The sequence below is a fragment of the Paroedura picta genome, chromosome 3, assembly GCF_049243985.1.
Source record: "Paroedura picta isolate Pp20150507F chromosome 3, Ppicta_v3.0, whole genome shotgun sequence".
NCBI lineage: Eukaryota > Metazoa > Chordata > Lepidosauria > Squamata > Gekkonidae > Paroedura > Paroedura picta.
Genome location: NC_135371.1, coordinates 125873772 through 126014679, shown reverse-complemented (window position 1 = coordinate 126014679; position 140908 = coordinate 125873772). Strand labels below are relative to the sequence as shown.

The 140908-nt window shown below is 43.6% G+C and overlaps 3 protein-coding genes across 8 annotated transcripts; 2 read left to right on the top strand and 1 right to left on the bottom strand.

The window, feature by feature from the left end:
• Window positions 1-11083: 11083 nt before the first annotated feature.
• GSG1L2 (GSG1 like 2) lies at window positions 11084-33042 on the bottom strand. 3 transcript variants are annotated; one of them, XM_077327643.1, is made up of 6 exons: window positions 29944-33042; window positions 29422-29640; window positions 19273-19320; window positions 17979-18131; window positions 16727-16838; window positions 11084-15536 (listed from the first exon to the last, which is right to left on the bottom strand). In XM_077327643.1, the coding sequence occupies exons 1-6, from the start codon at window positions 30047-30049 to the stop codon at window positions 15245-15247; spliced, it is 930 nt and encodes a 309-aa protein (XP_077183758.1). In that variant the 5' UTR covers window positions 30050-33042; the 3' UTR covers window positions 11084-15244. The 3 variants fall into 3 exon arrangements, with proteins under 3 accessions (XP_077183758.1, XP_077183756.1, XP_077183757.1); XM_077327641.1 differs by lacking the exon at window positions 29944-33042 and having other exon boundaries at window positions 29422-29932; XM_077327642.1 differs by lacking the exons at window positions 19273-19320; window positions 29944-33042 and having other exon boundaries at window positions 29422-29932.
• Window positions 33043-59312: 26270 nt separating this feature from the next.
• LOC143831201 (uncharacterized) lies at window positions 59313-59952 on the top strand. Its single transcript, XM_077324265.1, has 3 exons — window positions 59313-59464; window positions 59584-59703; window positions 59837-59952. Exons 1-3 carry the CDS (start codon window positions 59356-59358, stop codon window positions 59950-59952), a joined length of 345 nt encoding a protein of 114 aa, XP_077180380.1. The 5' UTR covers window positions 59313-59355.
• Window positions 59953-68184: 8232 nt separating this feature from the next.
• GLP2R (glucagon like peptide 2 receptor) lies at window positions 68185-134140 on the top strand. Of its 4 annotated transcripts, none has more exons than XM_077327610.1 (14): window positions 68185-68710; window positions 82144-82234; window positions 88418-88522; window positions 98512-98633; window positions 101150-101256; window positions 108589-108763; window positions 109813-109972; window positions 110675-110735; window positions 112888-112957; window positions 118032-118120; window positions 119260-119310; window positions 119536-119674; window positions 125065-125106; window positions 127204-134140. In XM_077327610.1, the coding sequence occupies exons 1-14, from the start codon at window positions 68642-68644 to the stop codon at window positions 127501-127503; spliced, it is 1581 nt and encodes a 526-aa protein (XP_077183725.1). In that variant the 5' UTR covers window positions 68185-68641; the 3' UTR covers window positions 127504-134140. The 4 variants fall into 4 exon arrangements, with proteins under 4 accessions (XP_077183725.1, XP_077183724.1, XP_077183727.1 ...); XM_077327609.1 differs by having other exon boundaries at window positions 82141-82234; XM_077327612.1 differs by lacking the exon at window positions 119260-119310 and having other exon boundaries at window positions 82141-82234.
• Window positions 134141-140908: the final 6768 nt, after the last annotated feature.

Below are 140908 nucleotides of genomic sequence, written 5' to 3'. Positions count from 1 at the left end.
GAAAAATGTCTCTTCCCCTAAGAGACTGTACTTGAAGGCTTCACAGGCAGCCCAGTTCATGTGAGGAAACTGGCAGCAGCATGTCCTCCTGCATATCAGGCAGGGATGTTGACGCTAAGAAAATGTTGGGAAACCCACCATTTGGGAGGCCAGTTGCTGCCACTCTGCCTCAGCTGCAACAGGCAATTCTCACAAGTAGAAAAGCCCTCCGTGAGGTTGATGCTGCCCGCCAGCTTAACTTTGTTCTTTCAGCTTCAGTTTTGCAGGTGATCATTTGGCAGGAACAGAAGATGGAGCTGTTCAATCTGAGCCCAGTGGTTGAGTTCACCCTCCTGGGCATCACTGAGGGGATGATTACAGAGGCATCACTTTTTTGACTTCTTCTTGATCATAAACATTGTCAAGGAACTGCATGATGGTAGTACAGATTGAGGCCATTTCCGCATGGAGGGGAAAAACATGCATCGTCTCCTGCTAACAAACCTTGTGTTTGCAGCCCTCCATACAGGAGACCCCTCCAGCATATTCCCTCTGCCCCATTGAGGCTTTTTGTCTCCCAATGAGGCTGCAAGGGAAAACAAGCTGAACTTCTCCCCCCCCCCCACTCCTTGGCTTGTCAATCACAGCAAGCTGCTAATCACAGCCCAACAGTTCTCTCCCCTGAGCCCCAAAATTATTTTTTTAAGGGAAAAAAAGGCACTTCCACATTGCTATGCCGTAATGGCATAACACGGGGTCATTTTTATTAAAGAATTAACACTTCCACATTACTATGGAGAAACACCAGAATGATACCACATTACCCCCCCCCCCTTCTGGGGATTTGTGGCGTTTTGGACTCTATTTATGTCTGGGTTGATATGTGAGAGGCTGGAAATGGTAACTGGACCCTGATGAGGGATTTTGTGTGTGAACAGTGTGCTTAAAAACAAGGAGCATGCATGCTTGGATGATCGGGATGATCATGCCTGGAAGGTTGCTTCAACCTGCCCCCCCCCTTTCCCCATTCATTCCTCACCCCCAGAAAAGATATATTTGACTGTGTTTTGCCTGCTTGGTTTGTGAGAGGCTGGAAATGGTAACTGGATCCTGAAGAGTAATTTTGTGTGAGCAGTAGGCTTTAAAACAATGAGCATGCACACAAGCCCCATCCCCTCCCAGGCACAGAAACCATGAAAGATCTCACTCATGCTTAGGAGGCAGAAAGGGGGAGCAAAGGAAGTGGCCAGTCCACCGTGTTGTGGCCAAATCCATTAAGGTAGGTGGGGATCCCCTCTGGAGCTTGTGTGGACCCCTGGTTGTCCGCAGACCCCTGGTTGGGAATCCCTGTTCAATCCATATTTCTGTCATATAAATGCGCACACACATATGGCTGTTGCTTACAGTGCCATCTTCAGCACATTGACTTCAATAGACTTAAACAAGATGAACTGTGTTCAAGATTGTATTGCCAGAGCTAGAACTTAATGAGTACCCTGTGGTGGATCAGTCTTGCTCTGGCCAGGAGACAATGTTTCACCCTGCCCTCTAAAGTTTCCTAGCACCTAGGGAGGGTATTCTGGCTTTCCAGTAACCTGCTACTACTACTGCCTGACCTCTGTAGGAATTGCCTGCTGGGAGGGTCGGGACTCCCAGCTTCCCTTCCAAGTTTGGAGGCCTTGCATTTGTGTCTCCTTTAAAACTTTTAAAACCTTCTGGTAAAGGTTTTACTCAGGCCAGACCTCTACCCCAAAATACATTTCTTCATATACTCCTCCTGGTAATTGTGACTTTATGCACAATTATGTCTCACAACGAGTGTTTGCTGGAAGGCAGTTCCTGCAAGTTCTTGGTCGTTTTTTTAAAATCATTGCAATACATTCTGTTACCTGAAGGTGTCGCTCTGTGCATGCACTTTATTTCAGATTAAATGAACAGCTGAAATTCTAGAGAAAGCTTTTTGTCGATGTTTACCTATTTAGAGGGTTAAGGAAAGAGCCTTCTTATAATGGAAGTAAATAACCTGTGAGCAAGGCAATCAACTGGCTTTCCCACCACAGACTTTTCTAGTTCAAGGTGACTCTGCAAGAAGATTGGATAGCAAGACAATGGTGAAGAGGGTTCTTGGGTTGTAAGGGTGTGAACAGGCAATTATTTCTGTGCAGCAACAGAAGTGACTTTCTTTGTAGCATGACCATGGAATCATTCCTGATTCAACACCAGTAACTTCACAACTGTATTCTCACGCACAACAGATGGGAAGAGCATCCGTGTAAGGAACAGGGCTGGCCCTTTGTTTATACATGGGTGTTGTCATGTGCTTTCAGCTGACATTTCCATTGGGGTTATTTTTTCTGTTATGCACAGTTTTCCCTCCCTTTCAGGCTCACAGCGCTTTCTGTTCTCTGTTTCCCTGTGGTTTCCAAGAGTAGTTTTTGAACAAATACTTTTATACAAGCTGCATGAGATTAGCAATACACTAATTGGTATTTAAATCCCCAAAGAGTTTGTCTCAGCTTTCTGTCTCCCCAGACCTCATGTTGACTAGGAAGGAAAAGCTTGCCTAGGTTGCAACAGTACTTCCTCTCTAGAAAACTATTCTGAGCCCAAATATATTTCCCTGGGGAGTGCAGACCTCCTTGGAACCACAGGTTTCAAAGCAGTTTCCTGGCCATGCCTTGACACAGAGTGATCCCAGGGAATGTTTATTCAAAAGTAAACCCCTGCTTTGGTTCATGGAGCAGGGAGGAAGGTTTCCTGGGGTGGTGTGGGATTGGGGAGAGCCCAGGCTCGCTGGTGGAGGCCTCAATCACCCAGGTAGAGCCAGTGGAAGTAGTCTATTTGGAAATAATAATGTTGCCAGATACCACACACACGCACACACACAAGTCAGCCTCTGTGTATGTATTCACATGCCCAAAGACAGCTGGATGTAATGCTTTGACCCACACCTGCTTGCCTAGTGCAGCTGTGATATGGCGACTGCACCTTGGGGGAAAAATTGGATGCCATGCAGCAAACATCACAAGGGACGTTTTCACCCAAAACAAGGAAAATAAAGGCTTCTCTTTTTTGTGTGCACAATAAACATTCTGCAGCTTATTTTTTTAAAAGGAGTGAAACTTAGGGTGCATAGTTGTAGCACAGGATCCAAATCCAAGTGTTTGGCTACTCAGAAAACCTGCAGCAAGTGCTGCATGTATAAAAGGCCTTAACGGCAGGGCTTCTTGATGTGGAGGGAGGAGTGAAATTGACTGTACACAACTGCAAGCAGCTACTGTTCTAGTCAAACACATTCCTAAGGGAAAGGCATTTACAAAGCGGTGGGACATTTGAAAGGAAATGAAACCGTTTGATTTCAGAGCAAACTGTTTTGTTTTTAAAACCTCAACAGGGTAAACCTGCATTTTATTTACACACATTTCTCCTTCTTCCATGGAGTACAAGATGACACATATAGATTCCCACTCAGGAAGTCTCTCACATGCAACTACTAACCAAAGCTAGGGCAGAAAAACATCTGCATGATTGCTCCATCTTGTGTCTGCAAACTATCTCTTGTGGCTATGCATTCATTCTCCTGTAACACAGGGGTGGCCAAACTGTGGCTCTCCAGATGTCCATGGACTACAATTCCCATGAGCCCCTGCCTGTATATGCTCATGGGAATTGTAGTCCAGGCAAATATACCTCAGACATTGACGTAGAATGGAAGTAATGGAAAATTTATATTGAAAAAAAATTCAAAATAAAGTTATGATTATAAATATTAAGAATTGCTGTATATTTCATAGACTATTTGAGATATTTGATATTGTGATACAACAAAAGTTTATATATATAGGCAAAAAAGTTTAAGATTTTTTTTTCTTTGTAAGTAGAGTTGGAAGTCTTTTTTAAATTACATGATACTTCTTTTTCTTTTCTTTTTTCTCTCTTACTATTTTTCTCATATATATCTGTTGTTCTGTAATTTGTATGTAACTTTTTTCTGTATTAATAAAAAAATTAAATTAAAAAGAAAAGGAATTGTAGTCCATGGACATCTGGAGAGCCACAGTTTGGCCACCCCTGAAGTAACATAAGTATGATTAAAACCAATTAAAATAGGCTGCAACATACTAAAAAATAACTGTAATGCCATTGATAATGCCTTCAAAACTGTTACCAGCATGGAGTATATGTTAATTATTGTGTCCACAGTTCAAGAGCATGTACGTCTATTGTTGCAGTGTTGATTATGTCTCTTTAACTAGTCTACTGTTTTGGGTGGGAGTCTCAGGCTTGGATGTGAGGATGCCGTACTAATGGGAATTCAGACCAGCAGGCTGGATTTTAAAATTCCATTCTTAAAGTAACATACTTGTACTGGCCAAGAAAGATCTGTAGTGTGCGGATTGTGGCAGGCACTAGTTTACTGCATACCCCTGATCATTTTTATGGACTATATAATTTGATTTTTGTGTACGGAGAGGCTGCATCAGTTGCAGTGCTAGACTAGGAAGGGGAAGAGCTGGGCTCCAGTCAGTGGAGGTTCATGTAGTTCACTGGGCCAGACTTTGAGCCAGTCATACTTTCTCAACCTAGCCTACCTCTTTGGCTTGCTGTGAGGATGGGGGCAGTGACTGGGTGTCAGCGGCCCTGAGCCTCTTGGAGGAAAGGTAGAACAATAAATTAATAAAATGGTCTCCAGTTTAAATATCTGATCTCGAATAACTCTAGCTTCCAAAAGAAATCCTACAGTTTTCTTGCCCTCGGGGTTGCAACAGGAAGTGTCTTGTAGATACATTTCTGTCCAGGATCCCCCTTCATCCACCCTACATATCCTGCAGAAAAATCAGCATCTCCATTTCAGGACTTGACACATTCCCCCTATGCCTAGATGGTCCACTATCACTTGATTCCTTTCCAGTGTGCAGTGCCATGGTATTACCCCCCCCCCCCACTGACTAGGAGACTGGGTTTCTGGATGCTCAGTACTGCCCAGTAGTAGTGAAAAATAAATACTGAGTTGTTACTATATTTTAACTCTTTTCAGACAGTTTGATAGCTGTGGCTTGGATCCCTCCCTTAATTGGGTCATTTCTGAGCTTCCTCATAGCTCCAATAAATACCCCTTACTGTCCCAATTGTTCCCCAGTTTTCTCCTACACTTTTCAAACCTCATTTGATCAAAACACATATGGGATCCTTCCCCTTATGGGTGAACCTGCCCACCGTCTTGAGTGTCATTTTTTAAAAATGTGCATGATAGTGAGACATCACTACTATGCCATCCCATTCAAACCATTTAAATGTCTTGTGCACATTTTGCTGGATCTCATGCTGCGCCAGCTGCTGCACAAATATCGCGTATCTTCCTCCCCCAAACCCCTCAACAAGCCCTTTCTGGAAAGTGTATCACAGGAGTCAAATGAGAAGATGAGAAGAGGGAGAAACCACCTCTTTCTTTTCTTTTGTGAGTGTAAGAAGCAGAACCACTACAGCCACACAGGTAGCATGCAAACTCCTTGACCTTTCATTGTGTCTGAAAGGGCTCCAGAGGGGAGGGAAAGGTGAAGGAAATCCCAGATAATCAGCTTTTTCACAGGCAGTTTAGGGATACAAGTCATTGTTCAGTTCTGGCACTATTTTCCTTTTTATTACTATTTCTACTGTTACATGACTTACGATATAGCATATATGCCAGTACCTCTAAGAGACACCTGCTCCACCTCTGTGTACATCTTCATTTGGGTTACTTTTTCTCCATGGCTGGCTGCAAATATAATTTCTGTCATTCCAAAAGGTGCTCAGCTAGTAGAAAAAAGCTACCTAAGCAGGAGAGGAGGAAGCCAATCACTAGTCACCTGTGCTAGGTAAAGAAGTGTGCACATTTGTGTGTATAGAAATAAGCATACTTGAATCAGGACCATGTGTTGGAAGGTGTGAGACACAGATGGGAATGTGGGGTGTAAATATTGACATGTGGAACCCTTGTTCCTGACACAGTATTGTGATTGAGTATATGTATAGGTCTTGACCTGAAAAATCATAGTTCAAATTACTTCCCATTAAACTCACTTTGGCTTTTGTTGCTCTTAATCCCCCCCAAGGGTTGTTGTGACAATAAAATAAGTCACCTTTGCCTTAAAGGAATACAACGAATGTGACTTAAAGTCCCCCCCCCCATATTTCCTCTAAAAACTGGGTTCCTATAGAAAAATGAAAGCCTCTGGATTAATAACCATGTAGCTCCCCCATATAATTAGAGGAATTGTAGACATCTCAGGCCATGTCAAGGGACCTAGAAGCAGCAAATTCTTCCCCACACAGGCAGAAAGAACAAAGGGCTTTTCAAAGGGCTTCTTTCGTCTTCATTACAGTGCTGTTCATGCCAAACTGATTACTATTAACTGGTCTAGATTAACATATTATTGGCAAGGAGAACTGTTGTTTGCAGTATGGGGAAGTCACCTTGTCCTTGGCAGACAAACCTTGCCTTTCCCTCTTTATTATAATTTTACCAAACTTCAGTCATTTGTGACTTATATTCCTCACTTTTTTATTTGTAAAACAACCAGAATAATTAAATAAATGAGTTTGCTGCGCCCAATTATTTTGTTCTTGTTTTTTAGAGTTATATCTTGATTTATTGTTGAAAGTGCTCAGTCAGTCTTTCAGCTAGCTGCATCTTAATGAATAACAATGGGCCTATTGTACACCTAAGATATTGTATATCTAAGATACCACAGAATCACAGATCCTTGTCTCTGGATTTGATCCATGGATATTTTACAGGTTATGCCCAGAGAAGAGCAGGAAAAGGAGTACACACAATCAACTGCTTCAAGAAAAAAGTGAAAAGATTAGCACTCTCTTTCCCAATTGTGATTCATGCTATAGCAAGCAATAATTCTTATGCTCTAAATCTCTCCTCGTGCCTGTACTTGATGTATTTAAAAATGACCTTATTTGAAATATGGACACTTACATGGGACAAACTGATCCTGAAAAGAGGAGTGATGGAAAACAAACTGAACTATGTATTCAATCATTTATTGGTAGCCTACCCAGAGTCTCAAGCGCTGTATTGTAACAGTGCATGACACTATGCACAACGTGATGTGAACTTGTGAGTTTTGATACCAGCCTTCTGCATAATCTCCTGTATCCTTCTTCAGTAACTTCACTTTTTATTCTCTTCTTGGGCATAGGGAAGAGCAGGATGGTTGTGCGTACTGGAGCTGAACCTTTCCTACATTCTCCCATGTATTTCTTCTTCTCTAATTGTCCATACTGGACATGTGGCACTTCTAAGCCATTGTCCCCATCATGGTATGAGCTAGAGATGAACATAGCACTGGCAATGATCTTGGACTGCAGTACATTATGAGGCCCTGAGTGATCAGGCGTACCACCTTGATTCACACTTGGTGTGGGACTCAGCTAAATCTGTGGTATACCTCCCAAGTTGTCTACTGCACCAAAACAGTGTCAAAATGCCCTTGTGGGGAGTAAAACATGTAAGTGTTGACAGCAAATGAGGTGTGAGTAGGGGTAGGACCATCTGAAAAACAATGAGGCTTTTGGGGACACATTAGAACAGTGGCCCGCAACCTTTTTAAGTCTGCAGACCGGTGGGGGGGAGGACGATACGACGGCCGCGCATGCACGGCCGGCCCACGCATGCATGGCCGCAAATGTGCATGCACGGCTGCAAATGTGCATGTGTGGCAGTTTTGCGCATGTGCACATGCATGGGAGTGCCACACATGCACATTTGTGCAATGTGCGGCCGCAAACGTGCACATGTGGCACTTCTGCGCATGCATGAAACTGCTGTACATGTGTGTTTGCACCCGTGCATTGCGCAAATGCACATGCATGGCACCCCCGCACATGCACACATGCATACGTGCGCTGGCGGCCGCTCTTCCCTCTCCCCCCTCCCATAAAAAGAAACTTGCCAGGCCGCAAGCTAATTGGCCGCTTTGGCGGCCAATTTGCTTGTGGCCTGGGAAGTTTCTGACTGTGTGTGGGGGGGTCAGGGAGATGGACCCGGTGCCGGTGCTGGGGCCTTCGCGGCCCGGCACCGGGCTACGGCCCGGTGGTTGGGGACCACCGCATTAGAAGACAGAAATTAAACCTGAGAGTTGATCATGTCTTTGCTGACCCAAAAGGCTCACAAATTGCTAAGGAGCATTATGTTCCCCATCACAGCCAGTTTCAGTCTTGAGCAAGACTGAGCACATTAGTGAGAGAGAAGCTGTTACAGTAGGAGTGAGAGTATATTTTTAAACTCTGGTTTATAATTTTCTGTCTCCTGAAGCTTATCCTGCAGCTACTGAAATACTTTGTGCACTTAGCAGGTCTGGTTATAGACGTTCAAAGATTCAACAACAAACCTACCTGCAAACAGCTCCAGTGCTTTAGGACTGAACAGTCCTGCTCAGTGGATTTAGTTGTCAGTACACTGGATGTTCTTTGCTTCCCATTCCATCCATATCTTGCCAATATCACTCTAGGCTTGCCAACTGGCCATAATTTAGACATCAGCCATCCATCAAACTAGGAAGATGCTAAGCCTGAAAACAAACAGTTCAGAGCATTTTCCTACTGGCTGTTAAATAAGGGCTTCAAAAATGAAAGAGGTTACCCTTCAAACAGGCATTCTAGGTATTCTCAAAAGCACTGTGTCCTTAGCTAGTTTACTTCATGGGCTAAAAAGCCCAAGGTACCTGGAATACTGAGGGTGACATTAGCAATTCAGTGCCGCCAACCATCACAGTCTTTTAAAGCACCCAGACTTTTATATAGGGAGTGGGCCTTAAAAATACAGTAAATTCTCATTCCAAATGGGACTTGATTAATTATCCAGCTGAATCTTCTGATAGTTAGGACTTCTGTTCAGGTGTAACTAACAACCTCGGAATTTTTCAGTATGAACTGTGCTCATTTTGCCTTTTTTTGCATAGGCTTTTAAAATCCTGGACAACCCATAAAATGCCCATTGTTACATTATTACAAAATAGTGGGAGAAAAATGGTAAAAACTCATATCTTGGCCCCCATGTAGAGAAAAGTGCTGTTATGCTGCCACTGATACTTGGGTAAAGGCACAATCTGAAGAACATCAGGGAAGGTGGATCAAGCTAGACAGGATGCTGTGGATTCCATGCTTGCAACTGTCAAACATTTTTCCTTCAGATGCAGTAGCCATCCAATTAGAAAATGCAATGTCTGGTGTACAGAGAAGAGAAGAAAATCCTGCAAGATGCAGCAAGAAGACAATTATATACTATAGAGAAGCCAGCACCTTCTCTTTTAAAAGTCATTCCTTGTCCATCTCCAGATTGCTACTCTTGGGGCAATTTCCCCCTTCTTCTCAGAAGTACCACACTCAAGTTTACCTACTCTCTCAGATGTAGGGACCTCTTTTAATTCCTATCAAGTATGTTAATAAACAAACCTTTGTCTATTAGTCAGGCTATGCACCATTGCTGTGTTAATTACTCTACCAACATATCCAGGAATCCAATTCAGATAGGGATCAGAGAATGACAGGAAGGGGTTAACTCTTTCTCCCTTTGCAATCATTTGCATAAGGGCAGTAGCAGCTCTATAAGGTCCCTGAACATGAGGCAAGTGTGGCGGAAAAGGATTAATCCTTCCCCTTGCACCATGTCTTTGATCCAAACTAGGCCCCTGCTCAGCTGCTATGTACACTGAAAGACTGCATGGGAGCGCCTAACACAGAACTCCCAGAGTCTCATCTTGTTTGACTGTTTGCATTTCATTTGATGGCATTCTTTTTTGGTAATCAAAATACTGCAAATATAAGGTTAATACCACCTTTTGTTGAACAAATGTAGCCCTATCCCTTGGTGATGGCTCCTTGTTAACCAAATTACACATGCTGTGATGGCATTCATCCAAAGATGTCAGATCAGATTATATCAGCAGGTAATCTCTCTTGGAGAAATACTAACCAGGTACTTCCTCCTGCCACATATATGACCCAGTTTTGCATATCAGGTTGAAGTAGGATTCCTGCCAGACTGGCCAATTATGCTTATGGCAAATTGATTGAATGAGCTACACACTTCCGGATGAAGCAAAAAGTTACTAGATGAGAATGAGAATTATGTACCTCATCTTTAAGGTGATCAGATTTTAAGATTTGTAAAGAGGGACACTATTGACCGGAGGAGTTGCAGCGTAGCTCCTTAAACAGCTTAACAACAGCTCTTTAAGTCTGACTTCACCAAATTACTTACTGACTGCAATTCCAACATGAATGTTGGGAAGTATGGAACTGTGTGGGTGAAGCCAATCACATGGGTCCTTCCCACTTGATCACTTCCAGGTAGAGTGAAAGAACAGCTATCAAGGGCAAATCATCCAATTATAGTCCCAGGCTTCAAATCATTACCATAATGATGGCCTGAGGAAAAGCAACTGGGAACCAAGGTTCAAATCCACATGCTACCCCAGAACTTTGCTGGATGAGTCTCAGACGCACACTCTCAGACTAACCTACCTCACAGGGTTGTTGAGAAGATAATATGGAGAAGAGGCAAGTACTGTGTATGCCATTTTGGGTCCTCATTAAGGATAACTCCCAATGGAGTAAGTAAGTAGATAATATTTGAAATCATTTTTGTCCTTTGGTATGTGTAAAAATTGAATGCTATAGCCTTAGCAGAGTAACACAGATCTCCCCCTCCACAACTACCGCCACCATTACCCCAACCAATCATTCCTACATGACCTTGTTCCATCTTCAGTTTTTCTTCTGTCATCTTCAACCAAGAGATGAGAATTTCTCCAAAATTAATGTTAGAATTTGCACATGCACTAGAGATGTGAAATTTCTGTAAATAGTGAGACTATGGTGAGAGAGAAAAACAGAAATAGTGGGGACTGAAATATATGCAGTAGATCATTTTTTATCTGACCAACACTTGTTTTACATCATAAAATGCACTATTTATATATGTTGGTTAGCATATAAAATTGAATGGTTAGGTGTATTTATAACATTTAAAATGCTTTACATTCTAAGCAAAGTTCCATTCTTCTGAGTCTACTGACGTCAATGGATTTAGAAAGGTGCAAGTCTGTTTATGATGGCACCACTGTTATTATTTTATTTTATTTTACAAGCAGAATAATGATGAGAAAGTGGAAGCTGCAAACTGCAGCCAATGGTAGCCTAGCACGTCTGTCTTGGGAAAAGCAAAATGTGAAAGCATATATTTGGGGTAAACAATAACAACAACAAAAGAATATACTTTGGATGAGAATAGATATAAATAGTAGGACTAGCAGCAAACATGGATATTAAATTAAACTTTATAACTTCGAAAAGTGCAAGGAGGAATGGAATGGGCACTAGGGCCCAGGGGACACCTGGAGGTACAGATCTCTCTGTCTCTCTCTCCCTCTCTGTCTTGCTGCATGTGCTTCGTTGTCCGAAGCGGCTGTTTCAGGCTGAAACAGCCAGCGTTGCGGTGCGGGGGGGGGGGAGGCGCTGGTGGCAGCGTGCAACCCAGCGCCTGCACACAGGTACAGAGCTCTTCGCCTGCGTGTGTGCGCCGACTGTCATGCTGGTGCTGGTGACCCCCCCCCTGCACCGCAGCACTGGCTGCTTCGGCCTAAAATGGCCACTTGGGACAATGAAGCGCACAACCCTACTAAAGATGTGATGCCATTGAGTCCACCTTCCAAAGCTGGCTTTTCCTCCAGGGAAACTGATGTTTGTTGTTAGAGACCAGTTGTAATTCTAGGAGAAATCCACCCCCCCCCCAACCAAGCTGGCTGACAAAATAATCCTTTTGTCCCAGTACCATTATTCCCCTAAACAGAGGATTGTTCTCTTTTGACCTATTAATGCTCCACCTCCCGCTTTCTCTCACTTCTTCCTGTTATTCATACTTCTCCTGCTTTGGTGGGTAGAACTGCATGGCGTTATACTCTACTGAGGACCCTCCCCTACTCAAACCCCACTCTCCTAGTATCCCTCAAATCTCAAGTTATTCTTCAACCTGGAGTTGGCAACCTTAAGCAGAGCTTAGCTTCATTACCTTCAGATCTATTCCTATAAGCAGTATTACAAAAGCAGTCCATGAATGTTTCATGCATTTAGTTTCTTGAGTACCCTGCATTCATTGCCTACTTTTGTGTAAACTCCTCTCTTTTTCCATGAAGTGCTGGCCATTTCGCTGAATCTGCAGAGTTCCTCTCTGTGTTATAGCAGGAACTACCCCATTTCCTAAATGCTATTCTCGTTCAACCCTTAGATATATCTGTTACGTGTGTTTGATGTGCTTTATGCGTGCTTGTTTGTACTTCTTTACATTCTCTTTAATAAAAACAACATTTCAGTTCACACTGGACTGGTTTATTTAGAGTTTCATAAGGTAGTATCCTGGTATATATAGGTTGAGATCTCAGGGCAATTCCACACCCTGAAAATAAAGTTTGACAGACGCCATATTTTTGGCATTTCAAATGACGTTGTCTACATCCAGTGTCCCAGCAGCAATCTGGCAGCCACATCCTCCATTTTAACTTGCTAGTTGGGAAATCCATAAAACTGGATTCCCTCAACTTCATTGCGTGTGCAAAAAGAGAGCAACCAGCAACTACCAGCAAGACAGCAGTGCATAACAACATGGCCAGAAGTAGCGCGATCTCAGTCTGCAGTGCCCACCCCCCTGCCCGCCTCCCTTTCCCTTTTCCCTGGAATGGGGCTTTTATTTATTTATTTTGGAGTAAGCTGTCTGGACCAAGAAATATGCGTTGGTCCATAGAGGCAGAACAAAATAAATTCCCACCCACCAGCTGGCACATAAAGTATGCCCCTCAACTTCTGTTCATCTTCAAGTGTCAAATTTCCAAAATGGGCTGGCTAAACTATGCACTATGCATCTATGATCATATGCATAGGCATAGCAACGAAGATTTAATTTTAAAAAATGATCGCTTTCCCTTTAAAGCTAGGAAAAAGCTGATTGGCTGGCTGCCATGACTGACAGGCAGGGGAAGACTTGCTGATATTGCGAGTCCCTCTCCACAACCATTTTAATCAGCCATGCGGAGTGCCAGGAAGCGTCAGAAAGCAGGAGAAGAAAGCAAGAGAGTGAGGAGGTGAGAAGTGGTGGTGGGGGGGTTATAACAAGCAATTGTGGTTGCTTAACGCTATGTTTTTAGAAGTGCAGAATGGCCCCCATAGTTACCTGCCTCTTACTAAATCTCCAATTACATTTGCTATTTTCCCCAAATAAATTCAAGAGACCTCCAGTTTGGGTAGGAATAAGACTGGCCTATTTCAAAGACCTCTTATAAGGATTATTAAGGTAATGTCCTGTAAAGTCTTTTGAACACCCAACTTACAAAATAAATGCTAACCAGAATATGAGTCCCTTTCCCACAGTTAGCTCAGCAATGGCTACTGATTTGGCATTCTGCTGTCTAAGATAGCAAAAGGCTGTTTGGAGTCTGAGGTTAAATTATCAACTCTGCTCCATGCATTGGTAAAATCAGTGAGCTCTCTTTAATGTTACCTGAGTTTTTGCCGTTCCTAGGCACTATCCCCCAAATTCTCCATGTATTTCCCGATCTGGAGTTGGCATTTCTAGGTGTTTTCAGGCTAGCAGTAGGAAGAGCCCCGCACAGATGCCAAGAATAATCTGCCTCTAAGGGGAGGTTTTAACATTTGTGGCAGACTTTGGTATTAGGGGAGAGGAATGGGAAGGCGACTGTAAGCCACTTTGAGCCTCCTTCGGGTAGGGAAAAGCGGCATATAAGAACCAACTCTTCTTCTTCTTCTTCTTCTTCTTCTTCTTCTTCTTCTTCTTCTTCTTCTTCTTCTTCTTCTTCTTCTTCTTCTTCTTCTTCTTCTTTTTCCATCTTACTTGGCCAGTCATTGCTCCTCCTTTAACTGCATTGTTGGTGGTGGAAAGTGCTGACATGTCTTAGCTAGACTTGGTGACCCCAAATGATTTTTCAAGACAAGAGACATTCAGAGATGTTTTGCCACTGCCTGCCTCTGCATTAGCACAGCATTATTCATGTGAGATCAGGAAAAAGGATCCACGGGATTGGAGAGTAGACCATTCGTAATATGGAGTTATTTCTTCTGTTTTTGTTCTCCTTTCTTTGTTCCACTTGGCATTATGCAAAGATAGTAATTATCTGCTCAGGGAATTCTCCAGCACCAGAAAGTTAGAATATGGAACCTTTTTAATTACTTTGCTGTAAGGGAGCCTTTCCAGGTGCCTCATTGGGCATTATTAAAAAGCCCAGGATAAAGTGAAATCATTTATAGCATTGTAAAACTTAGGTATAATAAGTGTGGGTTATGTAAGCTTTATACAGAAGAGCCCCTAAAGGCATTCTATGAGAAAAACAAGCAGCCACTTAAGGGGTAAATCAAACAGGACTGTTACCCTCTTAGTAGAGTTTGGCTGTGGGTAGCTTCATACTGAGGTTCTCTGGAACAAACAAATAAATCATTTCCCCATCTTTACCCTGAAAAAGTACAAGTGACCTTGATGAAAACAACAACAACAACAACAATAATAATAATAATAATAATAATAATAATAATAATAATAATCTTTAAACCGCCCGTGGCGCCACGGGCGCCATGGACTTAATAATTCGCTAAGGCCTGCCGAGGCGGGATGTGTTCGTGATGAGGAAGGGTCCGGATTGGACCCTTCCTCACGACAGACAATCAGAGGGACCAATCGGCAGGCGCGAAGCGCCTGCCGATTGGTCCCTCCGATTCCCAGCTCCAGGAACTGCGAGCCGCGCGCAGCACGGCTCGCAGTTCCTCCCGGCCTGACGCGGCGAGAGCGCGAAGCGCCTCTCACCGCGTCAGGCCACCGACCCAGGGAGCCCCCGGCAGCGGCTGCCGGGGGTTCCCTGCCTGGCGGCCTGACGCGGCGAGCCCGCCGCCGCCGCGGACCAGCCCGTCTAAGGTTACGACCTAGCGCCCGCTGCATTCCCCTGCAGCGGGCTTGATTACTAGTAATAATAATAAATTACATCCCTACATTTTATTAGGAGAATGAAAGCTTAGGTTAACTTTGGCTGGATCATGCCCCCAAGACAGAAACAAAACGAAAGAGGAAATGAGGAAGAAGTTTCTCCTTGGCTTTCTTCTTGTGAGTTCCCAACAAGTTTTGCAGTTAGAATGTTTACTCCTTGCTGAAGAAAAAATGCATTCAAAAGTACACATGGACAATTTTTCCAAAAGTTTGAATCACATACATTTAGCAATATTCTTCACATTGTGACATAGGAATATTCTTTAACTCTGCAAATGCTGTAGGATTAGTCAGACTGCGTACATCAGTCAGTTGGTGCATGTAATCCTCAGTTGTGGTGTGAACGGTATCAATGTACATCTTCCATGCCTTTTCTGGAGCAGGAGTCTTGGGTTTAGCCTTTAAACTTCTCTCCAGCCTTTTCTGTTTATATTTAAATTCCAGGATGGTTTTTGTGTATCTGTTCATTGTGGTCACAGAGGAAGCCATGCAGCAGGCAAAGGAGCCCCATGCAAGACTGAAAAAAATAAAATAAAAATGTGGCAGAAAAGGCACACACAGATATATAGACAGCTTTTAAAAATACTTCTTTATAGCATGTACTGAACTTCAATGCACTTTTGTGCAGTCTGTGGATATCTCCTCCAGTTCCATTAAAAAAAAAGGTTTCTGTCACTCATGGCTATGGTGAACATTCTGAAAAACTAGGAACAGGTTGATAGAAATGCTTAGTAATAAAAACAGTTAGTGAATCTGATGATATTATAGAGGGCAGAAGAAGTGGATCAGTGTACTTTATTCATTCCACCAAATGCCACAGATTCCCCACAGAGTCACTACCTGGCCTCTATTGCCCAGGGTGTTTTGTGGCTGAGGAATATAATATGTGAGCCTAAACAGAACAGCAGAACATCAGGAGGGAATATGCCAAGCACAACATGAAGGCACTGGGAGACTCTCTTGGTTCATGGGAAAGCCACAGAGGATGAAATTATTCATTTCCTGTTTCCAAACTTTACAATATTTCATGTCATCTTTAATCTGTAACACAACAAGCCTTTTTAGTGTATCTTTTTATTATATCTAGGATCACTACAGAGCCTCTTGAGGCGCAGAGTGGTAAGGCAGCCATCTGAAAGCTTTGCCCATGAGGCTGGGAGTTCAATCCCAGCAGCCGGCTCAAGGTTGACTCAGCCTTCCATCCTTCCGAGGTTGGTAAAATGAGTACCCAGCTTGCTGCTGGGGGGTAAACGGTAATGACTGGGGAAGGCACTGGCAAACGACCCTATATTGAGTCTGCCATGAAAACGCTAGGGAGCGTCACCCCAAGGGTGAGACACAGTGCTTGCACAGGGGATACCTTTACCTTTACCTTTAGGATCACTAGTCATTTTAAATGGATAATTCAAATGAATAATTAATCTCTGCCTCCTACCATGCTTCATTGTTTAAGCAGAAATGTAATTTTACTAGTGTCTATACTGGGAATAAAATTCCCTAGGTAATTGGTACTCTCCATATAATTGTTGCTGTTAGCTTGTTGGTGCTTCAGGTAATTTATTTGAGAAGCAAACATACATAATCTAGCAATGGGCTTTCAGACACTTCTGCTTATCCAGACAGTTCTCTCTTGCCAAAATAGCTCTAAACCAACCAATCAGAATAATTTCTGAATCATGATAATTCATTATTATTTTCAACAATTACCAGTAGGACCATCCATAATCCCAGGTCTGTGGACGCCAGTCTTCTGGGCCAAGGTTGACGGTCATTTGAAACACAGTTGTATACATCATGTGAGCAACCATTCCCAGGAGGCCTGAAATGTTAGAAAACATAACTGTAGCAACTTTCTGATTTAGTCTGTTTTCCAATGTTGCCTTCGGTTAATCCAAAAGTTTGTGGGTTATTGGATGAAGTTCCCAGAAAACGTTGAAGCATTATCCATGTCTTTGTTTATGGGTTTATACTAAGTAATTTATGGGATCTATCTCTTCTTTATGGTTTATGCTTAACTGACTGAGGAGGCATAGGCCTTGGTGGTTTTACCCATGATGAGATAAGGAAGATAAATCTCATACTAAGGTAGGAGTGTGTGTGAGAGAGAGAGGGGGGGGGGTACGTTTAATCTGCTTGCCTGGATGATTTTGGCATGAGACATTTTTTTGTAAGGAGTGGAGAAATTCTGGGTGCATGCCTGAAGGTATTTCTGTAAAAGGAATTGATGGATAATATCATAATAGGCCATGGTAATGTCTATTCTCCTACTGAAATATATAAAATATATAAAATTGTTTCTTACAGAGAAGCACTATGTATGATGATACCAACATCAGATGTTCATTTGTGGTATACTTTTCATGCCATCAGGAGTTGAGCCACACGGGGCTGCTGACAGCCCCTATGAAACCCCAGACAAAGATTCCACCAGCTTATGACCATGATCCAACTCATGAATCTAATTCATAATTTTATAATTTGGTGGCCAATATAAGATCCCACTTACATCTGATGAAGAGGGCTGCTGTTCACAAAACGTTCATGTCCCAATAAATATGTAGTAAAGAAATTAGTAAAAGATCTATTTAAGTTTGTACCTTTACCTAGCACAAAAACAAGGCAAATTGTTTATGGATTAGTGCTGGATGAGAAGTACTGGGATCATTAGAATGGATTTTGTTGATATATTTTCTAAAAGGATTGTGTCATTTGTCTTATAACATGGAGCCTAATGCTTCTATTACAGCATGGAGTGAAAATTTACTACCAAGTGGTTATCATGGTCAAGTGAAAGATAGAGCTGCCCAATTTCAGTACATCCAGTATCCACAGGCACCAGGGGCTTTGAGTTGAGCCTGCCCCAGTCTACTTCTCAGTAAATAGATTAGCGAAACAAAAATTGCTTTTTCAAATTGTTTCTTGCATTTGAATCGATGAACATTCAAAGTAAAAACTATACCTGCTAAAACAGTGAATATTGCTGCAAACGCATTGAGCTTCAGCCCATCTAGGATGCTGATGGAATGGCAGATTTCAATCAACATGAGAGTCACACCCATCAGAAGCAAAGTAATGTAGAGGAGCTCTGCTGCAATGGACAGCCACAGAACGCCTGGAAAGCAAAGGCCAAAAGCAGTGAGGGTCCGAGGTTCTCCAAGTCTGGTTGGATATCTCCTGTGCTTAAAGCTATTAATGTGGTGTTGCGTGTTTGTTTGTCTGTTTTTAGAATCTGGTGACCAGTTTTTCACAGGTGGAAGTGAAGAAGTTAGATTTCTGTCATAACTTTTGTTCTCTCTGTATTGTTCTGTGTTGCTCCCATTTCTTGGCTTTGTTACTTTAACAGCACTCTGATACATGGATATTTAGCAGGTAAAGCTTTTCCTACCATTTATCTGCATACCATGGTAAAGGTAAAGGTATCCCCTGTGCAAGCACCGAGTCATGTCTGACCCTTGGGGTGACACCCTCCAGCGTTTTCATGGCAGACTCAATATGGGGTGGTTTGCAAGTGCCTTCCCCAGTCATTACCGTTTACCCCCCAGCAAGCTGGGTACTCATTTTACCGACCTCGGAAGGATGGAAGGCTGAGTCGACCTTGAGCCGGCTGCTGGGATTGAACTCCCAGCCTCATGGGCAAAGCTTTCAGACGGCTGCCTTACCACTCTGCACCACAAGAGGCTCTTCTGCATACCATGAGAACCTGCTAAATATCTTGCATGTTAAGATATCAGTAAAAGGAAAAGGACTTTTAGTAACTTCTTAACACTGGATTTTCAAAGAGGAAGGGAAGGAGATGATAGATACTAGATATGGGTGTGTGTCTTCAATGGAACAAAGTACCTTAGTCTAATGGTGCTGCTACAGCAGCATTATGAACTTGTGAATGCAGCGAAAGGAGCATTTTGTATTTGCATTTGGATTTAAGTGCATCTGCTTAGGAAGAAGACTTGCTGAAACCCATATGATATATGAAACAATGATAGGAGCTTATTATTATTATTTTGCTTTTTCCAAGGCCTTTTTCCTTTTGGCTTCTGATTTAAGATCTAATTTGGGCTGTTGTGGACTCTATCCAAAATTGATGTCCCCTGAAGCTAAAGTGAGAGGGCCTTCCTTCCACTCAAAATTGAGCACAAAAGTTATTAGAATTTATATCTGAACCATGGAAGCAGAGCTATTCTTTTTTAAAGACCATGATTCAGAAATCTAAAATAAAGGAGCAGAAACCCAAAATAATGGCAATATATAATTACCTCGATCTGCTGGAGGCGTCAGGCTGATAAAACTTCTACATTTCTCACCTATAAGGCATATAAAGTATATACTTTCAATCATCATTTGTTAAAAAGACTGGATGTCTCATCAGCCAGCATAGCCTTTTCTCTTCCCAACACTTATCAGAACAGAGCCTCCCACGAGCAGTAAGAAGGGAGCTGAGAACAGATGGTGGGGGAGACCGAGATAAAATATCCCAGTGCTATTTCAAATGCAAAGGGAAGAAATTTTTAAAAATCCATATATCTTTACACTAGAAAAGAAAGTTTGGACTGCTTCACAAATGCACACATGTAGCATTAAATACGAAGACTACAATGTCATTTTTCCATTCTTGTCCATTTCAAAAACACAAGGGGTGAAACTCTGATCTCTTCACACAACTGCCCCCATATATTTTAATGGGGTAAACCAAAAACCACACCCACATGTGCAGATTTCTCAGAATATTTATATTTTAGGTACCTATATCACACAACTGCAAGGTGACCTCATATGAAGTTCCCCTGAAGGAATGTATGTGACAATTAATGACTTTTGACATCTTCAGCTAACTGATCATGTGAAGATTTGTGAAAACATAAAACCAAATTTGACTCAAACACTCACAATCTTCAAGCACACAACTCCATGGTCAAATATCTAGCTGCCACATCTGTAGGACTTTTCATTGGCTCAGTTCTTGGAAAAAAATTATATTAGAAGAAGAGTTGGTTCTTATATGCCGCTTTTCCCTACCCGAAGGAGGCTCAAAGCGGCTTACAGTCGCCTTCCCATTCCTCTCCCCACAACAGACACCCTGTGGGGTGGGTGAGGCTGAGAGAGCCCTGATATCACTGCCCAGTCAGAACAGTTTTATCAGTGCCGTGGCGAGCCCAAGGTCACCCAGCTGGTTGCATGTGGAGGAATGCAGAATCGAACTCGGCATGCCAGATTAGAAGTCCGCACTCCTAACCACTACACCAAACTGGCTCTCTAGAGGCAACTAGAGGCAAAGCCTGTTGTACCCAGGAATAAAACAGGCACTAGGATGAACACCTGCACTGTGGCCTTCCTTAGGGCTGGCTACCTGGCAAAAGCTCCTGCCTACCCCTAGACTCTTGACGACCCACCTCCAAACCTCACGGAACATTTCTGACCCAAGGGTCACCAACCTCCAGCTGTGGCCTGGAAATCTCCAGGAATTGGACTATAGAGACCTGCTCCCCAGGGGGAAACGGCTGTTTTGGAGGGGGGGGGGGGAAACTCTACAATGACAACTCATCCCAAGTCTCCTGGAGATGAAAGGGCTTGCTTGAGAGGGGGGGAACTCTGTGGCAGAGAGGTTGCAGGATGGGAGAGGTTGGGACTTGGGGATTTGCTGAAATTGGAGGTCATTTCCAGGCAATAGAGAAATGGAGAAAAGCTCTGGTTTTTTGATCCCATGGAGGTGCAGGGATGTCAGGCTCCAGGCAGGAAACAAAAAGAAACGCTGGGTGGCAGCAATTGCTAATAACAATAAGCATCTAATAATTAATAAACTTGTCACAGTTTCTTCCTTTAATGAAAATATTTAATTGAGAGCAAAATTTGCTTAGAGAACTAAAAACCTTTCATTCAGTACATTCTTCAGTTCAATTCAATATCAGAGTAAATCAAAAACAGTTGTATACTACAATCAAACATTAAAAGTTCTTTGGTTGGCAATTACTGGTTGGCAATTCTCAATGACTGCCTCTATGTCAGCTTTTCTCACTGTTTTTACCATTGAGACCCCCTGAAATATTCTTCAGGCTTTGAGAAACCCCAGAAGTGGGATCTCCAAATCCAAGCTGGAGGCTAGCATCCCTGCCACTGGTCAGGGGTGCCATCCTCCAGGTGGGACCTGGAGAACCCACAGAACGAAAGCTCCTTTCCAGATTGCAGAGATCACTGCCCCTGGAGGAAAGGGTTGCCTGGGATGGAGGGCTGTATTGTGCACACACGCACGCACGCACGCATGCACACACACAGAGAGAGAGAGAGAGAGAGAGAGAGAGAGAGAGAGAGAGAGAGAGAGAGAGAGAGAGAGGTTACATTTAATATGCTTAACTGGATGATTTTGGCATGAGACACACAGATGCCCTATCTACACTTTCCAGATCTTCCATGCTATTGGTCTCAAATTTGCTTTGTTGTGATGGTCTTTGAAAGACTGCAGCAAGACCAAGGTGATATCCATATGGAAAAGGAAAGCCTATGACCATTTCTGCACGGAATTGATTGACCCTCATTGGCAGAGTGCTCTCTTCCTATTGGCGGCATACCCCAAGGGAGGGCCAATCAGGTAGGGAGTGAGTTGGCAGTACACAAGTTCAACTTTATAATGTTTAGTGATAGTGATAGGTATAATGAAGTGCTCCCTTGAACAACATCTGGCCTTTTCAATATCCCCAAATATCATTCCAATTCCAAAAATACTATCCTTTGCTGTGACATTTCTTACTGGTGTCTTACTATCATCCTAGACCGTTGTCTTCCTGTCAGAGATCACTTCTGCTTGCTTCTTATTAGTTGACTCACCAGAGGTCCTTGTCCTTCCTTTTAGTTCCAAACTAAGCCAGCATGTCACTAGGTCTTGTTCTATTTCCTTCAACATTTCTGGATCTATTGTTTCCTTTTGCATCTATAACTAAAGCCTTATTCTTGCTGCAGTCATGTTTTCTTCTAATTACTCAAAAATCTTTCTCACTAGCCATCTGTCCCATCATCATCTGTGATGATGCCGCCATCATGTCCAGTCATTTGCAGCAGCAGAAAGCAGTATGGACTTGCATTCCTTCTTAGATAGGATGGTAACCATCTTATATTTGAGAGGATAACAAGGTCAGCAAAACTGGGTACCCACTGAAGTTAACCAGAGCTTCCATTATCACCACTTGCTGGAAATATATGGGAGAGAAAGGCCCTGGAACCAGGGTGCTGGGTATAGGCTTAGTCTCATGGGCCACCTGCTCATAACCAGAGGAAGAGATGGCTAGCTGGAATAGCAGCAGCATCACCAACAGCAAGGTGCATGGGGACACCTGCCTGGGGGTGAACAAGGAGGAAGGAAGCATGAACTATCAGGACAATGCACCTATGGCTTTCAAAGTTGCCCAATAGCTGGAAGAGAAATAGAGCACGTGGTTCTTTTGCAATTTGCAACTGACCTGGGGATGGTGTTTTTTAGTGTGCTGATGGAAGCTCCTCTTACCCTTGCCCTCTTGCACATGCATGCATCTGCACACACTCACCCACACACATTAGTTGCAGCACTTCAGTGGAAAAAGATGGAGTATAAAATCATCCCATCCTGCCTGCTGTGAAGCAATTCCCAGCAGTGGAGAATGGTGACAGACACAGCAGGCTGGGTTGACCTCATCACTTCCCATATCTACCCATCAGCTAATCCTATCAAGGGATCCATTTCACATCTCTGAAGACCTTCAAAATCCTGGTGCTGGCTCAGCACTTCCTTAATTCTGCCTTTCCTCAAATTACTTCTTGCTTTCACAGAATCCCGTCTGTCCCTCTCCCAGACTACTTAGAGCTCATCTGCTCCCTTAGTCTTCTATCTGTCCATCCATTTTTCCCATCATTCAGTGCTGGAAGCTTCTTCCCCCAAGCCTTTTCTGTAAAGGCTTGAAGTTTATTGTTGTTAATAATTCCCATATCTCTTTTTAATTGAACCAAGTGTTTTGTAATAGTATTCTTGCATATCCTCATAACTATGTCAAAGTTTTCCCCTACCCAGTTTTTAGACTATGGGAAAAGACACATTGCTCGTTTCCCCTCATGATATTTTCTCTTTTCAGAAAGCTACATTTTTCTGAAAATTCTTGAGTGACTGACAAAATCAGTTTTTCTCTTCATCATTTCCAGTATGAAAAAGCTCCAAAAGGAACACTGGCATTTATGAAGACTAATGTCATTGTATAAGTGTCATCTCAGTACTTCACTAAGAGAGCTGAGGGCATGAGATTGTGTCTACTGTTTGTCCTCTTCAGTAAATTAAGTTGCTGGTTCACAAGGAAGAATAGTTTTTCCCCTTTTTGTTAGAAAATATTTGGCACAAAAGGCAGAAAACCGAATGGACTAGCAGTGGATGGAGGAAGAGCTATGAATAAATGAAACTGGGAAGACTCAGACCATTTCCACATGAGGAATCTGCCCCTGGACAGCCTTCGAATGTTGGCAGCTTTTAGAGCCCCCTCCACATGACATTGCCTGCATCTCGAAGCTGTCAAGGAGCTGCCTTGAGTTTTAGCCATTTTTAAATCGCAATTAGGGAAATCGCCAAAACTGGATTTACAACCCTAAATCGTGTGTCCTGTTGATGAGCAACCAGGGGCAAGCCCATATGGAGGGGGAAAGGCTCGATAGTCTCTGCAGTGTTTTTGTGCCCTTGCACCCACACTTCCCTTTCCATTTCCTGTTGTGAGTAATTTTTTTAAATGGTGTGGTTCGCATTTCAGTGCAAATGCAAGCCTACACTTTCAAAGGTGAAATAAAATCTTCATTAAAGTGTCCATAGACTTTTTGGGATCAGACAGGCAAAACACAACCTCTTTTCTGTTTTCTGAAGGTGAGAAATGAGCTGGGAAATAGTGGGGGGCAGGTGATTGGGCTGCCTTCTCCTGTTCATACAAGGGTCTGACCACTATGTTTTTAAGCCAAGCATTTACACAAAGTGTCTTTTTGGGCTCCAGGGACCATGTTCAGCCTCTCAGAAATCCACCCAGACAGAAATAAAGTGCAAGAGAACATGAATCCCAAAGGGGGGGGGGGGATGCTGTATCATTCTGGCATTTCTCCATAACAATGTGGCAATGTTGATTTGTATTAAAAATGTATATGTGCCTTTTTAAAAAACAGATTGGGAAGGGGGGGTGAGAAAGTTTCAGTCCATGAGAAAACTGCTGTGGTTTGATTGGTAGCTTGCTGTGATTAACAAGCCAAGGAGCGTAGGGAGAAGTTCATTTTCCTTTCCCTTGCAGGCAAAAAAACTGTAATGGGGCGGAGGGCAAACGCAGAAGGGGTCTCTTATAAGGAGGTTTACAATCCCACATTTGCACGCAGGAAGCTACTTGCATTTTACCCCTCCGTGCAGAAATGATTTTAAATAACAGAAATGGAATTTGTTAGCTTAACCAACAATATGACAAAAATGAAGTAAAGAGGGTAGACTTTTCCCACATGTGGTGGATATGTAAACAGGCAACAGATTATTGGAAACAAGTGGTGAAAATTATATCAATTAGAGATAAAGATTCTCTTTAAGCCATAAATCTTACTATTAAATTGCATAGTTGGATTTACCTAAAAATCTTCAAGCAGCAGATTTATGTATGATTACTACAGCCAGATTAGTCTTTGCAAGGAATTGGGGGAGGGGAGGGGAGTCGCAAAAATCATTACTGGCTGATGAAAGTAAAAGAGACCTATATATAGGTGAAACTAATGGTTTATCCAGGTTTGCCTCACTAAAGTCAAAGGTTGTGCAGAGATTAGAATTTACAGCAAAATGTGGGAATCAGAATTCATAACGGCCATGCCTGGCAATCAACAGGAGCTTGGGGAGGGTGGGAACAAGTGAAGGGGCCATCAGTGTGGCACATCTCTTCAGGCAACCCCTGGAAGTGATGTCATTACTCCCTAAGAATGCTGGAAACTCTTTGGTAAATTGGTAGTTTCCAGTGATTCCTAGAGATTACTTATGCCACTTCTTTGTTTTCCTGGAGATATAATGCTTTAGACCCAATGGCTGTTTAAAAAAAAATCCATGCCACTGCTCCAAGCAGCAGCAGGAAAGAATTGGGGCAAGGTATTTCCTGTCCCCATTAAGGCACTGTAAACTGATTTTATAGGGGGTTTATGGTTTGAGTAAACATATGGGCCTTTTACCTGCTATGTATAGTCTTTTTATTATGTGGATGCTTTTATTGCATTGAATAAATATTTTTATAAAATGCTAAGTGAACTTCCAGTCATGCTTGCTTTTCAGTGGTATAATTCAGATTTATACAACTGTATCCCTACATGGAAATAATTTAGCCAGCAAATTTCAAGTGCTCAAGGCATTTCAATGATGTGATCTCCAGAATGTGCTTAACAGCCCTGTTAGGTAGTCCATTAACAGGGCAAAATTTGCAAATTTAGATTTGTAATTAGATCAGACATGTGCTATAAGAATAAAAAGCAACTGCAGGAGAGGGACTAATTTGAATCAATACAGCAATGAAGAAGGGTTTAGGATGCTTTAGGATGCTTTGCTTTAGGATGCTTTGGGCTGATCCTGCGTTGAGCAGGGGGTTGGACTAGATGGCCTGTATGGCCCCTTCCAACTCTATGATTCTATGATTCTAAGGGAGTTAACCCTTTCTCCTCCTCCTCTTCAAATATCCTAATAGCCCTGAAAGTGAAATAAAAGCAAATATCCTGTGGATTATTTAATTTGAGGTTAAAGTATGTGCCAGGAGGTCACAGATATTCAATATAACATGTAGTTTAGCCTTTGTTATCCCTTGATTGATGGGCAGGTGGTGATGGCTAGCCAAAGGCCACCTAGAAAGTTTATAAATGAGTCAAGATTTTAACTAATGATTCAGCATTCTCCCCTACTCCATATAATCTTTATAACATTCACCGTGTAATGATGTACTGAGTGACACCTCTTCTGCACAACCGATTACGCTTGTTTGTTTGTGTCTTTTTTCTCCTGGTTATGTAGTCCGGGGGGAGGGGGTCCCAGGACTGGCTTGACATCCCCTCAGTTGGCCCGCATCAAGGGAATTTGGAGAAATCTGTATTCCCCTTTTCGCCATGGGATCCAATGGTGCGTATGTCAGGGTTGATCCATGTGTGAGCAGGAAAACTCATGCTGTCCTCAGTCAGACATTCCCAGCCATTGGTCCCACCTCCCTGTGAGCATCACTTCTGTCATCTACCCTCACAACCTTCTCCAGATTAAAAAAAAATCCAATTACATTACAATGCAGTCCCAGTATAACAAAATAGCAAAAAAAAAAAAAAGCAAAAATAAAACACTACCATGTTTGGTTGGCACTTTTCCTTCCTCTTCATTTTTCTTTAGGTTTCAACTTTACCTTGGTTTCAGTGTGATCTGGGACAGTCAGCATGTGTGTGTGTGGCAGTGGTGAGATAAAACAACCCAGCTTTTTATCTCCTTGTTTGTGTTGTTATTAATTGTAATTTTAAAAAATATATTTTGGACTTGGTGGGGGCACTCAAAATGTGACAACACGGCACTGGAAGATGATTGGGAGTTCTCATCATGTGATGATGATTGACAAGTAAAAAAATGGTGGGAAGTTTTCATTTCCTGTCCCTGGGCTTTCGCATAAGGACAGAAGTCTGGGGGCAGATGGTGGGAAGCAGGGCAAGGGCTCCCCATGTGGTCAGATGTTCCCCATGGTAACAGATCGGGGGAGCCATCTTGAGGCAAAAAAACAGGGGGCAACACAGCATAACCACTGGGTGAGTCTTCCATGTGGATGAGGTCTGAGAGTGACTGGTTCAGGCCCAATGTTACCCAGCAGGTGTGCATGGAAGAATGGGTATTTGAGCCTTGGTCTCCCAAATCCTCATTTGACATCCAACAATGCCACATTGTATCTCCTCACATGAATTTGTTGAGATAATACCAATGCAAGAATGGGTGGTGCACTTACAGGCAGGGCCGGATTTTCCTATAGGCTTCAGCCTAGGGCCTCAAGATCAAGGGGGGACCTATATTCCACATTTTTATAAAGGTTAGTATCAATCACAACATATTGATATATATCACAGTAATTATGTATTTTATTATTTTATTATCTCTCATGTAAATTACAAACTTAAAAGTGGGAGGTGAAAGGGCCACGTAAGTGGAATAGCCTAGGGCCTCTTTTCATGTAAATCTGGCCCTGTTTACAGGGGAGAAACAGATGGACAAAAGAGGCAGTTAAACTCTTCAGCACCCAGTCGTTCTCCCTGCAATTTCCACCCCTGAAGCCATTTGTCCCCTGCTTGGCTGGAGGGGAAAACTGTTTGAACAGTCCAGGAGCAACAGTGTGTGTGTGTGTGTGTGTGTGTGTGTGTTAAACATCTCCTCAATGTTTAATGTCCCCACCACCTTACTTTTGCCTTGTGAGAGAACCTAAGAGAAGCCATGTTGGATCAGGTCAGTGGCCCATCCAGCCCAACTCTGTGTCACACAGCGGCCCCAAACCAGGTGCCATCAGGAGGGCCACCAGCAGAAGCTCTCCCACTGTTGCCCCAATAGCAACACAGATACAGAGCTGGCCCACGCAGAGTGTTCCATCTATACCTTGTGGTTAAAAGCTAATGCTGGAACTCTGCTCCAAAAGTTTATCCAATCCTCTCTTGAAGATTCAGAACAAGTTTAGAGTCCAGTGGCACCTTTAAGACCAACAAAGTTTTATTCAAGATATGAGCTTTTGTGTGCATGCACACTTCCTCAGACACGATATCTTGAAATGGGAGTAAGCAGTTCATACTTATAGGCAACGAGTGAGAGTGAATTAACATACAGCACAAAGAAAAAGGAAGTGTGCATGCACACAAAAGTTCATACCTTGAATAAAGGTGCTACCGGACTCTAAATTTGTTCTGCTGCTTCAGAGCAACACAGCTACCCACTGGAATGTCTTTTGAAGATTGTTTGTAGTTGTCACGACTTCTTGTGGCAGTTAATTCCATATGTTATTTACACTTTGGGCAAAGGGCTGGAAACAATCTGTGTTTTCCTTTTCACATGAGCCATTGTACCAGCTCTACTAAGCCGCATGGTTCATACAGCATTGAAAACATTCTTCTAATGTTTTGGTTAGGCACAGGAAGACCAAAGTCTGTCATGGCAGACTTATTTTGACTGCCTTGATATTTATGCAGACAATGTTTAAAAGCCAAGCAGAACAGCTAATCTTTTTTTTGTTTAAAGCTTTTTACTTTCCGGCACAATAAAGAGATGGTGCTTTAGATTTCTTATGGTTGGAGTACTGACCATTGCATTTTAATTGCCAAATAACCAGAACTGATGATCCAGGCTGGCTCACAATCCTACCTGAAGCTCTTCTGAGTAAGTAAAAACAAAAACAAACAAACAAATAAACCCGTTTCACTCAGTCTAGAATAAAATCAAATTGTAGCTGCTTTTTGTCATGAGCTGGAATCCTCAAATCATCATGTATTATAATGCAGTTACATGTGAGTAAGTGTGTGTGTTTGTGTGTTTTAAGGGCAGTGACTAAAGTTAATGATTTATTCTGGATTTTTAAAAGAGCTGGTTTCAACTTCTTTTATAAAAAGGCAGAGTCTGTGGCAGACTATTTCTTATTCATCTCACCTTGGATTCAAAATCTGAGCTCTGGAAGCCAAGCCTAAACTGATCTACTCAGAAGTAAGCCCCACTTTGTAAAGCATGGATTACTCCCAGAAAGTGTTCTTAGGATTGCAGCCTCTGTTATATTTCAATGTGTCTTCCTATATCCCCCTATAATGTGTGTGATGCTCAATTATGGGATACCACGTTAAAGGATGCTCTATAGCATTTTCATTATTTGCCCTTATTTTGCATTTTCAGAAGGTAGCAATGTTATTTTGCAGTCTTTTAAATGAGAATAGTATTTTAGACACTTTGGAGGAAATGCAAACTCTGGAAAAAATGCAGCATGCTGTGTGTGATATTCAGGTGACACAAAAGAATAAGATATTTTCTTCAGACAGCAGTTCTGTAATATGTAGCATTTCTCTTTTTTCCCTTCAATAACATTTTCTTTTTTAAAATGAATATTTTCGAATCAGTAGTCTATTTGTGCTCACAGGAACCACCAGGAGCAAGCTATTGTTGCCATTCTTCAGACTGGGAAGTAAAGCCAAAAGTGACTTTCCCAAGGCAACGATGTGAATCTGTGGCAGAGCAAGGATGTGAATAAAGGTTTCCTGAGCACAAGCCCATCACTTTAAGAGGGACCATTGCAGCGGTTGTGTCATATATCTCCCCCCCCTCTTTTGAGATGCCACAGAATAGCCATTCACACACACAGATACACACATGCACAAATGCACACAAGGACTAAGAAGTTGCTGGAGTGAGTGCTACTCACCTTCGCCATTGAGAATCTCTTCACAAGAATACCAGATGCCAGCGTGAAACTTTCGGTCCACAAACTTGTCGTCCCCTGTCTCCCAGACATACTGAACCACGCTGCTGTCATTTGCGCCGGAGCTATTGAAGCGGATGCAGTGGGTGCCACCCCGGAGTTCACTGCAGAAAGGTTTGGCTACTTTCCTGGTTCCTTCGCACCAGTAGCTGCTGCTGAATGCTGTGATAGAAAAGATTAAAGAGACGCAGCTGAGAGAGAGTGCAGCTGAGGCTCTCTGCCGCCTGTCCACCCCCATTGCCTGAGATCTGCCTACTTGTAGAGCCAACTGCAGCCTTAAAAGATGCTGGAAACACCCACTGCTGATGCTTTCTTTTCTCGGCATCCACTGAAAACCACCTCTTTTGTACAGCACCAGATCCCCCACCAAGAAGCAAGTCTGGACAGTTCTGAAGTTAACAATGAGTAGTTAAGAGAAGTACTTGAGTAGAGATAATCAAATACTTGACAGGAGCCAAAATTTACCAGAGGTACAAAATCCTGTTCCTTCTGCCTCCAGAGCCCCTGACCTAGCAATGCCAGGGCTCAGACCGCGGATGTTTTTCAAAATGGCAAGAATATCTCTGAGCATATAGATTGCATTTCTTTCTTTCTGAGTAACTACAGTCTGCCTTCTCCACTCCAATATAAGTGGGGTTTAGAGAGCATGATCCAGGGCTATTTGCTCCAGACAGATACCAACCATAGTTTGAGAAATCACTTCTGTAAATCCTTGCAGAGAGAGAAAGAGGGTGAGTGAGAGGGAGCACTGAATAGGGCACAGGTCTGGCTGGCAGAGCTAAGAGAAGATTATAAAGGACATGAAATTATACGAGAAAAGAATTTAAGCACATCTGTTGGTACCTAGGAATTAGATTAAATCCCAGGTAGACAGGAGATGTAGACAGATTTCCTGACTAGGGCTGCATCCATATATCTTTGGTTATTGTGCTGTTCTGACACTGTAGCAACCATTTGCAACTGAATTTCCTAGTGTAGACAATCCAATTGCAAATTACCACTAGAGTGCAATAAGAGTGCAATATTTAATGCTGTACGGATGCAGTCCAGGTTCTAGGGAAAAAAGGAAATGCTATTTTTAGAATTTTGAGTTTAGCACAGTCTTTAGAGACTTCTCTAGGTCAAGGCAAGAAACCCAGGATATGTCCTGGAGAAAAGCAGGGGCTCGTTTTTGTCTGAGTCACCTGTCTCACCCTCTGATAATTATAAGATCCATGCAAACTATGGAGATGAACAGTAAGTGTTTAATGCTGTAACCCAAGTCTAAGAAACTTGAGTGACAGGAGATTCAAATGGAATTTATGAGATGAAATTAGCAGTTTGGAGTGGCATGTATTTATTTATGGCAAAGTTATACACAGGAATCATATAATAATATAAAATATGTAGTCAAGTTTATACAGTGGGTATGCAGACTGATTAGACAATCCCCCTAAATACTAATATTTAAATTTTCAGTCCACTCAATTGCAGCTGGGGATAGTTCAAAGAATCTGTCACATCTCCCTGGAAAACACGATGCTCACATTCCTGTGATAGATGGGAAGTAGTTTGGCAGGCTGCAACACAATTGCATTCAAATCCAGCTATTTTGCACCATTTAAAAAACAGGTTTGCACAACTGCCAAAGCCTGTTCTTATTCTGTTATACATTTTCCATACTTTATGTTGCAAGTTAAATTATGTGGGCTTCTTGTTGGTGTTTATCAGGTTATGGATATCAATTGTAACTGATTGCATCCATGTTCACAACTATTCATTCACTAGATTGAAATGTTGTACATGCAAGATTTGTAAAGATTTTATTGCTGGGTGTTGGGATTTTAGCCCGAAGAATCCAAACGAATGAATGAATGAATAGGCCCACATCAGCCATGTCTTTGTGGATGAACAGCTGTCTGGTTTCAGCGATCTTTCTATAGTCACAAAGAAGAGCATCTTGTCTTTGGAGTTGTGGGGGAGTGATGCGACACAATGTGGTCGCCAATAGGCCAATACGTCTCCTGATGGTTCTCATTGCTGTGTTGACTTGGACATTGTGTTTTGATATGGCCACACTGAAGCACCATTTATTTGCCATATAGAGAATGGAGCAGAATTGTTCTCTCATGCCCTTGAGGGACAGACCAGAACCAATGGGATGAAATTAATTCAAAAGAAATTCTGTCTAAACATCCAGAAGTTCCTGACAAAGTGGTTTCTCAGTGGAACAGGCTTCCTCGGGAGGTGGTGGGTTCTCCATCTTTGGAAAATTTTAAACAGAGGCTGGATAACCATCTGATGGAGAGGCTGATTCTGTGAAAGCTTAAGGGGTGGCAGGTTACACTGGATGAGCGATAGGATTGTTGTCAAGCCAACAAAACTCACAAACAGGCTTCTATAGAAAGAAAACTTTAATTGGAAGTAGATCTGAACACTTTAACATTCGAAGTCAAGACTGTTTGATATCAGGGATGCAAGCAGTTATCGATACAATTATCCCGCCAAAACCAGACTCGTTCCCGAGGGGAGGGGGTCACTCTCTCACCCAGGTACCATCCCAGGCTTCCTGCCAAGGTGCCAGAGTTAGCACGGCCTTGGTCAGGCCGGCGCCTCAGGCTAGCAGATAAGATGTTTACAGGAACACTGTCAACAATGTATCACAGCAGGGAGACTATGCAGTGTGAAAGTGATGGGATCAAAGGAGGGGGGGTGGATCAAAGAGATACTACAGAGTCATAAGCATTTGGGTTACATGGGAAAGGTAACAAAAACAAAGCACGTCAAAATGGAGTCTCTCAGGTTCACTGAAATCAAACATGGCAGAGAGCAGAAGCTTATCCTGACAATTGTGAGTGTCCTGCATAGTGCAGGGGGGTTGGGCTAGATGACCCATGAGATCCCTCCCAACTCTATTATTTGATGATTTATGTATCATTTATTATTCATAATATGTCAGAGTTACACATAGGTGTCAGGATTGTAGAATCTCTGTCATAAATTAGCCTGAGTTCCTCCATGTCAGTTATACTGCTTGATTGGGCCTGGCGCCTGCTTGCCCTGGCCTTGTAGTTTGTAAGCTATAAAATAGAATAGTGATGTTATGTTAACCTTTATCTTGTTGTGGGCTCACAGGGTTGTTGTCACCTCTCTCAAGGCTGGGAGAATGGAATCCTGTTGTTGTAACACACATGTCTTTTCTCTCCTACCCCCCCTCCTTGGGAACTGTCAAGTTTTGGGCGGGAGAAATGTATTGATAAGCTGGGGCAAATCTGGCCTCTGGTCAGATTTGACTTTCAGTCCAATGCGTATAGTGCTAATCAATAAAACTCTTTTCTTTTGAATAAGTTTTGTTGTGAGTTTCCTGTGCGTCTGACATCAAGTCAAATCTCACAACTCCTTTCACCTGCAAAGATGCAGGGCGAGGGACATACTTTTTCTGAGCAGGGAGAGGGCCTGGATTGGGACCTCTCCCAGGGCGACGGCGCTAGTGCAGGGCCGTACAGCTCGGGCATGCTGCGGGCAGTCTCGGGGACAACCCCGGGGCCCGAGGAATTTTTGGAACGACACGTCACCCAGCGTAGGCGATTGTCAAAGTACGACCGCCCTACTGGGGACGAATTGTGGCCGGAGCACCTGGCGCTGCCTAGCTACGGACTGGAGCCTGTGGGTGAGACACAGGACTTGCAGTACAAGCTGGACAGGGTGACCAACTGGCTGCAGGACGTCTCGGGTCGGCTGGATCCGGAGGAGAAACGCCGGACACAACGCCTGTTGAAGGAAGTGCTCGGTGGTGGTGCGCACGATACCAGCGGGCGAAGAGCGAGCGGTGGGCTTGCCCTGCGGGAGCAAGGCATGGCTGACACGCAAGCAGCGGCGGATGCCGAAGCGGTGGCCAGGGCCAGAGCGCAGCTGGAGATCGAGGCGGAGGCGGCGGCTCGAGCGAGAGCGCAGAGGGAGAGGGAAAACGAAGACGAGGAGCGAGAGGACGCAGGCGGCGCTGGCGGCGACGGAGCCGGAGGAGACGGCGCGGGGGGAGACGATGAAGCAGCGGCGGCGGCGGCAGCGGCGGCGGCGGCGGCGGACGTTGCGGGAGCCGAGGCGGCAGCAGCAGCAGCGGCACGAGAAGCGGCGGCGGCGGCCGCGCGGGCAGCAGAGGCGGCGAGAGTGGCAGAGCGAGCGAGAGTGGCGGCGGGAAGAGGACGAGGCATCGGCCGTGGTGCGAGACCCCTGGTCCCAGCCCCGGCGCCAGCGGATTGGGGCCCAGGACGCCTACCTCCCCACCTCCGTGGAGTGGAGATGCGGAGCACCTATAAATTCAAGGCTAAGTTTTCTGGGAACCCCGCAGATTTTCCTACGTTCCTGGTGCATCTCCAGGCCTACATGATGGACATGGGTTTCACTTTCCATGATGACGCCGAGCGGGTGCGCTTCGTGGGGGAAGCCCTAGAAGGCAAGGCTGCCAAATGGTTCGTGGACTTGTACCGTTACCATCCCCAAGCCATCCGTAACTACAACCATTTTCTGCGGGCCATGCGCCAGATGTACGTGGAGCCGTTCGAACGGGAGACTGCAGAGAAGAAACTCAGAGCCCACCGGCAAGGAAAATTGTCAGTGGTTGAGTATGCCAGGGAATTTAAGGAGCTGGCGTCTTCGGTGCCAGACTGGACCGAACCCCAACGCGTACTGGCGTTTGTGGGGGGCCTCAATCCTACTCTGGCTGACAAATGCCTCCTTTTGGAAGACCCGCTTACTGTCGACGGGTGGGTCCAATTGGCTGGGGAGATGGAAAATCGATTGGAGCGGGCTTCGATGGTCCAGGTCCTGGCTGGAAAAACCGTGGCGAAGACTTCCACCCCGGCGAAAGTCAAGCCCCGCGCGAAACTGGAGCCGACTGAGCGCACCCGGCGCATGGCAAAAGGGCTGTGCTTAGGCTGCGGCCAAGCGGGGCATTTTCTCGCACAATGCCCGTCAAAAGCAGGATCGACCCCGAGAGCCGCGAGCAGCCCTCCACCGAAAGCCCAGCCCGCCAAGAAAACCGCTCTGAAGAAAAGTGCCAAGTCTCTTCTGGTGCCAGTGGCTGCCGTACCGGCAGTGGACGACTCGGAGGAAAGTAGCGGGCTGGAGGACGAGGATCAAGCTGAGGCGCAGTCGGGAAACGAGGACGGTCTGCTGTAAAGGCGCCCCGCCAGCAGGCCGCCAACAGGGGCAAACGCGCGGTGAGTGATTCCCCCTTGCTGCTCTTACCCGCCAATCTCTCCAACCCCAAGTCGGGGAAAACGGTGGGAGTCCGATGTATCGTGGACTCGGGGTGCACCCAATCCTTAGTGAGCCCGGCACTGGCCGAGACTTTGGGGGTGGGAAAGGTGCCGCTGAGAGAGCCCTTGCCAATCACCCAATTAGATGGGAAATGTGCTCCCGGAGGGGAAGCCACGGCAAAAACGCGCCCAATGGACTTGGACATAAAAAAACATTGGGAGCAAATCCAACCTTTGGTAGCCCCTCACTCCGCCTTTCCGTGCGTGTTGGGGTTGGATTGGCTGAAAGAACATGACCCCCTAGTGAAATGGAAAGAAGGGACTGTGGAATTCACCTCTCCCGCTTGCGAGCAGCACGCTCGGCCGCGAAGCCCCCCGAGCTCGGGGGTTGTGGCCGCCTTGGGATCGGGGGGGGCAGCGCTCCCTCCCGAGTATCGGGACTTTGCTGATGTGTTCGCGGAGGTGGAGTGCAACCAACTTCCTCCTCATCGTAAAACTGACTGTGCCATTGAATTGAAGAAAGGGGAACCCCTCCCCAAAGCCAAACTTTATTCCATGAGCCCGCGGGAAATGGCGGAGCTCAGGGAATTTTTGGATAAAAACCTGGCGAGGGGCTTTATTAGACCGGCCACATCGTCCTTGGCGGCCCCGGTCCTCTTTGTGAAAAAGAAAGACGGTTCACTGCGCTTGTGCACCGACTACCGTGGTTTGAACGCAGTCTCCACATGCAACGCCTACCCGCTCCCCCTGATAAAGGACTTATTGGGCCACCTGGGGAAGGCGCGAATCTTCACGAAACTGGATTTAAGGGAGGCCTATTACCGGGTCCGAATAAAGAAGGGACACGAATATTTGACAGCTTTTAACACTCCCCTGGGGCAGTTTGAGTACACTGTAATGCCGTTCGGCCTCGCCGGCGCTCCGGGCGTGTTCATGAATATGATTAATGAAATTATGCATGATTTATTGTACCAGGGGGTGTTGGTTTATATTGATGATATTCTTGTGTATTCAGAAAATGTTGAGAGTCATGCTAACCTGGTCCGTGAAGTGCTCCGCCGCTTGCGGGAGCACCAGTTGTTTGCCAAACTGTCAAAATGCGAGTTCCACCAAGATGCGGTGGAGTTTCTGGGCTTCCGGGTCTCCCAGGCTGGGATTGAAATGGACCCGGGCAAAGTGCGGGACCTGTTGGCTTGGGAACCCCCTCGTACTAGGCGGCAATTACAAAGTTTCTTGGGGTTCGCTAATTTTTATAGAACCTTCATCCCCAATTTTGCCAAAGTGGCGTTGCCTCTTACTGATTTGTTGAAAACCAAACAAGGGGGAAAGACAGCGAACCGTCCGGGGGCGCCCCTCCATTGGACTCCCCCATGCCAGGACGCGTTTGACAGACTGAAATTGTTGTTTACGTCCGAACCGGTGCTGGCCCATGCTGACCCAACTAGGCAATTCACCGTGCAAGTAGATTCCTCGGACGTGGCAATAGGGGCCGTGATCCTCCAAGAGGGGGAGGATGGGAAATTGCACCCGCTGGCCTATCTTTCAAAGAAATTTTCCGGGGCTGAACGAAACTGGGCAATTTGGGAGAAGGAGGCGGCTGCAGTAAAATTGGCTCTTTCCACTTGGAGGCATTGGTTAGAGGGGTCCACAGTGCCATTTGTGGTCTGGACGGATCATAAAAACCTCCAGGCGCTCAAGCAGCCCCGCTCGCTTTCGGCAAAGCAGATGAGATGGGCGGAGTTTTTCGCTCGTTTTAACTTCTCCCTTAAACATCTACCTGGCAAAATGAACTTTCTGGCAGACGCTTTGTCGCGCCTGCCCCAGTACAACAGCAAACGAGACCCATTGGTGGATACAGTTTTTACCCCCGCCCAACTGGGGATGGCCGCGGTGACGCGCAGCCACACGAAGTCTGTAACGCCCATTCCAGGGGGTTGGGTCCAGAAGGAGTTGTCACAGGACTCGGAATTTTACTCCCTCCGCCCCGATCTGACTGAGAAGGGGGGGCTCTTTTTCAAAGGCGAGAGGCTTTTTGTCCCGGCAGCGGCCAGGGGAGAGGTTTTAAAACTTTGTCACGATGCGAAAACAGCTGGACATTTTGGGTTTGTGAAAACTCTGCACCTGGTCAGGAGACAGTATTGGTGGCCATCTCTGCGCAAGGATGTGGAAAAGTATGTGCAGGGGTGCCCCATTTGTGTCGCCTCAAAACCTGCTGGAGGAAAGAAAAAAGGGCTGTTGCAGCCCCAGCCCACCCCCTCTCGGCCTTGGACGGATGTCACTATGGATTTTATTACGGACTTACCTCCCAGTCAAGGGAAAACCGTCATTTGGGTGGTAGTGGACGCTTTTTCAAAGCAGGCTCATTTTATCCCGTGCACGGCCTTGCCTACTGCAGCCAAATTGGCTTCAATGTTTATAAACCACGTGGTACGTCTGCACGGGATCCCGACACGTGTTCTGACGGATCGGGGCCCCCAGTTCGTTGCCAAGTTCTGGCGGGAGCTCCTGAGGTTGTTAGGCATAGAACAAGCCCTCACCTCAGGCTATCACCCCGAGTCAAATGGCCAGACCGAGAGAGTAAACCAGATCTTGGAGCAATACTTACGCTGCTTTATCAATCATCAGCAAGATGACTGGGTTTCCTTATTGCCACTCGCTGAATTTGCCTATAACAATGGGGCCCACGCCTCAACGGGGGTATCCCCCTTCAAGGTGGTGTATGGGACTGATTTAGTGGCAGCACCCACTTGGGAACTTAGCTCCACCGAAGCCCCTGACATTAATAAGTGGGCAGCAACCATCAGTGCGGGGTGGCCGGATATAATTGCCAGCCTCAAAGGAGCGAAACAAGCCTATAAAGCCCAGGCAGATAAAAAACGGGTACCTGCACCAGAATGGAAAGTGGGAGATCTGGCCTATCTGTCCACAAAGAATTTGCGGTGTCAACAAAAATCCAAGAAGCTTGGCCCAAAATATGTGGGCCCATTTAAAGTGGTTAAACTAATAAATGCTGTAACTGTGGAACTAGCTTTACCAAAGACTTATAGGAATGTGCATCCGGTTTTTCATTCCAGCCTGCTGCGAAGAGCTCCCGTCCCGGATGAATGGCACCCTCCTCCAGCTACGCCTGTGCCGATATACATCGACAAAGACACCCACTATGAAGTCAACCAAATTTTAGACTCTCGTATGCATAAGGGTCGCCTCCAGTATTTGGTCGATTGGAAAGATTTTCCCTCTGGGGACAAGGAGTGGGTTGAGGCTGGGAATGTGAAGGCACCCCGCCTTCTCCGGGCTTTCCATCGAGCATTCCCTGATTGTCCTCGCCCGGTGGATGCCGGCTAGGTGGGGGAGTGAGATAGTTTTAATGCGGAGGGATGTCAGGATTGTAGAATCTCTGTCATAAATTAGCCTGAGTTCCTCCATGTCAGTTATACTGCTTGATTGGGCCTGGCGCCTGCTTGCCCTGGCCTTGTAGTTTGTAAGCTATAAAATAGAATAGTGATGTTATGTTAACCTTTATCTTGTTGTGGGCTCACAGGGTTGTTGTCACCTCTCTCAAGGCTGGGAGAATGGAATCCTGTTGTTGTAACACACATGTCTTTTCTCTCCTACCCCCCCTCCTTGGGAACTGTCAAGTTTTGGGCGGGAGAAATGTATTGATAAGCTGGGGCAAATCTGGCCTCTGGTCAGATTTGACTTTCAGTCCAATGCGTATAGTGCTAATCAATAAAACTCTTTTCTTTTGAATAAGTTTTGTTGTGAGTTTCCTGTGCGTCTGACAATAGGAAATTAAATGTGATAATATAAAATAAATACCATATTCTCCTGTACTACATACCAACCCCAACGCTAAGCATGTAAATGTTGTTCCCCAAGTTGTACCACTTAACTTTTGGTGATTGCAATAAGGCACAAATCAATTAAAAAGGAAGGAAATACTGACCTTGACATTTTGGCTGACCGCTATCATAAATGGTGGCTTATCCCAAGTCCTGGAAAAACAGAATGCTCTGAATCTTGCCAGTAACAATCTTGCCAAATCTGAATGGCACCTGACGTACACACAACCATGCACCTATGTACCTTGGCATTACCCTAGCCAGGACCTTGAGCTATAAACAATATCTTATTAATGTAGCATTCCAGTGTCCAAAATATGAGGTGGAACACAGACCATAAAATCCCACCTCCCAGGAAGATCAGATCAGGAAAATCTAATAATATTTGCAGACAGGGACAAATTCATTACTTTCCAAATGGCAAGATTTGTTGCCATCATCATAAAGGATAAAAGGATGATGGGATATGCTCTTTGCTCTATTCTAGATTGAAGCTGCCTTCACCATCTTTAAGCCTGTTGCTGGGAAGCATCAGAATAGGAGGGGAAGGGTGTCTTGCCTTAAACCCACTCTTTGACCAGGAGTGCACATCACCTTCACAAGTCTCTGTGGTTAGTATCCTTCCTGGTTTCTCTTTGGAGCCCCCTTTTATTTCCTTTTCCTCCTCCTTTTTGATCCATCCCATGCCTTTTACAAGTCTCACTCAGGTTGTCCTTCCATTCCCAGGAGTCTAGTCAAAGTTTACTCCAGATTTTGACAGTGGTAGATGCGGAATGGCTTACTTCAACAGTGTGTGACAATCTGCACAGATCCCTTTTCTTCATTTGTGTGTGTGTGTGTGTGTGTGTGTGTGTGTGTGTGTGTGTGTGCGTTCTGGGAGTAAAATCTCTACACTACATCATAAAATGCGAAGAATGCGGGGGTGGGTTTTGTATGGGGGTTTGGAAATGTTGTTTTGAATAAACTTCCAGGTTGGTCCAAATCATGCTGGGCATGTTTATGCTAACATGAAGGCGGTTCCTCAAGCTGTTTTGATTACTCTTTGGTAGCCATTTTCACTGAGTACTGCCCCCCAATCCTGTGCAAAGTTAGAACCCATTTTATCCTTTTAATTTCCATGATTATCCCCCCCCCCCCCCCGCTCTGAAGTATGCAGTCTGGTATTTCTGCTCTCTGTGTGATAACTGAACTGCTGAAAGTCTTCTTAGGTGCAACCATTGAAAACTCTGATGTAATGGTGAGGGAGGAAGATGCAGCGCCCACTGCTGCCACCACTGCAGCCATGCCTGAGCTCGTGTGTGTTCTTACCCCTTGCCTTTGTCCGCTCGTAGAATGGAAAGGATGGGGTTAGGGAAGGCAGCTCCCACAGCTGTGAAGGGGGGCCTCAAGCAAAGAGAGAGCTGGGACTGCTCTCTCTTTGCTTGTGACTAGGGGCTTCCTCCTGCTCAACTGGCTGCAAGACGGCAGGATCCCTCCATGCTGCAACAACTCTCCTTGCCGGGGGTGGGGGCTATGTGCTTCAATCAAGCTAGGGCTTAATTACTGCCCAAAGTTTGGTGTGAAAATCCTCCTTTAAGGACTCCTATCATGTTCCCCTGACACGCAAAGTTGGCTAGCTGGGATTTTCTGAGACCGAAGGCCTGCATCTATGAATTGCTATCAGAAATGATCAAAATGCTGCTTTCAGGTCAGGTATTTTATATGCTTGTGCTGCCAAAAACAATCTGCTGCTGAGCGATTTGGCCATGGGAATTCTGTTGTACATAAATCACAGTGCTTGCTTTAAGCTGTCACTATTGACCATGCATATGAGCAAAATAATGTTCTTGTACAGAAGGATGAGGGAACTGTTGATATTGCAAATCATACTGCTGCTTTATGTCAGTAGATGATTGCTGGGGCCAGAACTTGCAAGGTTATGTGAATAATTGGAATGCATGGTGGAGAAGTGTGGTAATAAGGAACCCATATATATTATCAGCCAACAAAAGATTTCAAAAGTTATTTGCTAGTGATCTATGGAATCTTGTTACAGACACTGAAGAGATGGGGAACACATATTTTGAAGAAAGCAATGATCACCTTGTCCTTGATACTGAAGATTGTTTTAAAGTTTGCAGTTGCCATCATGTAGAAGATTGAAGCCTTGGGGCAGGAGAGAGAACAACCCAATTATAAGAGAAAGACTTGAATACTGTGCCATTACCTGGTCCTCTGAGAAGCAATAAACTTCCACAGCTTTGCCCTCTGCAAGAGGACCAAGTAGTATCCAACTTGTAGGTATAGTACAAATGGGACTAGCTGTCTCACATGCCACACCCAATGAAGAGAGCAAGAAGTAGGTCCTGAAGGCAGATAGGTCTTTAATTTGAAATAATGGGAACTTCAAGCTGTTTATCTGACTGATACAAGCACCAATCTTTTATACCCTTTGATGAAACATTCTTCTTTGACTATGCATATATCAAACAACCATATTATTGATTATGCATTAATCACTGTAGACATGCACAGATGCCTTTTGGTTACACTGAGGGCTGTTCTGCACTTAAAAAAAATTGTGTTAGGCCAGTGCGGTTGCTTAACTATTAAAAATCATGCCCCCGCCATTTCTCACTTCCTCACTCTCTCACGTTCTTCTCCTGCTTTCCCATGTTTCCAGGCACTCCACACGGCTGATTAAAGTGGCTGCGGAGAGGGAGTCACCAGTGAGTCTCCCCTTGCCTGTCAATCATGGCAGCCAGCCAATCAGCTTTCTTTTAGCTTTAAAGGGAAAGCTATGACTGGGGAAGGCACTGGCAAACCACCCCGTATTGAGTCTGCCAAGAAAACGCTAGAGGGCGTCACCCCAAGGGTCAGACATGACTCGGTGCTTGCACAGGGGATACCTTTACCTTTACCTTTTTATCTTTTTTTAAAAGTAGAAATTCTTCGTTGCTATGCCTATGCACCTAATCATAGATGCATAGTGCGTATTTTAATGCCACCCATTTTGAAATTATGAGGCTTGAAGATCCACAAAAGTAATTATTTTGGGGGGTCGGGGGTTGAGAGGCATGCTTTATGCAGCAACTAGTGGGTGGAATTTTTTTTTACTCTGCCTGGCTTAAGCAACGCATCTTCGTTGCTCCAGGCAGCTTGCTACAAAATGAAAGAAAGAAAGAAAGAAAGAAAGAAAGAAAGAAAGAAAGAAAGAAAGAAAGAAAGAAAGAAAGAAAGAAAGAAAAAGCCCCATTCCAGGGAGAAGGAAAAGGGAGGTGGGCATGAGGGCGGGCGCTGGAGATCATGCTACTTCTGGCCACTTACGTTACGCACAGCTATTTCGCTAGTGGTTGCCGGTTGGTCTCCTTCTGCTTGCTCTACAAGGCTGGGGGAATCCAGTTTTGTGGATTCCCCAGCTAGCGCTTTAAAATGGAGGACGTAGCTGCCAGTTTGCTGCTAGAACACTGAATGCTGATGGCATCGTGTAAAATGTAAAAAAGAAAAAAGCATCTGCAAGAGGTAACCCTCTCACTACATCTTCTGGGTGCAGAATGGCCCTGATTTTGCACAAGACATGTTTTCCACTTTGACATTAAAGCAGATGTATCATCAACATTTCTGCAGGAAGGGATTTTTTTAGAATAATAATAATAATAATAATAGTAATAATAATAATAGCAACACTACTGTACTTTATAGCCCATCCCTGTTTTCTACACTTGCCAACTTTGTTTATTCCCTTGGCCTTCTGACCCAACCACAACCCTCCCCCCTCGCCTTGACCACAGTCAATTTCTTCATTCTGCTTGCCACGCCTGAGCTAGGAATAACTGTTGCTAACTGCATAGGAAAATAAATGTGTCATCCCTTTGAAATATGGCCTCAGCGAGGTTAGCTCTAGCTTTCATTGCAACTGATTATGATATTAGCATCAATAACTGATCCTTTACAGGCAAACCAGTTCTTTCAGTCATGCAAAAGATGTTGCTGCTGACGTCTTTAGCGTGAACACCAGCCTATTTCTCCTTCACTGTCCAAGCTGTGAAAACTGTGTCTTTAAACCATATTTGCTCTCCTAGCCTGCCTAGACACATGAAACACAAGACAGCCAGTGTGATGAAGTGGACTTGTATCTGGGAGATTCAGGTTCAAATCCCCACTCTGCCATGGAAGCACAAGAATGCTTGGGCCAGTCGCATTTTCTCGGCCAGCCACACAAGGTTGATGTTAGAATGAAATGGAGGAGAGAAGAATGATGTAAGCTGCTTTGACCTTCCATTGGTAAAAAGGTGGCATATAAATAAATAAAATAAAAAAATTAAGAAGAGCCTTGTGAGATTATACCAGTGGCCCATCTAATCTAGCATCCCATATGGTCAAACAGTTCCTGATGTTCATAGTGGCCAAGGTCTTTCTCAGTGTTGCTTCCTGGCACCAATATTCAGAGGTTTACTGCCTCTGAATGTGCAAGTTCCATTTAATTATTCTGGCTAATAGCCACGGATGGATCTATCCTCCATGAATCTGTCTCGTCTCCTTTTCAACCATCTATGCATTGGGCCATCACTACATCTTCTGGCAGAGCATTCCATATTTTAATCACTCTTTTTCTTTGTTCTGTCATGAATCTACTGCTGTCAGCTTCATTGGATACCCTTGAGTTCTAATGTTTTGGGAGAGGGAGAAAAGTTCTCTTTGTCAGTTCTCTCTATCCTGTGTATAGTTTTATAAACCTCTGTCATGTCTCCTCTTAGTCATCTCATTTCTAAACTGAAAAGTCCCAGACTCTTCAGCCTTTCCTCCTAGGAAAGGTGCTTATCTCCCTAATCAGCTCTGCTGCCCACTGCTGCCCTTTTTCTCAGTCTATAATGTCCTTTTTGAGATACATTCACCAGAATTGCACACAGTACACCAAATGAGGGCACACCATCCATTGACACAGGAGTATTATGATATTGGAGATTTTATTCTCAGTCATTTCCTTAGTTATCCCTAATGTAGAGATTGCCCTTTTCACTGCTAGAGTATACTTAGCTGACACTTTACTTGAGCTATCTAGCGTAACCCCAGGATCTTTTCCCCTCTTAGCCTCAGCAAGTTTTGACCCTATTATCACCTCACACTTACCAACATTGAACTTCATTTGCCACGTTGTTACTCACACACCCAATTTGTGGAGATTATCCTGGAACTCTGTGCAGTGATCCTTGGTTTTCATCATCTGTATACCGCACTCTGCGGTATAAATAAAAGGCTACGGGGGGTGGGTCAAATCTGGGATCTAAATCAGCGCTTGGCCCCTTGGCCCTGGACTAAGAAGAGAGACCAATCGGAAGGTGACAAACACCTTCCGATTGGCCCCTTCGATGGTCAGTACAGGGCCAATCGCTGATTTTGATCCTGGACTCGGCCCACCCCCCTTAGCCTTTTATTGGCCCCTTGGCCACGGACTGATAGGTCGGGAGGAATGTGTGGCGCCTCCCGACCCACAGACATACCCTGCCCCCATTACACGCCTGCCCAGGGACATGCCCGGTAGGTGGCCGGTCAGAGAGCGTGAACACTCTGTGCAGGCCTCAGAGCTCCAAATCCAAATTTTGTTTGAAGACTGCCAGTGACGGGGAGCTCACCACCTCCTTAGGCAGCCTATTCCACTGCTGAACTACTCTGACTGTGAACATTTTTTTCCTGATATCTAGCCTATATCATTGTACTTGAAGTTTAAACCCATTACTGCATGTCCTTTCCTCTGCAGCCAATGGGAACAGCATCCTGCCCTCCTCCAAATGACAACCTTTCAAATACTTAAAGAGGGCTATCATGTCCCCTCTCAACCTCCTTTTCTCCAAGCTGAACATTCCCAAGTCCCTCAACCTATCTTCATAGGGCTTGGTCCCTTGGCCCCAGATCATCCTCGTCGCTCTCCTCTGTACCCTTTCAATTTTATCTTCGTCCTTCTTGAAGTGAGGCCTACAGAACTGCACAGAGTACTCCAGGTATGGTCTGACCAGTACCGTATACAATGGGATTATGACATCTTGTGATTTTGATGTGATGCCCCTGTTGATACAGCCCCAAATGGCATTTGCCTTTTTTACCGCTGCATCACACTGCCTGCTCATGTTTAGCTTACAATCCACAAGTACCCCAAGGTCTTGTTTACACACAGTGTTACCTAGAAGCGTATCCCCCATCCAGTAGGCATGCTTTTCATTTTTCTGGCCAGATGCAGAACTTTACACTTATCTTTATTAAATTTATCTTGTTCTCATTTGCCCATTTTTCCATTGTGTTCAGATCTTGTTGAACTCTGTCTCAATCTTCTGGAGTATTTGCCAGTCCTCCCAATCTGCAAACTTGCTGAGTAGTCCCTCTACCCCCTCATCTAGATAATTAATAAATATGTTTAAAAGTACTGGACCGAGCACCAAGTCCTGAGGTACCCCGCTACTCACCTGCCTCCAGTCTGATGAAACACCATTGACAACAACTCTTTGAGTGCGGTTCTCTAACCAATTCCCTATCCACCTAACTATCTGAAAATCCAGATTGCAGTCCTTCAATTTATCCATCAGAACATCATGAGGAACCTTATCAAAAGCTTTACTAAAATCCAAGTAAATGACATCAACCGAATTTCCACGATCCAGCAAACATGTTACTTGGTCAAAGAAGGAAACCAGGTTGGTCTGGCAGGACCTGTTGGAGACAAATCCATGCTGACTTCCCTGGATCTCCAAATTGTCCTCCAGATGTTTGCAGATCGCTCCCTTTGATATCTGCTCCATTATCTTCCCGACAATAGAGGTCATACTCACTGGTCTGCAGTTTCCCGGGTTATCCTTCCTTCCTTTTTTGAAGATCAGAATAACGTTTGCTCTCTTCTAGTCCTCTGGGATATCTCCAATCCTTGAAGAGATCCCGAAGATGATGGACAAGGGTTCTGCAAGTTCTCTGGAAAGTTCTTTAAGCACTCTCGGGTGCATTTCTTCCAGCCCATGGGATTTGAACTCATCCAGTGCACCTAAATACCTCTCAACAACCTCTCTGTCCATGTCAACCTGCCACCCAGACACTATCCCTTGGTTACTGCCAACTCTAGATGTGCCTAAACCCTTTGACCTGTGGGGAAAAAACAGATGTAAAATAGGCACTGAGACTTTCTGCTTTCTCTGCCAGGCCCCCAGGAAGCGCTCCCTCTCCCCCACCCCCCACCCCCTAACCCTCAGTGCTTCCCGGCGGTCTGAAAAGCTGCCGGGAAGCTAATGGGGAGGACCCTTTCAAAGCCCACTTTTATGAACGGGCTTTGAAGCTAGTGTATTAAATAACTATTTATTTGCTGTCCTTTCTTGTTAAGACACCACAGTGGCAAAACATAATATCCCTGTCTAAAGAATTTAAAAAGAGAGGTAAAGGGGGAGGCTTGCCTGCACGGTGCGCTGCTCTTCCTCAGCTCCACTGTTCTAAAAAACTTATTTGTTATGCTGGAATCGCGTTGTAACATGACCAGTCCTGGTGCTTTAACTCAGGTTTAATATGGGGAAATGTGCAGTTGATGTTTTTTACAGCATGGTGGTAAAGAACATCAGTTGCTAATAGTTACTTGTCCAGCTAATATTGAAGCAACAGGGGCCAATCCAAAAGCCTGCAACCTTCTAATGGAAAAGGACAGCTACAAGTACTTGACATGTATATCCTAATATGAGTTCTCTATATCTGTGTCTAAAATGCCAACGACAATTCTGGTGGGCAACTTTGTTGAATTACATAAATACACAGTTTTGTTATTTGGTTGTGGTAGCAGAGTTATCAACTGTCATCAGTGCAAGAATTCAGCTGTTGACTCGTAAGGAAAGTAAACTAATGGATCAGGGTGGCTCCAAAATGGCAAAGGAATAGCAGTACACTGAACTTCTCCCTTGCTTTCTAGGCATTTTGTGGCTGTTTCCTCCTGTGTCTAATTGCCAACTATAACATCCTTGACCTACATAAAGATAAACTTTCTAGGAATTGCTTGTAAAACCATAAATTAGTCTCTACCAGCAGGAGTAGCTAGAGAAGCAGTTGATTACGAAAAAGCAAGTACTTAAAAAAAAAACCAACATAGATCAGACTCTGACACACAAAAGAGAGACAAATCTTCAAAACAGCTGAAGATAGGTTATTTAATGATCACTGTTGCCTCGGGAACTCAGTGAACTTGTGAGTAATCTAAACTCTAAATTCTTCCCAGAGTTTAAGAGGACATTACCCTTTGAGGAAAAGAGACACACTCTTCACTGATATTATTCAGGTTCAAAACACATATTCTCTTTCAGGCAACAGAGATGTTCCCTTGATTGATACTTAATTGAGTAATGGGGATAGATGTGATATAGACTCAGACTTGGAAGAATTGACCTATGAGGAACCTGGGGAAGATGACTGCTTTCCTGAAAACATCTGGGATTATATTCTTTTTGAACTTCAACTCTTCTTATTTATTCTGTTGGAAACAACCTTCAGCATGACTTTTTTTGTTTTTGTTTTGCTTTTTTGTAAAACCAAGACGCAGCTCTCATTATTGTTTACTTTCTGTGATGAAAAAAAGTCCTCCTGTTGTTAGTTGGGACACTAAGCTCTTGACCCAAGTTACCTTGAGATTGCTCAATGTTAGTTGATCTCTGGTTTTCCATAAATGTCTCAAGAATTTTTCTAAAGGCTTCTGTTTCCTTAGATAATTTTGTTCCTTAGATAATTTTGTTCAAAGATTGTTGTTCAAAGATTGAAATGACTGTGTTTGCTGTTAACAGGCATTGGTCAATGACAAAGCACAAGGGAGTTGCTTGAAAATGTTGCAAGAAGCTAGGCTTTTATAACTCAATTAATAAGATGTTGGTCTTAAGATCACCATGTTGTGAGTTCAACCTACCTGTGGGTATTTATTTTTCCCCCACACAGCATTTGCCATGCCAATTCAATCTTACTTTTTAATTGCTTCAGAAAACATGGTGCAGCCCATTTTTGAAACATGAGCTTTTCAAAAGCAAAAGCTATAAACTTAAATTGGCATGGCAACTTCTATGTGGGGAAATAAATATATACACACAGGTAGGTTGGGACCCACAACATTCTGATCTTCAGGCTGGCATCTTACTAATTAAGCTACACAGTCCATGTTGGAGTCTTTAACTCATAAACAGCATGTTCTCAATGATTAAAAAAAAACAATGCAATGCCTTGTTGGAATCGTTTTTGATGTGGAAGCACATCTTCTGGTGCACTCCTCCAAACAAAAATGACTACAGATGCTAGGTGCCCCTGCCCCCTCGTACAGAGCATGAGCTTGAGGCCAGATGGAGAGAGGAGGCAGGCAGGCGACTGATGTGGACTTGAGACGGGTGGTGAAAGTGGCAGCAGCGGTGGAGTGAGTGGGGCTCAGCATGGGTCTGACTAGCTGCCACTGTGTCCAGTCCTTCTGCACCTGTGCCAGGCTCTGTCTGAGGCTAAGGGCCCTGGTCTCCTTCTCCTGGCTTCATGCCATGATGAAGGAGGCAGCCACGGAGTGGGCCAGGCACAGAAGACAGGCAGCAGTGGCAGAGGATTGAGCAGAGCTCACTGCTGGGCCTGGTCTCCTGCTGCCAGGCCCATTCCTCCTGCACTTGCACTCCAGGTGGTGGGGCCAGGTGTGGAAGATGGGTGGTAGAGGCAGAGGTAGCAGAGCAAATGGAGTTCAGTGCCAGGCCTGGCCAGCTGCCACTGCATCCAGGTGTGCCCTTTGCATTGGCCCCACTGCACTCGTTCCCTGCCTCTACTTTACCCCAGGCAGTGGGGAAAGTCTGCTTTTCTTGGGCCCCACCGCACACGTTGGCCAGAGTGCAGAGGGGAGTGAATATAGCAGGGCTGATGCAGAACACATGCCTGGCTTAGAATCATAGAATCATAGAGTTGGAAGGGACCTCATGGGTCCAACCCCCTGTACTATGCAGGACACTCACAAACCTACTGCTCATCCACTGTAACCTGCCACCCACCCCCTTAAGCTTTCACAGAATCAGCCTCTCCATCAGATGGCTATCCAGTCTCTGCTTAAATATTTCCAAAGATGGAGAACCCACTGAGAAACCGCTCTAACTGTCAGGAACTTCTTCCTGATTTTTAGACAGAATTTCTTTTGAATTAATTTCATCCCATTGGTTCTGGTCCATCCTTCCGGGGCAATAGAAAACAACTCTGCTCCATCCTCTATATGGCAGCCTTTTAAATATTTGAAGATGGCTATCAAATCCCCTCTCAGTCATCTCCTCTCCAGGCTAAACAGACCAAGTTCCCCAAACCTTTCCTCATACGTCTTGGTCTCCAAACCCCTCACCATCTTTGTTGCCCTCCTCTGGACACACTTTAGTTTCTCTACATCCTTCTTCAACTGGGGTACCCAAAACGGAACACAGTACTCCAAGTGAGGCCAAAACAGAGCAGAGTGAAGTGGTACCATCACCTCCCATGATCTGGACACGATACTCCATTTGATACAGCCCTAAATACCATTTGCCTTTTTAGTCACCGAGTCACACTGTTTTTTTTAAATTAGTTAATATTTAATTGATAATATATATATACACACACACGATTAATTGATGCTCTTCACAGATTCATCCCCCCTCCCTCACACCGAGTCACACTGTTGACTCATGTTCAATGTATGTTGTACTAAAACTCCTAGATCCTTTTTGCACATGCTACTGCCAAGACAAGTCATAGAATCATAGAGTTGGAAGGGGCCATACAGGCCATCTAGTCCAACGCCCTGCTCAACGCAGGATCAGCCCAAAGCATCCTAAAGCAAGTGTCCCCCATCCTATATTGGTGTGTTTGGTTTTTCCTACCTAAATGCAGAACTTTATACTTGTCCCTATTGAACGTCATTTTATTCAGTTTAGCCCACTTCTTGAGCCTATCAAGATCATCCTGTATTCTGAGGGCCATTCCGCATTCGTCCAAAATAGCACAATGGTTACCGGTACTTTTTAACATACTTTTAAACATATTTATTAATGATCTAGATGAGGGGGTGGAGGGACTACTCATCAAGTTTGCAGATGACACCAAATTGGGAGGACTGGCAAATACTCCGGAAGATAGAGAGATGAGAACAAGATGCAATTTAATAAAGATAAGTGTAAAGTTCTGCATCTGGGTCAGAAAAATGAAAAGCATGCCTACTGGATGGGGGATACGCTTCTAGGTAGCACTGTGTGTGAACGAGACCTTGGGGTATTTGTGGATTGTAAACTAAACATGAGCAGGCAGTGTGATGCAGCGGTAAAAAAGGCAAATGCCATTTGGGGCTGTATCAACAGAGGCATCACATCAAAATCACAAGATGTCATAGTCCCATTGTATACGGCACTGGTCAGACCACACCTGGAGTACTGTGTGCAGTTCTGTAGGCCTCACTTCAAGAAGGACGTCGATAAAATTGAAAGGGTACAGAGGAGAGCGACGAAGATGATCTGGGGCCAAGGGACCAAGCCCTATGAAGATAGGTTGAGGGACTTGGGAATGTTCAGCCTGGAGAAAAGGAGGTTGAGAGGGGACATGATAGCCCTCTTTAAGTATTTGAAAGGTTGTCACTTGGAGGAGGGCAGGATGCTGTTTCTGCTGGCTGCAGAGGAGAGGACACGCAGTAATGGGTTTAAACTTCAAGTACAACAATATAGGCTAGATATCAGGAAAAAGTTTTTCACAGTCAGAGTAGTTCAGCAGTGGAATAGGCTGCCTAAGGAGGTGGTGATCTCCCCCTCACTGGAGGTCTTCAAGCAAAGGTTGGATACACACTTTTCTTGGATGCTTTAGGATGCTTAGGGCTAATCCTGCGTTGAGCAGGAGGTTGGACTAGATGACCTGTATGGCCCCTTCCAACTCTATGATTCTATGATTCTATGATTCTATGATTCTAATTGAAATTGCTACAGTTTTGCCATTATGCACAACATCATTGACAATCTGCAACACTCCTGAAACCGATCCGCAAAAAGCACTTCGTTGTAGTGCTTTCAGGGAAATCCCAAAAAGTGGATTCACCCTCCAGAAAGCGCTACGCTCCTGCAACCAATCTGCAACACTAGCGGGAAAGTTCTGTGCATTACTATTGTTGCGGTTTCTACAAAGTACCTCCCCCTGGCTCTCTCCTCTGATCTTCCGGTGAAGCGATCGCCATTTTTTTTTCTCCGAGCGACCCGAGATCAACGCACCGGCGAGCCTTCGTTTACCCAGTGAGGCTTCCCCGGCTGCAGTCCCTCTGTTTAAAGTCACCAAGCACAAGCAACACAGAAGCCCGTTTGCTGGTTTATTTTCCCTTTATTTTTCATACTGTTTTCGGCCGAAAATCGCGCCCGTGAGGGGGGGATTTTTTTTTCCGCTCGGGGGGAGCGTGGCAACGATGAAACGGCAGCTCAAACACCACCTGCTAGCTGGATGGGTCTTTCCGTTGCAACGAATCAACACAGATTCATTGCAACATGTTTTTTTTCTTCTTTTAAAAACCTTCCTTAAAGGGAAAGGGGCTGTCTGGGAGCATGATAACGGCCGCCCATTGGCTGCTTGATGGCCAGGGGCGGGATGAGCTCGGCAATAGCGCTTCCTGGCTAGCGATTTTTGCCGAGACCGGAACCCTGTGGGAAACGATAGAAAGGCAACTGGATTCCATTACAAAGGCAGGTATGCATAACGACAAATTCCACTATTTAAAATGGCGATTTTTCATTCCGCAAACAATTTGCAACATGGATCCCAGTGCGGAATGGCCCTGATTCTGTTTTTGGTTGTGTTTGCTACCCCTCCCAGTTTAGTATCATCTGTAAATCTTGTCTAATCTCAGGAACTGCTTAAGAATTTGCATTTTTATAAGGTTTCCTTAAGTCTTATAAGAATTAGGGTCCAGTATTAGTGTCAGAATTATAGACAAACCTTTCTTGTGGATCCCCTCCTTCCACTACCCCTTCTTTGGATTGTCACAGATTATGTGGAAATACATAATCAGCAACAATTTGATTGTCGCTGGTGTCCCTGTCCTCCTGCTCTCCTAGCTGCACCCATCCTCTTCTACTAAAATGGCTACCCAGAAGTCAAAGCAGCTTTAAGCATCTCTCCTTACAATTTCAAAAGCAACCTTTGCCAGAAACTGACCAATGAGCAAAGACTAATGTACAATTTCTGTGGTCTAAGCATGACCTCCCAGGGGAGGCGGGAGAAAATCCAATGCTAGTGAATTCCTTTCACCTTGGGAGCCCAGAAAGAGGGGGAACTGGGGCATTAGGACATATTAAAAAATGGAATAATTGCAAATGGAAAGTGAACTGAACTTTGAAGGGAGCAAAACACATGAAGAAGGAAAAAGGAAATCTGGTACTTCTGTAAAATCAGTGTTGGCACGCAGAAGAGAAAACTATACCCAAGGGGGAATGCAGGGCAAAAGTAAAGGCAACCACCAATGCAGAAAAAACTGAAAATGGTCTTGTAGTGCTAGCTTAAACAGAGTTACTCCCTTGAAGTCAGATTCTGCTTAGGATGTCACTGTTGGACATACATTATGCTGAATGAGCCATTCCCTTGTATATGAGAATGTTCAGAATGTATTTGTGTGCAATCTCTTTCTTGCCAATGTTGGTCATAAGGTTCATAATAATGATCATTTTCCTCTGTAGGAAAATTTATCACATTAGTCAAAAAAAATAAGTGGGTGGTGACTCTATATCTGGTTCACATCTCAACTTCTGTCAGTTTTCATCAATTACAAAAAGAGCAATCCTCATATAAATGGTTATTCATATGTTATAGACTGTTTCATGTACTGTTCTTATGTTCTTATGTTCCATGTAAACCACCCTGAGCCTCCGGGGAGGGCGGTATATAAATATAATAAATAAATAAAAAATAAAAATAAATAAATGATACACATTGCCTCCATTGGTAGGGGCTAGTGTGAGTACAGAAGAACGTAACAGGAGCAAGAGCATTTGTAATGATTACTGGTGAGTTTTTCCCCCAGATCCCCTCCTGCCCTGCATTGAGTTAGCTGATATCCTCTTCAGAAGTACTGAATCAAACATACCACTCCTGGAGGAATAAACAAACACATTTATAAACCTGAAAAGGTTTCCCAGTGCCATTTTGACTCAAGAAAATGGCATATGGGAAGGCCAATCTGAACCTGGCCCCTGCAGTGCTTTTAAATGTGCAATACAGCTGCAAGTCCTATGGTGGATTTGTTTATGTTGTAATGTGCCCTTTGTTCCCAAGAGAATGGCTATTCAGATGGACAGATGACTCTTTTCTACCCTGGCTATACCATCCACAATGGCCATAAGAAAACAGTGAAATCCAGGTTCCCTCTTCCGAAGACGATCAGCATGGATCTTGTCTGGTAAAACAAGACATCCCCCAAACTTGCAGAATATCCAGAGTCACTGTTTATTTCTAGTGCTGCTGCATTACCCCATAATATAAACAGTGTTCCCATTTTCTGATCCTGATTACCAGAACATATACTCCACATCATTTGAGAGATGATTTACATAACACATGTATCTGGTACAATTCCCTTCCACTGTGTTTTTAAAAATCTTTTTCTTGCCTGTAATGTGTCTTTAGAAATTCTTGCTAACCACTCTTGCTAATTACGATTCATTTTATGCCTTTGTTTCTGTTTTTTTTCCTGATACTCCTTCTCATTATAAAACTCCTAGTGGTGCCACATTAGTCTCTCTCTTTTATTCCCTTCCATTCTTTCCACTGCATAAAGCTTGTTCATGTTTGCATCTCTGATATAGACTCATTAAGACAATGCTTTCCTTGGGTGCTTTTTCATTTACTTTTTCTAGCCATTAGCTGGGACAGCTCCGACCCCTCCCCCCGACAAAAGGTACATTTGCCCTAGTTATGCCTTTAGAGGCTCCCTAGCAGCAACCACTGGGTGGATACCATACTCCAGCTACTCTTAAGTCGATATCTAGGCCTGCATAGACTACAACAATATGTTTAACTGAATAGATGGTGAAGGAGCGGAAAGCTGAATGGTAGAGCAATCAATGCATTAAGTGTACTTATGGTAGAGATGCTCTTCCTAGTCTCCTAACCTTCCCTGATCCCTTGGCATGGCTGCCTATGAACCTAACTCCTATGAACCTAACTAATCTCTTCTCTGATAAAAGATTTGCAGGTAATACAAAAAGCGAGAGAGCTTTTTAAAAAGGTTGCATTCCATTTATAGAACACTTTCCTCAGACAAATTCAAGAGGTGCCAATATGATTATCTCAAGGCACCAAGTCAATGGAGCAGGAACCAGCTTGGTGTAGTGGTTAAGAGTGGTGGCGTCTCATCTGACAAGCTGGGTTTGATTCCCTGCTCCTCCACATACAGCCAGCAGGGTAATCTTGGGCTAGAAGAAGAGTTGGTTCTTATATACCGCTTTTCTCTACCTGAAGGAGTCTCAAAGTGGCTTACAGTCATCTTCCCTTTCCTCTTCCCACAACAGACACCCTGTGAAGTAGGTGAGGGTGAGAGAGTCCTGATATCTCTGCTCAATCAGAACAGCTTTATCAGTGTTGCGGGGAGCCCAAGGTCACCCAGCTGGCTGCATGTGGGGGAGCGTGAAATCAAACATGGCTTGCCAGATTAGAAGTCTGCACTCCTAACCACTACACCAAGCGGGCTAGTCACAGTCCTGTTAGAGCTGTTCTCACAGAGCAGTTTCTCTCAAAGCTCTCTCTCTCTCACACCTATCTCACAGGGTCTCTATTGTGGGGAGAGGAAGGAAAGGCGATTGTAAGCCATTTTGAGACTCCTCCAGGCACTGAAAAGTAGGGTATAAAAACTAACTCTTCTTCAGGGGTGGATAAACTGTGGCTTTCCAGACATTCATGAACTATAGTTACCATGAGCCCCTGCCAGCATCTGGAGAGCCACTGGTTGGCCACCCATGCATTAGAGCATTTGTTTATTTAAATGTGTTTACACTGTGTTTCTTCTTGGCTCAAGGTAGCTTTTACTGGCTTTTTTACTTTGCTGCATTTTTGCTGTCATTAATAGCTGTTTTACTGACTGTTGTTTGGGAGAGTGACTTTGGGGTTTTCTGTTCAGTTTACATTGTCATTTTAATTTAATGTGGATTTCTATTAATGGTTTTGGTTTTTGTGTGCTGCTTTGTGGACTTTGAAATGGGAAAGCAGCATATTAAAGAAACAAATAATGTTCTTTCCATTTGTGTACTGCAGCCTCTCTTGAATGACTTGAGGTGGGTTAGATCCTTATCTATGGTTCCTCTTAATATTTGTGAAACAGGCCCTGGGGTGGAGCGAGTCCAGGGTGTCCGAGTTGGAATAGGGCCACACCCTGATTGGCCCACCCCTACAGTTCCTGCCCTCCTTTGTCGAACGCTCACCCCTTGAGTCGCACACGGCACTAGCACAGGACGGCAGGCGGCGGCCACGCCAACCACCAGCATGCCCAGTGCCACAGAGCATTGACTACGAGACTAAGAGTTGGATACCGTGACCTGCCTTCCACTAAAGTGTCTTCCTCCAACAGAGGATACAATGAGGGAGAAGACCATGTACTCTGTCCTGAGCTTTCTGTAGGGTAGGTGGGTTAAAAATCTTATAATTAGATTCCTCTTATAGATCAAGGCTCCTTCTACTGAAACAAGGTTCTTCCCTTTGTCAAAGGGAGCAGTTGAATCCAGCCCAATGGCACCTGGCTGAAAGATCAACCATTGTATTGTGGCATAAGCATATATCACAAGAAATACACAAATCTCTAAACCAGTACAAGATTCATTATTGTTTTTATTCTTTACAAAGTTTGTCCATTTTTTTTGTTAAATTGCTCCCACTCTTTACTTTTCTTATGAAGACTTACATAATGAATATTTTCACCCATTTTGCAAATCAACCTCCATTTTCAACCAATTCCGCCCTCTTAGTAAAGAGCGGTGCTAAAATAGCTACTACCTAATTACTCCCCCCTTTAGAACAAAGACTTATCTGTGACACATATCAAGAGTCTGTTGAACACACTGTGCTTTAATAATCTTCCCACAAATACAAAACGAGCTAATAAGGGCGTAAAGTTTTTGCTGAACTCTATCTTGTCGTGCTCACCAAACCCCAAATTCTCCCATCCAGTTACATTATAGAAACAACCTACACAAACAACCTAATTCTTGAGCAGATTGATTTGAGGAATTTTGAGTTCTTAAAAATGAAATCTGCAGTTTCTTGATATAAATAATATTCTAGGAGAAAAGGAGAAGAGAACATTTATGTCACAGGAAAGAATTCAATATGGTAGTGGAAGAAAAAATGGATAAGTTAATTGCTGGATTAGGTAAGTATGAAGACTGCAGCCTCGGTTTTGCTCTGTATCATAAGTGAGAGTAGCTGGAAGTAAGCTTTCCCAATGTTAAAAGGTGATACTTTTTCCCAACACTGCCTCAACAGCATGTTCACAGGTGATGCCATGGATTTCTTTATGCTGTCTTCTCTTCATATGGGTTCTTCAACTTCTGGTCCTTTGGCTGGCAAATGCTAAAATCTTTATCCACAGTCAGTTCCCTGGGGTAACCTGACCATAAGGTGAGTTTGTCCACAGACAGACTTGTCCACAAGTTTGTCCACAGACAGATCCTATTAAGGATTTCAGATTAAGATCTTTGACTCCTGTGTTCCTGTGAATATACTGACCGACCGCACTAATGCAAAGAATTCGGTGCACAGATAAACAATGGGCAAACACATGCTGAGGGCCCAGCTAGAAGATATCTACACGTTTAGAAGATATATACATGTTTAACGGTCACTTTTTTTCCAGGAGTCCAGCAGCAATCTTGGAATATGCAAGATCTGTAGTGTGCATGATTAAGCTGAATATGATGAATATCCTACAGGGGGGCATAGAAGGAGATGTATATTTAGCATAGTTAGATTAAGGGCCATTTCGCACAGAGCTCAAAGTTGCTATTTGGTTGCTGTTAGCGAAAGCGCTACTTCAACTAGCGAAATGTAACTAGCTGTGCCCGTAACGCACAGCTGCGGTTTTTGCGGAATTTAGCACTTTCACTTCTCGTCACTTTCGTAACCCACAGGCTTCCGGTTCTCCGTCTTTTCGCTACAAAGGAGGTCCCTTTTTAGCGCTTCTGGTCTCCCGTGCCCGTCAATCAAACTGCGGCCACACCTTTGACCTCGACCCTAAAGCCGGACTTGTCGGGGTCCCCTTTTTTTTAAAAAACCCAGGAAAACCCGTAGCAACGCGTTATCGTCAAATCATTGGCGCCCTTGGAACGTGTTTTCTATTGTTTTCTATGAACCAGAGGTTGATGCATTGATATGTTTGAAAGGTTAATCCCCGCCCACAGTACACGCCCACAGGTTACCTGCTTATATGCACCTGGGCAGACACGCGGTCGGCCTCTCTTTGTTTGCGTAGCCTACTGCCCGCAGCACAGGTTAACGTTGAAATGGAGAGGATTATTGTTCAATTGTTGGCTCGGGTGATTGCCTTGGTCCAGCGTATCCGCACCAGTGTGCAGCATAGGAGGGCTGCTTCAGAGGAATACCGAGAACGTATTGCCAGAGCGATGACCAGCAGCACAAGACGTTCTCAACGGGAAACCATGGCGGCAAAGAGGCACTGGCAAGCTCTGGCAGAGGTCCGGTTCCCCCCCCGGTTCTGGGCGGACGAAAGATCCTCTGACTGGTGGGAAAATTTTGTGTGGGCTCGCTGGGATGATGACCACTGGATTGCCAACTTTAGAATGTCTAGGGGGACATTTTTTGAACTCGTGGAGGCTCTACGTGGACGCATGGAGAGGCAAGTCACTGGCATGCGGCGCCCCGTGCCAGTGGAAAAAAGGGTGGCGGTCGCATTGTGGTACTTGGCAACCCCTCAGTACTTCCGGACAGTAGCCCAGCAATTCGGACTCGGAGTCACTACGGTTGGCGATATCCTTAAGGAGTTCTGCCTCGCCATGGAGGCGGAATTGTTCAGCAAAGTCGTGTGCCTCGGAGACCGGCTTGGAGCGGTGAGTATCATTCGATCCCCTTTGCCCTTTAAATTTTTTTTCTTGTTTGACAGGTCAGCAACGAAGACGCGATACACCCCACGCTGACATGCCATGGCTTATATTCTTTTCTTTCCCTTATTCCAGAGTATGGACGGGTTTGCCAGGCTCGGATTCCCGCATTGTTTTGCGGCCGTCGATGGAAGCCACATCCCTATCCGTGCCCCCGGGGGAAGCATAAAGGAGTTCGGTAACAGGAAGGACTTTTGTTCTGTTCTCCTGCAAGGAACTGTGGACTTCTCCGGCCGGTTTATCGATGCCGAGGTGGGGTGGAGTGGCAGGAGGCATGATGCCCTTGTTTTCAGGGAATCCAACCTCAGGAAAGCCATGGACGAAGGGGTCTTTGTTCCAGGAAACCCCACCGCCACCATTGAGGGCGTGCGTGTGCCGCCGTTGGTGCTCGGGGACGGAGCCTACCCAATACGACGCTGGCTCATGACTCCCTACAAGCGGCCAAGGACAGACGTGCATAGCCACTACAACCTCACTCACTCCCGGGCAAGGAATGTAGTGGAGCGTGCCTTTGGACGTTTGAAGTCCCGGTTCCGTTGCCTGATGTCCCGACTACACGTGCATATAGACAATGTGACTCCGCTGATCATCGCGTGTGTCATTTTGCACAACATATGCGAGGACAAGGGACATAACATCCCCTTCCCTGTGGATGAACCTGATCCTGTTGTCCTTGAGGACACACAAGACATCCCTGAAGCAAGGAGAAGAAGAATCTATGCAGAGGGGTGCAAGGTTCGGGACGCCATAGCCACCCACATCTACAGAAACAGGAGGCGTGTTTAATTGTTTTTCCCACTCTCTTGTTGTTGAATAAAGTTTAGTGTTCTTTGTTTAACCTTGTCTTGTGCGGTTTGTGTACTTTGCCAGCAAAAAAACGGGGATTCTCTGGTCCAAAAGCACTTTGACAGCCCTAAACGCTAACTCCCACTGAAATTGACACACACAACACGGAAGCGCTGAGCGGGGAAAGTTCGGGGAGGCGGGTAGCCAGGAAGTATTGGCGACCCCTGTCAAACCGGAGGATCAATCCACTTATGTTCCAAGGAATAATTTTATTGGTGGGCAGCTTTGATACATTTAAAATAGGGGTGGTCGATCGGAGCAACGCACGTTCGTTCCCTAACCGTCATTCCGAAGATGCCGAAGCCACGGAAGGGCTCCTTCTGGCAGCGCGCCGAGGCTGAGGCACTTCTGGAGCTGGTGCTCCAATCGAAAAGTGTTGGCCGCCTTATGGCCAGCACCCACTGCCACACCAAGGGTGCTTACCTGGTGTTGGCATCAAAGCTGAGGGAGAGGGGCTATGTCCGGACCTGGGAGCAGGTCCGGACAAAATTTAAGCGAGTGAAGCTGGACTTCCTCAACAGTCTGGAGCAGTGGGGGGGGGGGTCCCGCAGCCAAGCGGGAGGACGGTCTTTCACGACCAGATGGTTAAAATATGGGAGAAGGCTGGGAAGCCCCCCCTGGAAATGAGGAGGCATATGGGTAAGTATGCCCTCGTTGTTTTGCCCTTAAACATGCATGGCATGACTAGCTGCCTCTTTCCCCTACTGTCCCCAATGAAATTCGAAATAGTATTTATATGCTGTCAACCCCCTCTGACTTAGCCCGCCAGTACTGTGTGGAACCACTTTGGTTATGCACTTTGACTCTAACTGTGGTGTGTCTACCAGCTGTGTTTCATCTCTGGTTTGTGTGCTTTTAATTATGATTTCTCTTTTTCTTTGCCCAGCCACACAATCACCATCCAAGATGGGAAAAGCACCTGAGCGTGAGGAGGAGGAAGAGGGGCCTTCCACCTCAGGACAGGCTGCAGGTGAGAGTTTTATGCCTGTGCGGGAGACCCATGTGTGTGTACCCCCATGGAGCCATATGGGAGCCTGCTGTGATGCTCCCATTTGAAGTGTTATTAAATTCTTTGTTTGATTTCTATAGCAGAAACTATGGAGGCAAGGCTGCGTGCCATGGAGGCAAGGGTGACTGCCTTAGAGGCCGAAGTGGCAGAGCTCAAAGGGGAGTTAGAGCAGCAAAGGCAGCAGAGGGAGGCGGAAGAACGTAGGTTATGTTCCCCACTGCCCAACTCTTCTCACACTGTGGCTAAGGCCACCAATAAGTGTATGCATGTAAACTACAAAAATAGGAAAATATGTGTGGCACTAATGTGTACTTTTTCTCCCTCCCCACACAGTTAAGAAGAAGGAGGACGAAGAGGTCTTCCAGCGCAAAGTTAGGGGGACCGTGGGACGGCTGTGCAGGAGAGTGAGGGCGCTGGAAGGGGCTGGGGAGGGGAGCGGTGGGACCTAAGTTTTTATTTCTTTTTGTGTTTTGGGGTGGGGGGTGTTGGGGGGTTTCCCAGTTACTTTGCCCATTTTTCTATCCCTGTTAAATATTTGAATTTGTTAAAAAAAGGTGGCTTTCTTGGAGGGTGGTGGTGGTGGTGGGGGGGGGGTCCAAGTTAAATTCCCTTGTTTTTTTCCCCTGTTGAACTGTTTCTGAAAATAAAATTTTGTTGTAAATTTCCTGAAAAAGACTCCAGTGTGACTCCTTGTACTCGCACACCTTTCACCCCAAACTCCTAAAACACCTTTAACCTTTAAAACACCCTCCAACCTACAACCCACACAACGGTGCCAGAATAGGCACAATCACTAGAGAGGGTACACTGAGACAGAGTCAAAAACATAAACTTTATTGAACAGACAACAGCAAACACAGATAAACAGACAAAATGGCCCAAACTAGGAGGGGGAGAACTTGTCCGCGGGTTTCACGACTCTCTTCCCGAGAACAGTCCTCCTTCTAGTTTGTGTCGCGGCATTCTGAGAGGGGGTGGGTGGGGTGGGTGCTGGAGGTGGTGGGGGGGGTGGGGTGGGTGCTGGAGGTGGTGGGGGGGGTGGGTTGGGTGGGGGGGACGTTCACTATAATCTGAGGAGGGGGGGCCGCCTCCATAACCGCGACCGCCCTCTCCATCAGCCTCCTTATCATTCGAACTTCCTCCACGCTTTCGCGTAGCGAGTTGTTCGAATCTCTAAGGATGGCGCGGAATTTTTTGCCTTCCTGGGCCACGAGGGAGAGCATCGCCTGGTCTGCAGCAGCTGCACGCCTGGACTCCTCCTGGCAGTGCTCCAGGATCCTTTCTCCCACACTAGTGAGGACGGAGACGCGCCGCAGCCTGCCGCGTTCCCTGGCCAGCCTCTCCTCAGCCGGGAGAGCGCCCCTGGGTGGTGAGCCAGCTGGCTCGTCGTCTTCAGAAAGGACCTCTGTTGGCATAAAAAAGAGAAAAAGAACTGTTAGTAACAACGAGACAGTCAAAACCCACCCTGGTGCACATGGTGGCCTTTCTTGGTCACATATTGTTAAACCAAGACTCAGAACAATGCCAGGGGAGCACACGGTTATTGTTTGTTTGCCCATGGTGGCCTGTCTTGGTTACATGTTAAACCAAGACTCAGAACAATGCCAGGGGAGCACACGGTTATTGTTTGTTTGCCCATGGTGGCCTGTCTTGGTTACATGTTAAACCAAGACTCAGAACAATGCCAGGGGAGCACACGGTTATTGTTTGTTTGCCCATGGTGGCCTGTCTTGGTTACATGTTAAACCAAGACTCAGAACAATGCCAGGGGAGCACAAAAATGAAAAGGAAGCACACAGTTATTGCACACAGACATTGTCCTGCAGCCATGGCTCGAAAGGAACAGTTCATGCACGCTTACCATCTTGTATGTGTATCCGCCTGCGCAGGGCAGGAGGTCCAGCCACCCCACGCTCCTCCTCCTCCTGTGTCCCGGGTATGAAATCTGAAAAAAGGGAACAAAGAACATGATTAAGGACCAAAGTGTGGCAAAGCAAGCTTCAAACCCTAAAGCAGCAACGTTGAGGGACTATCTTCTGTCTCTTGGCAGTGCTGCTGCCCTGCACAAACAGAAAAGCACAAAGCAGTTAAACCCCCCCCCCCTTATTGCAACTGATACTTACCAACATTTGTGGACGCCCCAGAATCACTGTCCTCTGCTACTGCTGCAGGGGACTCTAGGACCACCGTCCCAGGCATCTGTGTCTCTGTGGACAAGAGCAGAAAATAGTGAAAAAGGAGCAAGCATACAACCTGAACCACACAGCAAGCTCCCAAAGAAGTGGCTAGAGCACTGCAGAAGGCCTATGGCTGAGGCATGCAACAAAACTGTTTGGGTTGTTGTTTAAACACAACCGTTTTAAAAAGCCACCCAAAGCAATCCACAAACATCCAAGCATAGCATGCGTTGCAACGAACACAAGGCATACAATAGTGAAAAAGGAGCAAGCACACAACCTGAACCACACATCAAGGTCCCAAAGTAGTGGCTAGAGCGCTGCAGAAGGCCTATGGCTGAGGCATGCTGCAAAACTGTTTGGGTAGTTGTTTAAACACAACCGTTTTAAAAAGCCTCCCAAAGCAATCCACATCCTATCATATTATGCGTAGCAACGAACACACGAGAAAACGATCCCCAAACGTCAGAACACACATTTGCTCAATATAAAAACAATAAAATACAAAATAAAAAGAAAATTACTTACCGGAGGCAAGGGGCGTTTGGTCAGGAACCTCCTCCGGCTCCCCAGGAGCGATGGCCATCAGGTCCACCGTGACCAATTCCGCTGGTCGTTGCTGGACGGGGGGTGGAGGCCGAAAGCTGGACGAGGTTCCCTCGCCGGGATCCTCCTCAGCGGGTGGTTCCTCGACCGGGGCAGCCGGCTTCCGAACCACCTTAAGGCTCCTCCCGACGCGCTTCGGCCTGCCGGCTCCTTCCCCGTCTCCGTACAGCTGGCGCTGCTCCTCGAAGTAGGGGCAGGTAACCTTTTCGTTGCCGGAACCCTTATTATGGTTCACGGCACGCATGTACTCTGCCCTCATTGTTTTGGTCTTCGACCGGCATTCAAGGCCGGTCCTGTTGTGGCCCAGGGCACGCATCTTAATGGCCACTTGTTCGAAGACCTCCCTATTCCTGTGGGAGGACTGGAACGCGTCCTGGATTTTCTCCTCCGAGAAAATCCCGATCAGGTCCCTGATCTCCGCGTCCCTCCAAGTTGGGCCACGGCCGGTTGCAGGGACGGACGAGGCTTGAGAAGAGGATTCCATGTTGCTTTCGCTAGTAGCTGAGCAAAATGGTGGTGCGAGGTGCAGGGTGCAACGGATCATATACCTTCCCGCACACAAAGACAAAGGGACTAGCCGGCTCCTGATTGGTAGAGGGCAGTAGGGGACACGCGCATTGGCCACATCAGGTCACATGTCACGTTCAAAACTCCTCGCGCGGGAACAGGATCTGCTCCTAATGGCCAGATTAGCGCCTTTTGTTTGACTTCTCGCATGCGCTGATTCGTCCACACGCGGGAAGAGCAGTTTGAACATGCAGCGGGAGCCATTTTAGTGAGATGTCCGCCATTACAAAAACGCATGCCGGTGTAAAACCGAGAGCAATTGCAGTGGTACGCGACAGTTCCCCAATAATATTCACCAACCAAAGCATAAATCAATGACATGTAACTGGCGAACGTTCGTTGGCACGCTCAGCGGACAGTTTTTTAAAATGAACGGCGGACGGCGACTCCGCTTGCCGGAGGTCTAGCCGCCGATGGAAGGGGTTGTCCGCACCCAAGCACAACCACGCACCCGGAACCACACAAAGACCCACTACACATAAACCGCCCCTCATGCTAGAATCATTTCTATTGAACCCCTGTAAGCTAAACTGAAGACTGCGAGCGGCGAACGTTCGTTGGCACGCTCAGCGGACAGTTTTTTTAAAATGAACGGCGGACGGCGACTCCGCTTGCCGGAGGTCTAGCCGCCGATGGAAGGGGTTGTCCGCACCCAAGCACAACCACGCACCCGGAACCACACAAAGACCCACTACACATAAACCGCCCCTCTTGAAATCACCTCGAATCATATCTATTGAACCTCAGTAATCTAAACAGGAGCCTGCGAGCGGCGAACGTTCGTTGGCACGCTCAGAGGAAAGTTTTTAAAAATGATCCCCGTACGTTGACTCCGCTAGTACTGGCCTACGGTAGACGGGGTTTTAAGCTATGGGCAAATGTTTGGAACGTGACGGTGTGTGCCACTGTGCTTTTGGAAAACTATTGTGGTGTCCGGGCAGAATTTAAGAAAGTGATCGTGCTTGAAAGCCAGTCGCTGTCTCGTTGCCTCGTAGATCCCCGCTCGCTCGGAGAAAAAAGATGGCGGACAGTTCGCCGGAAGTTAGGAGGAAAGGCTCGGGAGGAGGGACTTTGAAGAAACCGCAACAATGGTAACGCACAAGTCTGTGGCGCTACTGTTGCAGATTGGTTGCAGGAGTGTATCGCTATCCGGAGGGTGAATCCAGTTTTCTGGATTCCCCTAGAAGCGCTACAACGAAGCGCTTTTTGCGGGTCGGTTGCAGGACTGTTGCAGATTGTGTACGACGTCGTGGGTTATGGCAAATTTGTAGCGTTTCCAATTGGCAACCATCCTGCTACTTTGAAGCCGTGCGTAATGGCCCTAAGAATTTCCTAGAATTTTTCTTTGAGCACACTTCAGTCCTGCTTGCCTTCACAGATAGACAGTTAACTAGGATTCTCTCTCCTTTCTTTACAGAGTTGTTTCTCTTCTAAATAAAACTATTTTATTACTTTAAGCAGCTTGGTGCTTTATATTTGCACATTTAAACTCTGCTAAAAAAATTTTCTTGTATCAGCTTTTGTACATTCGCGTTTTCTTCACCAGAGGCTCGGAAGTATAAATCAATCAAGACTAATTTATATACACAACACAAATAAGGAAACACGAGAGGACTATTGTTTAAAACAATATTCAATCCAAACAGCGGTGTGGGATTAATTGCTGTTGCATAGGCAAAATTTAAACCCTAGTGCAGGATGAGATAAGCAGATTACAGATATACAGATATATATATGATAGATAAAGGAGGTTACAAATATATAGTAGAAGTCACATCCAGAATAGATTTCTGTTACTTGCTCTATGCAGGCCTGCCTTTGGGCTTGATCCAGAAATTACAGCTGGTCCAAAAGGACTGGAACATCTTCGAGGGCCCATATCCAGCCGGATCTGGATCCGGTTCAAGGTTCTGGATTTGACCTTCAAGGCCATATGCAGTCTGGGCCCCATATATTTGAGAGCCCCCCTGCAGGACCTTACACTCTGTAGGTGCAAATCTTTGGGTCATTCTCGGCCCCAGGGAAGAGTGCTTGGCCTCGACCATGGCCAGGGCCTTTTTGGTCCAGTCCCAACCTGCTAGAATGAGCTGACAGAGGAGCTTCAGGCCCTGCTGGAGCTTTCAGTGTTCCGCAGGGCCTGCAAAATTGAGCTCTTCTGCCAAGTCTACGATTGAAACTGGGCGGCCAGGTAGATCAGGGCCCCTCCTATAGAAGCAGTGGTGGCGAATTCCATCTGCGCCCTCTTCCTTCCTCCCCCCTCTAAGATGATATTGGGGTATTGATAGAGCTGGGGCAAGTTTGCTGCCATATGTTATGGGTTCTCTTATGTATGTAATCTGATTTTATGTCTGTTTTTAAGGGGATTTTATTGGGGTTTTATTCAGATTATTGTAACCCACTGCAATCCTTCAGGGAGCGCTGGGCAATAAATTGAATAAATAAACAAACAAATAAAATATGTTTGTAGTGCCCCTATTGACAATACTAGGGATAGGCACGAACCAAACGAAGAAGCAAAATTCATCATGAATTTTGCCCAGATAATGGTTTACAAACAGAAGGCCATAACGAGTCTACTGTCATGAACAATGAGCAGTGACAACAAGTGGTGTTCTGTTGTCATATCTGGATCTGTCCAGTTGAAGGCTTGCCCTGAATACCATTCTCCTTTGTTGCTCTAGTTATTTACTTCATGGGGTCAGCACTGCAACCCCAAGATTTCCTTCTGCAAATCCCTTAGGGGCCAGATCACATGCAGCTATAGCTTAGCGTGGACAGTAAATTTCCTGACACACTTGGGGTTATGGTTGTGCGCTTCGGCTGCCAAAGCGGCCATTCATGCCTGAAGTGTCCAGTGTCGTGGCATGGGGGGAAGGGGTGGCACTGGCACCAGCATGCCATTCGGTTGCGCCTGCATGCATGCACCAACTGGTACACTGGCACCCCCCTCACCCCCCGCGCTGCAGTGCTGGCCACTTCGGGCATGAACGGCTGCTTTGGCGGCCGAAGTGCACAACCTTATTTGGGGTAGTAGCTAGACGCATGCAGATATGTATGGCAGCTAGTGGATTTCTAGTATAAAATGGAGCCGCATGGCAGGGCCTATAATATGTTTCCTCTCTAAATCACCGCATCCAACTTCCTACCCTACCCAGCAGGATTCCAGACACATTTGTAAGGAAATGTGGGAAAGGGAGAGAGGAACTGGCTGAGAGTGATTTGAAGTCAGAGCAGCAGATATACCTTGGCATTTTCCAGACAGCCTTAATGTTCTCTTTTCATTTCCCTTTCTTAGCATTTTTGTGTGTGTGGTTTCCACACAGTTTTGTTAGCAATCCCTTGCTATGCTGGTTTTTCAGAGGTTTCTCCCCACTCTTTCTGAAATCTCAGAAAAATAAGCTTTAGAAAGAGCGGTCAAAAACATTTAAAAATTGGGATTGCTAACAAAGCCATGTAGAAACAACCGGGAATAAAACTAGTAGCATAGGGAAATAAAAGTGGAACATAAAGGCTGACAGGAAAATGCCCTTACCAGTTGTTTGCTCTGGATCTTTCCCTCTTGAAATTACTTTTCCATAAACACAGAAGCCATCAGAAATCTTAAAGATGCATATCTTTCCATACAATGATCAGTCTGGCTCTGAATGATTCACTCCAAAAAAACTACTAAAACATCACAGTTGGGTATTATTTGGGATGGGTATGAACCATGAAAGAAACCACAATCTCTTTCAACAGTATATGCAAAAGTCCGAAATGCAGTTGAGAGACTTTAAAGAGACTGCAGAAGGTGGCTCAGAAAACAGCTGAGCAGCTGGGAGAAGATCATAACTATTGAGGAGTGGGGAGCGCCTCCTAACTGCTCAGCTGTTTTTCCGGCTGTCTTCTATAGTCCCTTTAAAGTTTAAGAAGACAGCCCAAAGTGCCACTCAGCTATTTGGGGGGCTTTTATGGCGAATGGGAAACAGAGGTTTAATGGTTCGCAGAGTCCCTTTAAACCCCTTCTTTCTGCTCTATCCATGAACTACTTAAAAAGCATGTGAAAATTCATGACAGTAGATTCATCATGAACTGTTTGTAAACCATGATCAGGGTAAAATTCATGATGCATTTTACTTCTTGGTTCAGTTCATGCCCATCCCTAATTATTATATTATCACTGGGGGCACTACAAACATGCCAAAAGTATATGAAATATAGCAGAAGAGCACAGGTACAGAAGGTAAGACACCAGTTCTCAGGTCTGCATTTGTAGGCAATAAGTGTCTGAGGAATCCCAAGGCCAAGGATCATTGCATAGGTTGCTGCACAAAGCTGTAAATTTGTGTCCCTATGGACCAAATGACATGTAATACTGGGGTTCTATGATTAGATTTTCTGATTTATTTACTTATTCATTTTGGCCTAAGAAGCAGTTGTGGTGTGGCCTGTAAGGACTAGTTCCATGACTCTGGGGATGAGGGAGATTCTCTTCGCTCTGCATTACTTCTCCGCCACATGTCCCCTCAGCTATTTTAAACTGTGATAAACAAGCAAGAGACCCATATTGTGTCTTTCTTTTTCCCCAAAGAAGCTAAAAACAGTCCAGAGTGTAAGCTTGTAAAGGGAAGAAGCATGGGGGGGCGGAGTTAACCTGCTCTCCCAGTTCCATGATCTCAACCCATATCTACCACATCTGCTTTTCATAGCCAAATGTATCTTGAGAGATCACATTATGGAACTCCCTAGTAAGCTGGATCTAAGTCTTCCAGTTCATGAGGTTTATATACAAGGCTAGCAACAAGCAGTCCAAAACGCAGCCCTACAATCAGAGTTTATATTCAACAGGGTTATCCATCATGAACCTAAATCCTTTCTTTTCCAGGATATACAGTTTAGACTTGTACAGCTATCAAAAACTCCTTGTTTCCCTTTAATAAACATCTGTGAATAAATTTTCTAGCTGCTGTACTCACTTCTTTAAACTGGGATGTTTAATCTCCTTCAAAATTGTCGTGACGTGCCAATTGTAAATAATCAGATTTTGCTGGGGGGGGGGGGAGACCCTCCCTGTTTCATGTCCACTCACACATAAGGAAGTTGGGGGAATTACCTCTGTGCTCATTCTCATTCAAGAGAATACAGAGAGCTGAATGCAAAAAGCCAAAGAACTTCATTTCTTCTTGCATCCTATTGCTGAATATTTCAGGCCAGTCAGCTCAGGCCAGGGGGCAGAGCTGGAAGATATTGTTCAGCTGCCTGCACATTGGCAAGTGTCCAGTCTGTGGCCTCGGTTTGTCAGATTCTTGCAGAAATGATCTTTCCTCCTATTTGCTTTGGTTTTACCTTTTTAACAACTGCCTTCTAGATAAAGTTTCCCAATGATTCAATTCCCTACCAAATCAATGATCACTTTAAAGTACTATGAAAACAGGACTCCAGACCTGAGTACTCCATGATACTTTCCCTGTTTCTTATTGGCTGAAGGGACCAGCAACAGAAAGTAGGCGTGCTTGTAAAGTTTACAGTAAATTCTGTCTGCCTTTTTTTTTCAACCAGTGAAGATGCAAAAGGAAACCCGACTTTAAGAACTCTGCAGGTTGAAGCAGATTTATGATCTGCTGTTCTTCCTGAGATCCAGGAAATACTCTAAATTCGAAAGAGGTGTTGTTGTTTGAAAGTGGAGATATTTTTATAGAAAAGAGTGCTGAAGGGGATCACAAGCAACCTGGGTTGTTATCGGTGATTTGCTTGAATGTACAAGTTTGCCATTCTGGATTAAACTGAACACTCAGTGCTCTTCTCTGCCATGAAGTTGTGCTTTGGGACCTGCCCTAGACTGATGCTTACAATTACAGTACTATTCCTAATAAAACAGGTAAGAACCATGCTATTTTGAGAGTTATCCCTTTTAAAATATGAATGTTCCTTGAGGCTGGTATTTCAGCATGCACAAACTGTGTGGCATATACACAAATAGTGCTTATAAAATCTTGTAAAATCTTGCATTACACCAAAATGTTGTTAAACATTTTGGTGTAATGCATAACAAAGATTTTACAAGACTTTACATAGTATGTAGTCTCTGCCTCTTGACCTTTTCCAGTCAAGTATTATTGCTGGTGGGGGTTTTTTATTGCATTTGTAGATAGAATATATCTGATTCAGATTTTCCTATGTGGGTTATTTAACTTCAGCACTAGTTTGACTCCTTATTTTGTTAGTTGTTTTTCTAGAGTAACTATTATTTGTTAATTTCAATTCACTTTTCTCCACCTGGTATACACACACATATCTCTGATTTTATTTTTCACATGCTGCTTTGAAAAGAAACATTAGAAACTCTATGTCAATACTCTTTATTTTGTTTACTGCTGCAACTTTCCTCTTAGACTTTTATTTAAAATCTTGCATGTTTACAGATCAACAAATATGTGCACAATAACTAAAATTATCCCACTGTTTAATCACTCCAGCCAAACTCATGCTTCTGTGAATCGGAAATGACTTCCTGAACAGTTGTATCATTCAGAAAACACAGTTTCCAAACTTTTCTGAGTTTTTCTTTTCCATGACAAGAAAAAAATTAATGCCTCCATTCAGCTCAGATGTACATTAAAGCTTGGACTTCAACCAGACCTGTGCATAATGGAAGAATTTTAGTACAGATAAACAGTCTTCACATTTTTTATTAAGAGTGTCTAAAAAGTTAAATGAAGACAATATCCATGGTCTATATATCTCCCCATACACCGAGATACTGTCATATTTATTGCATGAGGTTAATTGTCCTGCAAGAGAAGTATTAATAGGAAGCATAATGGCTTTTGGGTTAGTTCACTGAGAGTGGCCCAGTCCCTTTAACAGTATTGTGTTACAAGTTGAACGGAGATGTTTTGATTCAGTAGGATTATCACATAACAGTTGTATTGTTATGTGTCACATTACCCCAGGGTGGCAACTGAGGAAATATCCCTCTGTTTCTATGACCTTTCTTATTTATTTATTCACATAGAAAGGATTATTGCAATGCAGCTGCAGGGGATTTATCACAAGGCTTGAACCCGTAACACTGAAAGATCTCTCAGCCTGAGACAAGATGCAGCAAGCAGGACTGTAACACAGCAGATCATAACACTTGCCAAGTCTGCAAGGTGATAGTGCATTTGAATCTATAAGTCCTTTAAAGATCCATAAAGCTGCTGTAAAAACCGCAGTGTGGAAGGCACCTGAAACAACACCTATAAACAAGACCAGGCTTTGTATACTTTACATCTGGCTATAAAAAGAGACAGAGCCTGACATAGCCTCTTGGGATGCAGAGTAGTAAGGCAGTAGACATGAAAGCTCTGCCCATGAGGCTGGGAGTTCAATCCCAGCAGCTGGCTCAAGGTTGACTCAGCCTTCCATCCTTCCGAGGTCGGTAAAATGAGTACCCAGCTTGCTGGGGGGTAAACGGTGACTGGGGAAGGCACTGGCAAACCACCCCGTATTGAGTCTGCCAAGAAAACGCTAGAGAGCATCACCTCAAGGGTCAGACATGACCCGGTGCTTGCACAGGGGATACTTTTACCTTTATAAAAAGAGAGGAACAACCCTAGCTTTTGGAAGTAGCTAAAGAAACAGTTTGGGGGAGTGAAGAGCTGCTATTACTTTTGTGGAATCGTGCTCCTTTGAGAATAGGGCTCCCTGTTTTCTTCCCACCTGTTTACTCTTCACAACATTTATGCCCATCTTTCTGCACTCACAATTGTCACCAAATTGGCTAACAAATATAACATACATAGAAAAATGGTTTTTTTGAACCATTAAAACAATAATGCATAGCTGAAGCATTTAAAACCAGAACTAAAAAACATACAAAGACATAAAAGCAACAACTAAAACCTTGGGCAAGGAAAAAAGATCGCTAAGTGGACACCTAATAAAACTGAAGAAGTCTTCACCCACTGGCAGAAGATAGCAACAGAATGGGGCAGATGAATCTCCCTCAGAAAGCCCTCAGAAGGCAGGGGCACCCAAAGCAGGGTGGGGGGCTCCAAGTCTGACTGCAGTGGTTGGGTAAGTTCATAAGATTCACCTGCTCAGCCTCTAGATTTATAAACAAGCACCACACAAACACATTTCTCCAGTGTTCTGTTTTCCCAAGCAAGAAAACACTGCAGAACTTCTGGATCTTCAAACTGCTCAGCAAAACAAGAAATTCAAAATGGCATAGAGCTGCTGCGGCTGCTGCAAGACACAGAACTAAGTACATGGAACGTGCAAGGATGGAACTTGAGACAACATGATTGAACAGCATCCTGTCACAGCTGATAGCCATTTTTTTAATGGTAGAAAGGCAGATGCATTAGCATCCTTAACTTTCCCAGAATACTGTCACTGCTGTGCCAGAAATGTTTTTAATAGCCTAGTCCTATGCATGTTTATTTAGAAGCAAGTCCTGCCGAAGTCGGGGACATATGTGTGCGTAGGATTGCTGCATAATAGATGGATCCAATCCTATATATATTTGGAAGAATAAACAGCTGAAATAGAATCAGACTAAAGTCCTGGGCAGGTGACTGGTCTGTGTAGAGATGTATGCACAGAGACAGGGGCTTGAGCATGCCTGCTAACCCTGCCTAATATGGGATCTGACTTCCACATGTTTTAGGGGACATCTGCAAGGTGCCTGTGTGAATACAGCTATGCCCTAAAATGTAATGTAATTTATTAGTGCTACTAGAGGCAAAGCCCATTGTATCCAGGAATAAAATGGGCGCTAGAGCTTGGCAGTGGGAAGAGGAAGGGGGTGCAATGTTTTCTTGACCTAAAATAGGTCAGGGGGTGCTAGGTAGCTGCGGGGGCATTACACACTTTTGAGGCCCCACTTTCAGACTTCAAGGAATATGTTCAGACCAGGCATAGCCAGCCTCCAGGTGGGGCCTGGAATTGCTGTTCATCTCCAGACTATACATACCAGCTCTGCAGTAAAATTTGGCTACTTTGGAGGGGTGATTCTGTAGCATTGTATCCCCTGAGGTTTAGGGATGCCAGCCTCCAGGTGGTGTCCAAGAATCCCCTGGAAGTACAGCTCATCTCTAGGCAGTTAGGCTAAAAGGAAAGCTCTCTCCTCTCACATGCATCCATTCAAAAGGAATGCACATGGCCCCAGAATCCACTTGGTTGCTTGGCTGGTGATGTCTGCCCTTCTGAAGCCTCACATCTACTGCTGGCAACTGCAATCCCTGTTGTTGTCTGCAAGGCCACATCATTACTTAATAAAAGTGGGTTACCTAGTTTTTCCCAAAGTCTCACTGTCCTGTAAACCTAACTAAACTTGAAATTCTGGGCCATTTATGTCTTTGAGTTCATAGGAGTTTTTATTTACCAGGCCAAGCTTGAAAAAAAGTCACTTTAGTTCCCATGTCTCTCCAGCCATTTACTTGTTCACTATTTACAGTTTCGGGCTGTAAATATTCTTTATTTAGATCTTTCCAGACTCGCAGGATTTATATTGGTCTGTTTTTCTGTCCCAGTCCACTCTCCGCCCACTTAGCCCTTAACCAAATATGTATACCGCTCCTCGAGTGGTTTAAAGATACCACAGGACTTATCATACAATATACAAATGAAAGTAACAGTAAAACGCAGTAAAATATTTGCTCAGACTCTACATATGTACACATGTAGGTCCTTGTGTCAATGTTGTCACAGACCAATGGAAACTGGGCGTGGCCACCTGATCCAACCAATGAACCCAGTCCAGATCCCATCCTACCCCTCCATCTCACTTTGCCCCAAAAAATCTTTATTTTCCAGTAAAGGTGTTTAGGACTAGGCTGTAAATCGAGAAGCAAATTCATAACAGCTGTCGAATAGTAGACCCAGGTGGCTGGTTTCCTGGCTGGATAAAAAATGTGGGCGATTTCCTAATGGGGTCACCAGGAGCTGCCAGCAGTTATAGTTATCAATCCTACTCTCAAGTGATTACTAGAGATAAAATGCAAATTAAATTCAGTTGAGGACACAGTCGTTATGAAAGAAAGTTTTTTGTAGCCTCACTTATATGAAGGAGCATGCATGCACACAAAAATTTATGTCCAGGATTAAACTTTGTTAGCCTTAAAGGTGCCACAGGACTCATATTTTATCCCAAAATTTTAAATCAGTTTGGAATGTGTTCATAGGCTCCCAGAAGAAATCCTAGGCTTGGCCCATGTTACACTTTCTAACTTATTTTAGAAGTTAGAAGGTTGAGATTAGAATCTGGAGGCTGGATTTTATGGTATAGGTCAGGGGTCAACTGCACTTAGTTAGGCAGCTTGAAAGTGAGAAGTCTTGTGGGCACATGACACTTCTCATCAAGGAGGCATAGATTCAGTCAGTGTCTGTATTGGAGAAGGTCTACCCATGCCACCTTAATTTAGATCCTCAAAGAGAGTCAGTAGTCAATCAGTAAGTATCCATTCCATTTAGTGTTCACTACTGTGTGATGTTTGTCAAGGAGTCAAAGGATTTTTCTTTATGTTTTTGATTCCCATTCTTTCAGAGCACGTGCCCACTCCTCCCTTTAAATCTGCAGCTGAACTGGGAAATGAGAGCTGCCACTCCTCCCCCAGTCCTGTCATCCCCTACCAAATTGTAGGGCACCTGTGGACAGCAGAGCCACAAATAAGGAAAGAGTAGTGAGCATTCAACAGCAGATTTTAAGATGTCAGAGGTATATTTTACAGGCTGCAACCATGCAACTTGGCAGCATTTTGATATGCTAAAAATAAATTAATTTGTGTTCAGAGCATATATGAAAAAGCACATCATATTTCCTCTACTCCAAAAGAAAAAGCTGCTCAGGAGGAATAATTAAAAGAAACTGCACTGAAAGAAATAGCATTCAGAAATCTCTCCCCTTAAATGGGTCTTCTTCCATGGTTGCATTAGAATAAGATAAATTAAGAAGATGTGTTTTTTTTATACCCTGCTTTTTACTCCCTGAAGGAGTCCAAAAGTGGCTTACAAATACCTTTCCTTTCTTCTCTTGCATTTTCCTTGAAAGCTCCTCATTATTGGGCTCTTTTCTCTCAGCTTATTTTAAAGCCAGGTTGGGTCTGCTAAGTTGAGAGTGTATGTTTTTGATTTTTTTTAAATGAGTCATTTCAGTTCCTTGCCTCTTAAGACAAGGTTCATTGACCAACAAGTCTCCTCTCATCATTTACATTTCGGGAGAGAAAGGCAGGAAAAATTCATTTGGTTTGGATCCATTCCATAAAGAAGAATTCCTTTCTCATTGCTCTTGAAAGTAGACTTGTCCTCAAAATCATCAAGTGACTCTTTGCACTCCCAGCTAGTGATGGGGAACCTAAAAATTACAGTTTGGAGTTCAGGGCTGCCCCCAAACCAACCCCCAAACTGAACTGGTCAATTTGGGACATGGCTTGCCACAGCCAGGAGAAAGGGAAGGGATCACCTGGGAAGGTTTTTTTTTTAATTCAAAGTTTTTAATTTTATTTTCCAAGATTAAAGATAGTACAATGCAAGTAATCTACATTATTGATACAGAAAGAAAAAGATTATGCTCTTCGTTTGATACACTTGATACCCCATTTCAATCTCCTTTTAACTTATTTTATTAGGTAAATCAGATAAGGGCCCCATTGTTCTTGAAAAGCCTCTTCTCTTCATTTAAGAATATAAGACTCCACATGGCTACAATATTATGGACTTTTACCCAAAGCTTATAAACTTTTTCACGTTTCCACCACATTTAAAAAGAGAAGCCTACTTTGTTACCATCGTTTCAACATTTGTTTGCATAGTTTTTAACAATTTTAGCAGTCATAAACAATTTATACTTAACGCAATCTTAGAGCCATCCACATTTCCACTAGGGAAAAGAAAAAGAAAAAAAAGTCTACTTAGTTATACGGAAAGAAAAAAATATATATATATAGGTTGTTAAGGTTGTTAAGTTATATAAGTGTAAGTTATTAATACAAAAATGGTAAAATATAGTCTTCATTAGTTACTTAGTTGTACAGAGGAAAAATATATGAGTTGTTAGATAAGTATAAGTTATATAAATATAAGTTGTTAATACAAAAATAGTAAAATAAAGTCTTCGTTACATTTACACCTCCTCAATTAGGTGCCTCCTTTTAGTTATGCTTTAAGTTTAAACTGAGAGTCACTACAGAGATATGTTAAATAATTCAAATTCAGCTAACATAGGAAATCTAAGACCCCACACTTAGACTTACAATGAACAGTAAAGTATAGTCTTCATCTGTTATTCTTAAACCCATTCCATTAGGTGTCTCCTTTTAATTAAGCTTTAATTTTGGGCTGGGAGACACTGCAAAATTAGATTTAATAATACAGATTCAGTTTACTTAGAAGATTTTAGACCCCAGATTAACTTCTTAACTAGTTATATTCCCTATGTGGCTACAGAAAAAAAGAAAAAGGAGGAAAAGAATTTCAACCACTGTTTCTCATTTCCGTTCCCCAGACTTCTTAAGGGGGTCTCATATTGAGGCTTGTTGCATCTTGTTGTTCCCATTGACTTATGTTCTGTCCAGTTGGCCTTTGGCTTAGAAAGTGCAGTTGTAGTCTTTCCCTCGGAGTATACATCGGTGAATCTTGAAACAGTTGTACCTCCTGGGCTCCAATATCAGTACAGTTTTTTTTCCAAGAAGCTCCTTTAAATCGATTACTTTCACAGCAGATCCATATATCTTTTGATTGGTTCTTGTGTACTGTTGCTTTGGAGTGGCTGTATGTCTTTTTGGGAAGGGTGTCCTTATCTAGGCTGCAAAGCTCCAACATCCCCTTTTCCATCTCCATAGTTTCAAATTTCTCTTCTGCTGGTAATTTTCCACCTTGTTTAGAGCTATCATCAGCCACTGTTATTGATTCATCATTCCTGTTAGAGACTTCTTCCTTGCCGCCTTTGATCTCCTTGAGCATATTTTTAAGTAAGCCATCTGTAAATGCTTTCAGATCTTGAGTTTGTTTCTCTATTAGATGAGCAATTCTTTTTAGCATAGGCTTGGAAATTTGTTTTAGGCTTGGAAATTTGTTAATCTTAGGCAATTTTGCAAATAACCAGTAGAGGTCCTACAGAGTCCTAATGAAAGCAATAGTCTGTTTTGATATCCGACGTTATTGATGCTGCCAAGTGACGTATTGAAGTCAGTAAAGCAATGTCTTGTACTGGAACAGAATTCTCGCGAGATCTTCCCACCCACGGCTCTTATCTCTTATCTCCGAAAACCAAAACAAATGCAGTAAGAGCTATTACTAATTAGTTTGAGTTGATTTAAGTCCTTCTTCTACTTAGAAAAGAGAATTAGCCTGCCTCATATCAAGGTGGCTTCAAGCAGAGCCAGAAACGGGGGGGAAAGGAGAAACGGAGAAATACTTGCATCTCTGTGCGTTGATTGATGTCTTGATATCTTGGAATTTAGCAGATGTCCTCCCCTCAGTTCACAGCATTCGTTTGCAGTAAATCATAGTAGAGGGTCAAAGTAGGTTCTTGAAAGAAGAAAAGAAAGAAAGGAAAGAAAAGTCCAGAATATGGCCGGTGTCCTCTTGGCCCGAAACGCTGACAGCCTATAATCCAGGGAGATATACTCCCTAAAGGATTGGAGATGGCCCCAAGAGTTCCCTAGAGCTTCCTGGGTAGAAAGGTGAGGTGGGGTTTGCATACCCCTCCTCTTTTCTGCTAATTGCTTCTGCAATTAACCCCCGTCAGGCTTCAGAGAGATTGCTCTGCAATCCCCTCAGGATGCCATCTTAAGCCACACCCCACCTGGGAAAGTTTTAATGGCTGTGAGTCATTTAACCCATTTGTTTCACTTCCCGCTTCAAAGGGGTGGTGGTGGGGAATGAAATGACTCACAGAAATTTCAACCTAACAGCTGTCAGGTGGATTCACTCTGTTCTGCTGTTAGGTTTAAAATGCCCAAACAACTGACAAACAGAAACATTTGGGGTGCCTTCCCCAAATATTAGTTCAAGGGATGTGACCAAGGTCATGCTGAATTTTGGCTTATGAACTGATTTATTCCCATCCCTACTCCCAGCAGTTGAAATATTAATTAACTTTCCAAGTTTTTTTCTGACCCATCCTTTAAAAAAATTAAGTGGCCAGAGATGATGTCACAAGGGAGATGAGTAGGGGAAGTCATTAGTTATCTCTTTCAGATTTGAAAGTGTTTTGGGTTTTTGCCTCTTCTAAAGTAAGTGGACTCTAGCCTGGATAGCTCATGCTAGCCCAGTCTCAGCTGATCTCAGAAGCTAAGCAGGATCAGCCCTGGCTGGGAGACCTCCAAAGAACACCAGGGTCATGCTGCAGAGATAGACAATAGCAAACCACCTCTGAACATCTCTTGCCTTGAAGCCCTAGATTCAGGTTGGTAGCCATGTGGGTCTGAAGCAAGATTTGAGGCCTGTGGCACCTTTAAGACCAGCAAAGCTTTATTCAAGCTTTGAGCTTTTGTGTGTACTCATACATCTTCAGATACATTGAAATCGAAGCTAACAGTCCATACATATAGGTAGAGGGTGAGCAGCAAATTAGCTTACAACATAATGAAGATGTTTAACAGATGCAAGGAGTAAACAGGAATAACTGGCTTAGTTTCTATGGATTAGTTTGGATTTAATTCCAAGGGAAAACATACGGAAGCAAAAAATATATATCAAAATTGGAGATTGGTGCATATGTGTACCCTCCTTAATTGTGGAATTCTGAGAGTATTTAACTGCAACCCTGTTGTTACATTCTGTCCATCTCTTCTCAGGCATGGAGGTAACTACTATAACATCCCTTTCTTTAACGTAGAGTCATTGGTTGTGCAGTGTTATGTCTTCTTGGTTATCTCAGGTTCATTTACTTTCTCATCTTCTAACATTGTATATGCCATTACACACGAACAATGCTCCTCCATTCTCAACATAAGGCAAACATGTCAAACCTTACACCAAAGGATAAATGGACACAAATCTGATATTAAGAATCGCAAAATTGAGAAACCTGTAGGAGAACACTCCAAGCCACTGAGTGGGTGACCTCAAAGTAGCTGTTTCATTCAGGAATAGAATGGAAAGGAAAATTGCTGAATTGCAAGTTATAATACTTGGAACAACAACAACAAAAACACAAAGGACATGACAGGGATATCGGTTTCTTATCTCACTACATAAGCTAATCTCATTCAGCTCTTATATCTGTATTTGCAACAAGAAGAGCCATATATCTTTATTTTTCTTATCTGGAATAGTAGATAGGAATAGAGTTGTAATGCAATGAATAGTTGACTAAAATTAAATTAGAATAGTAGATTGGAATGTATTTATCTGGTCTAGTGACAGAGGAGACTTAACACTGCATAGTCAATCACCCTACCTTAAAGAAAAAGCATGCTATTAGCTAGAAGTTCATAATGTGAAGCTCGATGAATACTTGGATGGAAAACAGGAAAAGATAGCTCTATTCATATTCTGTGCTTCTCTAGAAAAATTTAGCAACCAGTCCAGGAACAAAGTTTCTGGCTCAGTGAAGCCAAGACACTGTGTTTCCCTGCCAGTACATGGACCTCTGCCAAGCTGCCAGCAGCTCAAGTCACCACATATGTAGGAAGGGCATTAACTCTCTGCTAAATGAAAAATAGATTTTCCCTGGAAAGCTTCTCGGTATAGGCAGTGTTTAAAAGGAAGTTCGGGCATATACTCAAAAAGTTGAACCTGACAATTTGAGTAATTGTCAAAAAGCAAGTAATTTCCCATTTTTGGTTAGGGCAATAGCAAATGTTTCTTAGGTGTTTCTGGTTGTTATATTGATATTCAGCTCTATAATTTGAATAATTGAAATGACCCCCTATCGTCAACCAGAGCTGCCGAATCCACAATCCTATTAAATCAAAAGTTGTGGAACTAATGTGCTACAGCCTTATTTAATTTAACAAACATATGCACTATAAAAATTGACTTGATGTAACAGTCCATGCTGTATTCCCAAGGATGTCCAGCCATTTTAGTTCCTTCCCCTGGGATATTTTTCCTTCATAGCATTTTGACAAACATTACCCTAAATGGAAAATTTAAAAGAAAAACTTCATTAGACTGTGGGCATTTCCCAGGCAGCCAAGCTTGTGCACGAGCTTCCCCTGGATTTGGGGACCCCCTTAAAGGGCTGTGTGGATACAGAACCTGATTGAAGGCTAGCATTTCTGTGGGGGAAGAGAACCCAACAGAGGCTGACACCTAGAGGGCTCACTCCATCTTGCCTCCACCCTTTTTCAGCCTGCCGTTATGTCTGGGATTTTGGGCTGGATAGCCAATGTAACCTGTTGAGGGGCAGACTACGGTGGGCTGCCTTGTGGTCGGCTGACCACAAGAAGGCAAAAGTTTCTTCTCATGCTTACCAAGATCAATGCTAAGGGCCATTCTACACAAGGGAAATATAGCACAGTTGTTACCTGATGCTGACCGTTTAAATTTGTGGTTTTAGATGACGTTGTCAGCCTCCCGCAGTCTACCAGTGCTCATGTCAGAACTTCTGCTAACTTGTAGCATACTCGCAAGTCTCTTTAGAACCCTTTCAATTATCTGGCTGCCCCCTTGCTCTATACGTGAGCGCATGTGTCACATTTTATTTTATTGTTCGTTCTTTTTCATTGGGGGGTGCATGTAGAACTCCAGCAAAATACCCCCCCCCAGTTTTTTGTTTGTGAATGGCTGGAAACTACAGGTCCCCCCCCCCCAGGGTGGACAGATCCCCTCTGGCTGCTGGAAGGGAATGGGGGAGGGGGGAGGTTGCCAGATCCAGACAAGTTAACTGCCAGGGAAGGGCAGAGACCACAGTTGGAATCAACTCTCCAAGGCATAAATTTGCCCTATCACTGACAAAACGTTTTGCCCCAAAGCTGCCGTTTGGGAAGATTTGCACAGCAGTCTCTAAATATAAGATATATGAAACTATCAAAACTTGAAGATGGAGCTGTGACAGATAACCAATGCCTCTGTGAACAAATGAAATTGCGTTGCAATGATTACTTTGGTGTTTGTTTGTTTTTTTTTAAAGGAGGGGGGTTTTGTGTGGCTATCCGAGGCTCATTGGTTGTCCGGTTGATTGGCAGGCTCGAGGTGGGAGAGGGTGAGGGAAGTTTGTGGCATTTTCATTGCTCCTCGGCAAGAACCGGAAGTAGGTGAGGAATGCTAGAGGAGAAACAGTCCTGCTAGGAAAACTGAGTTTTTGGCCAGGTGTGAAATGACAATGGAATGCTACAATACACAGCAATGGAATATTCAGAGTTGATTACGGATTTCTACCAGCTGTGCGGAATGGCCCTGGATAAAGGCTTTGGCCAAATATTTCATGCCAAATTATGGTTGTCAGTGTCCTCGTTAAGTGGTCAATATCTGCCTGCAAGACAATTGAAAGCTCTGTGTATGTTTAACAGCTGTGGCTTCTACAAGTGAACTGTGAAAAATGTTATTCTGTCATAGAAGATCCTGTGGGAAATCCTTCTATTTCCCACAGTTCATGGAGGTGAACTGCTAAAAATTAAACCTTTTTATGTTGGTGCAATATATAAGCATGAAGAATGCTATGTCTGTTTCCCCAGTTTTCCAGTTCCCTTCTTTCCCTTTTCCAGCAAAGGTTAAAGCTGAGATATCTGTACTTGTATGCCACCTATCAGGCTACAATTATTGGGCTACAGCACTCTTATCAGCAGTGCCCTGGTTTCTAGGTACCTATTAAGAGCCATCCCAAAAAAGATAAGTGAGCCATCAACGTAACCGACATTGTTCTGTTGTTCTGTTGAATCTCAGCCTGCTGTTTTGCATTTTCCAAGATACATAAACATCAAAATAATACTTCCTTGGCTCAAAACAACTGGATATACAGCATAATCAATTTCCAAGTGTTTAATTATTTTAAAGTGTTAGGAAAACTGTAATTACTATAAGTTTTAGTAGGTTAATATAGTAAGTGGCATCTCAGTCTTTCACAGACACACATGCAAAGATTTGGATAGTGGAAGGAATTCTGAAATAAATATACTAAACCGTAGAAATACCTGACCTGCTCTTGGAGAAGAGTTTTAATATGTCTGCCATTTCACTAGACAGCAACACCTCTGCCAGAAGATAAAACGTCAGCACACCAGAATTGCTTTGATCAGGAACAGAAGATGTGAAATGTAGGAGAGAAAAGATATTGTCCAGAGAAGATGTCAACAGTTATCTTGACTTCATGCTGAGAAATGGAGTGGAAAAGAATGACAGGACACAAAAGGCCAGAAATTGAAAAGGCAGGAACAGGGCAAGGGGAAAATGGGAGAAGGGGAAGTGGAAATGAGAGAAGAAATGGATAAGAGTGAAAGAGACAGAAAAACAAGTGGAAAAATAAAATATAAATGGAAGAGTATGCTCTATGATGGGAGGGAGTTGAGCATTCAGGTGGGATTGGTATTATTTTGGTTCAGTGGTCCTATTTTTCCACTTAAAGCAGAGTCTCATTCCTGCCCATTTTTTTTCTTATCTGTTTAAAGTGGATTAAAAAAACATTTTTGTTATATTTCAGAACATTAAAAATAATTAATTTCACCTTCTGAGACTTTCACAGTATCCTGAATGGCAAAAATCAATTGTTGTTTACAGAAAAGCTGCTAGGCTTTCTTTAAGTACAGTGTCCTGGCATGAGGCATTCCAAGCCCCAAGAAGGAAGGGTGGATTCAAATGTCAACCAAAACAAAACTGAAACCAATAATAAATTGTCAGGAGAAAGAGGGAGAAATGCAGGGGTGGAGGAGAACTTGTGTCCTTTGCTCCATCTGGTCATGAGAACTGGCAACATGTCATTTTGAGGGGTTAAGGGGTATGAGAAGACATTGTTGTATTTGAGTTGAGGCAGACACCTTCTTATTTAAGCTTGTCTTCTTCACTTTTACTGTCTTTGTTTGTCATACGGTAACATTTCATTTCATGTCTGATGTGAAAAGTCAGCCATTTCACTGAGCTGTCATAATGTCTAATAGGATGTGCGGAGCGGACACAAGTCAAGAATTTCACAACTGCCAATTAATATGTCCTATTTACTTCCTTGAGGGAAATTTAACTTGACAGGAATATATCTTTTCACAACATCATTGCCTTGGTGGGATAACTAGGGTTGTAAATGACAGCTCCTCTAAAGGAAACTCGAAAGAACCATTGCCTGGTTCTACTATGCAGTGCTGGTCTTGTTCCTTTAACATATTTTGTGGAATCATATCATTTCATACTTCTTTGATTATAATTTATTCTTTTCTTTACCAGCAGGTTCAAGGCACTCTAGACATATTAACACTTAACTGGTATTCCTATAAAGAAGCATGCTTGAAAAAGTTGCAGGCATCTAAAATAAATGCAGGTAAGAAAGCAGTGACCAAGGTATTTTATTAGTATGCAGATCTCTAGATTTCATCTGTAACTATAGCTTAGTGCAGGCTTCCTCAATCACGGTTTTGTGAAACCCTTGGGGCTTCTTGAAGGCCCTGGCAGGGTTTCCGGAATGGGTGGGAGTTAATCAATTTTTAATATATTTTTAACATTTGTTAAATATTTATTGGGTGATGTGACCATATATGGTCATGTCAATCCATGCCCCCCCCCCAATGATGGACATGGAATGGGTGAGAAGGGGAGGGGCCCCAGGTGGGCATGCACACAGCTATGTTTCCCAACCATATTCTGCACGATCACACTGCTTCTGGGGTTTCTTGAAGCCTGAAGAATGTTCATGGTTTTCTCAATGGTGAAACAAGTTGAGAAAGGCTAGTTTAATGGCATGAACATGCCTTGCTTTTAGAGGGGCAGTCCTGTTTTGACGTGCCAGAGAGTTTCTGTCTTTCAGGCTAATGAGTACTTTCACACTGAGTGAAGTTTTCGTTTTTATAATTCACGTTTTAGAATCATCAAATTTTGAATCAATAGATAGAATTCAAGTCAGTCTCTGTGTATCAAAATCCATTGCCCTGAATGATTCCAGCTTTACAGTTATTTTTATTGTTTCCTATGGCTTTATATTTATTTGTATTGTTTCCTATGTGGCCAACCATTGGTGCACAGAAGGCACAAAAGTTTTTCTGCCTTTCTAGCCTTTCCTGAACCCCCTTCTGACCCCTGAAAGATCATTCCTAGTATTGAGAAACTGCACATAGGAATTGCCAGGTCAGTGGGCTGGAGTAAGAAAGGATAAGGGAATCAAAACAACCCCTTCCCTTAGAAAAAGAGCAGTTTCACTTCATTTCTTTCTCACTCCATCCCCCCAGCCAGTTTAGCTGTTTTTTGGGGGGAATGATGTTTATAGGTGGTCAGAAAGAGAAATTAATGTCAAAAGAGAAATTCTACAAACAGAACAATTGGGTATATTCCACTATCTTTATACCCCACCGTTGCTGCTCACAATGCCCTCAAGGTTGCTTACCATTACAGATATCAAAAGTCCAATCCAAGGATCAGGATAGGAAGGTCAAGAGTCCAGGAGTCCTATTCCAAGGCTTGGGGAAAGGTATAGGATACTGGAGTCTAGGTCCCAGGCTTCAGGAGCAAGCACAGATTACCAGAGTCAAGGTACAAGGCAGCAGGGTCGAGCTCTGTTTGTTCAACAGGTAAGCAGCCAGAGGGATGACAACCAAGGTTTGGTTCTACATCAAACCCAGCTCAGCATGTTCCCTTTATCTGCACCTTTTGCTGCCAGACATCCCCCAAGGGCTGGGTGTCTTTCATTACAGTTGAGTTCACCTTCCTACAAGTGCTGGGCTTTTATTTATTTATTTATTTATTACTGTTTCTGGTCCTATAAGGACTCCACTTTAGGTACTAACATTGACTGTTGCTGAGCAACCAACCAGATGCTCCTTCATCTCTCCTGTGCCACCAAACTATATTTTCCCCCCCTATACTGTATGGCTCATGAAAGCCCGGCAGGGAAGCAAGCCTCTGTGATGTCTTTTTCCTCTTCTGGAAGACTGAGCAGGCTGGTTGTGACTGGGAAGCATTTTTGCTTCCCAATGCTTACCCTCTTGGGTCTGCTGACCGGATCCAGCTGTTCAGGTGGGGATTCTGTCGGTGTGTGGCCTGATTCTTTAGATTCCTCCTCAAAAGTGGCCGCTGGGTGGCCCATGATACTTTATTATAGATGCATGGTAACAGCTAATAATTTGTTTCGTTATAGTATTTCGTTTGGACTGGTACTTTCTCGGTTCTGGCCCCCACCTGGTGGAACGAGCTCCCTCAGGAGATCAGAGCCCGGCCCGAACTTCCACAGTTCCGCAGGGCCTGCAAGAGGGAGCTCTTCCACCAGGCATTCGCTTGAGGCTGACCAACTCAGAACACCTGCTGGTCCCCCCAGACACCCCCCCATGACTGAAATGATTACCCTCCCAATGTTACTGTTAATTGTTATGTATATTGTGATCTTTTGATGTTTTATTGAAAGTTGCTTTGACGTTACAGTCTGTATAACGTTCCATGTAAGTTATTTAACGTTCAATGTAAACCACCCAGAGCTGCAAAGAAATGGGTGGTATATAAATATAAACAAACAAACAAATAAATAAAATATGGGAGGGCAAATAAAATCTTTGTCTGGGGAGCCATAGAAGCTCTCTCTATATAAATACTGAAAACAAATCATAATATGAGCACATAAAATATAGATACATAAGAACACATACAAGAGTATGGCTAATGAGAGTAAGCGAGGGAACGCCAAACAAAACAAAAATCTTCCTGCAGCAATTGCATTCAGAACTTGTCCCTAACACATAAAGCCAAGATTGATCCTGATTTGAAACAAATTAGGATTTGTTGTGATGACCAAATTTGCTTAATTCAGGTTTAAAATCCCAGTTTGCACTTTAAAAGTGTACCCCAAATACAATGTGTTAATCAACCAGAATATGGATATCACAACAACTTGCAGTTTATTTCAGACCAAGAAATAGATCTACCCACCCATCCACCCATCCATCCATGGCAAAAAACCCATAAAACAATAAAACACCAATAAAAACCCAAGATGGTGGTAGAAAGACAACAACAGGATGACCATTCCCAGTGCCCACATCTAACAGTTGCAAATCTCACAGGGTGCAGCTACAGATAAGTCCTGGCAGCTTTACAGGCCCGCACAGGGAAGGAACAGGTCTTCCTAGCCCAGCCTCAACAGAACACCTGGCTGAAGAGCTCTGTCTTACTGGCCTTGTGGAATGTTGAAAGCTCTGACAGGGCCCTTAGCTCTTCACTGTGCAGTCCAGAAACATGGTAATCCTGTTCTCAATATAGTCCACTGAGCTTACTAAATTTTGTTCCCGGGAGGGAGCAGTCCCCCCTCCCTTGAAACAGCATGAAAAGAAACGTGTGGGTTCTATAGTGGGAGGGGGTAATTGACAGAAATTAATGTCCTTGTCTTCCATAGATTGATATGTTCCTGTGTCTTCGTAACTGTGTGCCAGATACATGCTATTAGCTAGAATTCTATATCTTAGATGTATATATGAGAGTTTATTTAAACTGATATCAAAAATCTCACTTACTTAAATGGGCTCAAGGCTCCATCCATCCATGGAACAACAGTTCCAGTGACATTCATGCAACTGATGGCGCTGTTTCAACCAGATCCAACCACTGATCTTCAAAGAGACTGCACAGGTTCTCCTCCCCCCTCCTCCCCCAAAGGGCTTTATTTGATTTTCACAGGCTTAATTCCATCAATATAACCTTTAGTAGTTTCCATTTCAAATGATTTGATTAATTACGTTGTTGAAATGAGCTTTTGTTTGAAAGGTCTCAAAATAGAACTACATTAAACATATGATGGTTGCCAAGAAAATAGGTACAACACATTGAATCCCCCACCTTAATTTGCCATAATGTCTACAGCCACTATCTTAGATTCGGGTATAATAGGGTTATGCATTTTTCCACAGCAGAAGCCAATTTTGAAAGGCAGCAAGAAGGAAATGAACAATACTGTGCCATTAGGACATAAGTAAATTGCCCTAAATCTTACAGAGAGGGAGGGGCAATTAAATGTAATGCTGCCATTTTGGGCAATGGCTGCACGTTAAAATTATAAGTAGCTCTACCCTTATTTAATGGACATTGCAATAAAATACACAAGTTCTAGAATTTGGTCATTGTGTTTGAGAAATTACATTTCTTTAGCTGTATTATATTTTCAAATTATATCTTCTGACATTGCACTAGCATCAGTTCAGAGAGATTGCTGACTGAAACATCAAACAAAGGATCTGAGCTAAGGTATACATTAATTTGGGGGCTAATGTTTCTACTTGTCATGTTCACATTTATCTGGCACTTCAGGATACATTTGCAGAACCCATTAGCCCAGATTAGGCGGCTTTAACAGCTTTTAATCACAGAGCCGATCTTTAGCTGTAATCAACAGCAAATCTACAGGTTACGATCTCTGGCGCACTCCTACCCCTAAAGTCCCTGCAAATCAGTGTGACCTTGATGCTGATGAGGTGTTTCAACACCCTTGCCAGCAGTGTTAATGTCCTGTGCTCTCACTTTGGCTGAATCGTTTTAAGTGAGAGTGTGACAGATCCTGACAGGGTTACCGGTCAGGCAGTCTCAGTAATAACAGATAATACCAGGTGGCTTTTCAGATATGAGCAGTGGTCTGAATTGCATTCCTTCTCTCAATTCTGTATCAACTCATGTGCACAATTCTTTAATGAAGATGCTTTCTGCCAGTGGTTCTCTGATGGCAGACTGATTAATGTGAACTTTTCCAGAATCTTTGCACCACCCTAAATTTCACAGCCTTCAAAACTCCTTGATTTTTCATACCCTTTCTGTCACAATAAACCTTGTATAAAATTTCCCCTTAGTGTGTTTTTCTGTTTGTTTTTCCTTCTTTTCTTCTATTCCATATGTCGTCCATTCATCATTCCATCAAACCTGTTTTTTAGTCCATGGCCTTCTCTGTCCCATTTCCTTTAGCCCCACTGTCAGTCCAGCTTTCCTTTCAATTTACCTGTATAGGCCACCCTGTACCATAGACCTGCATGAGTTTTCCCCCAATATCCATTATCCACTGAGCTCTTTTATTCATTACAATATGACTTGGGCTTCCAGCTTCCCAGCTTCCTGTTTTACTGCCAACATTTCTCTTTTGTATAAGCACCTATCTCTGGGGTCCCTGCCCCTTGATTTCCTACTTCCTGAGTCTTCTTCACATTTAGAAGCAAATCTACATGTATTTATGCACATGACCAGTCTTTCATTATTGAACTGAGGTCTACCTTTTAATAGGCAATGGAGTGTCAGGTGTGAACCGCTAAACTCCTTTTGATCCTTTCCCCTCATTTCTTTGCTGTGCTCTGTTATTTGAATGGCTTACTCCCCAATTTGTATCATGGGGTGCTAATGACATGTTTCTATTTTAGAGATTATTTCTTTATGTAAATGATGAGTTTTATTACTGTCATGTGTTTCTGAACCATTTGATTAACACTTTGCCCTCTTGAGAAGTTCTTGATTCATTTTTCTCATCCGTCTCTGTTTATTTCCTGTGGTATGTGGCTTGACCAAGATGATAATTGCTGACAGTTATTTGAATGCAGATGGTTGCTGTTAATATTTTTAACTTTTCAACTAACCTTTTGGTGTCTTGGAAACATCTTGATTTGTTTTCTCTTATTGCTTTTTGTTTATTTCCTGTTGTGATGAGACAACATGCCATATGGTTAAGATGTTAATCAACTGCTGCATTCCTGTATGTGGTGCTTGTTTTGGTAGCTCATTTCAGTCATTACATTAAAGCCCACATTTGTTCAGTTTGGTCTTTGCTTGTGAGAATATTGTGTTGGATCTAACCCGCTTTTCTGCTGGCTAGAAAGAAAGGAAATGCAATGAATGAATGAATGAATGAATGAATGAATGCTATGCCTCATGAGAGTTTTATGGATAAAAGCAATAGTAGGGTTGCAACTCTGGGTAGGAAAATTCTGGGAGACTTGGGGGCAGAGCCTTGGGAGGGAACACAACAGGAATACGTTTCCAGAGAGTCTACCCTCTAAAGCAAGCCATTTTTTCCAGGGGACTTGATCTCTGTGGTCTGGATATCAGTCATAATTCTGGAAGAACTCTGGATCCCACATTGAGGTTGGCAACCCTTTCATGTAGGATGGGGAATGTAGCCTGGCAAAACTGAATGAAAATGCTCACTGGGACTAGTCCATTATTTATGAAGCTCTGGATACGTGTTATATAAATTGGGTCTCTCAGTCAAAACAAATCCCCATCTCTGAAATTCTGGTGTAGGTCACTGCTTTTTGGCATGGTACAAAAACAACTATTAATATGCTTCATATAGGGTAGGTCTGTTCAGAGCTGGTATTGAATGCCTTGTGATCAGGCTGCAGATTTCACCACAGGTATTAATTTGAACCAAATCTGCTGGGTTATCTATCACAAAAGTAATAGCAGTATATATGATTTCATACTTTGGCCATTCCATGGTGATCAATTGCAAAATAACCATTAAAATTAAAATGCTGTATTTCTCTTTCTTTTGCAGGAATATATTGCAATGGGACTTTTGATCAATTTGTCTGCTGGCCTTATTCATCTCCGGGAAACATCTCTGTTCCTTGCCCATCTTATTTACCATGGGTAAAAAATGGTAACTCAAGACTGGAAACATATACAAAATGTCATATAAAAATAGTTTTCTCTTTCTGTCCAGAATACTGAGCTGGGTATCCTTTCCCTGCAAAGCTCTTTCTCCCTGAGCCTCCCTTGCATTGATGGCATGTTGTTGTATCTTTCCTAATTATGCCACACTCTACACATTGGTGGCCTATATATATCAAAAGGGTCTAAAAATCCAGAGTTTTGTATGTGGGTCAGAATCATAGAATCATAGTATAATAGAGTTGGAAGGGACCTCCTGGGTCATTTAGTCTAGCCACCTGCACTATGCAGGACACTCACAACCCTATCGCCCACCCAACTCTGGGTAGGAAAATTCTGGGAGACTTGGGGGCAGAGCCTTGGGAGGGAACACAACAGGAATACGTTTCCACAGAGTCTACCCTCTAAAGCAAGCCATTTTTTCCAGGGGAATTGATCTCTGTGGTCTGGATATCAGTCATAATTCTGGAAGAACTCTGGATCCCACATTGAGGTTGGCAACCCTTTCATGTAGGATGGGGAATGTAGCATGCCACTTTGAGCCTTCACAGAATCAGCCTCACCGTCCGATGGCTATATTTACTCTTCCCACCACTTCATTTTTTAAACTTTGTTTTAACATTTTTATTATTTTTCTTTATTATAGCTATTATTATACCTGTTCAATTTTAGATTCTGATCTTGATTAATTTCCACTGGTTTCCATGGTAAACCTAATTCTAGCAGCTATAACATGTTTGTTTTCCACAAAAGTGGGATGAAATTCTCAGCTATTTTGGGGTGGGTTTTTTTGTTTGTTTTTTGCAGAGTATGCAAAACCTTTCCCCACCAAAATTAGGAAGCAGGCAAAAATAACACAGTAGAGGGTCCCTGTGAATAGGTCCACCACTTCAAAGGGAGGGGGCTAGTTTTTGACACCGAAATCAGCAAGGGAAAAACAAACCCTGCCCCCATTCCATGTACTCCAAAGCAGTGGTATGCAATCTTTTTCAGGTTGCAGACTGGTGTGGGGGAGGGTGATCTAGGCACCGCACATGCGCGCCAGCCCATGCGCAAACACGCATTTGGAGCAGGTCCGTGCACGTGCATTTGCGCCATGTGTAGCCACAAACACGCACGTACGACAATTTCGGGCATGCGTGAAACTGCCGCGCATGCGAGTTTGCGCTCCTGGTGGGGACACAAATGCGCATGAGCGGCACTTTGCCTACCGCGCATGCGCGCCGTGGCCACACTTCCCTCTTCCCCCCTCCCGCAGAAAGAAACTTGCTGGGCTGCAAGCTAATCAGCCGCTTTGGCAGCCAATTTGCTTGCGGCCTGGGAAGTTTCTCACTGCGGGGGTGGGGGGGCAGGGAGAGGGCCCGGTGGTTGGGGACCACTGCTCCAGAGCATTCAAAATCTTTCTTCCAGCCCATGTCCGGTACTGGATGTCAGCTGGCCAAGGAAAAAGCTACTAAAAGCACCCAAATGCAGTCAAGTGACAAATGGCAGTGTTCAGCTCCATGTGCCTACACATGCTGGTTTTGGTTTTAAAGTGGGGTGGGTGGGGGCTGGGCAGCTCCTTAGCAGGGCTGACAGAGCTCCTTAGCAGTCCTTAACGAGTAGTCAGCAGGCTGGGAGGCCCTCGTCAGCAGGCCCAGCCTAGCAGCCCAAGAGGCCCTCGTTAGGAGGCCCTCCACCATGATCCTTTGCCCAGGGCCTCTCCCCTTACCTGCTGCTGGCTCCAGGCACTGAGGCATCTGAGAGCAAAGAGGCCAGAGGCCAGGTATGGAGGGTGGGAGTTGCAGGGGTAGGGCAAAGCTGGCTGCACCCTGATTGGCCCTATTCCAACTTAGACAGCCGGACACGTCCCATCCCCTAGGCTGTTTCATAAATATATAGAGGAACAACAATGGATAAGGATTTGAATTTATAGGCTACTCTCTCCACCGGAGCAGCTCTTAGAGAAATGCCTAGAGTGACTGATAGAAGCCTAGGCTGTTCATTCCTCTTCTGTTATTCTTTTGCATTTCATAGAATCAAAGCAAATCAAAGCAGCAACTGACATCAACACTCCTTTGAGCATTATCACCTTTGGCAGCAAAGCCTGTTTGTCATTCTGCTCATTGATAACCTCTATCTTTAAACCAAAGATAAACTAAATCCAAAGGGGGAACAAGATATAAATTCAGAACCTAGTGTGATGGCAAGAACTGAAGATGAGAAGATTGCAAATCTGCACATAAGCAGGGAACTACTAACTGACAAGGAAGTTCCAAAACTAAAACTAAGGGGCACACAAAGGATGGATTATGATGTCTCTACACTAATGCACAGAGTATGGGAAACAAGAAGGAGGAACTAGTAGTCCTAATAGAGGAAGGGGACTATGATCTTATAGATATCACAGAAACTTGGTGGGATAATACTCACAATTGGAATCCTAGAATTGAGGGGTATGATCTATTCAAAAGTAAAGAAGGGGGGAGGTATAGCAATATATGTTAAGAATCTTTATACTTGTGAAGAAATACAGGTACCTGAGCATGAAAGTTCAGTTGAGTGCATTTGGGTAAATATAAAAGGAGTAGGAATGCTATTATTGTGGGAGTCTGCTATAGACCAGCAAGCCAGTCAGAGGGCTTGGATGAGATACTCCTAGACCAAATTACACAATTCTCTAAGAGGGGGGAAACAGTGGTTATGGGTGACTTCAATTACCCAGATATCTGTTGGAAGACTAACGCTACTAAAAATACAAATTCCATTAATTTCTAAACTTGTCTTGCTGACAACTTCATTTATCAGAAAGTAGAGAGGGGAACTAGGGGGTCTGCTATTTTAGACTTGATTCCCATCAATAGGGAAGAACTGGTATATGAGGTGGAAGTAGTGGGCAAACTTGGTAGTAGTGACCATGTGATTTTGAAATTTTCAATTTTGGGAAAGGAAACCTTTATGTATAGATTGGACTTCAAGAAAGCAGATTTTAACAGACTTAAAGGTATGTTGATTAGAGTCCACTGATCAGAAAGACTTAAAGAGGTGGGAGTCCAAGAGTCTAAAAAGGCTGGGTGTTTCTTAAAAGTGAAATATAGAAGGCTCAATTACAAACAATTCTCTTGAAAAGGAAAGATGAAAGGAGACTAAGGAAGCCAAGGTGGCTCCATAAGCAGCTGTCAAGTGATTTGAGGAATAAAAAAGAGTCATTTAGGAAATGAAAGGAAGGCCTTATTACCAAGGATGAGTATAAACAAATAAACAATGATTGTAGGGAGAGTGTTAGAAAAGCTAAAGCTCAATATGGGCTTAGGCTAGCAAGAAGTGCTAAACATAGCAAAAAAAGGGCTTCTGCTATATTTCAAGTAAGAAAATGTGTAGAGACTCTGTAGGACCACTGTGAGGAAAAGAAAGTAAAATTATAACAGATGATGAAGAGAGAGCTGAACTGCTTAACTCCTATTTCTCCTCAGTCTTCTCTTGTGAGGGAAATAGTGCTCAATGTGGCAAAGGCATATCACAACAGGGGGAATGGGAATGGTGGCCTAGGATCACTGTGGGGGCAGTCTATAAACAACTAGTTTCTTTAAATGAAACAAATCTTCTGGGCCAAATGAATTGCATCCAAGGGTATTAAAAGAACTTGCAGATGTCATGTCTGAACCTCTGTCCATTATTTTGACACTTCTTGGAGAACAGATGAGGTACCAGATGATTGAAGGCAGGCAAATGTTATCCCCATCTTCAAGAAAGGGGAAAAGGAAGATCTGGGTAACTATTGACCCATCAGCTTGACGTCTGTAGCTGGCAAAATTTTGGAACAAACAGTCAGTCCTTGAGCAGCTGGAACAGAGAGCTGTGATTTCTAAGACTCAGCATGGATTTCGCAAGAACAAGTCATGTCAGACCAACCTTATCTCTTCTTTTTGAGAAAGTGACTAACTTGCTGGATCAGGGGAATGCTGTGGACATAGTTTATCTGGATTTCAGTAAAGAGTTTAATAAGGTTCCACATTATATTCTTGCTGATAAGTTGGTAAATGTGGTATTGATCCTAATTCTGTAAGGTGGATCAATAACTGGCTAACAGATCGTACACAAAGGGTACTTGTTAATGGTTCAGCATCCTCTTGGAGAAGAGCGACAAGTGGAGTGCCCCAGAGATCTGTCCTGGAGCCTGTGTTATTTAACATATTATAAATGATTTAGATAGATGATGAATTAGCGGGGGTACTTATTAAATTTGCAGATGATACTAAACTAGGAAGTGGTAGCAAACACTGCAGAAGACAGAATCAGAATACAGGATGACCTTGATAGGCTTGAGAAGTGGGCTAAACTGAATAAAATGAAATTCAATAGGGACAAATGTAAAGTTCTGCATTTAGGTAGGATAACCATTTACATCAATATAGGATGGGGGAGACTTGTCTTGGCAGTAGTATGTGCGAAAGGATCTAGGTGACTTAGTAGTCCATACATTGAACATGATTTGCTAAAAAGGCAAATGGTATTTTGGGCTGTATAAAATGGAGTATCATGTCCAGATCACAGGAGTTGTTGGTGCCGCTTTACTCTGCTCTTGTTTGGCCTCACTTGGAGGTGTTCAGTTTTGGGCACCACAGTTGAAGAGGGACGAAGACAAACTGGAGCGGGTTCAGAGGAGGACAACAAAGATGATGAGGGGTTTGGAGACCAAGACATATGAGGAAAGGTTGGGAAAGCTTGGTCTCTTTAGCCTGGAGAGGAGACTGAGAGGGGATCTGAACCATCTTCAAGTATTTAAAAGGCTGCCATGTAGAGGATGGAGCAGAGTTGTTCTCTCTTGCCCCGGAGGAATGGACCAGAAACAATGGGATGAAATTAATTCAAAAGACATTCCATCTAAACATCTGGAAGAAGTTCCTGACAGAGCAGTTTCTCAATGGAACAGCCTTGCTCAGGAGATGGTGGGTTCTCCATCTTTGGAAATTTTGAAAAAGGCTAGGTAGCCATCTGATGAAGATGCCGATTGTGTAAAGGTTCAAGGGGGTGGCAGGTTACAGTGGATGAGCAATAGGGCTGAACTAAATGACCAACTCAATTATTCTATGATTCTATGATCTTGGCAGATTTCCCCAGTCAATCTCTCCTAACTCACCCCTTGGTGTAGTGGTTATGAGCAGTGGACTCTAACCTGGAGAAATGGGTTTGCTTCTCTATTCCTCCACATGCAACCAGCAGTTCTTTAAGAGATATCTCAATTCCAACTACCTCTTAGGTTGTCCGTTGTGGGGAGAGGAGGGGTGTTTGTCTCTTAGCAAGAGCCAGCCACAGATTGTTAGTCAAAGGGTTAGACTGTTTGTTTACACTTGTTGCTAGTGGGGACAGGCAAAGTGGGTCATATGGTCTGTTCATAGGTATGCAGATTTGTTTATCAGGAGCCATTGCCTCATGCTTGTTTACCACAAGATTAGCAGGAAGAGAAGAATTCTTCCTCCCTTTGTTTGAGAAGATATCTGCTTTAGGCAGATAGGCAGATCTATCTTGAATCTTCACTATGTAACAGCTAAGATGTAGACTGTAGGGTTGTGTGTGGTGGCATCTGAATCAGCCTGGAATGGCCAGTTTGGATGCCGTTGTGCCCAACCCTCATGTAGAGCTCCTGTATGAACTATAGGAAGCTATGCATTTTCTTGTTTTGTCTTCCAGTTTTCCCCTATCCTGTTTAGCTAGGAAAATTGTCTTTTTATATACAGTATACCTGCCTTGTCTGGTCTCATCATTTATACATTAACTCTGCTATAGTTTTATAACATAAACTACCAAATTATACCAACAAGAAGAAGGCAATTATAATCTGCTTTGGGACTCCTTTGGGTATAAAACCCAACTTTTCTTCTTTTGATGTTCTTCAGCTCTAAGCAGAACAGCTAGGGACCATAAAACTTGTTTGTCAGATATTTCAAAATGTCATTTATTTTCGAGTTCAGTTGAGTTATAATAATATAAGGATTTTTTTTGGTGGAGGAGGGATGGTATGCTTGGTTCAGAATTTGATTAATTATCATAGGAGTATACTTCTCCTGTTAATTTCTCAGTCAGAGGACAGCAACCTTCTAGGAATTCTGATTTTATGCTTAAATGGGCACAGGTCTGCAAGGTGAGCCCCAACCAATGGTCTCACTTGTTTACCATTGAAATTTCTGAGGTAGGATTGGTAACTTCCTGGTGGGAACTGGAGATCTTTCAGAATTATGAATCATCTTTAGATAGAGATCAGTTCCCCCAAAGATAATGCACTCTATAGCAATATATCCCGCTAACATCTCCTGTAATTTCCAGCCTATAGTTGGCAGCCCTACCTGGAGAGCATCCACCGGACAGCAAATCAAGCACATCTCTCTGAGCAATTTCCCCCTCTTCCATCAAAGAGGGCAATATTTACACATATCGATGGTAGAAATCTGCTAAACAAAACATTGGTTTGTTGAATTCATGCACCCATGGTCATTTGAATGACAGTAATCTTTGGTGTTGACCTGCTGCACCACAGACAAAGCAATTGTTTTCAGTGTCACCCATCCCCATATTCAGCTGTGAGTCACTGAATGTGACTAAGTGAGGATATAAGCAGTGCACATGGATGAGTGAATCAGCTCTTAGCTGAAACTGTCTCCTTTTAACCTTATACCCTGAAGACATGTTCTTTTCTGTCGTATCATCCAATAGAAATGTTGACAGTCATTAGATTTCTTATGGAATTGTAATTTACTATGTTAAAGGTAAAGGTAAAGGTATCCCCTGTGCAAGCACCGAGTCATGTCTGACCCTTAGGGTGACGCCCTCTAGCGCTTTCATGGCAGACTCAATACGGGGTGGTTTGCCAGTGCCTTCCCCAGTCATTACCGTTTACCCCCCAGCAAGCTGGGTACTCATTTTACCGACCTCGGAAGGATGGAAGGCTGAGTCAACCTTGAGCCGGCTGCTGGGATTGAACTCCCAGCCTCATGGGCAAAGCTTTCAGATGGCTGCCTTACCACTCTGCGCCACAAGAGGCCCTAATTTACTATGTTATCCTGCAGCTAAGAAAGGAACACAAAACACCCAGTTGTCTCCTACATTGGTTGGGAGTATTAAAAAAAAAGTGTGCCTCTAAGGCAGTGGTCCCCAACCTTTTTATCACCGGGGACCACTCAACGCCGGGGACCACTCACCGGGGACCACTCAATGCCTTTTACTGAGGCCCGGTGAGGGGGGGGGTAGTTTACTCCTCTACTCTCAACCACTGCCCTAACACTCTCTGATCGCTATGGTAATGTTTAAACATCCCTTCAAAATAAGATACAGACATGCCACAACAATGAAGTGTGTTGTAAAGGGCTGGGGGGGATGAAGTAAAGGGCCGGGGGGGGGAAGTTGTCCTTCGGGGCCCACCTCCAATTAGTCGAAGGACCACATGTGGTCCGCAGCCCACAGGTTGGGGATCGCTACTCTAAGGAACCAATCAAATTCCAGGAGCTCAGAGTTGTCTACATCAATTCAATCAGAATTCTATTCATAATATGCAGCCCTGGATTTGTTAATTATACTATCTTTAACCGCTCCTATTAAATAAAAGGGTAAGGCCATCTGGGGAGGAGTTAGGGTGGACCCTGTCCAGGATAAAAACTCAGAGGGCCCAATCAGGAGCCGCTTCGTGGCTCCTGATTGGGCCCTCTGAGTGTCCATCCAGGGCCAAGCTGCCAATGGCACGCAAAGTGCCTTCCTATTGGCCCCTCACCAGGACAGACCAAAATTCCATTCAGCCAGCCCAGTCTGGCTGCCAGTCTGTTCCTGACCACCGCAGGGAGAGGAGGTCAGCAGGGCTGCCAACGGGGATGAGAACGGAGGCTTGGACAGGCTGCGCTAGCCCTTTTTGCCCCAAGGCTGTCCTCACTGTCATGTCCAACTGTAAATTGCCTCAGAACACTGACAGAGCTGGCAGGAGGCTGCAGAGTGCTCCCCCTCCCCCACCTTCAGGCCTGCTGCGAAGGAGCCTCTGACAGGCCCTGACTGAGGGGAGGAGGCCTTTCCAAGAGCAACGCAGGGGAGCCTTAGTGGCCTTCCTTTTGAGGGGGGGACTTTTCCCTTCTGCCAAAGAGTTGCCTGACAGGGAGGCCACAGAAAAGCCCCTTCTCACTTAAAATAAAGCCCCTTCTCACTTAAAATAAAGCCAAGCCATGTGTCTTTCTTCTTTGCAACTCTCTGCAGATTTGAAGCCACTGCACATCGTTATTCTGCAGAGGAAACTGGCTCTTTTGTCTCCTGTTTCATCTGCACAACAACCCTGTGCAGTAGGCCTCAAATCTTTCAATTCAACAACAACCTGTGTGGGAAGCCTTAAATCCAAAGTAGCCCTTTCTGCCTGGGGAGCTGATCTTTATACTCTGCAGGTGAGCTGTAATTCCAGGAGCTCTCCAAGCCACACCTGTAGGTTGGCTACCCCTGGGTTGGAAATATTCCTGGAGGTTTGGAGGTGGGACTTCAAAATCATACAATGCCTCAGAGTCCAGCCTTCAAATGAGCCATTTTTGCCTGCAGTTGGTAGGGAGTGGTGCAGGAGTGTCCCTCCTGGCCTATGGGTTATGGCTAGCCCTTACCAGCAACTGTTTGTATTCTGGGGCGCAGACAGGCAGACCAGCATCAGTCCTGTGAGTCTGGAAAGTGCAGGAAGATCTAAATAAATATTTACAACCTGAAACTGTAAATAGAGAACAAGTAAATGTCTGGAGACACATAGTAACTGAATGACTTATTGGCCTGGCAAATAACCTTGGCCTGGCAAATAAAAAAAAACAGTATAAAAAACCTTACCAAGGTCAAAACTGCTGTGCACAGAGAGTCTTCCTCTTAGGGTTGCCAGCTTCCCTGTGAGGCTCGCTACCCCACCTCCCTCATGGGGAGTCTGCTGTGGGGAGAGAAGGGGAAGAGGATTGGAAAATGCTTTGAGACACCTGTGGCCTGCTGGGTCACTGTGGCCCATTCCCAGTTCTCTCAGATCTCTCACAACCCCACATACCTCACAGGTTGACTATTGTGGAGAGACAAATGGAAAAGGTGTTTGTAAACCGCTTTGAGACTCCTTTGGGTAGTAAGCAATAGGGTACAAAAATCCGTTCTTCTAAGGAGCAACCATGAAAGAAGCATGTGGGCACATAACATTTTACCAACAGTGAAAATATGGGAGATAGAAGGAACAGGGTGGACACCTGTGTACTGTGACTACCCCATGTGTATTAGGGCAGAGGGGCATTTAGGTGAATGTGGCCTCATTCACACAAGAAGGGAAATGACGCATAACTGGGAGTAATTGGTTGCCATGTAATCTTCCCCCAAGAGGAGTCTCCAGTCTGATTTTCCCTTCACATATCTGAGGACATGGCTCTGGAAAGCTCATCTGTAACCACTATGCCAAAATTCCCAAAGGTCAGTCCTCTCCCACACTCAACAAACATTCCACACCACAGGTTCTTGACACCCATATCTCCACATCCATACCCTCATTTGCCACTACACCACCACAACCTCCCACACAACACACACATTCAACCCCATGCCCTTACAGACTGGAAAACTCCTTCCCTTCCTCTTCCCACTGCCAAGCTCTAGCGCCCGTTGTATTCTTGGATACAACGGGCTTTGCCCCTAGTATCAAATATTTTCCAACCCAATGACCAATTAATCGAAAGGATAGGGGGAAAAATTAACTGAAATACAATCTTATCCTTTGGATTTAAATATGAAAAAGCTTAAAAAATAGGAATTAGGAGCATTTGACAGTGTTAATCCATTTATAAATATTGAACTTTCTACAGTTACCTCTCAACTAAACAGACATTAGAAAAAGCCTGCTTGAAGCCAACTCTCCCTTTTTTTGAGGCTTTCAGGCAAGTGATGAAAGGGTGACAGCATTAAACTATGTCTGAAAAATGAAATTTGTGTCTTGACCTTTGGGCCCGAATCTCTGTTTACTTTTAGGAAGTGCAGGAAATGTATACAGAGTCTGCTTGGACCAAGGAATTTGGAAAACATTAGAAAACTCCAGCCAGATCTGGGATGACCATTCAGAGTGCATTGAGAAGAATAATGAGCGGTCAAAAGTAAGCAGCAGTTGCCTTTTTATGGTTTAATATAGTGACATACTTAATTCTCTCTTGAAATCCTCTCATAGACCGTTTATGCACTAGAAGTTTCATGCTGGGCTGCATGCTGGAGTTTTAATCATGGCAGGTTGCCCCACCTCTTCCTGCACCCACACGGGGGAACATTTGGCCCGGTGCGCCTCATCTGCCCCCGATTTGTGCTCCTGTAGGGGAGCTGGGGCAGTGAAGTTCCCAGTGTGTAAATGGTCATAGTCAAATTGTTTCTACCAAGTCCTTTACCTGTTTGTGATTCAGTCAGTAGTTTTAATATTTATTTAAAAGAGGATTAGGTTTTTTCAGGATGGAGTGATTAGGTTCAGCATGCTCTTCTTGTGTATAGTATGAGTTTTCTCCCTTTTGTTGAATTTGCTTTAAAGTAAATGAGGAAGAAAATGGAACTCAAATAAAGCCATTAGAAAATGAATGCACCATAAATACCCTTCATTGGTTTTGATACCTCACATATTCTTATATGTGGCTATTATTGCCACACAAATGTCTCTCTTAGATGTAATGACCTCTGAAAGAGTAGTACAGAAGCTTTGTTGAAAACTATTTCTGGCTGGCCTTAAGGGAATTTTTCTTTTGTTATTACTTTTGAACCAGTTGCCAGTAAAAACAAGGGTAAGGTTGGTTCTTTGCCCCTTGGATTGCCTTTTTAAGCTGTACACTCTACATAAATCCTGATTCTGCTATATACTTGCTAGTGGAGAGGGTATTAATATGATAGAACTTCCCCACACCTACAATACAAGGATGAGAATACACACTCACTGTACCGGACTGCTGAAGTATTATAACAAGGTAATGTTTTCGGAGTGTTTGAAAGTACTAGATGTTAGTACTTTCTACAGTTACCTCTCAACTAAACAGACATTGGAAAAAGCTATGTGTTACTATGTGAATAGACAGGGATTTTTGTCCTCTGACCCACCAAAATCATTTTTAGATCTACTAGAAGTGCCTATCTGGAGGCAGCAGGGTTGGCTCCATATATTTTGTTGCCCCAAACATGTTTTTGTGTTGACTCAGGAGGTCCAAAACACACAGTACAGCCAGTATATCTACAGCCCACCTTAGACATTGGCAGTAGTGGCACAAGCTTGAGAGGTAATGACTGGCACAAACCATGCCCATTTCCTGCTTCTGCATTGTTGCCCTCTTCCAGTTCAGTGCCCCCAAGCAGACAGTGAAACAACTCTGAGAGGTACTCTGATGGGGTGGTCTTGGGTGCCACTGGAGAAGGGAGTTGGAAGGGTCCTATACATATGCAAATCACAAAATGTTGGATCCTGGCCTGCAGAAGAAATCACTAAACACTCAAATACACATTATATGAGACATGAATTACAAAGGAAGAGAAGTAATAAGGGAGGGGAAGGATGTGAAGAGGAGGAATTTGTAATGTAAAACTTGTGAGACACAGTATATAAGAATACATCTCTATGAGCGATTATACATGGGGTGGCAGTGGCAGCAGCAGAGCAGCGGTGCTAATCCCTGATTATGCATGACGCTGCCACCATTCCTGGCCCTGGACCAGTGCAGCGTCCTGGATGGCCTGCGGTATGTGAACGTAGAAACTCCCGCATTCCCTGCTGTGTTGCGGGCGCCATCTGCAGCCCTCCTGGGGCACTCCTGACCTGTGATGTCCCTGCAGGGAGCTGGATAGGGTATTCTGTCACCTTGGTGGGAGAACAACATGCCACTCCCCTGCCATTGTGTGGTGGGAGCATCATGCCCCCCACTCCCCCCCAGCTGCCGCTGCTATCGTGCAGTGCACCGGGCTCTCCCAGCCCCGGCGTTGTGTGCACTTGCACGATATGCTGGGGTAGTTCGCGTACACTGGGGAATTCCCCCCCCTGTGCATGCTACCCTGCCATGGCTGCTGTCGTGCATAATCGGTCTATTGCAGCTACCCATTGGCAGCTCCCAGATTGCAGCATTCGAAATTTCTTTGGAAAAGTCAAGGCTTTCCTCACAGTACCCTCAAACAGTTCCTTGCACAATAGACACTAAGAAGTTTACAATGAAAACTGCATTGTCAGTAATTGCTTTGTTATGAGCCATGTGGTTACAAGGGACAAGCACGTAGCTGCATATTGACATTGCACACCCTGCATAACAACACAAGAACTGTCTTGCCGGAACACACCAGGATCTATAAAACCAACACTTAGTGACCAGAAGCCCCTGCAATTAATTACACATATAGGACATGTGCTAGGGAGATCTATCTCCTGTTGCTTGTCTGTAACATCTGTCAATGTACCTCTGGATATTGAGGCAACATGACTAATAATAATATTGCTATAACGCACTGTACTAATCTAACAAAATGCATCTGGTTCTCAAGTAATGTGCAAATGTTCCCTGAAATATGTCTTAGAAAAATATGTGACAGGGTCTTCTCTACTTGGATTGGGATCTCATATTTCATGGTTTTAACTTCTTTGTTTTCTTGTTGCTTCTAGAAAGAAAAACATCTATTGTATGTCACCCTCTGGAATCTTTATACTGTGGGATATTCTTTTTCTATTGCTTCTCTTGTATTAGCTCTACTCATACTTCTGCTGCTGAGGTTAGTATGGGCCCATCTGGAAGAGGAAGATTTGGGGCTTTTCTGCATGCGATCAATATAGTGAAATAAGTTACCTAATGTAGTCATTATATTCCAGCTGCTCCACATGATGTCGCCAACCTCCCGTGTCAAGCCAGCAAACTGTTCTCTATATCCACCATTTTAAAGTGCAAGTTGGTAAATCCCCAAAAGTGGATTCACCAACCTAAAAAGTGCTATCCGCCAGTGGACAACCAGCAGGCCAGCAGCCAAAGAAATGTATGGAGGCAAAGAAGGGCTACTACCACCTCCAATGTCCCGCCCTCACACCTACCTTCCTCTCCCTTCTTATGGAGGATGGGAAGTGCTTTTTAAAAATGGAGAACAGCCTGGAGCAATGAATAGGTGCACAAGCATGCAGGTGATGCGAGAAATAAAAGTGTTTTTTCCAAAGCTTGCCTCTCCAAAGCCCCCCTCCCCCCAAAAAAAATTGGGAATGAGATTAATGTTTAAAAGTATCCAAAGACTCGTGATTCCATAAGGAGTGGCATTCAAAAAACACTATGCATCTATGCATAGGCATTTAAACAAAAAAGTATTAATTTTTCAAAAAATTAGCAGGCATCGCGGGACCTTGAAAACATGTAGAAAGGGAATTGGCTGCCTGGCTTGATTAACAGGCGAAAGGGGGTAACGTATAAAGCACGTTGCTCTCTTTTGCCATTTCCAGCAGCAGTTGTGGAGGGTGAGAAGCATGAAAAGGCAGCAAACTAGAGCAAGACAGCAAACAGGTGAGGAGTGGCCGGGACACACAATAATATTTAGCACTATGCCATTCAGCTGCCGCAATGCTATTTTTTACTGATGTGTGGAAATGCTCTTCGAATTATTCAGCAATATATTTTCCTGTTCCCATGAGCTAGAATTGTCACCAGCAGGGTATTGTAATGAGAAGGACAATAATTATTCAGCCATTGTGGGGCAGTGAAGGAAGCTTCCTAATTTTCAAATTAATTGAGAACTGGGTTCCACTGAAACTGTCGAATTACTTGCATCATTGCTGTGAGTTTTTTTTAAAGCTGTGGCTATAATGGCATTGTGAATCATGGTAGCTGGTGGGGTGGAGATGACTGCCTATTGAGTGGTCAGATATTGCCAGTGGACTGCCTGTTGTTTAACCATGATCAAATATTCTCAAATGGTCTGTGAAGTCCAGAATGTTCTTTCAAAAGGGAACCGTAAGGCTCCCAATCAAATGTGTCCCTCACAAAAGTATTTGGAGGGGGGGCAACAGAGTTGCAGTGAGCCATCTTTAATGGTAGCAGAGCAGTCTCCTCAAGGGCATACACACACATGCAACGTTTTCTGCAGGTCTTTCCAGAAAGCTTCTTTCCCCACCCCTTCTAACTAAGGCTTACAGCCCAGCTTCCATTAGCAATTGCAAGCTTCTCTGAACAGGAACACAAACTGCAGGAAGCAAAGAGATGCAAGTAATCACTGTACCCAAGACCCAGCAGCACCCTGAGTCCTCTACATAAGTGGTCCCCAACCTTTTTATCACTGGGGACCACTCAACGCCTTTTACTGAGGCCCGGGGGGAGGGGTAGTTGACTCCTCTACTCTTAACCACTGCCCTAACGCTCTCTGATCACTATGGTAATGCTTAAACATCCCTTCAAAATAAGATACAGACACACCACAACAATGAAGTGTGTTGTAAAGGGCTGGGGGGGGATGAAGTAAAGGGCCGGGGGGGGGGGAGAAGGAGTCCTTCGGGGCCCACCTCCAATTAGTTGAAGGACCACATGTGGTCCACGGCCCACAGGTTGGGGATCGCTACTCTACATAATGTGGTAAGGTGGTCTAAAATACCCTGGGAATAACTAGAAAAAGCATATCATTTAGAGGCCAAATTCTCAATTCTTCCCTTTGGTAAGTAGTGAGGCGCAGTAAAATTAGATGGCTTTAGTCTTCTGTAGCCAGTTCTTTTGGGGGTGGATGGGAAAGAGTCTTTCATACTTTGGGGGGAAAAGACAAAACCCAAACAGCTTAGCTGAAGTAATTATGTACAGCACAATCTGCTGTTGATTGTTGTCTCTTCCACATTCTTATTTTCATTGCTTGTGTGCCCTTATTGCATCAAGTTACAATCCTTTCCTGCATGACTTTCTCTCCAGACAAATAAGCCAAAGGAGATACAGTGATTAATAGCAAAACAACCAATAGAGGAAGCAAAACATTATGCAGAAGTGAAGGAGAAATCCCCCAAAGCAATATGGCAGACAAACTATGAAAATGAGAGTGCAGAAGAGTTCTGTAATCCATACAATGCTATTCAGAAGAAGAATTTCTGGATCACAACTTAATTCAAATTGAATACCATATGATAATACTGATGCCAGGTTTTCCAGAAGCATCAAGCTTGTAAATGCAACTACTCCATGTGTGTTAAAAATGTGTGTTTTTTTTCACTACATGACTGGTCAGTTGATCAAGGATTTTATTGTTTATTCATGGGGGTCTAGCACCTGACTTTTTAATATTGGCCTATATCCAAGGTCTCATTCTGGAGATTTATGGACAACTAAGCTCTTGGAAGAGAGTGTGGCAATTTTCAGTGAGTCCCTACCCCTATTTGAGAGAATGAAACTTAATTTCATTTTCAATCCCTTCAATCATAAATAGAAGAGCAAATCAATAAAACAATAAATACTAAGATCATTTCAAAACATGTGCAAGGAATCTAGTGATAGATAGATTCCAGCCAGCCCACATCATTTGAAAACAATCATTTTGAGAATAATGGGCGGCAGGGACTTACCCACGGCGCTGTTTGGTAGGTGGAGGGCGGGCGGGAGAAGAAATGGCGGATCAGGCTGCTCCTGGGGCACGTGCGGGCGGGGCCAGCAGTGCCTGTGAGAGATGCTGCCTGGGGCTTTTCCGCCTCTCTGCTGGGCCACCGGGCAAGTCTCCCACACTCCCGTTCCTTATTTGTACTATTATTGTTATATTTTCTTGTTATTCATCACAGCGGGGTATTCACATGGAAAGGAGGCAATTTCATGGGGAGCCGGTGTGCAATCGGACTTCCCACAAGGGTTGGACCCCCCCTTAAAAGGGTGGTAGTGAGCAGTGCAATACCTAGCGGGGTGGGCAGTGCTGCTCGTCAATGACCGGACAACTCAAAAGATGATGCCAAGGAGGTTTGCGCCCTTTGGCTCTCTTCACGAGTTGTCTCCCATCTTAGCATTCCAAGTAGAGGATCACGTATTCCCAGCGTGGATCATGACGTGCTCCTTTACATTGTGGAAAAGCGAGGGCAGCCAGCGGGATTCTTAGGATTGGCCCTTCCCATGCTGTGCCAACCCTCTGGTGGGAGGTTTTTGTGTCATGTAATTAAAGCTGTGGCCAAATTTAATCCAAAGAGCAGGTAGTCGTGTCTTTCTTCCACCAAAACTGGCCTCCTGCCTGCCAATATAATTACTAGAGCACTGAACATCCAAGGTGAGAATAGATTCCAGTATATCACAACTAGTTTAAATAAACAAAGGGCAGTGTAACAGCACATGTGACATGTTTTTTATTGCTCCAGCTGCACAAGAACATTATCTTTCAATCCAGAGAATAATTTTAAGCCTTCGTGTATATCTGGCCTTTGGGAGCAAATTACATCTTGCCAAAAGAATTAAATGTCAGTATTTGGAATTTTTAATAGTAACCAAATAATTAGCAATTGTAAAGGTGGTTGTAGGGATATAGCCATAATGCAAAGAGAACATTTCCTTTATAAATCAATAACTAACTGAGACTAATCATGTGATAAAATAGCTTCTGTTATTGTTTTCAGTAGGTGATCAGAATAGTAATTAAACAGATTAACATCTAATGAAAATCCCAGTTCACACAATTTGTCAAAGAAGGCATTAACACTTGATGATAAAAAATATATATAAGTCTTGCTCATTAGATGCATTTGTTCACTCTAGGGGTTCTAATAATAACATTTTAAAATACATCTTAATGGCATATTTCCATATGATTGATTGTAAGGAGCACAGTCCAATTTCTAATTTAATTACTGAGTTGGAGATACAACTGGGGATTCCCAAAATCATTTGGAAGAAACTAGTTTGCAGCCTCTCAGGATCTTTAGCAATTACATTCTGCCATAATGATGCCCCATATAGGGTTGCGGGTCAGATCTTGGAATTGAATAGTTAGAGCAGTGCTGGCAAAGTCTGTCTACCTTTTGTAAAATAAAATTTCTTCAAGGATATGGATGGAAAGTGAAAGCTACATATATTTTAAGATGGCTTTCGCATGTCATCAGACTGGAAAAATAGATGCCTAGATATTTGTAAGAATGAATTTGTTCAAACTCCATTCCTTGCAACCTCCAAGGGAAACTTTCTTAGGGTTTCCAAATAGGAGTATTTTAGATTTATTTTATGCTAAGTTGCTCCATTTCTCAATAATAAACTGATTGATTGGTTTCTTAAACCCTGCTTAGTCAATGATAGTAAGATACCATCAGCATAAAACATTATTTTAATTTGATGTCCTTTTAATGATGAAGCCATTCAATTCACTTCTGACAATAATCATTTAAGCATAGTGCAAAAAGTGTTGAAGCCATAATGCAGCCCTACTGCACTCCTTTTACCACAGGTATACTATCTGTTAAAAGGACTTTCCTCAACCACCTGACCTGTAGAGTTCTGCTAGTGTACAGTAATTTAATTATTAAATACAAATAATGTTTTGAAATTGCATAATTTTAAAACTTTACTTATAGTATCAAATGCCAATTTTAAGGGGAATGGGGCATCAGGGGTAGTCAACCTATGGTCCTCCAGATATCCATGGACCACAATTCCCATGAGCCCCTGCCAACTTTCTAAGAAACGACCTGTGAGATTAATTTTTTGGCTATTTAAAAATGTATATTGGTCCTTTTGGTTTTTCTTTATGAATTATATTTTGTTAATGTATTTACTATTTTTTTTAAAGAATAAAAACCAGTTGTGGAGAAGAATCTGAAAAAGTCATGTGCTGTTTCTGCTAATTAGTCTGGAATCCAAAATATACCCCCACCAAAAAAATATACGTGTGCAGAGTTTTGTTGTTTGTCTTTTTTTTTTCAGGGCACTATAGCTTCACAATTTCTTGAGTAGACATTCCAATTTTGGGTGGTTGTTCCTGCAGCCTTCATTTTTCAAGATAGCAGATATGATTATGTTGATATTCAAAATATTCAGCTCTCGATCCTGACCAGTTGGGCTTCCGTCCTAACCACAGGGTGGAGATGGTGTTGGTCACCCTGATGAATGATCTCTGATGCCAGCTGGATCAGGGCGGATTGGCCATTCTCGTATTGTTAGATCTGTCAGCCACCTTTGATGTGGTCGACCATGAGTTATTGGCCCACTGCCTTGCTAGGATGAGGATACAGGGTACAGCCCTTAGTTGGCTATGCTCCTTTCTCCAAAACTGGACACAGAGGGTGGCAGTGGGAAATGAGCTATTGTGCCCCTGCGAGCTCCTTTGTGGGGTTCCACAGGGGGTGGTGCTTTCTCCCATTCTTTTTAACATCTTCATGCGCCCTCTGACCCAGCTGGTTCAGAGTTTTGGAACTATTTGCCAGAAGCAGTGGCTGGATGACTTGAGCAGAGTCACCTGAAACTCAACCCCTCTAAAACGGAGGTCTTATGGCTGGGTGGGAAGAGGGCATATCAGGAAGTGCAGTTACCCTTCCTAGCCAGGACGCAATTTACAATAGTGTTCCAGGCCAGGAATCTGGGAATTATCTTGGATGCCTCGCTAACCATGGAGGCACAGGTCACGACTGTAGCTCTCCAGACTTTTTTCCATCTTTGCCAGGCATGGTTACTAGCATCCTACTTGTCCTCCAAACATGGTGATCCATACGACGGTCACCTTCAGAATTAATTTCTGTAACTTGCTCTATGCGGGCTTGCCCTTGTCCCTGACCTGGAAATTGCAGCTGGTGCAATATGCAGCTGCTAGGGTCCTCAAAGGAACACCTTGGAGGGCCCATAGCCAGCCTGTGCTGAGGCAGCTTCACTGGTTGCCGGTTACAGCCCAGGGCAGGTTCAAGATTTTGGTTTTGACCTTTAAGGCCTTTCACAGTCTGGGACCCATGTATCTGAGGGACCACCTATCACCCTATGCCTCCGCAGGTCCTTGCACTCTGTGGGTACCAAGTTGCTGGTCGTTCCCAGCCCCAGAGAAGTATGTCTGGCCTCGACAAGGGCCAGGACTTTTTTGGTCTTGGCCCCTACCTGGTGGAATGAGCTCCTGGAAGAGCTGTGGGCCCTGGGAGAACTTTCAGCTTTCTGCAGAGCCTGCAAAATAGATCTCTTTTGCAAGATTTATGGTTGAGGCCAGTGCCAAGGAAGATCTTAAGGGCCCCCCAAGGGAAATACAATACCATGCTGGCTCTGTCATCAGCGTGTTCATTGTCACACATTGTCCTGGCTGATAGGGAGGGATTAGCTTTTTCCTCCATTTGTACTATATTGTATAGGATTGTTGATTCTTTTAAGGACATGGGATTTTATTGTATTGGATCACCAAGTAACCCTCCCCGAGCTGGAATGCTGGGAAATAATAATAATAATGAGAATGAAAATAAGAATGATAATAACAATAACAACAATAATAATAAATTTTAAATTAATGTGGGGTGCTCATCTCAATGTCAAAAGATAAGCAATAACTTGCAAAGAAGACCACTGAGGTTTCTAAGGGCAGTCTGAAGGGCTTAACCTGATAGTACCTCCAGAAACTATCCTCCTCCAGAAGATTACTAAAGAAAAGTGGGCAGGTCTCATTTTAATTCAGGAACTGAACACAAAGTTCCATGAAAGGACTTCCAACCACTATCTGCTATGCTTGTATCTGCCAGGAGAGGAACTAGACAGAAGAGTGTTTTGATAATTAATTATAATGAACATAATATAAGAGAAATCCAGGTGAAATTTTCTCTTGCATGGCCTGTCACATGTATTATTGTCTCCTGCCCTTTCTTGTTTCATTCAATGAACCTGGCATGCTTAGGACAGTGTCATGGCTAGAAGGGCATGATATTTCCCATAATCCCCAGATGATAAGCTGCTACAGCCAAGGAAGAATGTCAGTCCTCATTGCTGAACAAATTTTTGAGTCCAGTGGCACCTTTACAGATAACATAGGTTTATTCAAGTTATATGCTTTTGTGTGCATGCAGAATCTTTGTGGGCATGCACAAATTTCTGTTAGTGGCAAGCAGTGACTTGTTGTTCAATGTCCAACGCAGTCAGTTATTAACAGTTGGCTTCTCTTCTTCCACAGGAAATTGCATTGCACAAGAAATTTCATCCATATGAACCTGTTTGCATCATTCATCCTTAGAGCTGCAGGGGTTCTCATAAGGGACAGTATAACACAAAGTACTTATGTGTTTATTTATCTCGCCTCTGAAAAGCCAAGTGATGAAAATGGATGGCTTTCATTGTTGAGTACGGAGGTATTACAATGAGCTCTAACATTTTGTGCTAATATTAAATGGGAAAACTGGTGCTGGGCATATGCATGGGTTCATAGTGAAATTTTGAAAATGGGAAGTTTGCCGTAAAATTACAGTTGATTGAATTCCTTTGGCGTAGCGTGTTTTCGTGCTACACATTCTTTGCTCCCCAAAGCCACCCCCTTCCCCAAGCTGTTTGAAAAGATAGCAATTCATGGGGAAATGCAAATGCAAAAGTAGTTGGTATGTGTAGTAAATGGATTTATTTATAAAACATATGCAAATGAAGAACATGATGATTTAAAACGGTACATAAAATCATAAACAAATGGTGCAGCAAGGCTCAGGATCCAATTTCAGCAGCAGCCAAAATTATAGCAACACAGAGCAGCTAAACAGACGCTGTTTCATTCCTTATCTCAAAGGGTGTGAAATTAAGTTTATTAGAAAAGTGATGATGGCCCAACTGTTAGCTATCAGAAAGCGCTTACAATTTACATCCAGAAAACTCTGTGTGAAAATGGCTTAAGCCCTGTTTGGGAGGTTTGGTATCTGTTAAGTGCATTGTAATTCATTCATATATCTTACCCGTCACTAATTGGTTCCCATTCTTCAGATTTTAGTGCTAGTCTAGATGGTAGCTCCTTGTGTTCTTGGTCAGACACTGTGACATTCAAGCAGGAGTCCTGAAAGATTCTTGGGATATACCCAGGTATCTTTTGACCTTGAATGGTCTCTGCAGTCAGCACACAGAACCCATCGACCCACTCCACACCAGTTGTGCTGCGCCGGGCTGACTCAGGTTGCCTCACCTCTTCCCAGACAGCATTGTATGCAGGGAATAAAGACAGCCCTTGCTGATGTTCTCCAGTTTAGGACCCCTGGAGCCTTGCAGTCTTTCATATCCAAAGTTTCCTGGGGGGGGGCGGAATTCAAATATAGCTATGAAAATGAGGATGTCAATTTCTATGCATTCGTACATCTTACTGAGTTGCATTAAAGTAAAGCTATCCAATATCACCTTTCCCCCTTTTCTCTCATTTCTGCAGAAGCTGACTATTTGCAGGGTGGTCCAACTTTTCACACATTACTTCAGCAGTACAAATTTTTTCTGGCTTCTAGTGGAAGGAATTTACCTCCATAGGTTATTGGTAGCAACCGTGCTCTCTGAGAAACAGCTGCTGCAGAGATGTATGTTCATTGGATGGGGTAAATATGTATATTTCTCTAGAACATGGTTTACCATTCATTTTCTCTATCTGGTCCATACACTTAGGGCTCCTCACTGGCCTAGAGAAAAATGTCCTGTTCCTTTAATAGAGGTTTAATGGGGCATTATTCACCAGATGATGTCATTTACCTCAGTGCTGTGAAAAGTTTTAACTGCCTGAAGGGACAGGCCCTTTTTCTCCAAGGCCAGTTGCCAACTCTGTGACAAAATCAGTAACGTTTCCTCATTCCCTTACATCTCACCCCTTTACATTGTGGTTGTGTAAAGTACCGTCAAGTCGCAACCAATTTATGGCAACCCCAGCAAGGAGCTTTCAAGGCAAATTAGAAGCAGAGGTGGTTTGCCATTTCCTTTTTCTGGAGCCTCCCATCCAGTATTGACCCTGCTTTCCTTACGAAATTTGACAACCTCGGACTATACAATGCTGCTTTTTCTCCTGTCCCAGTATTTACTGCCCACTATTTAGGATTATGTAATTCCAAAAGCATCGGGTTCCAGGTTCAGTCCCTGGCACCTCTAGTTAAAAGAAACTGGTCTTAGGTGGTGTGAAAGCCCCTCAGGCTGAGGCCCTGCTGCCATCTGAGTGGGCAATACTGACTCTGATGACCAAGAGTCTGATTCAGTATAAGACAACAGTATGCCATAATTCTCATCATTTTTTCCTTTTCTTGTACATCTAGGTGTTCCAATTTTGTTTGTAGCATCCTGGGGAATAATAAAATACCAACTAGAGCATGAAGGGTAAGTTATCGGCTCAACAATATCCTCCTACATTGGTTTGTTGATTCCGTTTCTTCATGTTTTAAGCCAATTAAAAGCAATGGCTTGCTGCCTTTTCATAGATGTCTTGGCTACAAACAATCATTTGCCTTGTGGTGGCCACTTGTAGACTTGCTGCAGGGTAGTCTGACCATACAGTGAAATAAGTTTTGCTACCCCCCTCAAATTATCCCACTTTTGGAAGCCCAGTGAAAGCTGTCACAAATACACACACTCTAATGGACAATCCCTTCCTTTGTTGCAAAGAATGCACCAAATACTCCCAGATATCCAGGAGCAAATCCTGTGTGCAGACATACTGCAAAGGTACAGGAAGGGAGGGGGGTAGGGATACCAGTCACCAGGTGGAACCTAGGAATCCCCTGGAATTAAAGCTCATGTCCAGACAGCAGAGATCAGTTCCCCTGGAGAAAATGGAGGGTAGACTCCATAGCATTATTCTCCTCTGAGTTCTCTCCTCACCCCCAAATCCCACCCACTCCCAGCTGTACTCCCAAAGTCTCCAGGTATTTCTCAACCCAGAGCTGGCAACCATAGAGGGGGGAGAGAGGCAAGAAGGGATGGGGGGAATCTGAAAAGGAGACAACCCCTACCATGCCTACCCCTGATTTCTCCAGACTCCCCCCATAACTCTCAGAAGCCACCATTGTAAGTGGGTCCACCAACAGCTCTCATTGATTGACTGGGGCCCACCTAAACCCACTCATGATGCCAGCTGTGCCTGTAGATGTGCTCAATTGAACATAAGTAGGTCACCATTACATGCTCCTGTATATCAGTTGCTTAAACCTCCGTTAGTAGCCTAAAATAAGACATTGTATTAAAGTTTGCTAGAGCTAAAAGCATTAGAGTAATGCTCTGCAGTTTGGGAAAATGATTACCTTGGGATTACTTGTTTAGGAATGGACTGTTGTCCAGGATTGATGTTCAAAAACTGAATCCAAGACAGAAAGCATTATTACATTCTAGATAAATGAGGGATAGAAGGCATGTCTAACCATCGGTCTGGCAGTTTAGCATTTATTTGGAAGCCCAGAAAGAAGGCTCTTTAGAAGGAAGAAGGAATCTTCTGATTTATTAATGGTAAGATAAGATTATCATGCAGGAGTTCTGCATTTAGGAAGGGGTGGTGAAAGAAATCAATGCATTCTCAGAATTGTGTGCAAAGCTTGGAAAATATCAACTACATTTTGAATTTTTTTAAAAAAAGCTCTACATTGATGTGATTTTAAGAATTCCATGTCTCTTTTTCTCCCACTATTTTGATCTGGAGGTTTCTGATCAGTATCTCTCTAAATGACAGAGAGTTAGACCCATTAATTCTTTAGAACACTTTCTAAACAAAAAGATTATCCTATTTTTTCCTCCCTCAGCAGGCACAAAAAAAGCAAGGTCTACATGAGAAAGCACTTTCTTCCCTCTTATTCTGAATAGAAAGTTGCTTCTGCTATGGCTTTATTGAATCAAAATACATTATTTTTGCAGTAGATTTGTGTACAGCCAAGGGAAAGGCATGTAGAAAGTAATGTCCTGCATTTTATGGCATTTCTCTGAAATGTCTAAGGCCTGGAATCTGTCCCATATTTTTTGATTAATCAAATGGCAGACTGGCCATTTAATTTTCTAGGAAACATCCTGATGGGTCACCGTTCTGAAGGGATGGCTGTGGCTGCTATATGGCCGGCTCTTGCTTGGTAGAGCTCAGCTTGCTGAACAGAAGCCCATTACTGTTGCCCAGGTCCGAGAAGGGCAGGAGGCAGCTGCCGCATTTCCTACCTTTGCAATGACCAGCTGCCTCTTCTCCCTTCAGATGTGACTGCAATGGCTGCTCTTGCCTAGTATTTGCTCACACATCTGGAAAGCCTTCCTGAGAAAGAAAAGGTCATGGCCAGAAGGTGGTCCTCCACCTACTCAGTCGCCAGGGTCTGTGTTCCTCAGCCAGTGTGACCTGAGTCAAAAGTGATGTCTCATGTGACACGATATTTTTTATTTACCAATCTACCCCGAGTTATGATAAGAAAACCTATTCAGAGCTCCTATTCCAACCTTTGTTATAGAATGATGGGTTACTATGTTTATGTATAGAACATAAATGATTTGTCTTGCTTTCTAGATGCTGGGCAATGAATCGGAACATGACATTCTGGTGGATTATTCGAGGGCCTGTATTTTTTTCCATTGCTGTAAGGATTTTGTTATTGTTTGATTTATATGTTCCATAGTGTGATAGTTGTTCTTTTGTATGGTTTGTTCACAAAATAGTGCTACGGAGCCTTCTCCATTACTGGCTTATCTCTGCATTGTGCAAGATAAAGAGCTAATAAAGGAACTGGGGGAAATGTAGTTGGAAGAGAAAAGACAGGACAGAGATAGTCAGGCAGGTTCTGCAAACGTGACAAAAGACAGAACGCACATGCTTTTGCTTAAGAAGACTGTACACTACAAATTCTATTCAAAGCGATGAAACTTCCATGCAAATAAATCAACTAACATATATTCTGGGTGCTTAGTTTTCTTGTAGTAATAATACTGCCTATGATGACAATGATCCATTGGTAATTTCAGGGAAGAAGCGATCTCCCTTTGTTGCTTCCCCTCTCCTGCTACAGCCCAAAATGCTCTTCAAAATATTGTTTCTGCAGAAGAGGGGGACCCCCCAGGAACTGTCAGGAGGGGGCATTCAGAGGTCTGCAGCAGGATGTGGAGAGTGACAAAAATTGCCCCCACATATTCTAGCTGCAGAAATCCTCTGGTGGATCATAGCTATTTCCTGGTGCTAATAGCAGGATTTCATCTTTTTAAAAAATCTTAATGAAAACCTGGTTTATTGTAGTATAATATTTCTTGCAAACAAAGATCATGGCATCCGGCCCTCTCAATTCCTGGCAAACAGATGGGGAAGAAATGGAGATAGTGACAGATTTTATTTTCCTGGGCTCCAAGATCACTGCAGATGGGGACTGCAGCAAAGAAATTAAAAGACACTTGCTCCTGGGGAGGAAAGCTATGGCAAATCTAGACAGCATCCTAAAAAGCAGAGACATCACCCTGCCAACAAAAGTGCATTTAGTCAAGGCTACGGTCTTCCCAGTTGCAATGTATGGCTGCGAAAGTTGGACCATAAGGAAGGCCGAATGTCAAAGAATTGAGGCTTTTGAACTCTGGTGCTGGAGAAGACTCTTGCGAGTCCCTTGGACTGCAAGGTGAACAAACCGATCAGTCCTAGAGGAGATCAGCCCTGACTGCTCCTTAGAAGGCCAGATCCTGAAGATGAAGATGAAACTCAAATACTTTGGCCACCTCATGAGAAGGAAGGACTCCCTGGAGAAGAGCCTAATGCTGGGAGCGATCGAGGGCAAAAGAAGAAGGAGACGACAGAGAATGAGGTGGCTGGATGGAGTCACTGAAGCAGTAGGTGCAAACTTAAATGGACTCTGGGGAATGGTAGAGGACAGGAAGGCCAGGTGGATCATTGTCCATGGGGTCGCGATGGGTCGGACACGACTTCGCACCTAACAACAGCAAATCTTTCTTGCGCTAAGCCTATTTTATTAATTGCATGAAGTGAATTGTTATGGGTACAGATTCCTCTTGCCATCCTCTAGGTGGGACCTGGAGATTTCTTATAATTACAAATGATCTTCAGGCAACAGAGATCCATTTCTCTGGAGAAAATTGCTGCTTTGTATTAATTTTTATTAAAAGATTTTTTAAAGACAAAATTGATGAAATGTTCCTTTGTGGGGTTTCACAAGTGAATTTTCTAACTAAATAAGGAGTTGGTCCCATTTATGTTACTATAAGTCACTGTATTTTTCTTAGATTTTTCTATAGCTTTTAGTTCATAAGACTCAAGATTGAAGTTTTTTTAACCATTTTTTCATAATCAGTTGCCCTTTATAATATCAGCTAGAATTTTTGTAACCTATTGACAATATTATTTTGGTCTAATTCTAGCAGTGCTTTAAAAGAGGTTAGCAATCTTCAACATCATCAGTTTTCAAATTACTCAGAAAATGTGTTTCCAGTGGCATACAAGGTTATGATCAGCTGTATTGGAATTCTTCATTCCTAAAAGGTAAAGGTATCCCCAGTGCAAGCACCGGGTCATGTCTGACCCTTGGGGTGACGCCCTCCAGCGTTTTCATGGCAGACTCAATACGGGGTGGTTTGCCAGTGCCTTCCCCAGTCATTACCATTTACCCCCCAGCAAGCTGGGTACTCATTTTACCAACCTCAGAAGGATGGAAGGCTGAGTCAGCCTTGAGCCGGCTGCTGAGATTGAACTCCCAGCCTCATGGGCAAAGCTTTCAGACTGCTGCCCTACCACTCTGCACCACAAGAGGCTCTTAATTCCTAGGAACTGTAAAATCAGTAAAATCTCTTCTAACTTATCGGTGCTTTGTTCATCTTTAAGGTTTTGAGGGACTAAATACCTTAAAGGATACTTATTGGACAACAGTGAGGATCTTTTAGTACTTTTGAATGATTTTTGTGCAAAAATGCTTTATTTCCTTAACCAGTCTTGCCTTGCCAGTATTAAAGATGGAAATCTAGCACTGTGGTAGGGCTGAGATTCTATCGCAGGTCAATTGTCATAGGATACCCATTTAACAGTACTCTTAGATTTTTTTCACTGCCCATTTACTGTCCCAAATGATAATATGCCCTTGAAAAGGATAAATATTCAACACAACACTGTAGTGGTCAGATATATTAATCCCCTTTTTCTTATGTATACTATATTTCCTAGCTGCAGTCTTCTCCCTGCGGACTAATTCCTTTAAGCTTGTTACTATCCATAATACTCAGGACACAAAAAGTCAAAAAGTTGAGCTACTCATAATTTTTTTTTGAGAATTTCAACAACCAACATTGTTTGTGTTACAAGCAGATTATCTTGAGGGTTTATATGAGAATTATCATTAAGAAACTCAGTAGCGTTCTCTCTAAGAACAAAGACAGAATATAGCATCTTCTGCCAGATCCTATAGTAAATTCAATTTATTAAATGTTTTCACATTAATTCAGGAGTCCAGATTGAGCGTATTCATTTTTCTAACTACAGGATTACTATCTTCAAGGGGGCACTGACTCTTGCGACTATTATCAGCTTTGGCTATATTTAAAACCAAATAGAGCCTCTTGTGGCGCAGAGTGGTAAGGCAGCCGTCTGAAACCTTTGCCCATGAGGTTGGGAGTTCAATCCCAGCAGATAAGAGCCCAGCAAATAAGAGCCTCTTGTGGCGCAGAGTGGTAAGGCAGCCGCCTGAAAGCTTTGCCCATGAGGTTGGGAGTTCAATCCCAGCAGCCGGCTCAAGGTTGACTCAGCCTTCCATCCTTCCGAGGTCGGTAAAATGAGTACCCAGCTTGCTGGGGGGTAAACGGTAATGACTGGGGAAGGCACTGGCAAACCACCCCGTTTTGATTCTGCCATGAAAACGCTAGAGGGCGTCACCCCAAGGGTCAGACATGACTCGGTGCTTGTACAGGGGATATCTTTACCTTTACCTTAAAACCAAATAATAGACATTTGACAGAATAAAACCCAAACACCCCATTGAATGCCCCCTACTTCCTAAGCAGATATTAGAAAGATGCCTTCTTCTCCAATATAGCTATCAGTTCAACATAGCTATGAGTTCCATCATTTATGTATTTATTTATTGGCTTTCCAGACTACCTGTCTCCAAAAAGGTCTCAAGGCAGTTTACAACAAGGAGAATAATCTCACACAATAAAACATTTAAAACATTACTTCAATCCCTCCTTCAGTTAAAAATCTCCCAGGACAGATGTTAAGCCGTTCAACATTGAGAAGAAGTTGGTTCTTATATGCCACTTTTCTTTACAAGGAGTCTCAAAGTGGCTTACAATCTCCTTCCCTTTCTTCTCCCCACAACAGACACGATGTGAGGTGGGTGAGGTTGAGAGAGCTCTGATATTACTGCTTGGCCAGGACAGCTTTATTAGTACCAAGGTCACCCAGATGATTGCATGTGGGGTAGCATGGAATCTAGCCTGGTTCACCAGATTAGAAGTTCTAACCTGGACTGATTTAGATGAGAGGGGAGTGGCTCAGGTGAAAGTGTGGGTGGGAGTTAGGTGGGTAGAGTGTTGCTTTGGTTTCAACCAAATACCTGGTGGAAGAACGGGCCCTTTGGAACTTTGGCATTTGTACTTGGTACAGCAGGAACCAGCAGAGAATGCACAATAGCAAAAGGTTTTGCTCTACAAACAGTCAATAAAATTGTCTTTTCAATCTTATTGACTTGTAGATAGTTTTTTGGCATAACAGTCCCAAGAGGTGGGCTGATTTATGTCAAATTATTTTATGTGGCCCAGTGCAGCCATTTCTAGTGAGTGGTAAAGTAGAAGGTGAGGAACAACTTAGTCTGATCTCAATTTATTTCCATAACTTTCTGGGTGTTTTACTAGCGGGGGAATCCCACCTTCATCACCACATTTTATGCAGTGGAGAGAACAACTAACATCCATTTCTGGTTGGCTGAAGGCCTCTTTATTGACAGTATCTGTAGGGCAGCTCAGTTGGCTATCGGAATCAGGAATAACCAAACTTAACTCAGCTGTTTCTAGAGGTCTAGCCCAGGGATGTCCAGGCCTGGTTCTGCAGATTCTGAGTAGGCTCTGCCCTCCTGCAGGCTGCTAGCGGGGAGACTGAGAAGAGGAGCACTGAATCCTTCTCCTGTTTGCTCTAGTGAAGTGGTTCTCAACCTTCCTAATGTTGCGACCCTTTAATACTTTTCCTCGTATTGTGGTAACCCCCAACCATAAAATTATGTGAGTGTTCTTTCACAGAAATTAAACCGAAACTGACCAATGGCGTGAAGATCCATTGTTCATGAGTGTATATACATTTGTGATTTTCCCGGGGTTTCTCAGTTCAGTTCTGCCTCTTATTCCACCATGCCGATCTCACTCTTTTCCGCTGCTCCAGACAGATGAACACTCTATCTTGATCTACCCCACAAGGCTGTTGTGTGGATGGTGCCCCCCCCCTGGCCAAGCTACTTGCCCTCCCATGACCCCTGTGAAAGGGTTGTTCAACCCCCAATGGGATCCCGACCCCCAGGTTGAGAACCACTGCTCTAGGGCCTACTGGGATAACCTCTTAAAAAGGCATCACCCAACAAGTTTTGTCTTTAATAGCTGTTCACGGTGTATTGATAGATGGGTGAGCAGGCAAACACTCACTGCATTAACTGAAACTAACAAAGTGTGTTTTTCTCTTTGAAGGTTAACTTCTATATCTTCTTACGGATTCTAAAGCTGCTGCTTTCAAAACTTAAAGCCCAGCAAATGAATTTCCATGATTACAAATTCAGGTAGGCATTGAGTTCCCAGATTTGTAGTAATCTTTTTAGCCTTTAGCCTTTTCAACTGAAAACAAAATTTTATAGTGATTTGCACTCACACTTTTAAAATAACATTCATTGAGAACCTAAAAATTCCATTGAAATGGACATCAATATTGCAGCATTCCAGCTGTCTTTGAAATGGCTGGGCTCCAGAGCTTAAGATAAAAATCATCAGTAATTTCTGCCTAGGTTAAAAAAGTTCTCAGTATTATGCTGTTTAAGAACCCACATGGGTTTGCTGGGGGAAGAGCAAAAGGAGGACACCACCCTAACAAACACAATGAATTGGGCTGAGCCCTCGTTTTGTTTCCAATCAACAAATGAAAGAGGGAATTTATTTATTTATATATTTATATATTTATTTATTTATTTAATTTTTATACCACCCTCCCATGTGGCTCAGGGTGGTTCACATAAAACATGTGAAACATTGTGATTCAGAGACACTGTAGTTCAGTTTTTTCTTTTCTGGGTTGGCTGATGCTACACCTTGACTACTCTTGAATATAACATGCTGTGCTGAATTGACCCACTCAGCATATTGTATTAATTGACTCATTTCGCACACAGCCATTCCCCTCAGGTTCCCACTTGCCTACTGCCCTCAGTTTAGAGTTACTCTCTTCCCTGCAAGGGCAGGGGATCTTCTGCCCTCAGCTGGCAGTTCCCACTGCAACCGAGTGGTGGTGGAAGACAAAATTTTAAAAATGTGGCTCATTTCAAAGTGCTGATTACCTTTCAAGTAATTCTTTGATATGAAACTAGGATATCTGAGGAACTGACTATTTCATAAGCAACAGACTGGTTACAATGGCCATCATCCAAAGCCCTACTCTCTGTGTCCCCATTTATCTTTTTATCACTTGGCCTGTGTGTAATATAGCCAGGAGATCCTAAGATTGTCTGGCTGCCAGGTAAGAAACATTCAGATGTGGTTTGCCATTGTCTGTCCCTGTGCCATGACCGTAGTATTCCTTGGAGATCACCTTTCTGAGCACCAGCCAGGGCCAACCCTGCTTCTGAGATCTGATGAGATCGTGCTTGCCTGGGCTATCCAGGTCTGAAATAAAGGGATAGACATATAAGACAGGGATTTTTTTTTGCAGTGGACACTCAGTTATGGAACATTCTCCAACCAGATATTCAACTGGCACCCAGTAAGTGTCTAGAGCCAGCAAAGGCATTATTTCATTATTTTAAATGTTATTTTAATATGTTATGCAAATATTTTGAATTGTTTATATTGTGTTTGAATTGTCTGTATGCAACTTTGGTAGCAAGGTCAAGACAGAAATGATTAAAATGCAATAAATATTATATTGAGTCCATCTTGATCAGTTTTGCATCAAGGATATGTAGCTTACATTTTATATTATTTTAAGGCTGGCAAGATCAACTCTGGTGTTAATACCATTACTTGGGATTCATGAGATTGTCTTTTTCTTCATCCTTGATGAACAAGTCAAAGGCCTTTCCAGGCATATAAAACTCTTCATTCATCTGACAATGAGTTCCTTCCATGTAAGTAAGAGTCGTGTCATGTCAGACTAACCTTCTCTCTCTCTCTCTCTCTCTCTCTCTCTCTTGTTGTTGAGAAAGTTACTTCCTTGCATGATCATGGGAATACTGTGGACATTGTTCACCTTGATTTCAGTAAGGCTTTTGATAAGGTTCCACATTATATTCTTATTGGCAAGTTGGTAAAATGTGGTATTACTGCTAGGTGGCTCGAGAACCGGTTGACAGATTGCAACCAAAAGGTGCTTGTAAATGGTTTGTCATCTTCTTGGAGAGGAGTGACAAGTGGAGTACCTCAGGGATCTCTCCTGGGCTCTGTGTTGTCCAACATATTCATCAACGATTTGGATGAAGGAATGGGGGGGGGTGCTTATTAAATTTGCAGATGATACTTAACTAGGAGGGGTAGCAAACACATCAGAAGACAGAATCAGGATACAGGATGATCATGACAGACTGGAAAACTGGGCTAAAATGAATAAAATGAATTTTAATAGTGAAAAATGTAACGTTCTTCATTTAGGTAGGAAAAATCAAATGCATCACTATAGGATGGGTGAGACCTTTTTTGGCAGTACTACATGTGAAAAGGAATCTGGGGGTCTTAGAAGACCATATACTGAACATGAGTCAGCAGTATGACTTAGTAGCTAAAAAGGCAAGTGGGATTTTGGGTTGTATTAAAACAAGTATAGTGTCCAGGTCATGTGCGGTGATGTTACCGCTTTACTCCGCTCTGGTGAGACTTCACTTGGAGTACTGTGTTCGGTTTGGGGCACCACAACTGATGAAAGATGTAGAGAAACTGGAATGTGTCCAGAGGAGGGCTATGAAGATGAGGAGGGGTTTGGAGACCAAGTTGTACGAGGATAGGTTGAGAGGAATTTGGTCTGTTTAGCCTGGAGAGAAGGAGACTAAGAGGAGATATGATAACCATCTTCAAATACTTGAGGGATTGTCATATAGAAGATGGAGCAGAGTTGTTTTCTGTTGCCCCGGAGGGGCAGACCAGAACCAGTTGGTTGAAATTAATCAAAAAGAATTTTTGGCTAAACTTCTGGAAGAAGTTCCTGGCAGAGCGGTTCCTCAGTGGAACAGGCTTCTTTGGGATGTGGTAGTTCTCCTTCCTTGGAAGTTTTTAAGTAGAGGCTAGATAATCATCTGACAGAAATGATGATTTTATGAACTTAGGCAGATTGTGAGTAGGTGGGCAGGAAGGGATGTGCCAGTTCTCATCTCTTGTGACCCTTCCTTGCATACCCAGGAAATTGCTAATTGCCGCTATGGGATGGTAGGTGAATTTCCAGGCCAGGCTGGATTCTGGTGATTTTTGGTGGACGGATCACTTGGGCATGAAATTGTGTTCACTGTGGGTAGGCAGGTCATTGTGAGTTTCACATTGTGCAGGGGGTAGGAGTATATGACACTGGAGGCCCCTTCCAACTCTTTGATTCTAAGTTTTCAGGATATAAAAATGTTTTTAATACCATCAGTTTGACTTGAATTAGGAAAACACAGAAAAGGGTGGGGGGAGGAAACCAATATTTCTCAACAAGGAAAAGAGATTATATAGTTGGATAGAATAATTACGCCTCTTAGTCTAGTCTAAAGCAAACAGTACACAGTGCAATAGAAACTTATTATCTGCCTGGCATCCCTCCCTAACCATAATATAAATTTATCATTCTTATCATCTCGGGTATTTGCCATATCCGTTCCTATGAGTCTTAGGAGCAATTACCTTTCCCCCCAGTTTGTTGCCAAGTCAATTTTGGCCACATATACTTAATAATAAATAAATTCAGTGTCACATATTTTGGTTTTCCCCTTCAAGTTATAAAGAAGTGTGGTTAATGGCTCTAATTGTAATTCATTATCACTAGAGAGCAAGATCAAAAGAACTGTGCCCCAAGTTTTTTTTTTTAATGGAATGGCTATTTCTCAACTCTCCTTTCTGCGGTCTTTTATATTGCCAGAAAAGGCATTCCTGAGGGACCTTCAGGAATGACATGGGATATGGTGCCGAAAGGAAGACTGGCCTGTTTCTGTGGGGAAATAGACAAGTCATTGACCTGCCTTTAGCTAGGCAAAAGTGGTTCATACTAGCATTGGTTTTGAATCAGCCTGATATATTTATACTGTCAGGCCACAAAAAATTGTAACTTAAAAGACATTAAATATCACTGTCTCAAAGGGCATCTCCATTTAACTTTTCTTTGCAGTCAAAGTTTCTGATGGGGGACTGTCAATACAGATAATTATATAATGACTATTTTATATAACATATAAATTAGTTATTATAACATATTATAACATATTTTTTGGCTTTTGGTACTGTCCATAGAGTTTTTTGGGAATGGTAGAGGACAGGAAGGCCTGGAGGATCATTGTCCATGGGGTCATGATGGGTCGGAGACAACTTCGCAACTAACAACAACAAACATAATTTTATATATAATTATAAAATTAATTTTTTCAAGAGCTTTCAACAAAACTAGTCATTCCAATTGATCAAAAGCCTTTTTCTCAACTAAAAAGAAAGCAATGGGTTTTTTTTCTAACTATAATGAATTTATTTATTTAACAAATTTCTGCGCTGCTTTTCCACTCCATTCTGGGACTTCAAAGTGGCCAACATTAAACATTTCAGATATTAAAACACATTTACAATACACACACATGCAAACACATAATTATGTTTATCGGTTTTCTTATATTGTTAATGAGTTTTCTACCTCCTATGAAACCCGTTTTGTGTAAGTATATTATGAACTACTTATTATATCACATAGTCATGAAAACAAAATTGTTGCCCAGTTTTTAAATCTTAATTTCATAAAACAATTGGGTAGTGGGATCCTGACTTTTAAAATCTTTTAACTCTTTAACAATGAGTATAAACTTTGGCTTTCCCAAGATCCGGGCAGTTTTCCTTTGATCATTGTTTGCTTAATAATGGCAGTAAATTGAACCAGCAATATGTTCAATAATATTTCTTCAGAAGTTATCCAAACTGAGATTAATTATTAATGTACTGATAACTGCTCACCTCTTCTCTAGTAAGAAACAGTGTAATTCTAATTCAGACCCTGTTCATCCTAAAATGTTAATGGACTTAAAGCCCTGCTTAGTACTGCACTGGCAAGTGTTTAGCTTCTTAAAATAGTCTACTTGTATCTTAAGAATATCATATTTGGTTAGAAATTCAGTTATTTTATTTAATTCTGACATCAGATGAATAATATGGCTTGGATTCCTTCCTCCGGCCGTGGCCCAAAATGCCCCCTGAAATGCTTCTTAAAGAGAATAGAGAAGAATGTAAGCAATAGGCTGAACAAAGTTTGTTTTACTTCTCTTCGTATGAAATGTTCTTTTTGTTCAAAGGGCCCTTTCTCTAGAGTTCCCTTCACCACAATGGGTGTGTATATTCTAAGGGCCCAACATGAGGCCAGAGAGTTGTAACCCTATACATGTACTACTGTCTTAACTATCATTTGCCTACCTGGGATGTATATAATGTTTTTAGAAGCTGTGATTCTGGAAGCTGAGCCATGGCTGTGAATAAATAGTGGGGCTTGGCAGTTTCTTTTGCTCCCAACAAGTTCAATTGGGAGCATTTATAGTTTTTTCCTGGTATAGCATAATACCGTCAAGAAGAAGAAGAAGAAGAAGAGTTGGTTCTTATATGCCGCTTTTCCCTACCCGAAGGAGGCTCAAAGCGGCTTACAGTCGCCTTCACATTCCTCTCCCCACAACAGACACCCTGTGGGGTGGGTGAGGCTGAGAGAGCCCTGATATCACTGCTCGGTCAGAACAATTTTATCAGTGCCGTGGCGAGCCCAAGGTCACCCAGCTGGATGCATGTGGGGGAGCGCAGAATCGAACCCGGCTCGCCAGATTAGAAGTCCGCACTCCTAACCACTACACCAAACTGGCTGAGCATACCTGGAAAGTCTTAGAATCATGACTAACCTTTCCTTGCATTTCTAACATGCCTTTGCACTGCCCATTTCTAACTGTCACCCACTGTCCATAGCCTCTGTACACAGTAACGCAACCTTGGCTCCTTGATTGCTTCTTTCTGAGCCTTCTATAGTGGAGGGAAGCCAACATGATATAGTCTAATCTTGCCCCATCGTGCAAGCTAATTAGGGTTGGTACTTGGAAAGGAGACTATCAGGAAAAACTCTTCAGTGGAAAGCAATAGCAAACCACCTCTGCTTTTAACTTACACTCTTGCTAGGGTAGCCATAAGTCTGTTGTAATTTGGCAGAACCTCACATATACACACAAACCCTCAATTACCTGTTTATGCTCCTTCTGCTTCAAGATTGTAGAAGGTCATTTTGAAACCTTGGGGCATCTGTAACTTTGAATGCTGCCTTCACAACTTAACTGGACTTGTTGATGGGATGGATTCTGCAAATCTCTGGTGAAATGATCAGGGATCTTTGCACAAGGGCCATGGATCTTCCGTGCTTTCCCATCCCCTCAGCAGCTTTTGCTAACCCCTGTCTACTTTTACTTCCAAACTCTAAGAACGGCACATAAATCCTTGTTTTAGTTACTAGTACAGAGCAGGGGGCCTGAAGCATTAGATTTCCTCTTCCCTTTCCATGTGACTCTGATCTAAATTGTGGCTATGCGTGATATAACAGAGTTTCATAGTGGGCTGGTTATCTACAACCAAATAGAATTTCAAATTTACTTGAAGATATGCCTGCCCCAAAGCAGAAGAGATATGGAGTAAGTAAAGTGTTACCATCTATTGGATCTTGTGTTAGGAATGATGCAGTCTCTATAACCTCTACCTGAATATACAGCTTTTAAATTTTAGATGTTCTGACCCTGTTGCCTGCAAAAACCCTGTGTACCAAAGTCAGGTTCATATTACCTTAGTAACAGCTGTAAAAAGCAGAAGATATGCTGGGAAGTTAGTGAAAATTGATGCTGATCTTCTCAAAGCTTCACCCGTACATTCTTGGAAAATATAATTTCACTGAACTAAAAATAACATTGGCCTAAACCTTAGCCTCTAATCATTCCTGCACAGGCTAATGTGAAAAGTACAGCTTAGGTGAGAGTGATGTATTTCACTGGATCAAATTTACTGCTTCAGAACCGCCAACCAGACACTTCCTTGAGCAAAACCATTGCAAGGGAAATAAAATAGATTGGTTGATGTTGCTATGGGTTGATGCCTTGTCCCAGGGTTCCTATGAGTCAAAGACCATTCTTCAACAAAATAAAATTAGTTGTATTAATGTTCAGTTTACCAGTGAAATGGCTCAAGTTTCAGTGCTTCTAGGAACAATGTTATGTGATTGTATAAGCTCAGAGTTGAATTCTATTTGGACAACACTCAAATCTAATTTATCTTTTCTTTCTTCCAGGGTTTTTTTGTAGCACTTTTGTACTGCTTTTCTAATGGCGAGGTATGTTAAAACTGTGGTGTCCTTATTGCTAACAAATGTATAAACAATATGAATGGAAACAAACCAAAAACTCCATCACCAAGACTCCAAAAACATTAAGGACCGTGCCTATACAATTTGTTTCACTTAGGCCCATTATGCACGGCCACCGAAACGTCGATTTAGGGTCACACGGAGAACGCGGAGGGGGAAGACGCGACACACACCAGTTATGCACAGGGCGGGGCACGGCGGCAGCAAAACCCAGAGTAACTGATTATGCACGCGGCGATCCCGGCACCACTTCTGGTTGTGCCCCGATCACCCGGAAGCTGCGCTTTCTTCCACGTTTCGCTAACACGTTTTTTTCGGCGGCATGCACCGAAGCTGCGGCTGGTTGCAGCCGGCTCTGTGCGTTATCGGTGATTTTAGTCACCGCCATTCCACCCCAAATGCGTGCTATTCCCCCCGTGCATAATGGGTCCTAGTGTAGGCTTCAGGACCTTCTAGCAGGTACAAGCTGTACCTGAGGCTGAGTAGTGTTCTTAGTGGTTTTCTGGGCTTTTTATGGGAAGGTTATTTTCTGATTGAAAAAGTACTAAACTTTACCCGCAGTGTTCCTTGGGATGGTTGGGGAGAACAGCACATTGAAGACTGCAACACATTTTCTGGTGCTTTTTCACACTTATTTGTTAAAATGGTGTGAAAAGAAGGGGCAAAGCAACCGGATTGAGGCTCCCTTTTCCTCATCCAGCTGAATATAGTTGGTTAATTGAGGCAGAAAATGGATGGAGTTAGATCGTTCAGACATACATCCCATTGAGAGCAATGCAAGGCACCGGCATTGTGTTCTTTCTCTGCACAAAATTGTTTCTGATGCAACATACATTCAATCATACATTGCTGTTCCCATTGTACCATAACTAATCATACGTAATGGTGCACAACTATAGCTGGATCAGGGCAAATGTCTTGTTGCCCAGTTCTGGCAGTCAAGGAAGCAACCATCACAATGGAACTGCAGTATCAACCCAGCTGGCTGAGAATAGTTTCCATCATTTCCCTTCTTCCCCCCCCCCCCCAAGGAATGGTATTGAGGTCTTTGGATGCCCTTAATGACATCATCACGTAACCAAACCAGACTGGCTACCTGGAACTATGGCAATTTCATTTTCACTGTGCAATCACTGGTTGGCTGAGATCACGCAGAAAAGAAGACTTTTCCAAGTTGCAAATAGAATGATGCCAAAGCAGATCAGGGGGAATCAGAATTTTGTGAGTTTCCCTGCAATTTTTTTAAAATCAAAATTTGAATTCATCAAAAACCAACATCACTTTAGTCTGCACCTCATGCCACTTAAAAAAAATGTTTTTGCAATGTTTTTTTCAGGAAGGTACTAATACTTAGCCCATGAAGATCAGCAGTCATCATGGAGGAGTTAAAATAGTTAGTGACATGTAGTATAAAAGAAGTGGTAGAAGGATAGACTTCTGAGGAAGGCAGCAGCATGAATGAATTAATTAATGACTGTTTACAATATCTTCTGCACTGTAAAATCCAGTCAAAGACCTTTAAGTGATTCCTAGGTACAAGTTTGTGGGTCTCCTGTCCAAATGTTTTAATAGATTCTTGATTCTAGCCTCTGCACATCAGCAGACAAAGCACATGAAATGTGGCAGGACAATGCCAGATGCAAAACAGATCTGGGACCACTGCAAGATGTCAGAAGTGTGGTATCAATACATGAACAGTTGCTGCAGACTTGTGATTCTCACTTCTTCTGACATCTTGCTGGTCCAATGTGCCTAAGAATGTCCTGTGAGCTTCTGCTTTTGTTTCCCCTGGAAATAAACACCTTCTCCTTTAAGATTGCAGGATTCAATGCCTGCTCCAAGAAGCTCTAGAACAGGGGTGGCCAAATTGTGGTTCTCCAAATCTCCATGAACTACAATTACCCTGAGCCCCTACTATCTGCTGGTACATGTAGTCCATGGGCATCTGGAGAACAACATTTGGCCACCTAACCTCAGCACTGAGTGCCACAGGATAGGCAGTACAGCATCTGCAAATCCCTACAGGAGAATTTTCACCCAACTTACTGTCTCTTTGTTTTCCAGGTGAAAGCTGAACTACACAAGCAGTGGTCTCGCTTCGTGCTGGCATATCCCTTTGTCTGCCTGCCATGGGAGAACATCAAGCTCCTGGGAAGGTGTCCGAAAAAACCCAAGAAACAGCAGCACTCCTTGGAAATGTCTCAGCATCAGAGGGTGCAGGCAACAAAGCAGAGAACTTGCTGCAATGTTGAGCTGAGCCCCACGTGGAGGCCCAAGCCCAGAAAGTGCAGCTCAGACAGCAGTGAAGGAGAAGTCACCGTGGGTGAGACCACTGAGGAGGTCTTTGAAGAAAGTGAGATTTAGGTGCCACAGTGCAACCAGAAGCAGAGACTGCATGATGAATTGGAATGGCAGGGTGGATCTCACATCATGCAGAGCCTGGAAGCCACTGGAATGAATGAAAGGAAAGGATACAAACAACTGACTTGCATTTTACCTCCCAGATCATTTTGTCAAAGGCAACAGGAACGAAGCATGGGAATGAAACTGCTCTCCCTATGGCGCTTCGGAAGTCACTGTGAAATTATGAATACTGGGAACAGATTGATCACCTTCCCCCAAAGGTCTGCTGCCTTCCCCTGTGATACCTCTGCTAGGTCCAGCTCCATGGAGCTGCTTTTCAGCTTTCCATAAAGTCGCTTTCGTGATACCAGCAACCAAGCAGCTGGATGCCGGCAATTAATAAATGAATGAAACTGATAGTTGGGTTAAACACAGCAGTTTGGCAGCTTGCATGTATATATTTATCAGCACATTTTTCAGCCTCAGCTATAATAATTAAATGCTGATCTGTCTGGTTTCTAGGACAGCATTATTAATGAATCCGCTGCTTTTAAGGTACACAAATACTTTATAGTCTCCGTTTCCATTAGCCGTCCAAAGAGGAAGTCATCATTATTTCTGCTTTGCAGATAAAAACCCTGACATTTTAAAGGTACTGACTAAACCAGCAGAAAATCAGGTTTGGAAAAGGAATGGGAGGAGATGACAGAACGAAAGCCAAATGCATCTGTTTTCAAAGAGCAAGACAAGGCAGAGCAAGACTTATAATGCTAGATGAGGATGTGAGCTGATAAATAAGCCACAAGTGCAGAGTGGTAAGGCAGCAGATATGCAGTCTGAAAGCTCTGCCCATCAGGCTGGAAGTTCAATCCCAGCAGCCGGCTCAAGGTTGACTCAGCCTTCCATCCTTCTGAGGTCGGTGAAATGAGTACCCGGCTTGCTGGGGGGTAAACGGTAATGACTGGGGAAGGCACTAGCAAACCACCCCATATTGAGTCTGCCATGAAAATGCTAGAGGGCGTCACCCCAAGGGTCAGACATGACCCGGTGCTTGCACAGGGGATACCTTTACCTTTAAGCAAGTAAATCTAGAAGTTGCATGGAAATGCATGTAACATTTCCCTTTACTTCAAAATGAAAAGCAGCCCTGAGCGCCTGCTAGTCTTGAGTGGAAATCAGGTGAGGGAGACTTAACCCTGTCACAACCGGTACTCCCAGGACTATCAGACTCTGCTGTGCTAGAACCTGAGAGCCCCTGAGGACTGCTCCGCTCTGCTTTCAGCTGATCCTAGGGAATGCCTGTTTCCAGGATGGACCTGGGGATCCTCCAGAATTACAGCTCATCTCTGGACTGGAGAAAATGGATGCTTTGGAGGGTGGATGCTGTGGCATTATATCCCACTGAGGTCCCTGCCCTCCCCAGGTCCCACCCTGAAATCTCCTGGAGTTTCCCAACCTGGAGCTGGCAACCTTACCCCCTCTCCTCCCTTATCAGTGGCCAGGGGAAACTTGGCAACCCTAACACCAGTCTGGCTGTGGTGGCAGCTTTGTCTCCTCTCAAGCAGTGACAGTCTACAACTGCATTCTCAGAAGCATGAAGTAAGAGCCTGCCAAATGGTTTTCCTTCCTTACATATTTGCACTCTAAAGTGTAACATGAACAAAACAAAGACTGATTTGTCTAGAGCTGACAATGGGGAAGGAATGATTCACTGTTGCACAAACCTGGTAATTTTATTATAATGTCCCAGAAAGTCATTGTATTGAGGAATGAATAGGTGTTTGAGGTCTTGGCAAACACATATAACTCCCTCCCCCAATTTTCATAGCGTTAAGATCTTGTTTTGGTAGCAGGAAGAAAGGAATTCTCAATCCCAAACTTCGCAGTAGTTAAAAAATGTAGGCTGCCTGAGCTTAGGGAGGCAGTTAAAAATTTCCCAGAGATTTTTAAAATGTATGCCCCACCTTTCACCCCAATAGGGACCCCAAAGCAGCTTATTTCATTCTTCTCTCCTTAGTTTTATCCTCCTAACCCTGTGAGGTAGGTTAGGCTGTGAGTGTGTGACTGGCCCCAGGTCACCAGCAGCAAGCCTCCATAGGAGAAGTGGGGATTTGAAAGTGGATTTTCCAGATCTTCATCCAATATTTTAACCACTACCCTACGCTGGCTCAATGGGAGAAAATGAAAAGTATAGAATTAATGTATTTGTTTTATCAAAGAGGAGCAGGAAGTGGTTCAGAAAGGTGAAGCAGAAGTAATTTTGTTTGAAGCTTCATGTGTCCATGGAACAGATGAAAGAGAAGGGCAGGTAATTTTCTGGTTGCGATGGATGGAGATGGAGAGGGGACACAGGGATTAGACCCGTATGTGATAAATGATAGAAGACATTTAAGACGTGTCACAGAAGTACCAGATTGTAGGGGTGGCAGCGGGAGTTCTTTGTGCAACGTCTCTTTCACCAGTTATCTAAAGGAAAACAACATTCTAGGCTCTTTTGATCAGCCAAGAAGTGGTACATTCTATTCAAGAGGCAAGCCGATCAGTTATTTGAGGGCAGAAAGTTGTTCATTTGGAGAAGCAGGATTTCTATACATCAATTTAAGACACTAGAGGATGTCTTATGTCAGTAGAGGAGTCAATAGAGGAGTGTAACACGTTTTAGGATATGAATCCTGTTGACATCCAGATTACCTCCCTTTATTTTTGTTCCTAATTCCAGGAGAGCACAAAGCCAGATAACACAGGATTTGTAATGCAAAACTATGCTCTGTTTCCCAAAACTTCAGCAGTTTATACCATTGTGCCTAATGAGTCTTTCAATCCACTCTTGCTCACTTACAGACCCTCAGCTGGGAATGCTATTGCACCATCCAGTGATGGGAAGCTAAGATGGCACCTACACTGTAAACATGTCAGATGCAAGCCAGAGAAAATTAAATTCAAGTCATATTAAGTTGATGGAACAAGTTTCATGCAAACTCCATGCAAAAAAAAATCAGGCTGTCCTTTGAGGAACTGAGCACTCTGGAATTCATCTCCCAGCTGATGTGCTGAAGTAATGTTTATATAAAGGAAGCTGGAGAGTGCCCAGTACACCCCTGTTCCATATCATTACGCTGGAGAGACAATTCTGTAGACATTAAGGGGGAAATTGTTCCTCTATAGTCAAAGGCCTTTCATGCATGGTTTTCCCCCGCACTTTCACCAGGCATGTCCATCAGGTTTTCTTTTTCATTCCATCCTTCAGTGCTCAGTTCACTTTCTAGTCACTGTTTCTTTTTTGCTTTTTCTGAGAGTGGTTTGGGTGGTGTTTCTCGTTGCTTTGCTCACAAGCTGAAGTGAATTCAAAAGCATGTATAAACCTTCAGATTCCCCCCCCCCCCCCCGCTTTTCCTGTTCCTCAGAGGCCACACACCCCCCCCACACACATTGAGGTTGTTCCTCCCTATCTGCATCTTCCACCATCTCCCCTCCCAATTCATCAGCATAGAAGCTAGAGAAGAGCTACAAAGATGGTGAGGGGGTTGGAAAACAAGCTGTATGAGAAAAGGTTGAGGGAGCTTGGTCTGTTTAGTCTGGAGAGAAGATGACTAAGAGGTGATATGATAACCATCTTCAAATACTTGAAAGGCTGTCATATAGAAGATGGAGCAGAATTGTTTTCTGTTACCCCAGAGGGTCAGATCAGAACCAATAGGTTGAAATTAATTCAAAAGAATTTTTGGCTAAACCTCTGGAAGAAGTTCCTGACAGAGCGGTTCCTCGGTGAAACAGGCTTCCTCAGGATGTGGCAGTTCTTCTTTGGAAGTTTTAAAGCAGAAGCTAGATAAGTCATCTGACAGAAATGCTGATTTTATGAACTTAGGCAGATTGTGGGTGGGTGGGCAGGAAGGGATGTGTCAGTGTTTGTCTCTTGTGGCCCTTCCTTGCATAACCAGGGAATTGCTGATCACCACTGTAGGATGTTAGGTGAATTTCCTCCAGGCCAGGCTACATTCTGGAGAGTTTTGGTGGGAGGATCACTGGAGTATGAAATTGTGGTCACTTTGGTTGGGTAGGTAGTTGTGAGATCTTGCATTGTGCGGGGGGAGGGGTAGTACTAGATGACCTGGAGGTCCCTTCCAACTCTATGATTCTAATTTCCACCATCATTACATTTGAGAGTTGTTGTTTTTTTTACAAGCTGGATAAGTCTAGTGATATGAATTTTTAATTAGTTTTGGACTACTGAGGGGAAATTATTCACAGGGAAAGCTCTCCAACTTCTGCTGGGTGGATTTAATAAAAGTCACATGCAAAGATGGGAAGAAGATGAGTCAATTGCTTGCTTTTTACACACTGGCTTCATGTGTGCAGATTGTAGTGCTGGCTGTGAGCCCCGCATCTCCATGGCTCATTGGGATTGATGAAAGAGGAAATGGATGGGACTCACCTACCAGCTGCACAGAGTGGGTGGGCAGACCCATGGGATTACTCTTCAGGCCAGCTGAATGGGCATTGGAGGAATAGGTGTCAGGAGGCACCTGCCCCAAGGGCTGCTCTGCCCACAGTGAGGCCTCCAAGCTGTGCTCCAGGCCAGAGAGATCAGTGCACAGCACAGCCCTGTGGTGCAGAGACACAACATGCACCCTCCATGTGTCAAGATCAAGTCCATCAGCAAGCCAAAGGAATCCAGAGCAGGGCAGACTTGGCCTGGACCACGGCAGGGGTAGCTGCAGGAGGTGGTGAGACCCCCCCCCTCCGAGCTGCCCCTGCATGGGAGCAAGCATCCCTGCTGTGCTCTGCAATAGGGTTGTGTGCGGTGGTGTCCAAATCAGCCGTTCCCAGCTGATGCAGCCAGCACGGCACTGCAGGGGAGGAGGTGCGGGCGCCGGTGCGTAATGCAGCGCACACACGCAGGCGCGGAGTACAACTCTGCTCCGCACCCTGCCACATTGGCAGGCATCCAGACAAGCACTGACTACCCCTCCTGTCCTGCCTTTATAGGACCCTGCTGCCTTCCTGCTGCAGCTGTGGATGGAGTGGGCTGTACATCTGGCTCACCAGACATATCTCTGTGCTGCAGGGATAAACTGGCTGCTGGCCTCTCTGGCCTGGAGAACAGTTTGGAGGTCTTGCTGAGAGCAGAGCAATCCCTGAGCCAAGGCCTCCCAGAGCCTGTTCCTCAAGTGCCTGGCAGGCTGGCCTGCAAAGCAACCCCTTGGGCCCACTGGCTTACCTCATGCAACTGGCAGATAAGTCCTGCAGAAATTGTGTGTGGCAAAATTACTATGTATTGTGGCTCTTTTTCTCTTCGGTAGATAAGCCCTGGCTGCTTCCTTTTTTGCCTGCTGTGGGAGCATGGGACTCAAAGGCAGCCAGTCACACAGAATCTGCACATGTGAAGCCACAGTGCACAAAAAGGAGTGTGAGTTCTTTCTTCCCCCACTCTTCATGTGACGTTTATGAAAATCCATCCTAGGTATGTGAGATACTTTTCCTGTCAATTTTTCCCCTCCCCCAATGAACCAAGACTATCAATCAACTCATATCGCTAGAATCATCACACTTGTCAAAACAAAGCAAAACTTTAAATAGGTATAATAGACCCTGGACAATTTCATCTTTTTTGTCAGTTTCAGGATGATTTCCTTTTGTTTACATGTGTTTCTTTGTGTTCCCTTTTCATTCAAGAAATTGACAGGATTTAAATGTACTCTGCACGACTGTGCAGCTGTGATAGGGAAATTGTGTCAATTTATAAAAACTTGAACACCCCCACCCACACACACACACACATACACACATCACAAGTGATGTTCCCACCCAAATTAAGAAAACTTCATTTTTTTGTTCATAGCAGCAGAATAAATACACCAGAGAAGAAAGAATTGTGTGTAAAGGCAGGCAGAGAATATGAAGTCTAGCTAAAGATTTCACTGCTTGGAAAATATACAGTAAGCTGTTTGTGTCAAAAAGGCCAAAGAAGGAATGAACAATATGTACACAGATCTCTTCAACACAAAGCTCTGAACACTACCCAGCAGGTAGTATTCTTTTGTGTGCTTGTTTGGTACAAGGATCTCTTAGAAAAACATAATAGACAAAGATGGCAGCTTTTAGTTAGAATACATCAAACTTTGTTTTAAGAACTTAAAATGTGTTCATCAGTTATTCAAATTAAAACAGTTCAAAGCAAACAAAGGGAGGTCCTCAGTGTTATATTTTAAAAACAACTAAAGAGCTAATTTTTAAAAAGAATTAAGAACTGAATGCTACATCCCATATCACACCCCAAATTTAGGGTTGCCAGCTTATGGTTGAGAAATATTTGTGGGGCAGATGAAATCCAAGCTAACATTTCATTCACATTTCCTAGGCCTAAATTTACCATTTTGGCCTCATGCAGTCAGGTGGTCCGCTGAGACCAATCAGGTATCATAACTGATGGAAAATACCAGAACATTACATCACTCCTTGCTCATGCCCCACCCAACAAAAACACCCAGGTTTTTCCCATCAGCAGTTACTCAGGATCATAAGCTTGCCTTGAGATGATTAGAATAAGCTACATCCAAGCATCAATTAAAGCACCTGCATTTGAGATCACCACAATAGGGCTGTGCGATTTGGCCGCTGAAGTGGCCATTCCCGCCCGCAGCAGCTAGCACCGTGCCACGGGGCGGGGGGGGGAGGTGCGGGCGCCGGTGCGTTGCTCGGTGCATCGGTGCCTACACCTCCCCCCCCATGGTGCGGCACTGGCTACTCCGGGTGGGAATGGCTACTTTGGTGGCCAGATCACACAATCCTAATTATGAAGGAGGAGGGTTAAACTGCCTCTCTTGACACTCTGTAGGCTACTTATATCTGTTTTGTGTGTGAGCATGAGAGATGGTGTGTGTGTGTGTGTGTGTAGTTTCACAGGGCCTGCATGACAGCATGACTAAAATTATGTGACAGACCCCACCCTGAGATATAATTTAAGGTCACCTTGATCCACTCTTGCTTCCCCCACCCCAAAATTGGTTTTGAAGTACAGGATAGAATAAAACAATACAAAATAGAAGGGAAGGGAAGTGGTTACTTTTTTGCTCTGATACAAATCCTTTTCACTAATGTAGTGGTCCATCTATTCTTAGCAGGCATTGCAGAAGATCCTCATTAATTATACTAGGCTTTAAACTAGATTTGGCCTAGTTCTGAAGAAGTAAATGTGTCTAGGATAGACAACTTCTGAATGCAGGTGGACGCATCCATGATTAATTCTCCATAGGAAAAAAATTCCTGCAGGTATCGAACATAATTCCAAAGAAAAGTGTTCTCTCTGCCATACAGTTGCAGAAATTTTTTGTTTGGGGGTGGGGGGGGGGAAACAACATATTCTGTAGAGAGTCTCCATCTCCAAATGGAAGTGATACAACTGATACAAGTTTTTGCCTCACAGCACTTCTCAGTTAACACTATGTTAACTTCACCTTGTAAACATTTTGTATCACACATCGTTGTACAAAAGCTGGTCATTGTTTTTGTTTTTTTAAGTACCTACAATGTCCTTTTGAAACTGTGCATCTGGAAACAGAGATCTACCTAGGTCTGGACTCACATTGATGGCAGAATAACGTGTGTGGAGGGGCTCATTTTTCATATAGCAGAGTCACAGGGGCTTTCATGAACTGCCAGACATTGTTGGCCTTTTTCCTGTGCTGTCTTGGGATCTGCAGAGGAAGAGGACCAGCATTCTGCTGTTAGAAAGAAAGTAATAAAATGGCATCACAGGGTTTAGCATTTCAGTTACAGATTAGAGCATCAGATTATCATCCGGCTGAATACTGAAACATAAATCCATGGCAGGAAAGAACAAGACTTAATGCTGCTGCTGCTACTGGCCTCCTAGGTCAGGTTGGAGGATTTGGGGGGGGGGGAGGTGTCTGCAAATCAGTGTATAAATTAGAGTGTAAATAACATCTTAAAGAAGAGGTAAATGTTTGAAAATTAAGCATTTGAAAATTAAGCAGTTAAAAAAAAAAACCCTGCAAAATGTGCTGGCCCAAACTAAAATACAGATTTTGTAAATGTAGGAATAAAATGAAAGCTTTATTTCTTTAAAAATGTTGATGGCTACACACTTGTTCTCATAACACTGCAACCAAAAGGGCTAGATTAGAGACACTTAAAAAACAAAGGTGAGTGCAGCACTGTGAATAAGTACATTGCTGCAATAATTTTTTAAAAGCCAGAAAAAACCCTCCAGTGGCACAGGTGGTGGAAGCAAGGAAAGTGAGAGGATAAAATTACATGTGGATCAGACTAGCATCCCACCTGAATCAGACTAGCAATCCATCTAGTACAACATCCTGTCTCACACAGTTGCCAACTAGTTCCTGTGGACGGGTAACAACAGGGCATAGGGACTGAGCCCTTCCCCTGATGTTGCCTCCTGGCTCTGAGACTCAGAGGTTTAGTGCCCCTGGGGCTGATTCTGCATGGGTAGAAAAGGCCAGGAGCGTGGTCATATAGCAGTGGGGCTAATCCCCACTCCCAAGTGACATCACTCTTACGATGGGCTTCTCCTGGGCCCGGAACGTGTTAGACCACTGTTACCCCACTTTAAAGGAACATGGGTATTTGCCACATTTCCTTTGGCACTCTGGAGGCCAATGGGGCCTGGCCTGTGTGGTTGCAGAGGGGACAGAAAATGCCTTTTGGTTCTACAGTACTTTGTGCCTCTGTGGGACCAAAAGGGGAAATTGTTCAACTGAGGCTGAATCTGCACAGAGCTTTTATTCCAATCCCAAGCTGTCTACACTGAATGTGATTTCCGTTTTGATTTTGGCCGATTTAAATTTTTCATCTGCAACAAGCATGATTGATCTGGAGTGAATCTGCCTTTCCCCCGTGATATTCTGGATTGGATATAACCCTCGATATTTGAAAAATCAACATGAGTAAAGGTGCAGCTCTCTGCTTTTCCTGAACTAACTTGCTGCTGAGCCTCCAACATTGTAGAAAAGCCCTGACTGGCCAGGGCATCAGTTCAAAGGCTTCCTCCTTCCAAGGTTGCAAGGCTTCCCTTAAAGGGGAAACCCTACCTTCTCTCGGCAGAACCTAATCACATGCAGAACACTTTTCTGTTTCAATGGGGTGGGGGTGGGGATAGAGGAAGACCTGAGTTCAAATTGATCTGATTTCAGCAGCATCCACAACGTAATAATAATAAAAATAATGATTTACTTTTATTACTTGCCTCCCCTGAAGGCTCGAGCCAAGTTACAACATTTAAAAAACCCAATAAAAAAACCTATACAAAATAAGTGCAGAATCAGCTTGGGTCTGCCACTGAAATGTGTTCCTCATGAGGACACAGAAAATGGTGGAGCATGCAGCTCTGCCACAATGCACCGGCAGTGGCCCGGAATGGCACCGCTGGTGCAGAATCGCCCTGAATATAGACATTCCCCTCAGTTATAATGGCTAGTAGCTATTGATAGGCTTATCTTTCATGAATCTATCTAATCCCCCTTTAAAGCGGTTTATTTCTGTGGCCACAAAACATCCTCTGGCAGTGAATTCCACATTTTGATCACTCTTTATGTAAACTAGTATTTCCTTTGTCCATCACAAATTACTGCCCATCACTTTCATTTAATGCCCTTGAGCTCTAGTTTTTTGAGAAAGGGAGAAAAAAATTATCTGTGAACTCTCTACACACCATGCATAATTTTGTAAACCTCTATCCTATCCCCCCTTATCTCTTTTCTAAACTGAAAAGTCCCAGACTCTTCAGCCTTTCCTCATAGGGAAGGTGTTGTGCTCCAATCTCCTCCTCTGCACTTTTCCCAGCATTGTTTTTGAGATTCGGGGACCAGAACCGTACAATGATTTCCAAATGAGGCTGCCCCATAGGCCTACACAGGAGTATCAGAGGGCCTTTTCGCACGGGGATCTTTGTTGCAAATTATTTGCGGAATGAAAAATCGCCATTTAAAATAGTGGAATTCGTCGTTATGCATACCTGCCTTTGTAGTGGAATCAGTTGCGTTTTTTAGCGTTTCCCACAGGCTTCCGGTCTCAGCAGAAATCGCTAGAAAGGAAGCGCTATTGCCAAGCTCGTCCCGCCCCTGGCCGTCAAGCAGCCAATGGGCAGCCGTTAGCATGCTCCCAAACAGCCCCTTTCCCTTTAAGAAAGGTTTTTTTTTAAAAAAAAACAGACCCATAGCAACGAATCTAGGTAGATTCGTTGCAACGGAGAGACCCATCCAGCTGCCTAATGTGAGCTGTCGTTTGATTGTATGATTGTTGGCACGCTGCCTCGAGTGATAAAAAAAAAATCCCCCCTCCTCTCACGGGCCCGATTTTCAGCTGAATTAATGTGTAAAAAATAAAGGGACTTTATTTCAGCAAACGGGCTTTTATGTGGTTTGTGCTTAGTGACTAAAGGTGAAGGACTGAAGCCAGGGAAGCCTCTAAACAGAAAGAGGCTCGCTGGTGCGTTTATCCCCGCTCGCTCGGAGAAAAAAAAATGGCGATCGCTTAGCCGGAAGTTTGGAGGAGAGAGCCAGGGGGAGGGACTTTGAAGAACCCGCAACAATGGTAACGCACAGGTCTTTAGCGCTATTGTTGCAGATTGGTTGCAGGAGTGTATCGCTATCCGGAGGGTGAATCCACTTTTCTGGATTCCCCTGAAAGCGCTACAACGAAGCGCTTTTTGCGGGTCGGTTTCAGGATTGTTGCAGATTGTCTACGACGTCGTGGGTTATGGCAAATTAGTAGCGTTTCCAATTAGCAACCATTGTGCTATTTTGAAGCCGTGCGAAATGGCCCAGAGTATTGGCCATTTTATTCTCAATCCCTTTCTTAATAATCCCTAACATGGAGTTTGCCTTTTTCACGGCTGCAGCACACAGAGCTCACACTTCCATTAAATTATCCACTACTATCCCAGGATTTCCCCCCTCTCACTTGAAGATGGGATTTTTTGTCTCAATGTGTATCACTTTACAATTACCAACAATTAACTTTGTCCGTTGACACCCACTCTACATTGACACCCACTCACCTAATTTGTGGAGCTTCTCTTGTAGCTCTTCAGTCAGCCTTGTTTTTTATCATTCTGAAAAATGTTGTCTTCTGCAAACTTGGCCAAGACACTGCTTACCCCCAGCACCAGACCATTGATGAATAAATTAAAGTTCCACCAAGCCTGCCAAATGGCACTCTTCCACCACACATATGGCTGAGGCCAGGACGACTGAAGTACAACTATGGGCCTCCTGCCGCTTCCCCCTCCCCATGTTCTTTCTCTCCTTTTCCATCTCCCATGCTGGTTCTCCCTCACCCATTTCTATGGAAGGCACCACAGCTGCAGACAGAATGATTGAAGAGACATGAAGGTTGGGGAATCAATGAAGAACGTCAATTTTTTGAATTCTTTTATGATCTTAATTTTTTAAATGTTGCTTAAATGTTGTAAGTTGCCCTGCCCACTAGAAATCAAAATATAAGTAAGTAAGTAAATTCTGGGCCCTGCTTCCATGCTTTTTAAAAATTGGTGTCATATTTGCTATTCTGCAGTCTTCTGGTACAGCAGCTGGATTTAGTAATAGATTACATATACAGGTTAGTATCTTAGTGATTTCACATCTAAGTACCCTAAGAACTCTAAAGTGTATGCCATCAGGATCTTGAGATTTAATTTCCTCATTTGGTCTAGAATTTCATCTCTGGTCACCTCCATTCCACTCAGTTCTTCAGACTCCCTTCATGAAAACAGGGGCTGTGGCAGGGGTTCACTTTCCACAGGGAGCACAGAAGCAAAAAAAATCTTTGGTGTGGAAGAAATTGTAGTGGGTAGATTTTCAAAGATTGTGGATTTTCAAAAATTAAATTGAGTTTACAACTTGCAATTTCAGCTTTCCCTCCATTTGATCACTTTCCATTATGACTATAAAAAACATTTAAAGAAAGGAGTATTTCTAAAGGTTTTGCATCTATGTACTTGGTAGAATTCAGAATGGAAACTGGTTTAGGAACTGCTTTGGACACAGGATCACTGTTCGTTGACTGACCTGGAATAAGTATGTCCCTGACTCGTCATTTTTTAATTAATCATTTTAAAATCATCTAGCTTTTGCACGTATGCACATGTTACTTTTATACGAGCATACGTGACAGAATTTAGTATGTATACATACACATGCTCAGGATGTACTAGATTAATTACAGTTCTCAGAGGGTAGTGTGAGAACATGCAAAATTTTCATCCAGTTTAGAACACTCAAACATGGTTATGACCAATTTTAGGAATCAGGCAAAATGGGCAAGGCTGGGGCATTAAAGACAAGCCCTACTGCACTAGGACTGAGAGAACCAAGGAGAATAATTAAGAGTCAAGCTACACAGCATATTGGGGGGATAGGAAAGGGGTCAATATGAGAAAACAGTATGAGAACACGTGTGCAAAGCAATACTTTTCTGAACAACTACAAATGCTTGATAAAAAAGCAAACTTTACTTGACTGTTTGATCAAATTGCAGCTGGATCAAAGGAGTTTTTTTTGTATTGCTGAAAGCATTACCGTTCTTTTACTTGGACCAAACTGATGTAGGATGACAACTAGCTTCACTCTTTCTGGCAACCTTCATTTCTGCATTCTCATGCACAGGTAATCTTTCAGTCCTTTCTGCTTATGGACGAGCAGGGGAACAGACAACTGACCTTATATAATCCAAGTCATCTGATGAAAGCATTATTTTAAGCTGTTTCAGTGGATTGTGAGATTGCATGCAGAAATCAGCCCCTTTAATCTCTGAAGGGCAATGCCATTATTGAACTGTGAATGGAGAGGGGTCATTTAACCTACCACTATGAGTTCTTACTCAGTCCTCTCAGTCATTTTGCAAAAAAATAAAATGGTACACCTGGTTCTCTCTAACACAGGCCAAAAACACATGTCTTCCCTTTCTTCAAAGTATGAACAAAGAATAGTTCATTTTAAGTATATTTTGATCTGTAAATTTATCTCTGCCACCCACAACAAATATACATAAAAAGGAGAGTATAACATGACCTTGTTTGCTTCCTATATTACCCAAGAGCCAAGAACCACACCACATAGGACTACTTTCCTGTAGGAAGTAACTTCTTTATAAGAAATTGCATGAATCCTCATGTAATTTGTCATACACAATAAATTGCTTCTTGGAATTTCCTTGATGTAAGTGGGGTGGATATAGGGATGCCAGCCTCCAGGTGGGACCCGGAGATCCCCTGGATTTACAGCTCATCTCCAGACTACAGAGATCAGTTTCCCTGGAGGTAATGACCACTTTGGAGGGGGATTCAGTGGCATTGTGTCCCTCTGAGGTTCCTGTCCTCTTCGGGCTCAATCAAGTCTCCAGGAGTTCCCCAAACTAGACCTGGCAGCTATATATCCCACCCCATACCCTA

Coding starts and splice junctions, on each gene's coding strand:
- GSG1L2 (XM_077327641.1), bottom strand. CDS start 29,803: ATGCCGAGAAAAGAAAGCATCAGCAGTGGGTGTTTCCAGCATCTTTTA. Junction 19,321..29,421: donor AGAGATTCTCAATGGCGAAG/GTGAGTAGCACT, acceptor TATGCCTTATAG/GTGAGAAATGTAGAAGTTTT. Junction 16,839..17,978: donor AATATTCACTGTTTTAGCAG/GTATAGTTTTTA, acceptor CTAACATTTCAG/GCCTCCTGGGAATGGTTGCT.
- LOC143831201 (XM_077324265.1), top strand. CDS start 59,356: ATGATTTCTCTTTTTCTTTGCCCAGCCACACAATCACCATCCAAGATG. Junction 59,465..59,583: donor CACCTCAGGACAGGCTGCAG/GTGAGAGTTTTA, acceptor TGATTTCTATAG/CAGAAACTATGGAGGCAAGG. Junction 59,704..59,836: donor GCAGAGGGAGGCGGAAGAAC/GTAGGTTATGTT, acceptor CTCCCCACACAG/TTAAGAAGAAGGAGGACGAA.
- GLP2R (XM_077327609.1), top strand. CDS start 68,642: ATGAAGTTGTGCTTTGGGACCTGCCCTAGACTGATGCTTACAATTACA. Junction 82,235..88,417: donor GGCATCTAAAATAAATGCAG/GTAAGAAAGCAG, acceptor TTTCTTTTGCAG/GAATATATTGCAATGGGACT. Junction 112,958..118,031: donor CTGTATTTTTTTCCATTGCT/GTAAGGATTTTG, acceptor TTCTCTTTGAAG/GTTAACTTCTATATCTTCTT.